Raw genomic sequence first — 144,179 nt, forward strand, 5'->3', positions numbered from 1 at the left:
AAATATGGTGACGGAAATTAAGACTGAAGGAGGAGACTATACACACTTTTCTAACCTCTGCTTGTGTCAAATGTATTACTGTTCCATTGTTCAAAATAAAAGACCAAATACAGTCATCTGGTAAGGTAAAGATAAACAAGGTCATGATGCGGGCAATTAAGACACTGAAGGTTTATTGATACTCTTTTTGATTCCCATAGGTATTGAACCCAATTTAACTTATTCTATTATTTATAATTTATATTTAAATTATAATTTATAATTTAAATTATATTTAAAATTTATTTTAATGTGTATTTGTGCTTTGTATCATGTGTGTCTGTGCACCCCATGCATTCATTGCCTGCAGAGATTAAAAGAGGGCATTGAGCATAGATTTGCAGATAGGTGTGAGCATGTGGCTTCTGGGAATTAAATCCAGGTCCTCTGGAAAAACAGCCAGCGTTCTTAACTGCTGGACCATATCTCCATCATCAATTTTCTTTCATTTTTAATCAACAAGTCTTTAAAGGTACATATAATGTTTAAAGTTAAGTCCTTCTCAGTCCATCCAGCCAATATTTATATTAAAATCACTTGGAGCTGCTTTCTTCCTACAGTCTCCGTAAGTTTTGATGTGCTATCTGCTAATAAAATCTGATTACTTACAAATATGATTTTAAAAATTCTATTACATTGTTATCTTAGAACTGTAATCTACTTTTCTAACACACATGTTCCTTCCTGCTTGCTTTTAAGAGCAGCACTAAGAAACAAAAAGGAAAACCACCTGCTACCAGAAACCCATGATTATTTTTCTCTGCACTAGAAGGTGCCTCTGTTCCCCTCAGTTCCTGGTCAATGTCTGCCCTTTGAAGTGGAGCCTCCAGTAGTAATTTCATACTGAGTGGTGTTTGGACAGAACTTTCTACCTGCTAGGATACAATGAATCTAATGTGTATTCCTGCTTTTTATAATTTTATTTAATTGTTTTAAACTTTTTTAATCCTTTGCCACTGTATTTAAAGAAAAAGAAATAGTACCTAACTGGCAGGAAACAGACTGAAGCTACACTTACAGTCTTTGGAAATAAAGCTGCCTAGAGGTTTGTTTGCATTGCTGGATATTGCAGGCGGTCCATCTGTTACAGAAGCTTCCAGAAAAAGTACCATGGGTGTTAGTGGCCTTGTATGTTGTTGGATACTCATAGAAGTATGGCGGCTTTCTTCTTGGAAGACTTTGTGGGCTCCAATGGCTTGGGATTTGGCCTGTTTTTACATGGAGGGCAAGAACCTGTCATACCTTTAAGAAATGGTACCAGAAGATGTAGATAAGAATGTTCAGTAACCCGAGCCTTCAGAGCCAGTGATCGGCAGTTTTGTTGAAGCAAGCATTTCCTCTGAGGTTTTGGGATGCTATGTTTTGGGTTAGAGGCCCTCCGTTCAGTGGAGCTCTTCAGGCACACGCACCTGGGAAGTCTGGTGAAGCCGTGATAGAGGAAGGCAAACCGTGTGCCTCCAGTGACAGCAGAGTCCCCTCTCCCCACATTTCTCCTGTACCCTGCTGAGTGCTCTCTGTTGGTCACTAAGGCCTTCGTTTCCGCTTTGGCATTGCACCCCAGGTAGGCATCACGTGGATTGGGTCCATTGTCTTATTGGTTTCAGGAGAGTCTACTATTTAACCTGCAGCCAAGACTAAGAAAATCTGAGTCAGTTAACTGTTGCCATGTAACACACTACCACAGTACTCAGATGTTTCAAATTAGTGGTTCTCAAATTTTCTGATGCTGTGACACTATAATACAAGTTCTCATGCTGTGCTGTGGTGACCCCCGAATATAAAAATGATTTCATTGCTACTTCATAACTGTAATTTTACTGTTGTGAATGGTAATGTGAATATCTGATACGCAGGATATCCGATATGCAAACACTAAAGGGGTTGCCATCCAGGTTGAGAACCACTGTTTTAAACACTGAGAGTTTGTTATAACTCATAGCTCCCTAAGTGTGTTCTGCAGTTCTTCTCAGCTGACCTTGCCCGTGGGCCTGTGGCCAAGAGTGTTTAAGTGCTGGCTGTCCATAGGTTGGTCTGGGTTGGCCCAGTGGATGTGACTTATCTCTGTTCCATGTGACCTCTCATACCCCATTAGGACCATGAGGATAGTTTGTTGTAACTTTAATTTTTTAAAGTCTTATTTTTAATGATTGTTCTTAAATGCTTTAACCTTCCTTGTAACCCACCACCTACCAGAGGTAATGGAAAAGAAAGGATAGGGAGAAGTTAACCTGTTTAGAAAGGTTCTTTGGAGCAACTCCAGTCTGTGTTGTATGGAAATAGCAGTTCAGTGGCAGCTCGATCCACCTCTCAGATATCCCAGCAGTCCAGTTTGGTAGAGTTGGGTTAGCAACAGCGGTGACACGACCTAGCAGAGACAACCAGGCCTCAGCCTCAGCTCAAGTTAGCAGAAGGTACCAACAGGGAGCACCAGGAGCAGTTCTTGGCTGTGCCTTTCTCACCAGGAGCAGTTCTTGGCTGTGCCTTTCTCACCAGGAGCAGTTCTTGGCTGTGCCTTTCTCACCAGGAGCAGTTCTTGGCTGTGCCTTTCTCACCAGGAGCAGTTCTTGGCTGTGCCTTTCTCACCAGGAGCAGTTCTTGGCTGTGCCTTTCTCACCAGGAGCAGTTCTTGGCTGTGCCTTTCTCACCAGGAGCAGTTCTTGGCTGTGCCTTTCTCACCAGGAGCAGTTCTTGGCTGTGCCTTTCTCAGGGAAATGAAGATTAGGAAAGACAGAAGACCCACAGTGTTGCACAGCTAGCTGTACCAGCAAGCCAAGCTCTGTCTCTGTCACTCTGTAGAGTCCTAGTTATACCCTCCAAACATCACGTGTCCTCCAGGTGCCTTGCCTCAAAATGGCTCTTGCCTCAGCACATTCATCCAATCAGCCCAAGTCCTTGGAAGCAGCAACAAACAGCAGTATATCACCAGAACTTTTTGATGTGTTTCTCTTTATGGCATTCCAGCAAATGCAGCTCAACTATACAATGTAAGGTGGACCAATGCATGCATGTTCCTAGCAAAAAAATCCTTCATCACATGTCCTTTCACATGTTTGCTTTAGCAGAACAGCCTCACTCCTGCGTCTGCTTTGGTGAAACGCTCCTTTCTAAGTCGGCCTTAGCTTTTCACACCTGTGTCCACTTCAGCTAAACTTTCCTTCACGTGTTTGCCTCAGCAAAACACCATCTGACCAGCTTTCCAAAGAAGCCTTAAGTTTCCACCTCATGTTGTACTCATATTTAAGGTGGAACCTTGAGTTAGTGACTACAAAGTTCTCTTGAAGCTTAAGCTCAGAACAAGCACTTTATCATTTCTGCCATACTCTGTTGGCTAGTGTAAGCTGTAAGGCCAGAAAACTTCAAAAGGTAAAGGAGGAGGCTCTACTTCGTGCTGATAGAAACCGTAAGTTTATATTATAAAGGTTATGATTTCAGAGAGGGGTTGAAAATGGACACTTTTCTCTAAGCAGTCTTCCAGAGTCAAGATAAATGTCAAGATGAAGATTGACTCTTTGTCTCACTGCTGGATACAAAGGAAGTAGATGAGAACCCCCAGAGCTGCTGGCAGCTTCATTCTTACTATGAGCAAAGGCAGCCCAAAGACCAAGCCAACACACAGTGAGAGGATTATTTGGCAAGAATCCCAAAAGGAATGTACCACAGCTCTCATGATATTGTGGCCTCCTGAGTGTTGGCCAACAACCCATATCCCTCCTTGGATCTTAAAGATAACCAGTAAAGTCTGACATTATCCAGGCCTGTGTGATTGGTGTTTCATCTTTGGAATGCAGACACACAAATGGTCCTATAATACATAAAAGAATACTTTACTTCTCTTTAAAGTAATGCTCCCCACCCAAGAAAACCAAGGATCTTCTGTGGAAGTGAAGAGAGAGTGCACAGAATTGCAGAAGGCAGGGACTAATAAGAAAATCAGCATCTTAGGACTGAATAGTAGGAAATCTTATTCCAAAGAAGCTCATATCAGTGACTCTAATCCTATATTTATTGAATATTCAACAGGCTGAAAGGGTCACTTAAATTTTCAGATATAATTTACTGTCTCTTATGGGAGAAATTACACGTTTCAGTAGACAGTTACTTGAGCTCTTTTTAATTTACATCTTCTGAAATGTTCCCTCAGTTTATTTTCTCCATATTTCCACCAGTCAGGATTTCTGTTAAATATATATTTACATCCACAAATGTTATTCATATACTAAGTGTGCTTTCCATGAACTTACATAATCCATTAGATTCGAAAACACTTTTAGTAAGAATTAAACTCTCTCACACACATGTACAAGCCTATTTTCAGTAGTTAAATTTTTCATTTGTTTTGAGACAGCCCTAGATAGCCTGGAACTTGCTACATAGACTAAATTTCAAACACAGTGAGATCTGTTTGCATCTACTGCTTGAGTGCTGAAATTAACAGTGTGTGCCACTACACCCAGCCCTGGTAATCAATGTTTAAATACTGTAGATTCACCAAGAGCAGTGAAGCACATCTTTGGGAAGTGTTCATGGCTTTTGTTAGGCACTCTACTAATTTTAACAATAAGTAAATGCATCAAGCTTCAACAGTCAATATCACTAGAAGCAATAATACCACATGATTCAGCTCTGAAAATGGGAATGCATTCTCAATCTACTATGATAAGAAGTCAAACATGGATGGAAATATGATTATAGAACATGGGAAGTCATAAACAATTTCAGATCAGCCCTAAGCATCAGGAAGAAAAACTAAGTCAGAAAAAGCATAAACAAATTTTCATCAAGTTTGAATTAAGTCTAGTCTAGAGAACGTTTGTAAATATTTCAAATATGAAGGCTGAGTAATGATAAAGGTCTGAAAGTTTCCATCTTAGCTCTGTGATGTATAATGGTTGGCTTAAGCAGAATAACCATGCATATCCTTGTACTGTACATTGCTGTTGTATATACACTGCACAGTGTCAAAAGCACTGGTCATATAGACTGTGAAGTAAGTGAATCTCCCTGCACTTGTATGGGCACAATATACAATCCACCTATGTGTAGTAACTGTGTATTACCATCCCTTGTGTTACTTGTTAAACAACTGCTTACAAATGCTGTCCAATTTCATAAGCTCTGTGTATCTTATGATCCAGTCCTTTGTTCTAAGCTTGTGATGGTTTGGATGAGAAATGTCCCCCATATGCTCAAATATTTGAACACTTGGTCTCATGTTAGTAGTTGGCGAGGTTTAATGGCCTTGCTGGAGAATATACATCACTGAGGGAGGATTTGAAGAGTTCATAGCCTCACTTCATTTCCAGTTTTCTATCTCCTCTTTGTGTTTGTGGTTGGAGACAGGATCTCTCATCTTTCTGCTCCAGCTGCCTGCTGCCATACCTGCCCTACCAATATGGATTCTCTGACTGGAAATCTAAGTGAAAATAAGCTCTTCCTTCATAATAATTGGTTTTGGTCATGATGATTTATCAAAGCAACGGGAAAGTAACTAATACAAATCGTTCCCTACTAAGAAAAATGTGGGCCTTACTTACTGACAGTGTCCCTGCTTTCTTTTCATCAAGCCTCTCCCAGGAGAAAGACTATGGTTGGAAAGGAAAGAGGTGGTATTTACCTCTCATCAGCCAATCAGTTGTTTCTCAGGAGCTATCATTAGCCAAACATGATTTTTCTCTTTCCTGAGAAATGCTTTCTTCTTTATCATAGTTACCAGTGTTTCTACTCTTTATAGAGGCTCTGTGGATACCTGTCATGGTTATGGAGTCTCTGCTTCTACCTTCCTTACGCTGTCAACCTTTAGCGGAAATCTGTGTTGTCTTCAGATATAATGGTAAATGCTCTAACTTATTATTTAGTCACTATTCCACACTGTGCAAAAGGCCTATATTCACTATATTCACTATCTCTTTCAAGGTAGGTGCAACTTTTCTGGATGCCAAATTTCAAAGACAAATATGAAAATATTAAATGGGTTAGATCAGAACTGACCCAGAAGGGCACAGTGTCTTCCACAAAACAAAAACAAAAACAAAAACAAACTCTCAGACATGTCACAGAGGATTTCAACAGAGCCAAGTCTGGACTAGGATATTGTGTTGGTTTGAAAGAAAATGGACCCCTTGGCCTCACGAGGAGTATGACATTATTAGGAAGTGTGGCCTTGTTGGAGTAGATGTGGCCTTGTTGAAGGAAGTAGCCACTGGGAGTGGGCTTTAAGGTCTCAGATACTCAAGCCATACCCAGTGTGTCAGTCACTTCCTGCTGCCTGCAGATCCAGATGTAGAACTCTCAGCTACCTCTCCATCACCATGTTTGCCTGCATGGCACCATGCTTCCCACCATGATGATAACGGACTAAACCTCCAAGTGTAAGGCAGCCACAATTAAATGTTTTCCTTTATAAGAGTTGTCATGGTCATGGTGTCTTTTCACAGTAATAGAAACCCTAAATAAGACAGATATATAGGCATTGGGGCAGACTCTCAGTGTCTTACTCCACCATCGTATTAACTGTGGAGTTCACATTGACTTAGGGATGGAGAGCTGTGTTTCAGAGAGAGGGTAGAGAGGGGGCTCATTGGTGCAGTGACTCTGTCTCTTGTTGGCTGTCTCAAATTATTCAACTACTTCCAGCCATGTGATCTATGTTGGCCAATAAGACAGTGACAAGTGGCACTTGCTTTCATGTCACTAAAGACCACACCTGAGCCATAGAGATAGTGGAAGTATGGACAGATTTATTCTGGCTCATGGCTTCAAAGGGTATTAGTCCACTGGGGAGAGGGAAAGACACGGTGGCATTCATGGTGGGAAACTTGTGACAGAGTCTATTCCATAATGGAATACCAGGAAGTAGAGAGCATGGCAAGAACTAATGGTTAGACTGTACTCTTAAACGACCTACCACTAGTGACAGATTTCTCCAGACCCACCTCCTAAACTTTCCATAATTTCTTAAAATAGCGCCAACTTAGGGACCAATGCTTTAAAATATAAGCTTATGTATGACATTTCAAATCCAAATGTTAACAAGCCATAAGCAGAAACATGGGCTTATTAATTCTGCTCTCTAATGCCTATTGTAAGAGTAAGTCCAGGCCACCTTGATGAGGAGATTTGCAAGACATGAAGCGACAAGAAGACACACAGTTAAGGCCTTTGTAGTTGTCAGATTATCCTCTGAAAGCATGAACAAGCCCTGCCCAGATCAGGTGGCTTGACTCCAGATCCTAGAACAGTTCAATCAACCCATAGATTCACAGAAAACAGCAAGCAGCTATTTGATGTCACGAGGCATCTACGTTTGTTATATAACAATAGATAACTGGTGCAGTTACCATGGGTTGTTTCTGGACTACAGCCAGTGAAGCAGCCATTGCCAAGCGGCCTTTGGATGCATGCTGATGGCAGCACAGATGTTCTGTGAGAACAAGATGTAGCAGCTGGCACCATATGACCTTCCAATTGACAAAGGCCACCCACAGAGTTTATGCCATTACTGGACCTGCTCATTGCTAAAGCTGTGTGTTAGAGTTTTAATGTATTCCTTTCAAAATTCTTGTGTTCAAACATAACGACCGATGTGATAGTATTAAAAGGAGGACTATTAAAAACTTATTAGGTCATGAGGGCTCTTCCCTCATTAGTGGAATTTTGGTCCTCATTAAAGATGTGCTACTTAGCCTTTGGCCCTCTTGTCCATCTGCCATGAAAACACATGTCATCACCCCCTCTGGAGAATGCAGTAACCAGGTACATTTTTCAAAGTTCCAAGTAGTATTCTGCATTTTCCGGTGACTTGATCTTGGACACCACAGCCTCCAGGTTCTCTTAGGAAAGTTAAGGTATTATAGTAAAAGATATTTCACATTGCCTGTTGGGACACTTGCTTTTGGAATGCTGAGTTAGTGGGGGTTGAAGGTAAGGAAGCATGAGGCCACCATGCTGGGAGAAAGCCCAAAATGCATGGGAGATCTTCCAGTCACCACTCAAAGCATCTCACAGGTAACAACCAACATTACCAGATTCACATGGATCCAGCCCCCATAATCAAGCCCAGTAGCCTAAAGCTGAACTCCTGGGTCAGGCCTTCCCCTAGGGTGCCTTGTCCAAATTCTTCAGCTATGGAATCAATAAACAATAGGTGTCTTTTTTGTTTTTTTGTTTTGTTTTGTTTCATTTTGTTTGTTTTTTATTATGGGGCAGCTTGTTATAAAATGAAGTAGCAATGGAAACATCATTTAACTACTCTCTCTGTGACTTCGTATGGCCAAATTGCATTGTCTTTTGGTTGGTTGGTTGATTGGTTTTCTCATATCCTATTCTCCCTATTAAGAATTCAACTAGTTTTGCTACTATGGTTACTTACCTATATTGACCAAGGCAGTATTAGCACATATGGTCAAAGAATAGTTATCAAATGAATAAAGAATTGATATTTACCTTATAGAACTAAACTACAGGTTTCTAGAAACACTGAGGGGGTGTTTCTGTGAAATAGAGATTTTTTTCGTAATATGTGCATAAGCTATCCTGGCAAACATTTCAGTGTTCGTCCAATACACATGTATGGAACACCTATCCCACAGCACAAGCCAGCCTCTGGCGGCCGCACTAAGAGTCCTTTCTCGGAGGTGTACTGACTGATATCTGAAATATGGGGTAGAGTGTGGCCACAGAAGTGATCCCCATACAAGACAGAGATGGTGACAATGTCTCCATAACATGAATATTTTCAGGGTTCTGCTCAAAGCACCAAATAAAACAGGTGCCCCGCAATGCTTGTTGACTTGTGAGCAAGCAAGCATGTTTCTGAGCCAGGCAGAAAGCAGAGAAGGGTCAGTAACAACACCAAGTGGGGCCACCTATTAAATGTCTAAAAGGCACAGGGTCCCAGTCTGCTTGCTGTGTTGTCATAAAGAGTCATCACAGAGCCCAGGAGCCAGGAACCCAGCACAAACACATGCCGGTCTTTTGAAATCAGGTCCATTAAAAACTCATGAAGAAATAACGGCATCTCCCTCAGGTTTCTGCTTGAAGGTGGATTCATGCAATCTCAGCACTTTATCCTGGAAGCTCCCCTGAGAAGGTGCACTGGGGAAGCAATTTGTATTTCTTTTAACTAAGACAGGAAGCCTTGAAGTCTGTGGGTCATCCACTTCCCTGAGACTCCCATCCAATTGCCGAGAAACGTGTTAGATCTGAAGATTTTTTTTTTTGTGTTCTTAACTGTATGTGATCTCCCCCCACACACACACCCCCGGCATTTACATCTGAGGCAAATGAAAAGCCTTGGGTTTTACAGCCGAGTTAGTATGCTGAGAATGTTCATATGTGGAGTGTGTCTGAAATTAATTAAAATATGTAGAAATATGGTCAGGAAAACAGGTTAAATTACATTATTGTTTGTTAAATACATAAGAACAATGAAATGATTTATGTATGCTTTTTAAAGTCTTAAGACATTTTGAACCCATTCCCTCCCTGCCCCCATTCTCTAGAAGAGGATTAGATAGCCCTGCCACTTTGTAGAGTGAGAAAAATGAGTTTTATAAGGTAACACATGGAATAGAGAAACAAGTACATGCAAATTCCTGATTCACTAAGTGATTTTTTTTTTACAATGCTTTATGTAATAATGAACTTTGGAGACTTCTATGGATCTTGCTGAGCTCCCAGACATAACCATCAAAGTCAAAATGGAACTTCTAAGGTGGCTCAGTGAGTGAAGGTATTCATAGAATAGGCCCAGTGACCTAAGTTCAATCTGCAGAATCCGTGCAAGTTAAATGGAAGGACAGAAGGGACTCCATAAAGTGGCCCTTTCACCTGTACACACATGATATGGCACACAGAATGCCCCAATCCATACACATCATATTCCACACAATGATGATGATGACGATGATGATGGTTTTGTTTAATGGAGAAGATAAGGATGAAGCCCATCCGATCACTGACAGAAATAGATGATTCTGTGCAGAGAATTGCCCGGATAAAGCATGAAGATGATATTGAACGAGGCATCTTTGTCGGCATGTAAACATTTCTCACTTGTGTCATTTATTCTTCACTGGTTTAAGGGTTCTTGCATATTTATCTAATCTCTACTTTAGGAGGCAGTATAATGGGCATACCTGTTTAAGTAGAAAGTCCTGCCTCATGGATATCGTAAGCTTCAGTTTTCCCATCTATCAGTTCGGTCTGTACCATCTATATCATAGGATTAATGCGATAGTTGACTCTTATTCTGGGTGTGAAGTAACTTATATGTGGCATAGCACATAATTAGGCAAATAAGCCTTACTTGTCTGTCCTCACATTTAAGCCAGCAGGTAAGAAGATCCTTGGAGGCTGAAATCTGGCACAGTGCCTTGCAGATGAGAGTTTCATAAATATTTATCAAATGCATGGATGCATGAATAACCATAGGATGAAAACATATTAATCACTGTAATGTGAGCAGTAAAACCAAATATATTTCAGCAACTTTTCCAAATAGGATACTATTGATTTACCACCTGGGATTCCCATTCCAGTCTTCCTAAGAGCAGATGATTTTCACCACTTGTCAATTTCTGACACCAGGTCCTGTCCATCCAACATCCCTAGGACTCTTGGTATCTTTGTAGAGAAACAGCAACAGAAATTGCTTCTTCATCACAGACCCAGAAGATGAGAGCTAACTATCATTCCACTAACTTTCAATTGGAGAAACTTGATCACATGGCCATACCTGGAAGCAAGGGAACCTGGGGAATAGACAGTTGACCTATTATTTCACACTGTAGACAAGAGAGACAATTATAACAACAGAAATGCTTTCCATAAAGAAGGAACTGGAAAGTTAGAGGTCAGGTTGAATATGTGTCAATCATCAGAGAAGTTATTTCCATAGCAGGTCTTCATAACACAAGTTTCAATAACTGGTAAATTCAAATGAGTACATAAAATAAGTACTAAATATAATGGGTCATGCATGTTTGAGGCAATGAAGATCAATGAGGACTCAGTCCAATGTTAAACTGTGCCTTTATCTCAGGCTTATCACACCCCTTTCTTACTGCTGTCATTGTCATATGTCAGATGTAGCAAGGGCCCCTTTTTCATTTTATTAATTTTAGTTAAATTATTACAGTATTTTTGGAGCATGTAAGATATCTCAGGTGGATAGCCTGATGAAGATTAACATACAAAACATACTCAAACCAACTAGCACTAGAATAAAAGCAGAGCATCCTCAGTATCTCAGAAGACCACCACCTGTTTCTTTCTAGGCAGATCTTTCATAGGAAGCTAAAAATATGGCGATGGTGATATGGATAATGATATTTTTTTCTAATTTTTAATGCATTATAATAGCCATTTAGGAGACATTTCCAACCTGCAAATATCTCTTTTGTAAATAGATAAACACAATTTTATATATAGAACTACCATGAGAATTACACACACACACACACACACACACACACACACACACACACACACGTACATACGTACGTCCTGGTCTACTGATCCAAAGATAGTGACATAATGTGAGCCAAGATTTTATATAAGGTCACTTGCTACCCAGATCGCCCCTCATTCAGGTTATCTGCTACCCATTGCGCCTAATAAATTACCTCATAATAGAGGTGTTTAAAACAATGCATATGTACTATGTCTTATATGTCTGCCATGGTTCCCAGTAGTACTGCTGGTCATCTGAAAGAATATATAAGAACTGCAAGCTCTAGAGGTAGCTGAGATGGAGGCTAATTCTGCTCCATGTGGAGATTCATCCTCCAGGAAACTAGCTAGCTCGGGCTGGTCAAATGGTAACTGAACAATGAGGAGAGACTCATGCTTGGCCTTTGATGTTTATGGAGAGAACAACTAAAACACCTGTTTTGTCATGTTCCATTAACAGAAACAAGTCAAAAGCTGGATGCAAACTCGTGAAACAATGAAAGATTCTTGGTGTCAGAATCTGCAAAGAATATCACAAAGCAGAAAAGAATGGAGGTGTACTTTACAGTCACTGTATCATATGGTAGGTACCACAAGCTACCTGAAGACCTGGTAACTTAGAAACACCAGGCAAGAAACACAGATCACATAGGACCCATGCGATTACTTCTTATTACTTCTTAATTCTGTTGGCTAAGCTCGGGTGTAATAAGTTTCTCAATCAGTGTGTGAGTGTTTTGTCAAATGCATGGTGCCTATACTGAGTTGGAGAGAAGGCAAAGAAGAAGGCTTTGGGGTCTTTTCTTTGAACAACTTGCAGCCAAATGCACCAGCAATGCCATGGAAGGCAAAGCCAGGAGAGAACCAGCATGAGTCACTAGATGTGGAAAACTGTGTGATGAGAAGAGCCTACTCAAGAAAGCAGTGGCAGAGCCCAGCCTGAGCTTGACCCACAGGGCTCTCTAGAGTATATTTGCTTTGCTCTTGGTCCTCCTGAAGGCTGGAGCCCTGTGGTTTGGGACATCTGTACTATCACTAGCTGGCTGTGTGGATATCAGTTTGGACCCCTATCCCTTGGGGGTGAAATGGGTGACCTTAGGATAGACTTGAAGAACACAGGTACCTCTTTTATTAACACAGGTCAGAGAAACTGAGGGTGGATGTAGAAATCAGACACTGGAGACCTGGGTAAGGCTTTAGACTGCTATTTAGCACTCCCTCACAGTAGAATGATTGTTCTACCCTGTGCAGGCCACTGTGTTTGGTGCTTCCTTCATTTCCCGCACTAAATCTTTGCCAGTAATTGAAAGTTGCCATGCAAAATTACAACCTTCAAGGTTTCAACACAGGAAAGTTAAGTCATTAGATCATATGGTGAAGGTGGCTGTGCTGGAGCCTGAGCAAGGAAGTTTCCCCTCTACTGTTTCATGTGCTGTCCCCTGTTTGCTGCCTGCTTGTCTGATGCTCCTCTTAGCAACTGTAGGTTTCCATGGAGCAGCGAGGGGACAGTATTCTAGGTCCCCTGTTTCAGGAAATCCGAATGAAGCTGGTAAAGAAAAGGGAATGTTTCATCAGCTAAAAGAAAATTTTAATCGATGTGCTTAATTAGGTCAGATACCCATTTTCCTCTGAGTCTTTTCTAGTTCTTTGAAGTCAAAGGCCGCACTGGAGAGGGAGAGGAGAAAATATTGGAAAGAGAGTTGGAAAGAAGCAGCTGGCATACTTAAAAAAATATTCCATTGGTTCTTTTAGAGGGTTGAATTCAAATAAAGTTAGCTATCAACCCTATCGACACAAAAAAATGCTTAAAATAAAATGTAGGGCAATCCCCCGAAGGAGGAAGATCTCCTTCAGCATGGAGAAGACTTTCCCAACTTGTTAACAGCTCCACTCTTACCCTCTCTCCCTGCAATACCGATCAAGTTTCCAGCCAGTCCAAACATTCCCCAGTGGTTTAGTTATTTTAGGTAAAATAGGAGATTCCATATAGATTTGAAATTTTCCAAGGAGGAAGCACCCTGATGTGGTGGCTCTGGGGGTTTGATCTGCAGCTTCAGGTGGCTCTGCTTAGCACAGGTTGCCCTTAATCTGTGTTAGTATGTGCAGTGGCCAGTGACAGGTGTGAACTTGAATCATGGTTAGTATGACTAAAGAACTCAGCTTGTCTTTTTCCTTTGTGTGTGTGTGTGTGTGTGTGTGTGTGTGTGTGTGTGTGTGTGTGTTTGATGTATGTTTGTATATGTGTTTGTATGAATGTGTGCATGTGTGTTTTCAGGTGTGAGAGAGGATAGAGCCAGAGATCATAATCATAGTTAAGTGTCTTCTTCAGTTTTTCTCCAGCTTATTTTTTGAGTCAGAGTCTTTCACTGAAACTTGAGTTCACTACCTGAGCACACTGCTTAGTAAGCCCCTGAGATCTGCTCCTTTCTTCCTTCCCAGTCAGGGATCACAGACATGTGCCCCTTGCAACCAACTTTTTATATAATTTCTGGGATCCAAGCTCAGGACCTCTTGCTTGCACAAAGAGTGCTTTACTGACTGAGCCATTTCCCCAGCCCCAAGCACTCAGTGCTGACTTTACTTCATTTGAATGGTTGTTTACATTCTAGCACTCACATGGCTACGTGAACATAAAAAAGAAAAAGGTTAAAGATTATGTATGCCTCCCTATGTCCACACTCCACTGTGAACTCCACTGTGTGTCCCGTCAAAAGGTGGATTCCATTTTCTGGCACTGTCCTCTTAGCCAGCCTTGTAACTTGCCACATGGCTACTCAGTAGAAACTCAGCAGGATTTTAAGCTTCTGTGAATATGGTTCTTTCAAATAAGTACTTAAAATAAGAAACCTATATCCCATCGCCTTTTCAAATAGGTGAAGAAACCAGGTATGTTTGCTAAACTTGGCTCCATAACCAACCGCCCCATGACACTGGCTTAAAATAACAGTGATTTACTGAGCTCATGATACTGTGGCTAACAAATTTAGGATGGGTGTAGCAGGACAGCTTTGTTACTCTGTGCTAAATTTGTGCTTTTGTGGGCAGATCCTGCCCAATTGAGAGTGGCTAGGATAGGGTGACCTCAGCCACATGGTTTATCCTCCCAGCATGGGGAACCCACCTCTGAAGAGCTAGCCCAGCCCAAGATGACTGAGCACGTTTCAACAAAGGCATCATCACTGTACAAGTGGCTGTGACCAGCTCTGAGGATATAAGCAATGTCACTTGTGCTATGTGCTATTGATCAAAGCATGTTAGAAGGCTGGATAGGGTGACAGTAGCAGAAGGTGGATCCCACCCTTTGGTGGGACACACAGTGGAGTTTATTTCAGAGTGTGGATATAGGGAAGAATACACAATTGTGGAATGTTTTATCCTTAGTGATTCTGAATGACAAAATATTAAATAGTTGGCTTGAGGAAAGTAAACGAACTTTTAGGACAACCTACTCCCCACCATGAGATCCTGGCTGTCGGTTTATTTCTTGTAGTCTCTGTGTAGGTTTTGCTCTCGTGGATCCTACTTTCCTTATCTACAGAAAGAGACAGAGAAGATTTAACTTCCTCTCCTCCTACCAGCTCCCTATTGGTATTGTGGTTGGACTTCTTGGCTATCCTCAGGGAGGGCACCTGAACCAAAGGGGCAGTAATGGTTGAGCAGACTTCTGTAAGCCCTGTCAAGTACCTAAGAGTAGCCTCTTTGGAAAGGGCTGTTGAAAGACCAGAAGAAACTATTCAGGAAAAAAATAATAAAGGTGAGTCTTTACAGTAGTGCTCAGCTTTTTGAAGAAAGGTCACAAAAGACTGAATTTGGAAAGGATAGATTTTTTTTTCTTGTAGGGTTTTCTAATTTATAATCTTACTGCTTCCTTTCCTTTTTGCAACTATACAACTATGTTGCCCATGAGTCAAGTAATCTAAATATCTTCCCAGTTTCAGAAGCTTAACAATATTTTCATATTGATCTACCATCTGCTAAATCAAGCCTTGCAGATCTGTGAGCAGCACTGCCAGTGAAATTCCTCTGCTAGAAAAGGGCTGCTGTTCCTGTTTCCTGTTTCACAGGTCATGAATCTCCAGGATGGCATTCCTGCTGACGGAAACGCCTCTGAGCGGCCAACTCACGACTGTCAGTTCAAATGTGTGTATTTTGCCAAATCGCTGGCTTACAAGTCTTCACTTGTGAAATAAACAAAATGAGTATGAGGGAAAAGATTCAGGGGAACGCAGCTGTAGGTGACACTCATGTAAAAATGATCAAGATGAGAAAAGGAGGGAGGGTTGGAAGGAATGAAGGAGCAGGGCAGGAGTAGATAGTGGAAGGTCAGGAGAGAGCAAAAGCAGCTAGCACAGGAGGGAAGGAGAAGAGGATGGCTACAGACAAGAAAGTAGGGGATGAGAGAGGGAGGGGGACAGAGGAAGGAGGAAGAACATGTGGGGTGAAGGAGGGGAGAAGAGAACAGGAGAGAGTGGGTAATGGAGAGGATCAGCAGGAGTCAGAATCAGTACCACACCCAAGTGCTGCTCTGTCCTCCACACCAGCTTTCCAGATGTGGTGGACTCTTAGGGTAGCTAAGCTGCTTTTAGTGATTGAACTGAACAGAAGCCAGATGAAAGGATTCTGGGTTTGTTCTGACCCTCTTGCCTGTGTGACTGCTGATGAAAAGATTGTCATCTGTAGATATTTGTCTTTTCACACAGAATCATGGGAGGGTGATGTTTGCTCTTAAGAAAAACCTTTTCAGAGTAGGGATTTCTTCTGTGTGTGGTTTTGTTGTTTTGTGTAGGGGTGGTTTTTGTTTCTTGTTTTTGACATAGTCTTGCTATGGAGCTCAGGCTAGTCTGGAACTCATAAAACTCTTATCTCCAAAGAGCCAGGATTATTGGTGTGCCTTTCCACTACCCAGGTTCTCATGAGATTTTATTTATTAAAAAACAATACATATTATATTGTATAGATATATTATATATGTGTATATATGTATATCTTATATATGCAATATATAATATGTAATTATATATTATATATATTACAGATTATCAGATCCAGCCTATGCTAGTTGGAAACATCTGGGTTACACAATCTTCCTTAGATTACAATGACTAAAATCAGACTCTAAGATGAAGGTTCCTGAGTTAATGGTCTAAGAAGAAACATGCTTTCAGAATGAGTGGGGAAGACAGAATGTTGAAGGCTTAAGGTTGAACAAAACATGCATTTGGGACAATCTGCGCTTCAGTCTGATCCCTAGATGTCTCTGGAGCATTAATTAGCCACCAAAATTTATCCCCACCAAAATAAGGGACTTAGGTTTTCATAGTCTTAGCTAGAGGTCAGCTGAAAAGAAAGGTATAGGATTGACGATATGGGCATGAGAGCAGAAAGTATCATTAAATTGGGAGGGGGCAGCAGAAGGGACATTTAAAAGTCTGGGGTGGTGACAATGCCTCTCACAGTTTAGCAGGGAACTCTGAAACTTAGGGTTTAGGCAGGTACCTGGTCCACAGAAAGAACAGTCATTCTAGACTACTGGTTAGACAGTAGCCACATCAAGTAGCACACACAGAGAATAGCAGTACCTTCTCATCACTGCCGACACAGGAGGGTCTATGAACCCCAGGTCTAATTTTAGCTTATGTCACCTCCAGGCAAAATCTGAGTGTTGGTTTATCACTGGGCTGTGGAATGACTTCCTTCAATTTTTAGTCTCCCTTGCCATGGCAACGATCTTCATGAGAATCCAGACAGTTCTTTCTGGAAAGAAGCAGTAAGAATAATGTCTTGCCTGTTGTTACTAGATGAATATTAGACAATTGACCCTTCTTTCAAATTATTGTTAGTATTTCAAACTAATAGTTTTCAAGTTTTGTGTTCCATAGTTCTTGCCCTTACTCTTCTCTGCCCTAGTGGCCCCTTTGTCTCTGTCCCCTTTCTCCCCATCCTGCCTCCCTTCCCTCCATGTGCTCATAGCCAGCCTTTGTTTCTCCTCCCTTCTACTCTTCTTCTTTTATTAAACATTTACATGTGGAACCAAAAAAAAAAAAAGGTTTTGTTCCATGTCCTTTAAGGCCCCGATTCAATGGGATTTGCTATTGAAATATAACTCAGCTTTTTTCTAAAGAAGATAACAAATATCATAAAATAGAAAAAAAGGAAATTAGATTTAAATAAGCAAGAGCTGAGAAATAATAAAAGAAGAATGATTAAATTAACTGAACTGTACTTTGAAGGATTGGCTTTCTGGGCAGTGTGCTACACGACTCAGACTATATAGAGTAGACACATACATGTGCACATATATTCATATGTGCGCATGAGCAAACACACACACACAAGCAATGTATGTATGATATAGTTCATGATTTTAATTGAAGTTATTTTAAGTTTGTACGAGCCCCCATATCAAGACTTAATACAACATGATCTTCCTGGAGATTTTACAGGTTGTCTGTTAAGGATACATCCTATGCTGACTTGAGTAAGGTAGCTACTGACCTACTTGACATCATTCCTTCCCAGAATCACTAAATTTGCATAAAAATTAATATGAAAAGTGTGATGAGCCTCCAGGCAGATGGATATCTTTGACTAATTAGTTATAAATGGTGACAACTTGGTGATACACTTCTTTTTTTTTTTTTTTTTTTTGGTTTTGGACTTCTTTTTTTTTTTATTAACTTGAGTATTTCTTATATACATTTCAAGTGTTATTCCCTTTCCCGTTTTCTGGGCAAACATCCCCCTAGTCCCTCCCCCTCCCCTTCTTTATGGGTGTTCCCCTCCCCATCCTCCCCCCCATTGCCGCCCTCCCCCCAACAATCACGTTCACTGGGGGTTCAGTCTTAGCAGGATCAAGGGCTTCCCCTTCCACTGGTGATCTTACTAGAATATTCATTGCTACCTATGAGGTCAGAGTCCAGGGTCAGTCCATGTATAGTCCTTAGGTAGTGGCTTAGTCCCTGGAAACTCTGGTTGCTTGGCATTGTTGTTCATATGGGGTCTCGAACCCCTTAAAGTTCTTCCAGTGTTTTCTCTGATTCCTTCAATGGGGGACCTATTCTCAGTTCAGTGGTTTGCTGCTGGCATTCGCCTATGTATTTGCTGTATTCTGGCTGTGTCTCTCAGGAGAGATCTACATCCGGCTCCTGTTGGCCTGCACTTCTTTGCTTCATCCATCTTGTCTAATTGGATGGTTGTATATGTATGGGCCACATGTGGGGCAGGCTCTGAATGGGTGTTCCTTCAGTCTCTGTTTTAATCTTTGCCTCTCTATTCCCTGCCACGGGTATTCTTATTCCCCTTTTAAAGAAGGAGTGAAACATTCACATTTTGATCATCCGTCTTGAGTTTCATTTGTTCTAGGCATCTAGGGTAATTCAAGCATTTGGGCTAATAGCCACTTATCAATGAGTGCATACCATGTGTGTGTTTCTGTGATTGGGTTACCTCACTTAGGATGATATTTTCCATTTCCAACCATTTGCCTACGAATTTCATAAAGTCATTGTTTTTGATAGCTGAGTAATATTCCATTGTGTAGATGTACCACATGTTCTGTATCCATTCCTTTGTTGAAGGGCATCTGGGTTCTTTCCAGCTTCTGGCTATTATAAATAAGGCTGCTATGAACATAGTGGAGCACGTGTCTTTTTTTATATGTTGGAGCATCTTTTGGGTATATGCCCAAGAGAGGTATAGCTGGATCCTCAGGCAGTTCAATGTCCAATTTTCTGAGGAACCTCCAGACTGATTTCCAGAATGGTTGTACCAGTCTGCAATCCCACCAACAATGGAGTAGTGTTCCTCTTTCTCCGCATCCTCGCCAGCATCTGCTGTCATCTGAGTTTTTGATCTTAGCCATTCTCACTGGTGTGAGGTGAAATCTCAGGGTTGTTTTGATTTGCATTTCCCTTATGACTAAAGATGTTGAACATTTCTTTAGGTGTTTCTCAGCCATTCGGCATTCTTCAGCTGTGAATTCTTTGTTTAGCTCTGAACCCCATTTTTTAATAGGGTTATTTGTCTCCCTGCAGTCTAACTTCTTGAGTTCTTTGTATATTTTGGATATAAGGCCTCTATCTGTTGTAGGATTGGTAAAGATCTTTTCCCAATCTGTTGGTTGCCGTTTTGTCCTAACCACAGTGTCTTTTGTCTTACAGAAGCTTTGCAGTTTTATGAGATCCCATTTGTCGATTCTTGATCTTAGAGCATAAGCCATTGGTGTTTTGTTCAGGAAATTTTTTCCAGTGCCCATGTGTTCCAGATGCTTCCCTAGTTTTTCTTCTATTAGTTTGAGTGTATCTGGTTTGATGTGGAGGTCCTTGATCCACTTGGACCTAAGCTTTGTACAGGGTGATAAGCATGGATCGATCTGCATTCTTCTACATGTTGACCTCCAGTTGAACCAGCACCATTTGCTGAAAATGCTATCTTTTTTCCATTTGATGGTTGTGGCTCCTTTGTCAAAAATCAAGTGCCCATAGGTGTGTGGGTTCATTTCTGGGTCTTCCTTTCTGTTCCATTGGTCTATCTGTCTGTGTCTGTACCAATACCACACAGCTTTTATCACTATTGCTCTGTAATACTGCTTGAGTTCAGGGATAGTGATTCCCCCTGAAGTCCTTTTATTGTTGAGGATAGTTTTAGCTACCCTGGGTTTTTTGTTATTCCAGATGAATTTGCAAATTGCTCTGTCTAGCTCTTTGAAGAATTGGATTGGTATTTTGATGGGGATTGCATTGAATCTGTAGATTGCTTTTGGTAAAATGGCCATTTTTACTATATTAATCCTGCCAATCCATGAGCATGGGAGATCTTTCCATCTTCTGAGGTCTTCTTCAATTTCTTTCTTCAGAGTCTTGAAGTTCTTATTGTACAGATCTTTTACTTGCTTGGTTAAAGTCACACAGAGGTACTTTATATTATTTGGGTCTATTACGAAGGGTGTCGTTTCCCTAATTTCTTTCTCGGTTTGTTTCTCTTTTGTGTAGAGGAAGGCTACTGATTTATTTGAGTTAATTTTATACCCAGCCACTTTGCTGAAGTTGTTTATCAGCTTTAGTAGTTCTCTGGTAGAACTTTTGGGATCACTTCAATATAGTATCTTATCATCTGCAAATAGTGATACACTTCTGAACACATTTAGTGCTGATGATGCTCTACAAATACAGGGATAAAGTATCATTCTCTAGAGGGCTGGGATGGGAGGAGGCAAGTGGCTTGTAAATCTGGTGTGTTGACTCTAGAAAAGGAACAAAGATAAAGAGTAGGACACTCAGAACATCTAAGGGACCAGCCCTATTTGCAATAGTCCCAAAGTCTTCCTGTGTTGTGTCAGTACCTGTACTTTTCCTCCTCCTGACCCTGAGGACTAGAGACATTCTGTCCATTAGTCACAGCCATATACCAGATCCCCATGGTCTGGACTTTCGCACATCTGCTCCTCTTTGCTTCTGGCACAGTCTGATCTCCATATGGACAAGAATCTCCTGAAGGGGTTGATAACCTAGATACCTGGGTCACATTCCCAATGACTCAGATCCTGCAATCTGACCAGATCCTTGGTGAGGAGGATGTCCCTAAGGCAGGGGCCTCCCTTGGAGTAATCCTACACTAAGAAAATGACACAGGACTCAGGACTCCAATCCTGCCTGTTGTATTTTAAAAGATAAAAGGAGGGGGAATTATGCTCTATGGGGGTCTGGGGAAAGGGGGTGCCTCATTGGGTCCATGATGAGGCATCCCTTCCCTCTGAGGGACCAGCCACATGATGGTATAGTATAGAATAGAGTTTATTCAGGGCGTGGGGAAGGGAGTTGAGAGGGGAGCAGAGAGAGAGAGAGAGAGAGAGAGAGAGAGAGAGAGAGAGAGAGAGAGGAGAAGGAGATGAGTAGAGGCCAGCCCTGAGCACATGGAGAGAAGAGGAGGAATGGGGAGAGAAGGAACAAAGGGCAAGAGAATAAGAACAAGGGAGAACAAGAGCAAGAGTAAGAGAGTGAGGAGGGGGAAAGCAGCCCCTTTTATAGTGTCAGGAATACCTGACTGTTGCCAGGGAACTGAGGGTGGAGCATACCTGGCTGTTACCAGGTAACTGTGGAGGTGGAGCTCAGACAGAATGCTAACACTGCCTCCTATGAGCCAGTCCTAGCCTGTCCAACATCTTCTTTCCTTCTTTACAAGTATCTAGATGTTTGTGTTCTTTTGTAAAATAAAAACATCTGCCACAGCAATGGCACCAGTTGCATAGTAATTTGCACAAGTGCCCAAATTTAAAGAGGACAAGTATTTAGTGTGTCAATTTATTCCACCCTATCTGTACTTTATTAAGTCACACCCATTGTTTTCTCAGGGTATCTGTTGTCTCTAAGTTCATGTAAATTCAATAATGTTAAGCTTTGTAAAGACTGTGCCTTAATGCAGATGTGTGATGCTGACAATGGAAAGCCCAAGGCCCAGTGACAGCCTCTATAGAGAATGATAGAGATTCTTCAGAGACCCCACAGAAGGTCATCTGCCAAGTCTCCATGAGGAAGTTAACTTAGCTTCTCAAAAGGTAACATGAGCATGTGGAATAGGTAAGGAAAGTCTTTAGGTCTCTTTTCGGGAATAAAGAGACGTTAGAAAACCAGGAGCCTTTAGTCTAACAACCTAGAGAAATCTATCAAGAGGTTAGGCTAAAGGTGGTGGTTAGGAACATGTGATAGTCTTGCTGGGGACCCAGGTTGAGATTGCAACAGCCATATGATGGTTCACAACTATCCTTAACTCTACGTCTAATGGATCCCATAGTGTCTTGAGATCTCATAGCCCTGAGCTGTGTAGGCATGCACATGGGGTATTTACAGACATACAGGGGAAGCATCAAACATGTAGGAACAAATGCATCTAAAAAACGATAAAGATGTTAAAAATGCAAAAATGTCACTAGAGTTATGCTTAGAAAAACTCTATTTTCAGTTCCTATTGTTTTGCTCCTTTTTCCTTTCTTTAAGACACTTGTGTAGTTGACTCTGAATCAAAGTGTAACCTAGTAATTGGATTTCTGTGTTACTCTGCTTTTCCTGTGCTTGTATCAGTTCGTTCATCCTCGAGATTAAAGTATCGAACAGTGTGATGTCCAATGGTCCAATGGGTGCTCGGCTAATGTTGGTAATTGCCATTACTACCATACTCCTGTCATAGTGAGTACAGGGACTGGCCATGGGAGGGCTATCACTGGAAGGCCGCTCTCACTTGTCCTTTCCAATATGATGAAGCCAGTGTAATCTAAGCTTATATGCTTTTGCTGTCAGCTACTGATTTTTTCCATTCCTTCAACAACTATCTATTCATGATATATTGTTTAGTTGTATAATGGAGAAATTATTAATATTATATGTAATAGTATAGTATATATTATATAGAGGTAGCATAGCATATATTATAAAATAGAGCTGTAAAACTTTAAACTGTTGTGCCTATTTTTTGAGAAATGCTTAACAAAACTGTTAGCCAACATGACACTCCAACTTATAATTAATAATAATAATGATGATAATAGTAATAAACATAAATACTACCGATTTTAGTGTTTAAGATTTGCTGGCACAGTGTCCTTCTATGCTATTAAACTGGTCTTGAATTTGCCACCCTTTTACCATGGCCTTCTTAGTGATGGGACCACAAGTGTTGCCACATGCTTGGCTTTTAATGAATTTTTAAATGTTACTGCTGTTTTAGTCTTATCAACTGTAGGTATATCAGTTAGTTCTGACTATGAAACAAGCATCCCCTAGCCTCAGAGAGAGAAAGCAATTAATTTGAGACTATAGATTAACTACCTGGTTTTGTTGTTTGAAGACAGACCTTGAGTCTATAATCATCTGGGAAACTGTACAAAGACTTGCTGCCCTTGGATGGCCTCCATGGATTGTCTTAAAGTGTGTATCCCTCCTAGCAGCACCAGACCTGGGCTTATTTACGATGACATGGCGAAGTTCCCAGAAGGATGTAAGCCTCTCAGGCTCACACCAAATACTGCCCTTGCTTCAGTTCCATTGCAAAAATTCCAATCGGCAAAAGCAAGTTATACAGGGAACCCCAAATCCAAGGCTGAGGAAACAGACTCCATACTTGGTAAGGAGGGAGGAAATGTCACTCTGCCAAGAGTGAAGAGAGAGGGGGTAGAGGAGAAATTCAGCTTTCTCTCATGTCAGTGCAGCCGAAGCAGGAAGTATAATTAATTTTGGGTTCCCCAGTCCTAGTCAATGGATTCGTTCTTTAATTCTGTTTTCTTTTCAGTGGTGAGACTAAGCATGTAGTAGGGATGACTTACTATGTAGGCACTCTACTACTGAACTCTGCCCCAATCTGTGAAGGTTATTTTTGACAGAGAATAAAATGTTACCTGCTCTTTCATGATATGATAATTCATATCGTGAAGGTTATTTTTTGACAGAGAATAAAATGTTACCTGCTCTTTCATGATATGATAATTCATATCTTCCCATCTTTTGGCTCTTCTGGAGTTTTAGGAGCATATTCGTTGGGATATGCATGGGCAGATCCCCCACCTTGAATACCTCTGAGTTTCTACCTGAAAATCAGTGAAGTACAATCACCTTGGCAAAGAAACAGAGACATTCTGAGGCATTTTGCTTTAATGCTTTACATGGGTGCCACTGATATTTTGTTCACCTGTCCCCTCTCATCATCAGCCAAGACTTCAGAGAAGACACTTCTGAGAAAACGAAGACACAGTTACTTGTGCTGTCTGATATTATTGTGGGGTCTGGTCTGGATGTTAAGACCTGTAGTTACAAAGGACTTTACAGAGCTCATGGAGCCAAAGCTAAAGTTGCAGTGTCATTCTGTACATGCCCTGGCGCGTTTCCTCCTGTCTGCAAGGCTCTGAGGAAAGTATAATGCTAGTCCTCATTACAGACCAGGAAAATAGAAGCACAGGGAAGTCAGAAACTTGATCAAAGTCCTTCAACTACACCCACAGTGTGGATTTGAACTTGCCTAACCATTATGTGGTTTTAGAAGCAAGTAACTCATTACTCTAATCAAATTTTAGAAGACATCACTAATGCCAGTGAGTTTGTGGTTACAGACTATACGTCAGCATAAATATAAGTACCTATTTTAACTTTTCCCAGGCAACCAACAATGAAAAGTGGTGTGGAGTAGGGGTGCCCATTTGCATCATTGATACAAAATCTCTGGCCTCAGATCTTGGGCCTCACCTCAGGATAAATCTGATCACTTTAACATTGCTGTGTGGTGGTATCTATGTGGCCTATAGGTTCAGTTTCACCATCATAAGCCAACCAAACAACAAATACAAACACCAGAAATGACCGTCAGCGACCTCACAAGTTATTGTGAGGATGAAGTAACACATTGAAAGCTCACATTCTACTCACTCTGGGTCACTAGCCAGGATTTGTTCCCTTCCTTCCTCATTTAAGGCGTTGCCCACTAGTGCTTGCCAATGATCTCACAGAACGAAAGGGCTACGAATGATTGCAATATCAGGAAGGGAGGTGATGTGGTTCGTACTAAGAATATCACCTAGAGAGCTTCTTAAAGACAAGGATCTATGGCTGTACTGGAGATCTGTTTCATCCTGTCATCTTGGAGTGGAGCTGAAAAAATCTGGTCATTCCACGGATCCTCATGTTCTCTGACATTTGCAATGAACCCTTTGCCTGGTCTAGATGACTCTCCTGGTAACACCCCCTTTTTATTCTATAGTTCTGTCTTCCTGGGCTCTCCCAGTCATTGCTCTCAGCTGGTGAGTATCTCCTCAGCTTTAACATGAAAGTACATCCTTTGCCTGCACTGATTTAACTTTTCTACCAGTGGTGTTGGCACCATTCTCATCCACACTGAACCCAAAAGGAAACTGAGAGCTGAAGAAACCTATAGACCTGGATTCCAAGGTGAGTGTTTTCCCCACTCCAGCCACAGAATACTCCTTGAAACTAATCTTTCTGAAGCCTCCCTCATCGGTATAAGAAGGAATGGTAGGGAAGTCTTTTGTCTCTTAAATCCATTCCAAGGTACTGAGATTGAATAAAAAATCAATCTGATGACTTCAGAAAACTCGCAGAGGACCCCATGGTTATTGGCTGATCGCTTAAGTCCTCTTACAACTGGAATATGCCAGGAAGTCCTAAGAGGAGGAAACAGGCTGGTGACTGGTTAGGAGGAAATACTGTCTTAAGTGCCTACAATTGAGAAACACAGCTGTAGGTAATTATTTGTTCCTTGCTATAAATAAAAAGAGCTTTAAGAACAACAAGAGAGAAAATACAGTTTAGAGAAGGGAGGGGAACCTCACAGGCAGTGTCCCATCAGCTGCTCTGGATGATAAAACCATGAGTAGGATCACCTCTTACCCTAGCACAGAGGTCTTTTCAGCAGCTGGTATAACAGGAGGACTGGTTACGGTCAGCTAAGCCTCAAAAGGGGGTGGTTATGTATACTTTCTTGCTCTACGATCTTGGCACAGAACCAACAACACATAGCCAAATACTTTATTGAGTGGAGAAAGAGAAAAAGACGGGGGTTGGGGATTTAGCTCAGTGGTAGAGCGCTTACCTAGGAAGCGCAAGGCCCTGGGTTCGGTCCCCAGCTCCGAAAAAAAAGAACCAAAAAAAAAAAAAAAAAAAAAAAAGAGAAAAAGACGCTGGGTTCTACCATGGGTGTTTATCTCCCCCTTTCCTTTGCCTCAGTCATCCAAGTCAAACTTGGATCCCTCCTTGGACATTGTTTAGGGCAGGTATGGCCCCAGGATATGGACAGTGGTGAGGACTTCATGTAATTTGAGGAAAATGTACTTGGACCTATTGAAACTGCTTCCAGCAACCAAGATTCTAGATTCTAGAACACCAGCTCTCCACTGGCAATGCACTCTTGGATTTGTAAAATGGCAAATAGCCTCAAGAATAGAAAAACAACATACCACCCCTCTCATCGGAATGATTGTGGTCAGATAGTCATTTTCAATGCCTAGATGTTGATGGTTTGGGGTTGAGAAATTATGGAAGTCCTAGATATTTGCTATTCAAGGTATGTCTTTGACCATCAGCACTATATCTCCTAGATACAGTGACCTCTGACCTACCACATCAGAATACGTATACTAGAACATATCCGAGCGACCCGTGTATATATTAAAGTTTGACAATCCCTAATCCACCAGAGATCTGAGCCTGAACTGGAGCTGCAGAGCTACTGTGTAAGAAAAGGGGAAAGGACCAAACAGAAAGGTCAGTCTGGTCGTAGTGCACAAACATTCTGGAAATGCCAGGAAAGATCATGCAAAGCATGTACTGCATGAACAAGGGCTGTTCTTTCATCCCAGGTCAGTTTAAAAACCAAATCACATTTCTTCAAAGCCTCTTGGGATCAGAACTCCAGACTACAGTGGAAAATAACAAAATGAGAATGGCCTTGCCTGGCTGTCACTTGCTAGGCAATCTTCCACAGTCAGGTGCCAGGTGACAGAAAACTTTCACCGTGATACTTTTCCAAACTATCAGCCATCACGACATCTTCTTTGAATAGATTAAGGAATGCAGCCATCAAGAAATGAATCCATAAGACACTCTACTTATCTGTAACCCACGATGATCCTGAAGGATATAGCTCCCATGCCCTAGAATTCATAGCAGACCTTTCAGAAATGGAGGTGACTGTGAAATTCAAATCACACTCACAACGTCTTGAGGTCCCACGTTAGGGTATGTTATCTTTTATGGAACGGAGCACACATGTCTCATGGTTTAAGGATGATTAGCAGAAAGTAAAATTCAAACCGTAATGAGATGCACAGAGCCCAGTCTGGAATCCCTGGTCTGGAGTCATATGGAATCTTTGCTGATCTGCACTCTGCTATCCATATAGAGTCTAAATCTCTTCCCTGCCTTTGATAATGGTCTCTATATTTCACCCTCTTGTAAAGCATCCTTCTATACCCATTCAGTGAGAAAACCTGGGACTCTGATGTGAGGTGGGTTACAATTTGGAGAAATTAAAAGAACTAATTGAACTCTAAATAGGACAGATACGAGCTATTTACTGAATTGAAATGAGGGAATTAAAATAAGTCGTTTATCTTGTATGAAATCTCAACAGGTCGAGATTGTCAGGGAGAGGCTGCCTCTCTTGTTTACATGCAAGGTTCATATTACTCAAGCTTTAATTGAAGATGCCAACACATGCTCTTCCCAGCCATGATGCTGCACCCACAACAAACACCAGGCCTATAATGTGTACTGTGAATGTTCCTAGCTCATGAAAGACTCTCTGTCTAGAAGCTTGAGCTTTCTTCCTTAATGTGCTACTGCAGATTGCCCAGGAGTGAAATCCACCCCAATTCTCATTCCTTTCCTTTCTTCCATTTCTGATTGCTCATCTAGAATCAGGCAGATCCTATTCTGATATCCCTTCCATGGGAGAAGGCCACCAGAAGAAATGCCTAAATATGTGGGACCAAATAGGATGTTAAGGTAGACCGCAAGTCTTTCTTATTGTCCATGACAATCAAGAACAGTGATGTCTGGAAGGACAGACCTACAAGAGCCAACACCCCTGAGGAAGGAATGAACTTGAACTTGGTACATTTATTTTTCTTAACAGCAAACATCTGTAGCACTTATCATGTGCCAGGGGCTGACGTGAACATTTGGCAGATAATGTCTCATCGACTCCTAGAAAGGGTCCTGGGAGGTACACCGTATTGACTTTTGTTCACACTATAGTTTTCAAATGACAAAGCGCGAGGCACAGAAAGTATAAGTAGCTTGTGAAGCAGAAGTAACACAAGAGGTGCAGCCAGGAGTCCAGCTCAAGTCTGCCCCTGAGGACTGTGCACAACCATTTTGCCAGTGATTAACAAACAGTTTCATTATGGGTTGCCAAGGATCTTTACAAAAATAAAAATAAAAACCTCATTTCTGGCTTCCAACCATGGAGATATAATTGGTTTGGGGTCAGAGGTAGGCAATATAATTTTTACCTTTTAGAATTTGCTTTTGACAATTTTGTACATATGTATACAGGTAAATAATGTATAAAATGCACTTTGATAATATTCACTCTCAGGTTTCCTCTCTTTGCCCCACCCACTTCCTCTAATTCTCTTCTTCATGGAACATATCTCCCTTTACTATCATTTTAAAAAAAAAAAAAAACATTGACTAAACTGAACCAATTAGAGTTAGGCATTGTATTTTAAAAGTTCATGGGTTATTGGAATGTACAATATATTTTCTGATCAAGGTACCCGTGTGGCAGTGGAACTTTTGAGGGTCTGAAGGAACACCAACGTAGAGAGGGAGACACCCTTCCCTCTTTCTAAAGTTGGTTGACATTTGAGTCAATGTATTTGCTAATCAGAAGCATGTACGTAAGGACAAAATGGATTATGGTGAATTATGCGTACCTGGTTTCAACAGAGACGTAATTTCTATCTGGTGTGTTGGTAGACCCACAGTGTATATGTAGCACTCACCCATGTCTGATATACCCTCATCTTGCTGGCTTTTTCAGGGATCTTACAAGGGCACAATGCCAGCCCTGCTGGTAAAGGGCAGAGATGAGTAGAGGTTGTCTCTGACCTCAGCAGCATTAGCTCATTGTCTTTGAAAGGGTCCCCTTTTTATTTTCTGCAGAAGCTGGTGTTGATTCAAAGCAGGCTTTGTTCACCACTGCAACACAGATTGGTTGATTAGTTCTGTGCTGTGTGCTCTGTTCACTGGGAAACTGGGGAGAGCCAGGTAGTGGTCTACTTCAGATCCTGAACCATTGTAATAGGCTCTGTTGTTCACTGAAACCATGAGCAGTGTGGAGTGCTAGAGAGGAACAAGATTTAGGTCTGTGATTTCACATTTTGGTCCAGATACATCCTTAATCTTTTATCAAGGTTGAAAACTGGGGCAGATTTCCCAGCACTTTGGTCCTCCTTGGCGGAAAGAACTCAGTAGATGAAGTTGACAAGCACATTTCTCTCACTCAAAGTTTCACTGGTATATAAGGAAGTTGATTAGGGTGTCCAAAACAGGTTGCCCAGAGAAGCCCCCTATATAAATGGATGAAATAGTGAAACAAGACCAAGGAAATGTTAGCTCCATATTGAATAAATACAAAGAGAAGGATGTGGACAGAATTTCCCAATGCTACACTCGGTGAGTTGTTGAACTGGAATTGCAAATGAGGGTGTCTTCACCCGTTGTGGCTGATTAAATGCCCCACCCCAATTCATGAGGAGGGAAGCCTTCTAAGGACTCCTCAATGGGCAGCGAAGTGATGAAAAGAGGTGATTAAGACACACATGCCACGGGAAGGCTCCACACTACTTACAATCAATGGTACAACATAACATTTTATGTGATTATAATGTTTCACGAGAGTAGCAAAGACTCTGCTGTAAAACGCCCCATCAGAGTCCCAGCTGGTAAGCCAGGGATTATGAAGCAGAGTTGCAGGTTGGGAAGCCGGTGCCATCCACATTCTCCATTAATGTTGTGTACAATTAGCTGTCACAAGGGCTGGCTCAGAGCTGACTCTCAGCATGAGGAGTTACAAGCTTTTCCACAGAGCAGTAAAGTCAGTAGGTGATTGTCAAAGACATCTGATTGTATTCTAGCTCTTTAATATTCTCAAAATTATGATCACACGTTTTCTTTCCTAGCTTCCAGTGCTTTGATTTCCTGAAAAATATTTTCCCCTTGAGGTAACATTTCAAATGTTGAGAGAATGTGATAACCATTAGATAAATAAATAAAAGAATAAAATAGGTAAGTGATGACTATAAAACTCAGCCTCTTAGCCATGAAGAGCACAGACAGTGCAACAATATTCATTCTTGTTAAGACGTAATAGACTCCTGAGGAAACCTTCCAAGCATTGTGTGTATATTAGATATACTAGGTCAAAATGCATATGTATACATACATACACACAAATATACATACATACATACATACATACATACATACATACACCGAATGTCAATGTAGTCATTCGACAAATCCTATTTTCTTAATCAAGAAACATTAGAATTCTGCTAATAACTAGCCTGCTTCATTTCCTTGAAATAGAAGAAAGGATCTCTCCTAGTTATGAAGTGGCAGTAATTATCAAGCCAGGCACAGATAATATGGGGAAATGTCCTTTCTCCTTTCCCACTGGGACAATTCTAATTCTAAAAGGAAAAAGGAGTGTACCAAGCCAATGGGAAGGTGATAGAACCAAGAGAATCAAATCCTGCTTCCTTTATCCAGCATAGGAGAGGGGGAGGGGAGGGAGGAGAAGGATCAGGATATAGATCTGAACTGACTGTAGAGTGATAAGGAAACAGGAAACAGAAGATAAGCATCTAAAGAAATAATGTATTAGAAAGGAAGAATATAAAAAATGGAATTTAAGTTGTTTTCAAATAAAAATAGACAAATCAAATCTATCTTTTGAGAAGTTTCAAGAAAAAATGTGATTTACAGTCTGGCTATGTTTTATCCTATTGTCTATGTGGAGACCACATAGTACCAATGAGTAAGGTATGTAGAACAGGTACCACAGAAGGTGTCATCTCATAGAACTCACAGTGCCTTATAATCCCCATGCTCTCCACTCCTCCCTGCTCAACCCTGTCCAGAACAGTCAACTGTGGCAGCCAGAATCTGGCTGGTAGGATTGAACTTTGGTATTCCTAATGAGTGGATAGGAAGACCTGACGATGAGGAGTAATAGGCTGGCACCTTATTGGTGGTAGATTAGCAGAAGAAATCACTCACAAAGTGGAGGGTACTAGGGTATAGTTGAGGTTACTGTTGAGGGAGAGTATTCTTTTGAATAAAGTTTGGGTGGGAACAGCTTGTTATTTGCTGTCAGAGTGGCTGTTTTATGTACCAAAGTTCTACCTAGGACTGGGATAATATAAAGAGTGTATAGGCTGCTTTATATGCCCTTTCAGTGAAGTGGATAAAGAGGGTTCACTCTGCAGGAACAGTTTCAACTTTTACATTTATCTAAGGTCATAAGAGGGAAGGAGAAAACATAGACACCAAGGTTGTTTATTTTTGCAGGTCTCCATCATTTGGCACAGTCATGCAACACCTGGGACATCTTCATAATTTAATTCCATATTTCCATAGACTGATCAGGTGCAACCTTAGCGTTGGTCTTTACCTGGCACTCTAAGCCATCATTAGTAATTTATTGGCAATGGCTCTGAAGTTGAACCTTAAAAAACAAAACAATTTAAATTTCAGGAAATAGAGATATAAGTGATATCCACCTGTATTGAACTAATATAATTATGGTTCTTATGGAAAGGAGGAATGAGCATAACTCATAACCATAACCTCTTTTGCAGATGGATCCCTTCAAATAATTGCAACTATGTTAGACCTTTGAGACAAGCATGCAATAGCTGGTACTTCACAGAAGCCACTGTTGAGTGGAGGGAGTGCAAAGGTGCCAGCTTCCTCTGGTATTACTTTTGGAGGGTCTACTGTCTGGTTACCAACTTAGTGTGTGCTGCGGTGTCATGATCCAGCTTTAATGTCTAGGAGACTCTGGCTGGAACAGTGGTAGCTTGTGCTAAGGGCAGTATTGTAGGTTTAGTGCATCTTGGAGCTTATGCTGTGATGTAGCCTTAAGTGAAAGGTTTTGAAAGCCCAAGTTCCATTTCTTTTCCACTTAGAGTTAGCTACAAGAGGTCCTAATAGCTAGAATAATAAAAATGAGCATCTCAAGCCTGTGAGTTGAAGAAGAAAGCAATCTGAAACAGCTCCTTCCCCCTTCCTTGCACCTGCAGGTTGCTGTAGAAGAAATTAGCTCATAATTTAGTGACTTGCAGCAACAATAAAATAACTCCTTCTTGCAGTTCCTGTGGATGAGCAAGATTCAGTAGTGGTTTAGCTCAGCAGTTTAGGTAAACATCTGGGAAAGAAGCATTTGTCTGAAGGGTTCATTGGAGCTGAAGAATCCTCATCCAACATGGCTGCCAACTTTGTCGCCTCATAGACCCCTCTATCTATACCCTAGTGACAAGTGATTGTTTTTCCAAAAAACAAAAAAGAAGCCATAGATAGAATCAGGCAGAAGCTTTCCTTTTCGTGACAAAGCATGCATAGTCAGTCATGCAACATCAAGTGTATCATAGATTAATCATTGGAACTGAGTCACTAGGTTTAGCCCATATGGAAGAGGAGTAGACACCTTCTTTTAAAATAATGCAGTGTCCTTGGATTTGTTTACAAATTTTACAACCATCAAGCTTGCCCTGTAAGTTGTCTTCCCATAGTACATAAATTAATGTACCCTACCCCATAACTGTAGGTTGAGTTATCTGGTATGTTCTGCTCAAAAAGAAAGTAAGATGCAAAGAAATTTAAAAATGTCTTGAGCCCCAACTTGTCCCCTTCAATCTCTGATATTACACTAAAAATAAATCTAGGTAGACTAATGAAAAGTGATAACTATAGCATATACAGTCTAGAGTATGAGTTACTTATAACATGTGAAATTATTCCAAAACTTAGCAACATAAAACTAAAAAGCAAGCAAGCAAGCAAACAAACAAACAAGAACAACCACATCAACAACCACAACAATAAAAACAACAGTAACAACGACAACAACAGCAAAACCCCCAAACCTGCTTAACTAAAAAAATGCAACAAAGATGTATTTACTATTTCTGGTGATTTTAATATGCTTGGCTCATGAGAAGTGGCACTTTTGGAGGTGTGGTCTTATTGGAGGAGGTGTAGTCTTGTTAGAGGAAGCATGTCACTATGGAGGCAGGGCTTTGAGATCTCATATATATGACCAAGTCTGCTCACTGTGATGCAAGCATTCTTCCTGGCTGTCTGCAGAACACGATGCAGAAAACTCTCAGCTCCATGTCTATCTGCATGTTGCCATGCTTCCTGTTATGATGACAATGGACTAAACCTCTGTACCTGTTAGCCTGCCCCAATTAAATGGTTTCTTTTATAAGAGTTGCCTTGCTCATGGTGTCTTTTCACACCAATAAAACCTTAACTGAAATAGTACCTTACGTAGTTTGTTTGAGGAATTTAACAACAACTTAGCTGATTGGGTCTAACTGAGAGTTGTAGCTCAGAGCCTTACAGGTACTGGAGGATTTACTTGTAGCCTGGCTTACTTAGTTGTCTGCTATATTGTCCTTGGAGGTTGGAAGTCATTCCTTGCCATATACATCTCTCTGCATGGCTGAGAAAAAGGCAGAAGCTGCAATGTTTTTTATAAGTCTTAGATCAAATATTTGTTGAAATATTCTGACATTATCCTACCCCCCATCACTAACGGGCATTCTCCAAAGAATCTGCTGTCTTGGGAAACAGGTAGGTTATCCACAGATTTTCACCTCTCCTTTCTTCCCTCCATATTCATTCAGCCCCTTAGCCCCATCCCTAACTCTAAGGTGGGCCACTTGCTGAATTCCTCTCCCCACCTCCAGTGGATCACACAGAACTTCTTCTCCAACCTTCCTACCAACATATGCTGTTATGCCAGACCTGAAACTCCAACAAGCAATCCTTGAAACTCACCATGCAAACCTATCAGAGAAGCAAGTATGTCAACCCAGAAGATGTGCAGGATTCAGATCTTCACTCTCTCTTCTCCTCCAAACTCAACCCAATTCTTATCCCCAGCTCTGTGGTAGACTACCTTCTTTGAATTCTCCTCACTGCTGTGCCACCAACAGACTAAAAAGATCCTGGTGGAACACACTGCTTTCCCCCTTCTTGTGAATCCCACTACCTCTCCAATCCCTACCCATTTCCAAGGGTCAACTCCCAATACCTGAAACACAACTTACTTGGAACCCACAATGGCCACACCTGGCAGCAACCCTGAAGAAATGTCTATCAGTCAACTCACAGGTATCTGTTTCATCGTCCTAAGAAACAGAGAGAACAATAGAAACAAAAAAACAAAACACCCACCTAGCAAAGACAAGACTAGATATCGTCATCTAGAATTACAACCATAGCAAACCCAGATGCCTAGATGCAGGTGTAAAAACACAATCAGTAACTGCCAGGACAATATGTCTCCATGAAAGCTCAGCAACCTTACCACACAGTAGGTCCTGAGAATTGCGACATAGCTGGAGTACAAGAAAAAGACCTTTAAATATTATTTACGAATATGATAGAAGTCCTGAAAGAGGAAATGAATAAGTCCCTTCAAGAACTCCATGAAAACACAAACAAAGGATGGAAGGAAATGAATAAAACCATTCAAGACCTGAAAAGAATCAAAAAGAAAACTCACACTGAGGGAAATCTGGAAAATGAAAATTTAGGAACTCAGAGAATATCAAGCATTGAAGACAAAAATAAAAGAAATGGATATTTCAGTGAAAAAAATGCTACATTTTAAAAAGAAAGAAAGGAGGGGAGGGAGGAAGGGAGGGAGGGAGGGAGGGAGCAAGGAAGGAAGGAAGGAAGAAGGAAGGAAGGAGAAAAAGTCTAGTATAAAACATCCAGGGAATCCAGGACCCCATGAAAACAACAAATCCAAAAATAATAAGACTAGGGAAAGGAAAAGAAACCTGGGTCAAAGGCACTGAAAATATTTTCAACAAAATAATAGAAGAAAATTTCCCTAACTTAAATAAATAGATGCCTATAAAGGTATGAGAGGCATATAGAACACAAATCTAGTAAACAAAAAAAAAATTCACCACTGGACATAATAATCAAAATACTAAATGTATAGAACAAGTGAAGAATATAAAAGCTTCAAGGGAAAAAACACGTGACATATAAAGTCACACCTAATAGAATGACACCTAACTTCCTCCCCCCCCATCTTTATTAACTTGAGTATTTCTTATTTACATTTCGATTGTTATTTCCCCTTCCCCATTTCTGGGCCAACATCCCCCTAACCCCTTCCCCTCCCTTTCTCTATAGGTGTTCCCCTACCCATCCTCCCCCCATTACCTCCCTTCCCCCAACAACACGTTCACTGGGGGTTTAGTCTTGGCAGGACCAAGGGCTTCCCCTTCCACTGGTGCTCTTACTAGGCTGTTCATTGCTACCTATGAGGTCAGAGTCCAGGGTCAGTCCATGTATAGTCTGTGGGTAGTGGCTTAGTCCCTGGAAGCTCTGGTTGGTTGGCACTGTTGTTCATATGGGGTCTCAAGCCCCTTCAAGCTCTTCCAGTCCCTTTCTTTGATTCCATCAACAGGGGTCCCATTCTCAGTTCAGTGGTTTGCTGCTGGCATTCGCCTCTGTATTTGCTGTATTCTGGCTGTGTCTCTCAGGAGAGATCTACATCCAGTTCCTGTTGGCCTGGACTTCTTTGCTTCATCCATCTTATCTAGTTTGGTGGCTGTATATGTATGGGCCACATGTGGGGCAGGCTCTGAATGGGTGTTCCTTCTGTCTCTGTTCTAAACTTTGCCTCCCTATTCCCTGCCAAGGGTATTCTTGTTCCCCTTTTAAAGAAGGAGTGAAGCATTTGCATTTTGATCATCCTTCTTGAGTTTCCTGTGTTCTGTGCATCTAGGGTAATTCAAGCATTTGGGCTAATAGCCACTTATCAATGAGTGCATACCATGTATGTCTTTCTGTGATTAGGTTACCTCACTCAGGATGATATTTTCCAGTTCCATCCATTTGCCTATGAATTTCATGAAGTTATTGTTTTCGATAGCAGAGTAATATTCCATTGTGTAGATGTACCACATTTTCTGTATCCATTCCTCTGTTGAAGGGCAACTGGGTTCTTTCCAGCTTCTGGCTATTATAAATGAGGCTGCGATTAACATAGTGGAGCATGACACATAACTTCTTAATATAGACACTAAATCCAGAAGGCCTGCACACATGTTTCATAAACTTCAAAAGACCACAGATACCAGCCTAGAATACTATATCCAGAAAAACATTGAACCAGAATGTGTGAAGAAAATATCCGTAATAAAAAGACATTTAACGATAAAACCAAATTTAAGGAATATTTGTCTACAAATCTCCCTCAGAGGGTGCCAGAAGGAAAACAACAACCTAGAGAGGATAAGCACACCCAGGAAAAGATAAGGAACCTATCGTTCCGGATCAGCAAATCAAAAGAGATGAAAAACACAAACACTCAAACACACTTACCCATGAGTTCATATGTTTTGCACACGCACTCACATACATGACTCTAACACATTGAAATATATACGACCTTTTACTCTAAAAGGTTTTATGTATTATTATAGCTTCCAGTTTCGTGTTCTTATAGAATTCCTAAGGGTACAAATGAGCGGATCTCTGTTTCTATATCTCTTTCTTGTATCTTTAGGAGAGCTCTTTTCTTTCTATTTGTTTTGTACTATCCAATATGTTAGCCTTTGTTTTATAATACTATATTAAATTATTATCCCTTAGAAGCATATTCATTTTCCAAGGAGAACCAGAATGGTGGTGGCAGATTGAATGGAGTGGGGAGGTTAGGGAGGAACAGGAAGAAGAAGGGGAAACATCAAGTATATTATGTAAAAAATAATTCTATGTTCAATACAAATATTTTTTAAAATATTTTTTATTTGTTTAAGTATTTTTAATATTCTATTAGTAACATAGAGATCTAATTTTGGATGTGAGGCAACTACACAGGGGCATGAGTGCCAGGAGCTAAAAATCTAAAACGTCCCAGTTATATCAAGTTAAGTAACTTGTCTCATCAGAAGTTTACCTAATACCAGGTGAGGAAACAAGACCTAAGAGCCCAACATTCACCATGTCACCCTAGATGACTACAGGGATACGAGCAGTAAATGAGGATTTATTGTTTCTCTGGCAGAATGTTTTTTTTTTTCCCTGATAATGTGCTGATTCAGCAGTTGGAATGCCATTAGAGTTGCATGGAGTTGGAGTTGGTGGTTTTCCTTGTTGCCCACTAGTCCGTTCTCCCGGTGAACACACTGTAATTTATTGTATTCCTGATGATAATTCAGTTTATAATAAATGGTTGACAGGTTGGGGTATCATGAGTAGATTATGCTTCCTTCGTTTAATGGCTTGATGGTTTTTCTTAGAAGGTAGCAGAAATGAAATAATTAACATTCATCTTGATCCAACTTGGTATTTTCATCATTTGCCCAAAACCAAAATTTACTTCAGAGCTTTTCCCTAATAGAAGATTAGGCATCAGGTTTGTGTTTGTTCTGTTATTTAAAACAAGAGGAAAAAATAAAGAGAACGTTTTGTGATTTGCAAACCATGTTAATAAAATACTCACACTGTTCTTTAGATCTTGGGCTTTTCTATACAAGTCTACCTTCTTTCTCTCTCTCTCTCTTTCTTTTTCTGCATTCCCTCCAATCACTTATAGATAGATGTGGAGTTCTACCAACAGTTAAGCAGGCCTCAGATGGGGATATTTTTCATGAAAGTGAAGATAAAATCAAGTGATTTTCAATTTTCTCCAAATGGCTTCTTTCCTGGGAAATAGTTTCAGACTTTCATAAATATGAACACATTTGTTTGTTGTCTCAAATTTTGTCCTGCTTATTACAGCCTGCTCCATAAGTCTCCCTAAACCATAATGAAGGCCACTGAGGCTGTCACAAGCCACATCTTCCCCATGCTTAAGACTCTGTGGCCTTGCCATTACAGGCAACAGAACATTTTATCTGCCAGCGGTGATAGGCAAGTTTCAATTTGTGCTGGCCAGGTACGCAAAATGATCTACAAATGGCAGGTTGTAGGCTGTTATTTTATAGACTATAGGCTATTGAAATCATTTTCATACAAGGACTGGTAGAGGACAATCTCCTTATACCCTACAAGGCCATTTTGTCAGGAAAAAAAAAAAACCCTGAAAGCTAGCGGCTTCAAGTCATTCTTTCGATAAGCTACTAGTCAATCCAGTTTTGAAAGAACATTTCTACTCTTAGTAGAAATAAGAAGTCAGTTCCCCAGAGCCTACTAATCAGTGACTTCCAAGAGCCTGCTCTTTGGAGTGCTTAGTGTCTCAGGTAAGTAGATTCCACACCTACTGCTACAGAGCAGATCCTAGCTTAAGTTAACTGAACAAACCTTTGCAATGTGGTCATCCTTGTCCACACACAGTGAATGAGGCCAGCCTTATTAGCACATCTTACTCCAGATACTTTATTTTGAATTATTAGGAACATAGAATATCTCAATTTTGTAGAAACTGAGACCATAGATGTTTGGGATTACAGGCATTGGTCATCTGTGTCAGGTCGTACCCTGTAGAGACTGGAAACTGTGTTTGTTATAATTACAGCCAGTTATTTCTTCCTTCTTCTGAGTTGTGCTGGGGGAAAAGAACATCTTTTCCTTAGTTGTGTCCATTTATGTAAATGTGGATCTAATTTCCACCACTACTCCAAACTGAGGAGGTCAGAGAACATGACTGTGCCTCCATCTAGGATGACTTGCTAAAGAAACCGATAATTAGCCCTGAGTTGGGGGTTTGTGTTTCTCCCCCTGCAGGCAAATTGGACTGTGAGATGTACACAGAGCTTGGTGTTTGAGTCTCATTCTCTTTGAGGCAGAAAACTCTCTCAATAGGACTCGTTTGCATTTCTATTCGAGCAGCCTGGAGACAAATATAGGGAAATGAATAGCTTTTTAATTTAATTGGCTTCCCAGTGTGAATCTAAAAATAGAAGGCAGATCCATCTTGGAATTACTGTAGGGCTCTCTGGAGTCCAAATCCCAGCAAAGGCATCCCACCTCCCTCAGAGTTTAAATATCTTCCTCCCCAATGCCAGACCCCCCTACTGGACCTTGGGCACTTTAGCCTGAAATGGGCATTCGAGACGTTTATTCCTCTGTTATTAGTTCTGATTGGCCTCTCGTCTTAAACTATTAACTGCATCACATTTATAAGAAAAATATATTGTATATTTCTGTGTAGTTCTTTCCATATGCAAAATGTATGCACTGAAGGGAAGAAAATAATGTTGCTTTGTTTGTTTTTTAATTTTATGTGTATGAGTATTTTGCCTGCATGTTTATCTGTGATTTCCGTGAAGGCTTGGTGCTATTGGAGGCCAGAAGAGGGCTTAGGATTCACTGGACCTTGAGGTACAAGCTGTAGTAAAACTGTGGTGTGGGTGTATCAAGTTGAAAGTGGATACTGTAGAAGAACAGCCAGAGCTTCTAACCGCTGAGTCAGCATTTGGCTTCTTGCATTGGTTTTTAAAGACAAAAGAGGGTATTGCAGTACAGCTAGATAGCCAAGCTGCCAGAAACTTTTTACATCTGTGTCTACTGCTGAGAAAGCTAAGGTCCTGTTGGGAAGCCTTTGGATGGGGAAGTGAAGAAAAGGAGAGAAGTGTGTGCTGTCTTCACTTTTGGCCGGTGTTGTGATGATTCCTTGTACACATGAAGTACAGATAAGCAGTACAGCCTCTTCTATTGGCCCTGGGGTAAGACTGGAGTTAAAAGCCCCTTGTATATTTGCCTGGTCTTGCTGGATTGGAGATACATAGTCACCCAAGCAAGGCAGATGTTCTCCTGAGAAGACTTCCTCTAGTTTGCTGATAGAAAGAGCCATGACATCAGTGTCTCTGTGATTTCGATTTTTTTTCCCACTGAAATAAAGACAAATTCTGACATTGAATATATTCCTTTCTAGAGTGCTGGTGAGATTCCAATGCTGAGGAGGATTTTAAAAAGCATACTTAAAAAGTTCTTTTGTCTCAGAGAATAGAATGAATGAGTTTGACTGAGCCAGAAAGGTCCAGAGAAAATGGCTAGTCCTTCTTCACCACTGGAAACTTTTTGTTTGATTTTACTTGTGTCTTTGCAGCCTGCTAGACTTTCCCCAACCTCCCTGCTGTGTGTGTGTGTGTGTGTGTGTGTGTGTGTGTGTGTGTGTGTGTGTGTGTGTATGTGTGTGCCCAAATTTATCCCCACTCTTCTATGGAGTCCAGACTGGTCTAGAACACATCAGCCTCCTAAGAGATTTAAGTTTCTTATATATTTTGGGTATCAATTCAAGTATATAATTCGTAGATATTTTCTGCCACTCTTTGGGTTATGTCATCTTTGTTGGTGCTGTTAGTCTTTACAAAATCATTTGCATTGACTTCAGTCACGTTTGTTTGTTTTTCTCTACCTGTACTTTTGGGATCATATCTAAGACTTTACTTCTAGTCCATGGTCAAGGAATTGTCCCTGATGTCTTCTAGTGATTTTATAGTTTTAGGTCTAGAGAGACATATGTGCCTGTCTCCATTAGGCTACTGAAAAAAATGGAGCCAAAGAACTCACACATTTGCTTAAGAATCTCATGCTAGGGGAAGAGACTGATGCCCAGCTGCCAGCCAGAAGAGGAACTTGTCTCTCAAGAAAAAGATTTCACATATCTCTGACAACTTATGGGACTTTCTTGCAGGACAGACCTGAGCAAAGACAAAACACTCAGTAGTAAGCAGGACCACATGTGGACCAAGACTCTTTAGTTATACTTTTCTTCTATTCAGACCCAGCCCAACATCAGTACCTAGAGATGGACGCATGTTAGGACCACTGCATCCTTTATTTGTCCCTCTTCTCAATGTGGCCACTTTGAGTAAGTCTCTTTTCATTGCTTTTCCCTATTGTTTGTTTCTTTAAATGGAAATATTAGGGATGGGCAGCTAACTTGTGCTTGTTGGAACTGCTAGAGGACAGGCTGTGACCCTAAAATGACATTAACACAAGTGCAAGATCTCTTGTGGAATCTAAAAATAATGGGACTTGGACCAGGGAAAGAGTTCAGTGGTGACCATTTGCCTGAGAAAAATGAACTTACAGAAATTGATAATAGAACAGTGATTCCCAGAAACCAGAGGTTCTGAAACAGATTGGACAAGGAGAGGGAAGAGATTGAGCAACAAATTCATAGTGTCAGCTAGAAACCGAGATAAGCTCCTGTTCTCTATAAGGTAGCACTGGTGACTATAGCTAATAATAATAGTTTATAAAAAATTATTATCTATATATTAAAATTCCCCAAAGCAAAGATTTTGGGTCTTCTCTCTGCAACAAAGTGATACATTGTGGAGGTCATGGATACACCAAGTAGTGCACCGGCATCATTCCACAGCATACATGTGTAAAGAAACATCAAGCCACCCCTAAGCATATATGGCTGTCATCTATCAGTTAAAAACAAACTTAGAAAGAGAGGAAGCCCTGCCGTTTAGAAGACAGAACAGTCCCTATGCCTATCTGTCTGTAAACACAGAGCAGAACTCACCTTGGACATCAGCTTTTATCTGTGAAGGTCCTTCATGTGGAGGCAACTGCTCAGTCCACAGGTTTAGTTAAACTACTGCTTCTTGGATAGAGGAATAAATTTCCACTTAACATGCATGATAATTAGAAACCCTTCGTACAAAGGATCCCAATCAACTTTCCGTGTATATCCAGATTCGCTCATATGCTCATGCCCACGCATGTGTGTCAACTGGCTTTTTATCTCTCTCACCTTTGGGATTACTGCTGCCTTCCTTTAGGAGCTGTTAATAATTAATAGTAGCACCAGCATTTGTAAGCCAGGAGTAATATGTTTTGATTTTTAGCATTTCTTTTTATGAATTATGGATAGCATTAAAATGTGATTTTTTTTTAAAGTCCAAGAAGGGAAAAGAAGTTGATGGGAGGTCAGAGAAGATGAGAGGGGCAGGCGACCTTGCTCTGCCATCCTCTGCCAGGTTTAATAAATAGCGTTCAGCTTGAAGGAATTTGAGACTGCTGTACTCCCGTTCTTCACCGCATCTTCCTTCGTGGGTGGGAAGAAACAACTGCAGCTGGAATACAGATTTATAACTAGAGCCTTGCAACCCTCCATCTACGAGGGCATGTATTACCACACAAAACAGGTCTTTCCGAGGTGTCACTCAAAAGACTAAAACCCAAAATTGCTTCTGAATTGATAGACTCAGGTTCTGAACAGACCTAGACTCATAAAAATAAAGTTCTCATGCTGACATTGTGGCCAGCTTAATGTGGCTTTGAGCGAGACAGTGACCTCTAGGGCTACTGATTTCTAAAATACTAAAATAATAGCAGACTTTTCTAGCAAATATGACTGTTCCAAGAGTAAAATTAAATTTTGATGCTTAAGAAACAAAGTCAAAGCCATCTATCCTTTGAAAGAAGCTACCAAAAGAATGAAGCCACAAGCAACAAACAAGGAGAGTGTGCTCACACAATATGTTTTCAATTGGAGTTCTCTCTAGAGTTCAGGAGGAAGACATACAGCTAAATGGAAGAAAAGAATGTGTTGAATTTAAAGGTATTTTATGAACACATTATAAAAATATTCATGAATGGCCAATAACTACAAAATAAACCCAAACTGACAGACTGCAGTATGCTGATGTGAAGTAATTGTGTTAGCTGACAAGAACATGAAAATGGATAATTTATTAATGTTTGGTAGGTTTTTTTAATGTTAAATATATACTTACTATATGACCCATCCTTTCATTTATTGTATGTACCCAAGGAACGTGAAAATTTGCCCTCACAATATGTACGTATGAAAATTCAAAACAACTTTACTCAAAGCCACTGCAATAGATTTCTTATACTGGTAAATAAATGAATAACATTACATCCATTCAATTGAACACAACACAGCCATAAAAAGGAATACACACTAGTGAGCTTTGATTCGTATATTTTGTCCAGTGTTTGTTTTCAGGTATTTCAGGTGAGAGAGAAAATTTAGTTCTTGTTACTCCCCAAGGACTGGAAGCAGAAGTTTCAAATATATACATTTTATTGCACATGAATAACTGTCACAGTGCACTCTCATCCTGGAGTATGAACCATAACCTGGACAGAGCTTTATAAAACTCTCTGTCTAGTTCCCGAGATGAACGATAACTGGGGTGGACCAGCTGGACCAAACAGAGCAGTATATAACGTGTGCATTTTGCTCAATTGTAGTCTGTCACAGTTTACTGCAACTCTCCCACCCATACTATTTCAGAGTGTGCTGTCTCTGCATCCCTCTGCCTGGCTCTGCCTACAGCAGGCAGGGAGTGCTTGAGAAGCAGTTCTTCTCAGAGTACATGCTAAACAAGAAGTGATGGGAGTTAATTATTAAAAAAGTAGGAGAAAACTGTGGAGTTACCTACATGTTCTCACAGTCCCCAACAAAATCACCCAATAGTGCACACAATAACCCAGTGACCCTCTATTCACTGCCTCTCTGAACTGTGACTTATATCCCCTACTCACCATTCCACGTCACAATAAGTGTTTCCTAAGAGTATAGCTCCCTAACCCTTTAAACCACTTATAGTTGAATACTTACCCTGTAGTGTGACTGGGGAAGTACTAACTGTAACAGTAACTGATAGTGTGTTCATTGCAGCCTGGCTGCCTAGTAATAATATATTCCTTTCCAATGAAGAAGAGTCCAGGCTTCATATGCCCATTGTATTACAAAATCCCTGCTTATCTCTATGTATGATATCAGATGCATGAGTTATTGGAGATATGACAGCAAAGTGGCTACTGCTACCACTTCTGGCTGAGAAGTACATTTCCTGAAATATGCTTAAAGAAAATAAATGAGTTGGTGTGAGATCTGGCTGAGTGTTTACATTATAGTTTCATATTTCTATAAAGGGGATGTGGAAATGCGACCGTTTAGCAACCCTAATTTGGAAATCTGAAATCTCAAGTGATCCAAAATACAGAGTGAAAAATTCCATACCTGATCTCATGTGACAAGTCTCCATCAAATCCTAAGCACAAGAAAAATAGTATATAAAATTATCTTCAGACCATACAGCTACTGCATGAATCCTGGCATCTTTTTTTTTTTTTTTTTTTTTGCCAACTTTGGTCCCATCCTCATGACTTCTCATTATGTACATACAAATATCCCCAAATCTAAAACTCGTCTGGTTCCAAGAAATTCACATAAAGGGGTTTTCAGCTTGTACTTTGCAGCCCCTAAAAATATAATGTTAAAGATAGTTGTATTTTGATAGAAGAAAAAAAACATTTTCAGCTGATTGTTGGGGGTGCAAAGGGCACATTGTAAGACAATAAATATAATAGCTTATTTATTTGGGTTTTGAGGTAGATGCATTTCTCATGTACCAAATCCCTTTCCCTTGTGTCACTTAACACCTGCCCAGCTTTCCACAAAGCTCAGAGCCAGTTGAGAACTACATTCTCGCTTAAGGCCTATATTCAGAGCTCATTTAACAGTAATGACCAGTCCTGACAGGAACTTTTCTGTCTCCTGTAATTACTCACAAAGTACTTTCCTTGGAGAAAGAACTCTTCCATCTCTGCTCTTTGTCCAGTTTTTCCACTGCCTTGTAGAGGAGGCAGGCTAAGTCGCTCATATGCTAGATACGTAAGTTCTATCCCAACAGAGCTAGAGTTTGAATTTTGGTTAATCTTTCATATCAATGCAGTAATAATAGTCAATCAAATACTGTCACAAGCCCTGAATGCCTTTTGTGGTCCTCTTGTCTGTGCCAGATTAAATATATGTTTTTGCGTTACTAACCCACAAGGAAGGTGGACCTTAATGAAATAATTGGGCCAATGGAGACAGCTCTCTTTCCAACCTCCTTTCCATACAAACTATTTTCCTTCCCACAATAAGATCTGAGTTAAGCAGCAGAACTGTTAGTCCATGGAAGATCATCCATCTCTGATGGGAGTATTTGAAAAGTGTCAGAGTTGCGGCAAGAGTTGAAAGATAATGAAAATAGAAAGTCCAGAGTTTATTCAGGGATGAGTTCATGGAAGGAGGGGAAACAGATTCAGAAACATACTGAGCCTGAAAGGAGTGAATTGGCCTGAGCCAGGCTGATTCTGTGGTGGGCTGCAAACTAGCAGTTCAGGAGACCAGCCTTGAGTTTCTGTTTCTCAGAACTGGGCAAATCAGTTTCTGGAAAAGGGACTCCTTCGAATGAAGCAAGAATAGTTAGTCAAGTATGCTTGAACTAAAACCTTAACCAATCATAGCATCACCTAGACCCCCAAAGATAGAATCCACTAATCAAGATATAATCACCTACCCTCCTTAAATTTCCTCTTTTGGACTTTTTAAAACTGAATCTGTAAATTCAGTTGGGGTCCCTCCATCCCAATGGAATTGGGCCCCTGCATGCAGAAATTTATTCAATAAACGTTCTTTGCCTTTGAATATTGTTTGGGTCTGGGATACCATTCTTAAGCAAATTCATGAACCCTAACAAGCCATTAAGGTATACTTGTCAATCAATAGTCTAAAGTATCTAATTACATTATTTTCTTAAACATAATAGCTAACATGTAATATAGGAAGACAGCTGAATATTTGCTTCAAATGAATTTCAAATATTTTCCACTTATTAACTGAAGGGAGAAGCCGCCTGTCATTGCTTGCTCTCTCTTTCCACACTTTATTTAAAGGAGACCAAGTTAGGTGAGTTTGCATTGAAGTTGCTTATGGACCTTGGGAAGATCATGTTAGAGGCATTATTCTCAAAACAGGCAAGGGACTATTATTACCTGAAGAAAGTCTGAAACTGATAGCAAGTCTGACAAGGGACACTCAAACTTTTAAATGCCTCCACAGGTAAACCCCAATTGCACTGGCTGTTGGAGTTTGGACTGAAGGCATTAGTCTTGGTAGCAAGTGCCCTCACCTGAAGAGCCATCCAATTGGCCTGCTGTATCATTAAGTGTTTGAGTAGAGTTGATATGGCCATAGGGTAGTGGAGCTGGCTTTGGGAATCAGTAAACTGTCCTCTAGCTTCTCAACAGAAGAGTAAAAGCAGAGCTATAGAGTCAGGCATGGCTCTGCCTAGAGGTGAGTGGTATGTGGGAAACTTGATTTGTATTACACTAGAGTACAGCTTTTGTATTTTAACATTTTGATTGAGAAGCCCTTTCCTTTCCTTCTCTACAATATAAACAAACTCAAATCACAATATTGTATTTTTCTTTTCCAACAATAAATGGCTGTAGACATCATTGTTTGGTAAGACTGACAGATTTTCCTTATCGTTTGTTTGATTAAAGATCCAGAAACTTTCAGGCATCCCGCTGATGGCTTCTTCCCACGTTTGAATGAAACACAAAACAAAAGGCTTAAGTGCCAAGGAGCAGGCAGGTGTGTTTATGTTGATTCTATCTATAGCTGCTGTTTATTCCGCTCTTAGAGGATGGGCTTCTTCACGCTGGGAACTTCAAGATTTCAGAACTTTCAGATGATTTTAGCTCAAAGTGCTCTTTTCCTGCCTCAAGTCTTTCCAACTTTATCATTCATATTCTGAGACAATCATGTTCCTGAGGGTGTGGTAAGCTTGAATTAGGTGTTAGCATGTGGAACAAGCTAGAGCTGTGATCTATCTTGTAGACCTTGTGGTTACTAGCAGAAGAAGGAAGCCTTGGTCAAAAACAACCTCCTTTTTCTGTGTCTTGAAGTTGATGTCTTGGTTCTGATACAGGCTGAGTCCAGCCGTCCTTCCTAGGAGAAACACATGTTTATTGGCAGTCTTACCTCAGTGGGCTCCTACAGAGATAACTGCTTTCTGGGTACATTTTTCTCAGGCTTCCAATTGAAGCATCATAGGAAGAGAAAGCAGGTAACTGGCTTTTCCGGCTCCTACTCGCTTCAACGTTGCCATTCTTCTATTGACCAAAACAAGAAGCACAGCCAAGTCCAGGGTCTTAGGAGGTCATTATCTAAGCAATGAAAGCAGTGGGAAACTGGGGCTATTAATGTGATAAGTGTAATATAAATATCACAGTGAAAAGTGATGGCTTGTATGAGGGCTAGAGAGTCACCATTATTCTCCCTGTCACTGATGAAAAATGTGACAGCAGTCTACAAACCAAGAATGGGCACACACTCAGACTGTATTAGTGAGTGCAGCTAAGTTGAGTGACTAAGTGTTGGGAGGTGGTGACATTTTCCATTCTTTTGGAGACCTTTGAGATCCCTTCTTTAGATCTCATGGGAAGTATAAGGGGATAATCTTAAGGACACTGCCAACTGGGAGATCTTTCTGCAAATAAACACTGCTCTCATGTTTGATGTCTCGATAGTGATGTAAGAGCTGCCCGTATCACATGGCTGGGATTCAGCTTTGGAAAGTTGATCATTTTCCCCCTTGACAGAAGCCAAGAAAAAAAAGTATTTGTCTTCAAGTTATGTGCTACATAATCTTTCTATCCTTCTCCCGAAACCCACGTTGTTCAGATGAGAAAGACAAATTATATCATGAAGTGATGCTCACTTTTGATATGTTGATTTGCATATAATTATTGCAAGTGAGTTCATATTAAAAGAGTGACAGGGACATTCATGAAGACAGGGGCCCTCATGCTCATATGCGTAGAGCCTATTACCACTGCTGTGTCTTCTTCTGTCCTTGACAATGTATGGAAACTGTCTACCTTCATTCCCTTACCCTATCCATGGAACCCCCCTCCCCCCCAGTTATACTCCATGTCCTGATAATGCCAGGATGTCTACTGTACCAGCTTGTCCACAAACCTGTATTTGTATTTTACATGGAAAAGTCTCATCAAACCATGGGTATGAAATAAAAAACAATTCTCATAATTAACACATTTGGACCCTGCCAAAACTCTAAAAACAGTGTTTGGTTTTCTCTGTTAATGAACAGCCTGAATCCTTTGGAATTCTCATCTGTCCTCAAGCCCCTTTCTTTCAAATTGAAACTTTTGTTTGAGAATTTGTATGTGTTTTCAGATTTTCTATAATCACTAGACCAAGATCTCCCATGTACCACATTGATATAGAAAGGACCTTTCCTCACATTTCCTTTGAAATGTGGCCCTGCTATATAGTCTTGGCTGACCTCAAATTTACAGAGATCCACTTGCCTCTCCCACTGACCCCCACCCAGTGCTGGGATTAAAGGTGTTCACCACCACACTTGACCAGCATTGTAAGAATAAAACAATGAAGATAGAACTCGTGAGGCTACATCTAACTCTTTTGAAGCTGGTGGTTTGAAGTATAATGATGGAAAACATTTTTTTTCCTCTTAAGGAACATTTCCAAAATTTTAATGACTACATTGGCACAGGAGAGTTCTCAGTCCATTCTTTCAGTCACTATTTGTTAAGTGATTACTAAAACAACAGATTATTCAGAATGGTACAGCTGAAGAAAGTTGAAGCCACCAAATGTCAGTAAAGTTAAACTTAGTGAAGCAGCCTCATGTTTCTTTTTTTTTTTTTCTCGGAGCTGGGGACCGAACCTAGGGCCTTGTGCTTGCTAGGCAAGCGCTCTATCACTGAGCTAAATCCCCAACCTCCAGCCCCATGTTTCTTGATGCTTACAATGGGGATCCTTGGGTAGATACCAGAAATGTCATCTGAGGGCCCACCTTGGCTTCCTCAAACCCACTATATCCAAACTTTCATTTTATCACAGCCCAGGATGCATTTCATCTTTGAGAAGTACTGACATAATTATATTGTGTTTATTGTGTCTAAATGTAATTGAAACAATGATGCAATTGGTATTATTTATATATATTGGTCTTATTTATATTGGATCTCTGAGTTTAAAGTTGATATCTATTAGATGGGAACACATAACTATAGTGATTAAAAATTGAGGAGATAAAATATCCTTGTGATAAAATTCTTTGAAACAAGGAGACATGATAAGTATTAGGTCTTATTATTTTACTAGAGAAGTGCTTGGATCTTTGTATCTCAGATAGTACAAGTTTTAAACAGTGAGAAAGTGAGAAAGCTATGAACTCTGTTCTATGCTGTTACACATGTCCAACTACTGGCCCTCTGTAAAGGTGTCCAACAGTACTGTGGCATCTGATATGCATTCTTTGTGTTAAAGGATATGCACCTTAAAATCCACTCCTTTCTGTTAGGTTGGCCCACCCATCATTGCCAAAGTCATGCTGACTGGTACTCAATTTCCTGTAAGATTTTTGCCAAACATGTAGTCCTCTTCCTGGCAGTAGTGTCACCTTGCCTGGGATCCTGCTGGAGATAAAGAACCTTCAGCCTGCCAAGAAGCCTGCTCTACCCAAGGGTCTCTGAACTGAGGCTGTTCTGGTTAGGTTTCTGTCAGCATGGCACAAACTAGAGTTTTCTGAGAAAAAGAACCTCATTTGATAAAATGCTTCTATCACAGGACTTGTAGTAAAGTCTGTGGACATTTTCTTGATTAGTACTTGAGGTGAGAAGCCCACTGTGTGTCAGGGGGTGGCATTCCCTGGACACGTGATCCTGATTTGTATAAGAAAGCAAACTGAGCAATCCAAGAGGTACAAACCAGTAAGCAGTACTCCTCCATTCCTTCCTCCTTTTTAAGATCCTGCCCTGACTTCCCTTTATGATGTAATATAATTGGAACATGCAAGCCAAATAACCTTTCCTCCTCCAGTTGCCTATGGTCTTGGTGTTTTATCACGTCACAGCTATAGAAAAACAAAATAGTGCAGCCTTACAATGCAATCATCTCAGGAGCTTTGGAAGATGTTAATGATAAGGATCATTAAGCCAATGCAGTCAGTCTTTGGTCATGGCTGCAAGAGTTTGCACTTTAAGTTCTAGGTGATGCTCTGGGTGGAAGTGCATGGTGAGGCAGGGTGAATCAAAAGTTTTATAAGTACTTGACATTTGGAACAAGTTGCCATTTGAATGTGACAGGAACGATTTAAAAAGCAATGCAAGAGAAAGTTGAGTGCCAAGTGGACTCAGTGTGGCTTAGAGCTGGCAGGCTTTGGGAAATGTTAAATATGAAACTCAATGTTATCTCCCATGCTTCTTGGAATAAAAAGCAGAACACCCCCATCTTCCCTGATATTCTGGTAAACATTGCAGGTGTTGGTTAGCATTCTGAAAAATACTAAATAAAGACTAGTGAGTGCCCAAGTCCAAGTAGGCAAAGCATTATAGCAATGAAGGAATGATTGGTGCTTAGCTATCCCGATAAAATTCCTGAGATCCTGTGAAATTCAAAGTTCAGATAAATAGTGGGAACCCTGTGTCTTGATCATTTTTATTTGTTTTATTGTGCAACCTTAGAATGAGCTCTAAAGTGCCTTATGAGGCTCAGGAGCCAAGGACGTTCTGAGAAGGTTAGTTTTGAGCTGGCAAAACTTTTGGAAGGAGAGGTGCTTAGACTGAGGAAAGTCGCCTATGTGCAGTGGGGTCTGACTCAGAGCTTCTCTCTACTATTCATTTTCATTCTCTCCGCCTTTCTCTCCTGCCAGCCTTTGCTTTCCCTTGGTCTTCTAAAATGAACTTGACTTTGTGTTTGTGCCTTACTCACTGTCCCCTGGTTCCAGGAAAAAACTCTTGCTTTTAAAGAAAGTTCAGATTCCCTGATGTTTGTGAATAGGCTCTTATTTATTTACTGCCTTCTAGTACACCACAGCATTGAGGATATGTTCATACATTTACATTTCTAAAATGCCCTTATTCTTCTTTCTAGCATGATAAACAATTTCCTGGGGCAAGAAATGGAGTGAGCCCAGGGTGTGGTGAGAAAATATGGGGGTGGAGATGAAAAACAGCAGCAAAGTGAGAACAAGAGCCCCCACCAAGCCTCTCTTCCTCTGTCTGCTACAAAGAGCCCTTTGCAGATGGTGGTGAGCAGGCAAAGAGCTCCCTCAAAACCACCAAGTTTGTTTATGCATGTTATTTCTCCTGGAAAAGTGCCTGATGTACATCTTCTGAAGCATTTTGTTCAGGGCTGCCTTAACCTACTCCCAAACTTGGGTGATTATGGAGGTATAGAAAGGCAGGTCCAGAATGGCCTTTTCTTGATTGCATGGTGAACAGGAAAGGGAAAGGGATAATGGGAAATCTCAGGGTCTCTCAGCTTGGGACAATAGTATCAATAATGGCTGGGAACTTGTCTGAGTCTCAGGTCTCATCCTAGAGGAGTAATTGGGCATCTCTGAGAGGGAGAATCCAAGAGGTCAGCCAAGGGATGCCTTGAGGAGGCAGAAGTCTCAGGACCACTAGAACAATTTTACTGCCTGTCCCTCAATTCAGAAAACTTTGTCTTCTTCCTAGTACTTCTGTCTTTGAGACATGCACATGGGAGTGTGTGGACTGACTGTCAACACACGGTGGGAAGAATAGGGAATTGGCAGTCCTCTCTGCTTTGAAATTGTTTACTTACATTGGATGGAAAAGTTGGGAATAGGATGTGCTGAAAACTGAAGTGTCAGCCCCCAATATTCTACATGCCCGGCTGGATGATTTCTTTGTGGTCGTGGACAGTTGAGTTGGTGCAGATGAAGGGCCGAATTATCTTGGGCTAGCTTTAGTTCCCTTAATAATCCACCTATATATGTGACATAATGTTTTCTTAACTATCAGGTAAAAATCCTTAGGGACATATTAACTGACCACTAGCTTCCACCAAACAAAAATCTGTCATTAGACAGTATGAAAAATCTCTATAGAGTTCTTCCTTCTTTGCTGAAAGCCACCTACCAGATGTTCGCCATAAATGCCTTAATTAATGAATTTTTTGTTTTGTGACTATAAAAGTTTATGTAACTATTTCTATCTTGAACATGTGTTATTTGAGTAACAAGAATCCGTATTCTCTAACCATGATTAAAAGGATAAAAGTCATAATGGCCAGGAAAGTTTTATATAACATATAGAACTGAAATGGATATGCAGAATGAATCCTATGGGATGACAGGTTAAGACAGTGGGGGAACCATGAGTAAATAATTAATAGGAGCAACAAGCAGCTTGTTACAGAAGCATTTCTGGAAAAATGCCACTTTTGTATGACTTTATATAAACGTCCTTGAAACCAAGGAAGCACACTTTCACACAAGGTGAATACAGTATGTCACACCTGCCATAGTCCTGAACATCCTGCTTAATTCCCTAGCCATTTGCAACTCTGTCCCTGGCTGCAGAACTCAAAGCTGTCACACGGGTCACTCATACTTGGCTAAGAATAAACTCTGAGATAAGAGCTGTGCTTTCACATTGGTGGTGGAGACCAAAGGAACAGAAGCACATCAATCCAACTTCTTTAAATCCCTATTCTTTCAATCCATATTCTCTAATCCCCACAAAGTTGACAAATGGAATGCTCTCTATCATTTAGGAAGTTCTGTACCTAGACGCCAAATTAGCTTAAATAGTGTTAATTTTTTTGAAATCACATATATGCACAATGGTAGAGTTTACTGAGAATGAACATGTGACATCCATTCCTCTAAGTGTGATTCAAAATGATGCCACTTGACAGGACTCAGTTGCTATAAAAGATGTTCAAGTGTAATTTACTGGGTTATGATCCTTACCCTTGAGTCCTACTACCAAAGGCCAACTATTAACCTAATGGCTCTTGGTGAAACCTAGGGCTGCTCAGAGAGCTCTAAGAACTGTAGGTGTTTGACTTTTAGTCCTGTGTCCCTAGAGATCCTGATACGTTAGAGCTTGGAGTAGCCTATGCAAAATACTATTATAAGGAACCCTGGATTCTAAGGTAGAGCCAGGGCCAAGAGCTACTACTGTCTTATCGAGCCCATTACTAAAATCCTCACATTTTTAATCAAGTGGCTCTCAGCCTTGGAAGTAAATTAAGATCACCTGCTTCCTCTTCAAACCTCTGACTATGTTTTGATTCTGTGTTAACTTTTGGGTACTGGGACAAAATATCTGAAGCAGTAAACTTGAGAAGAGGGAAGTTTGATGAGTTTGATTCAGGAACAGTTTGGGAGGTTTTCGTCTATGGTCGATTATACTCACTAGCTGTGGTAAAACTATGGAGCAGAGAGGGATGGTGGGGATATGCAATTCACAGGAAGCAGGAAAGGATAAAAGAGAGGAGGAGTGGGGGTTCCCCCTGTGACCTAATACTTTCCAGTAGGCTCTACCTCATAAAAGTTCTAACAACTCCCAATGGTACCAAACCTTCAACACATGGGTTTTGGGGCCGGGGGCATTTCAGGCCCAAACTTTGGAATGTTCCATCCCCTGAGATTTGGACTGAATCATCTGGAGTAGCCAAAGCATCCTGCTATTCTGATTACAGCCACTGGGCATTTCCACCTCAACTCTAACTTCTCAGAGCTGAGGGTATAGAAAAGCTAGGCTTTTCATAGACAGAGATTCTGACATTGTCATAAGTGAGATAACTTGCACTTAAGAAAGGGGATGTGAATTCATCACAATAGACCTGTTAAATTAAAAAAAGTTGCTGATTCAAGTAAGCACCATGTGGGCGGCATCCCTGTGCATGTGCTGTGTAGCAACCTAAAAGGAGAGGCTTGGTTCTTCATGCTGCACATAAGGTGGTACTATCCCTTTCCTCTGCCCTTTTCAGGCCATTTGCCTTATAAAACTTATAACTGTACATGTTGTTGGTTTTTTAAATCTCATTCTTTGAAAAATATCCTTTAGAAACTAAATAACCCTATTGCTACCTTTGTACTGTCTTTTTCAAAGGCTGCTTCTTTGAAACACCATTATCAAGGAATGTTGTCCTTTTGTCCCCTAGCTTCTTTAGAAGGAAGAATCTAACGTCAGCACTTTATTCCCAGTTGGGAAATTACCTCCTGTCTTAAAGATAAGCTTATGAATCTCACTAGTTTGTAAACTTATTAAAAATATTTTAAAGGGGTATGAGCAGAAGCATCCCATATAAGTGAATGAAGCTGCTTAGAAAAGAAATGGAATGTTAAGTATAAGTTCAGAGTCTCCAGAGGAACCCAAAACAATAATGGTCATTGCCATTGTTTTTGGTCGCCCAGCATGACTAGATGTTAGACCCTATTGCTCAAGGTCTCACAGATTGCAGAACATTAATCTTGAACTGCCCACAGAACTCTCCCTACTGTCTAGCTTTTGCACTGCTGGAAAGTGCTGGACAAGCTGCTGTGGAAGCAATGGGACCTTTCATGATGCAACAATGTATCAACCAATTAGGCAAGATATGGCCATTGCTACTATAGTGGCAAAGTTGTTTTGGGGGATGACCAACTGCTGTGTTGAGTGGATTTGAAGTATGCTCCATAGCAGAAATGTCATGCCAGGCTAGAGAGGTGTAGGCCCCAGGAAAGAACTCACTGATGTTTTTCTAAATGGCCATGTCGTCAAACTCTCTTCTTAATATTTATGCACACATGTGCACATTTGTGCAACTCCCAACTTTGGTCAGAAAGGGGTCTTATTTTATAGTGCCTGGTACTTGGTGTCCTCAGGTGCCGGGACTCACGGAACTGGCCTCAATTACGCTGGCTTTCTGCAGTCCTACGGAAACTGATTAGAACTGCAGTTGAGTTGATGTAAACAGATGGGGATGAAGTAAGTGCCTTTTTAAGGAAGCCAGACAGTAACCAGGCACAGTGACTCTGGACCTTCTTTTGGTGGCCCAGAAGAGGCGCAAGGGTGGTTAGTAGTGTGAAAGGGAGCTCTCTTTGCTTTTGAAATCTACCATTGCTAGGACAATTTCCAAGGTTCATTTGGGATCTGCGGTAGAGTACATGAACAGCCGACCTCCTAGATTCCTGCTCCACCCTCCATCCTCCACCCACCACCCGAACAAACTGCTCCTTTGTGCTCATTGAACCTTAGCACCATGAATGCAGCCTTTATTTGAGCCCCTCTTCAGAGTTCCATTTCAAGTTTCCTTAAGTGCGATGGTTTTGACGTCAACTTCTAAAACCACAGAGTAAAAGAACTAGAAAGAATTTCTGAAATGGTCTGACCTGCCTTCATTCTTTCGCTTTTCCATTTTTTCCCATCTGTGACAGAAAAGAAAATAGGACTAGAAAGTTCAATGTACTTGTCCAAGATAAAGTAGTTGATTGACTATTGAACCAATCTGCTGCCGCCGAACCTAGAAACACTTATCCATAATCCCTCCCCATTATTTTTCAATTTCATCCTGTTAAAATTCCCATGGGAAAACTAATGGACCTATAATCCTATTAAATAGTAAATCACTTTTCCCCACTTTCATGTCAGGCAAGTTTGAGGACTTGTTTTGAGTCCCTCCTTTAATCTCCTCAAACCCTCATTCCAGGGTGAGGCCTGCTCTAGAATGTATTCTACTTCAGCTTATGGGTTTCCAGCTTGAAAGGACTCTAATAAAGCAAAATTTTAGGTCTGTTGATGCATATAAGTTGGGTATCTGGGATTCATTCATTTTATTTGGTCCAGGTTTACTAGATCTCAGAAGCATCTTAAGGAATATCAGGTTTACCTTTGGTCTCTAGACCAAAATCCAAGATCCCCTGCTGCTTAGTTCTCTTTTGGGGATACCAGGCTTTATTTTTAATGTCTGCTTAGGTACTTGCTTCTCTAGCTGGAAGGATTGTCTTTTCTTACCATTTGACTCTTCTTTTGATTCCAGTATTATTACTTCTTCCATTAAGAAGACTTCTATAACCTGTCAATATCAACTGGTCGCCTCTCTACTGTCCCCTGGGCAGGCCTTGTTAGTGGTACCCTGACACTATTATCAGCTCATGACCAAGTGAAATAGGACATTCCCTTTTTAGAGGTAGTATTGTAGATGGACGATGTTAAAGGAATATAACTATCTACTTGCTGTTTGGTTCTATCCCAGGGCATTGTGGAAGGGGCAGAATTAGGCTTCAAAGCAGATCATGTCATGGAAAGAGAGAGAATAGTGACTGCAGTGGAGATGAAGGAATGCTTTGTTATGATTCTAATAGTTATGCTTCTTGATACAGATCATCACCATACTGTGTTTGTCAGTATTCATGGAAGTAACTGCGTGATAAAGGAGACAAATTTTAGTCTATGTAATTAATGTTTTAGCAAACCTAGTTAAAAAGAAATAAACAAAGACATATCATAGCTTCTCAAAGATAAATGATTAAATAGGTAAATAAATAAATCTCAAAGGAATCAAAATAAAAGACTATTATCTAATAGTCAAGCCAAAATAAATGTAGTCATCATGATTCCAAGAGTCCAGGTATCATGGTTTAGAGAAATTAAAATCCCATTAGCTTCAAAAGTTTCTAATTTCTTTTGAAAACTAACACAGAAATCCATCAAAAACAAAGAGTCTTTCACCATTTACGAGTTTTATACAGAATAGCACAGCTAGCTAACTAAACTATACATTAATTTGTTATCAATTTAAAAAGAATTAGAAGCTTTCTTAGCACATAGAAATCAGTGTCGAATGGATTTAAAATGCTTATTTGTGATTGCAGATTGGATATATTGCTGGGGGATTATACTGTTGTCTATACATATAAAACAAATTTCAAAAGTTAAACATAGATTTAGATGAGATTTATTTACAGGACTTAACCCTTATCACTAGTCACAAGGGGCACCCCAAGGGGTTGCTTCCTTCTTTGGGATGATGGCCCAAGGTCGAGCTTCACGTATGCAAAGGGGCATACCTAACACCAGATGAGTGGCCTCATAATCATAGGAGTTTGGGTCTGGTGAGTGTGTCGTGCTACTGTGATTCTCCAGGTGCTCTGTCTGTTAGGTCTCATGGAAAAGCGTCCTAAAAGCCAGGGATGACGGAGTATTATGGCCCTAGCAAGTAGTGTGCTGGTCAAAACTACAGACCCAGCAGATGCAAAGATAGAGTAAGCCCACGGGGGCTTGCTAGCCATGCTAGAACCATACTTAGTATAAAATGGCAGGGACCAAAGGGCGGATACAACTCAGTAAGAATCTGGAACACAGAAGATGACAAGTTGGTGGATATTATATTTAAAACTATTCAGGATGGACCAAAAAGCTGGACTAGGTCACACTGATAATCTGATAGAGTTAATGTCAAGAACTTAAGAGAATAAACCTATCCTTATGAGCTTTCTTACCTAACTCAGGGGGACTACTTCCTGGGGCACTGACTAAAATGCTATTATTAAGTAATGAGACTGGCTATTTAAAAAACCATAAGAGAAATGTGCTCTTTAAAATCCTGCAGAGCTGACTAGATTTTCATAGACCATCTGAACCAGGGAACTATACTTACTTTGTATCCTAATTCTAAGACCCATATCCAGCCTGACTGAAAGCTGTTTGCAAGCTGCAGATTTATTAGACCTATATTTGCCCAACAGATTAGCTACTGGCCACATAAGGTTATATAAGTTTAAGTCTATGATATTAAAGTAAAGTATAATCCAAAATTTAGTAACTGGTTTCTATTAACCTCAAGGGCTCAATAGCCAGATGAAGTGCCCTCAGGTTTGGACAGCACACATTGGTAGGAGGTTACAGATAAGGCAGGGTGTTTTCTATCATTGTAGAAAGACCTGTTGGAGAATATTGCATTACAGATGACTTCCACAAAACCTAATTTTAAAGTCTATCTAAATGTCAACTGAATAAAAGAACTAAATTCCAAATTTTGAAATTCACTCGTGCCCCAGTTTTCAGATATCTTTCTTGGCTCCCTAGGGGAGATTCTGTCCTCCCTGAGTGGTCTCGACTTTGCCCTCATGGTGTCTGGCCTTGAACTATTTCTGGTTCATGGATAACTTGGCTTGGTTCTGCCTTAAAATCTGTTCTTCTCCCCTTTTGTGACTTTTGGCGAGGGGTTACTGGAAAGCTACTCTGGGTGATGCATCTGGGAATGTGGAAAACTGTGAATGAATCCCTTCCCCTAAATCCCCAATTAACTGATGGGTAGCACAACTGAGAAGCCTGCCCATTGTGGACATCCTCTATGAAGTTATTGTCAACCTCTGGTTGTCTCGTCGTCATCTGTCTCCTCTACAGACTTTTACACAGTTGTGTCTGTGCCTGCATTTGCCCTGGCCCTGTAATTAAAGTTAGGCTGCTTGCATTATTTTTATGTGAGAGAAAGCTTCTCTTTAGTGCTATGCTGGCAATGTGTAACAACTGGCTCTCTGGGGGAGAAAAGGCTTTGATTTGTAGTGTTAGCTGGATATCACAGCACAAATACACCACTACTGATTTCAAGGTTCTAATATGACATCTTAGAACATAGATCTGAGAAGTTCTACGAACACATGGGTGCAATAGCTGAAAATAATCTCAAGACCATGAAAGGCAGCAAAACAAGACAATTAGAGTAGAGAAATCTGACTGGCTTTTTAAAAACATTTTTTCTTTAATATATACATTTATTACATACTGCTTACATATATACATGTACATGTATATATGACATATGCATACATAATATATATTACATATTGCTTATATGTATGCATATATGTATATATAACACATGAATGCATAATATATACATATATTACATATTGCTTGTATGTATACACATGAATATTTTACAATTTACCATTAGTTTAAATAATTAAAATTCTTAATAATAGCTTGTGTTTAATAACTGGATATAAATGTCTCCTGAGAGACACAGCCAGAGCATGTCAAATACAGAGGTAAATGCTAGCAGCAAACCATTGAACTGAGAACAGGATCCCTATTACAGGAACTAGAGAAAGGATTGAAAGAGCTGAAGGGACTTGCAACCCCATAAGAACAACAATACCAACAAACCAGAGCTCTCAGGGGCTAAACCACCACCCAAAGATTATACACATGGACAGACTCGTGGCTCCAACTGCATATATAGCAGAGGATGGCCTTGTTGGGCACCAAAAGAAGGAGAAGCCCTTGGTCCTGCCAAGTTTGAACCCCCAGTGTAAGGGAATGTTGGGGAGTGGGAAGGGAGAGTAGATGGGGAGGAGAACACCCTTATAGAAGAAGGGGAGGGGGAGGGGACACGGGACTATGGATAGGAAACCAGGAAAGGGAATAACATTTGAAATGTAAATAAAAAAATATCCAATAAAAAAAATAACTGGCCCATAGAACTTATAGAGACTGAGCAATTGACTCTCCTTGAACTGGTATAAGGAGAATCTAGTATATTACTTTTCACTAAAGAAATGAAATTAGTCTACATAAGAGAGATCTATATCTGATTGCAACCCTGTTTATGTATTACAAACATTGGTGCGTACTCTTGATATTTGTAGAATGTAGGAATCTGTTATGTATGATTACTGCAGAGGTAAATCAATAAGACATATCTGATATTAGGTATATTCAGAGATTTAGGGACCTAAATTAGCAACAGATCTCTGCTTTCATAAGAGAGTTTGTCTGACTTGCACAAGCTCTGTGAAAAGAAGGCAGAAGGTTACTGGCTGAGAATGCTTGCTGGTGAGGTGGGAATCACTTTGGGCTCCTCCACAGCTCCATGATCTTCTCTTACCACTGCTTAAGACCCTGAGAGATTCAAATAAAGACATTTGCTGTGTCGTGTTAGGAAGCCCAGCTGTAACACCCGGACTCCTCTGCATTATCCAACACTATACTTAAAAACTCCCATCTGTGCTTGCATGTGGCCTAAGAGGGTTTGTTTTGTTTTGTTTCATTCCTGTGATGAGAAACTCCTGAAAGGTGGGTATGAGTGTCTGTTTGATGGGTGATTTACCCAGTGCCTGGTATAGTGTCTGAGTTGGAGGGCAAGTGTTTGATCAATATGAGGTGAATACTAGCTTCAGTTCTAGCAGTGTACAAGCAGTGCAGAGTGGGGAAAGGCAACCTAGTACATTCCAGTTGGCTTATTATTCCAAAATCTCAGGTGAGATTAAAATTGACCAGTACCAAAAGAGACCTCCAAGTGGTTTCCTGCTGTTTGAGGGTTCTTTTACTCCCAATGGAACAGGAGGGCAGAAAGGTAGAACAGTGGACAGTATGACTTGGAAGCTGAGACTTCTGGAGATATTTTATTCCTAGATCTCCTATTTCCTACCTACATCATTGTTATAGGACTATGTCTCTCAGCCTGTTTTAACATTTGTAATGTGGTCTTCAGTAGTGATTATTTCCATGCCACTAAATAGCCCGAAGTAAATAAAATCTGTGAATCACAAACATGAATGTCTTTTTTCCCTTTAGCTTGTATTCATCCCTGACTCATTACAGCAGGAGTTTCCCCTCCCTCCACTTCTCCCAGTCCCTCCTCCTATGACCCCTCTCCCCAGATCAACTCCTCTTCTGTTCCCTTCAAAAATGAAAGAGGAAGGAGGAGGAGAAAGAGGAGGAGGAGGAAGAGAAAGAGGAGTGAGAGGAGGAGAAGAACGACAAGAAGAAGAAGAACAAGAGCAAGATGAACAAGAATAAGAAGTCAAGAAGAAGAAAGGAAGGAGGAAGAGGAAGAAGAAATCAAAACAAAATAAGACATCAGGCCTCCTAGGGATGTCTACCTGTCTACGGAACATGACCTATCAAGATTCAATGAGACTGAGAACAAACCACACTTCCAGGTCTCCAGTGCTGGGTAAATGAAAACCCTCTACCCCACCCCAGTTCCTGGCCTGGGATATAACTTGCTATGTGGCTACTGAGTCAGACCAGCAGAACCAGGGTTAAAGGAATTAAGTCATTCCCGTGTTCAAAGTGTATAGCTAGAAAATGAGAGAAAAACGTTTGTAAGTTCTACCATAGCCTTGGAAGAACTCCACAATTGGTGTCACAGCGAATTATTTATACGTATTATTATAAAATAATGCAAGATGGGTAGGTAGGGTTCAAAAGCTATGCCGACTAAAAGAAATGCTTTAACTAGGAGCTTTGAACACCCAGACATCTCCCAGAACTGTCTTTCCTATGACTTCCTTTGAGTGCTCTTAGCCCTATCCCGAAGGTAAGTAGACAGGGGAAAGCCAATGATGATGCTGAATTTCATCTTTCAATTTATGAATTGAAATCATTGCTTGCTAAAGTGTTTGTGCAAGCTCTGGCTGCCCCAGGTTGTTATGAGTTTTATTGTTTGGGGAGAAAGTCATGTTGTTCTTATCCCAGAGGCTCTCAGTCACAACCGGGCCTCAAATGTTCCTATACATTTATTTATCTGTTGGTTCAAATGGGCTCCTCTGTTGACATCTCCATGTGTCTCTGTGGAGTCTGTAGATTATGGTCTTTTGCAGGCAATGAACTGAGTGTTCCTATTGGTATTTATACGTTGCTCATTTCTTCTCTAGCCCTTCTCACCCAGAAGGTCTCCTTCATTTGCTTTTACGAAATGTGTATTATATATTCTATAGCTGATGATATGGAGGATAAAACATTGAAGGGCATACAACTTTAAAAGAGATAAGCTTCTCCCACTCCTCCTTGCCTGCCAGTGTGTGCTGAGCTCTCGGAATCAAATGAGCACAGCTGAGATTGAGATAGCACAGTTGGCAGTTACTTCACTGAACAGGTTGGACAGAGCAGAGCAGGTACCAACTCCATTTGTGAATAGTCTGCCAATTCCTGGTCTTTCATATTGCTTTTTTCCCCCTGCTCATGAAAGATACTCAAGTACATTCCATTATCATGAAAGCACCCTAGGAATGATGGTACCCCAGCAGCTGTCAACTGCTAGGGCTCATTACCTCAAGAACTAGAAAGACTTCAGGCTTAAAGAAGGAACTGTAAAATCAACGGTTAATCTGCTAATTGCTGCCATTGTCTGAGAGAACCTATCTGCTTCCTACAGGTGATTACTTCTGTTTCAGAGTGCAGTCCTCACCCTGGTGGATTGTTGCCTTTATCAGGGTGGAGATGTGTATCCTACAAAGTTTGGCTCTTCCTGGATTCCAAGGTGACTGCACATGTAAGGCAGTACCTTTCCCCTTGACCAGGGATGAGGCATGATAGGTGGGCAGAGCCAAGCAAGCATCTGAGCCAAAGTAAAGGAGATGTGAAATGAAAGCCGAGATGCCAGGCTTTCTTCCTGCACGTAGTTACCAAGTAGGAACACATGAGCAGTGACTGCTCCTTAGCAAAAGTAATTTCAAAGAGCCTGATTCAAAATAATGTCTGTCTTCTCCTGGTGTGTGCCCCTCCCTGGAAATTCTTACAAAAGAATGACTTTTAAGGCAAATCTTAGTGATGATATGTGATGATGCTTATGGAAAACTCCTCATCCTTCTCAATCCAGCTCTTGCTACTTAGGACTCAGAATCGTATGGGATCTCAAACCCCTCTTAAGTTTGTTAATAGAAAGATCACACAGTGTTAGGCAGCTACTTGGATGTTAGCAGGGCTGGTCATCACTGTGGATGGACCCCTCCTTCATAAATAGGCAGCTTGTCAAACCAACATTGAGACTGCAGGATTCTGATTGCTGTATAAAGAGACGGATTAAAGCCATATCAATGTTTATGAATGAAGATATGACATTGGGAATGACATAAGAAGTCACTCATGGATAGCTATCTTTTTTTTCATTTTTTTTTATTAACTTGAGTATTTCTTATATACATTTCGAGTGTTATTCCCTTTCCCGGTTTCCGGGCAAACATCCCCCTCCCCCCTCCCCTTCCTTATGGGTGTTCCCCTCCCAACCCTCCCCCCATTGCCGCCCTCCCCCCATAGACTAGTTCACTGGGGGTTCAGTCTTAGCAGGACCCAGGGCTTCCCCTTCCACTGGTGCTCTTACTAGGATATTCATTGCTACCTATGGGGTCAGAGTCCAGGGTCAGTCCATGTATAGTCTTTAGGTAGTGGCTTAGTCCCTGGAAGCTCTGGTTGCTTGGCATTGTTGTACTTTTGGGGTCTCGAGCCCCTTCAAGCTCTTCCAGTTCTTTCTCTGATTCCTTCAATAGGGGACCTATTCTCAGTTCAGTGGTTTGCTGCTGGCATTCGCCTCTGTATTTGCTGTATTCTGGCTGTGTCTCTCAGGAGCGATCTACAATGGATAACTATCTTATGTGATGACCATCGAGCCAGAGGCTTCTCTGTAAAGAGCAAAGATGCCTCATTGTCCATACCCTTAAGAGTTAATATAAATGGTTCTGCCAATCAGCTGGACATAACAATACCCCTTATAAAAGATTTGCTAGAGACCATATAAATAGCATAAACCTGCCTGGGATGTCATTGGTACAATGGTCTCTGGGCATTTTCTACTCTTACTCTTAAAGGGTCTGCCCGCATTGCTCTCTCTAATGAGCAACTTACACTGAACTATGTCTCAGCTAAATTCTTTTAGCAGACGTCACAGGATTAGGGAGCTCAGTAGAATCCAGAACAGATACTGGTGACAATAAGCTAGTGATATTAGACATGGCTAATTTAACATTACCATGGTATATGTCAGAACACTTGAAATCTTCTTCCGTCCTCCTGACTCACTAACTGTGGGGTGTTGTGTAAGCTACCTTGCTTGAGCCTCAGTGACCTTCTCTGTAAAGTGGGATTAAAGTTCTTTTATCTATCTATCTATCTATCTATCTATCTATCTATCTATCTATCTATCTATCTGAATGATAGAGAGGGAGTAAGAAAATGTGCACAAGTCATTGTTACAATACCATGCAGTTATAAACTTTACCAGACAGTTGGTCCCGATGAGGACATGACCATGTATATTATTATAGTTCTATCCCTTCTCCTTTCTTTCAATGGAAACAAAATAGAAGTATAATGGAAAATTTGAGGAAACACATGTTTCTTAGCTGTCCATCAGGGCTAACAGGGAGAGGAGTGACAGAGAGGTCTGCTTTCTTTGGAGATGCCGATTGGCGTCTCTAGAGTTGGTTGTTGCTTAAGAGGTTCCTTCAGCAGAGGTTTTGGAAAGGATGCACCCACATACCAAGAGAAGGCCGCCTTGTCTGGGGAACAGATGTGCACTTGTACCTGGAAAAGCTAGTATTTGATTTGCCTTTAAGGATCAAATATTTTAAAAGGCACTAATGTCCACTAATACTATACCCACCCAAGGTATCATGTGCCAGTAACAGTAAAATGCATCTATGTATATTGTAGCATATACATTTTCATTGCTATCTATAGCTCTTAGCTCATGACTCCAATCTGAAGGCAGGAAATTAAAAACTCCAATTATCTCCATTCTCTGTTCTGGAGCTACTTGGAAAAAAATATTGCCATATCTTAATTACCGACTCCATTTTAGAAGAGGTTCTGGAAGAAGGGCTATATACAAAGAGGCCAAGAAAATTTGCAGAGATGGGTCATGCCCTTCACTCAGCCTCACAACTTTGATCCATGATATAGAAGTTTTCATTAACTTTCAAAACAAAATAGTTTAGCTAGTTCTAGGTAACCAAACACAGGGACACTCCATAGGATGGCATGCCTACAAAAGATAATTATGTCCCTATGTTTCCTGACTCTCCCATTTCTTTACTTTTGTAATATCCTTTATAATAACATAATAATAACCCCAAAGAAGGTTATGAAAACCATGATCTGTAGCTTTCAAGGATCATGGGTAAAATGACCTAGGTCTTGTGACAGGAGTCTGAAAGTGGAGGTGACTCAGACTCTAAAGAGAACAGCAAACCCCTGGGGCCTGATGTTACACAGAGAAGCTTCAGATGACCCCCAAGAGCTCATTACCTACTTCCTGCTGGCAGGAAATCTCAATCCTTTATAGGGTCACAAAAATGACCTGTGGTGTGAAAATGTGATAGTAGAAACTGAGTTTGAGTTCATATTTTCTATTCCAGATCTATGCTCAGAGTGGCAAGATCTCAGACAATAGGATGAAATATGATGTAAAAGTAAAACTTTATAATGAAAATATTCTGTGACACAATCTACGTGATAATTGATTCATGACATGGATCTCTAAATAGGAAAATGTGCAAAGTACAGATAAGAAAGGCTACAAATAGACCTTGTTTTATGTGCTTATAATTACAAAGGAACGGGAAAGAACATTACAACAGAGAGCAAATAAAGTAATTTGGATAATTATATCAATTATTCAAATAAACATAAATAATTCAAATAAATATTAATCATCTGAATTCTGTCAGAATAAAACCATTATACTATTGTGAAAGCCAAAAATAAATTATCTCATTTATTTCCATAGATAAAATGAAATGATGGTAAAACCTGGACAATCAAAACTTTACCAAAAAACGTACCAGGAGATCAAGTTAAAATGAAATCAAGGAGCAAATAGCAATGTCAAGTAAATGAGGAACAAAACCTCAAACAGGGCAAAGCAAAATGGATGATGACTAAAGTTTTGTTAAATAAGGGGCATGTGGCTTGTGTACATTTATGCATCAGAAATCTTGCCTGCAAAACCCAAAAAAACCCAAAGCAAACAGATGATAAATACAAGGAAACTGACAGAGCTCAATGGTAATTTAGCTGGTGGTAAACAGCTGTATGAATTCCAAATGTCAAATATGCCAAAAATTGGAAGCAATATGCAGTAACGAAGAATATAACCAGGAAATCCAATTTAGTACAAGCAAGCTAAGATAAGGTCACTGGAGTGAATGTATTTCTTTTGCTTTGCAAACTGCTGAGAGGAAATATACATGTTCCCTATTTTGATGGAATGTTTATGACTACTGATTACATATTTAGCTACAAGGAAAATCTTAATGAAATATATCTCCATATAGGAGTCTTACCTGTTCTATTCTCTATTAGATACAATTAAACAAGAAATGAGAAATACAAGGACCAGAGGAACATTACATGGGACTGAAACTAAACGTTCTCTTCTAAATAGTACTGGATCAATAAAGAAATTAAATTGAAATTATGTAATATATTAAACATTTGGAAAGTAATGGAGCAAAGAACATTTGGTACAGAGGCCAATGAGTCATTTTTAAAACTCTATCATACAAAAATATCATTGTTTCTTTTATAATTTAAAAAATCTTTTGAAGGCTGGGAAGCAGCTCAGTGATTAAATGTTTTCCTGGCATGCTAGAATAAACAAACAAATAATTATAGATAAATAAACAAAAGGTAACAAATAAGTATACATAAATAAACAAAAAGTAAGGGAACCTCATTTTCAAATTAAGAGATTTGGCAAACAAATGGAGTAACCAAAAAAGAAAAATAAAATCTAGAAACAATATAATTGCACCCTATTTTAATGATTTATTTTTATTGTTTTCAGTTATATGTATGAGTGTGTATCTGTGTGTAAGTATGTGTAGGTGGTGTGTGCATGGAATCCATGGAGGCTCCCACCCACTCTGGTTCTTACAATCTCTTTATCCCGTGCTCCTATAGTGATCCTGAGACTTGTGCCATTTAGGCTTGGGTTCCTCAATCTCCTATTTTCTGCACCTGGACTAACTGAAGGTCTCAGAGTAAATTGCTTTCAACTGCAAAACGAAACTTCTTTGATGAGAGTTGAGAGATGCACTAATATATGAGTATAACAATAAGCCATGAGGAATTGATTTAATACTATACCCATCTAGCAAGCAGAATAACACTAGTAGGTTTTCCCTTAGGAGCTATTTAGATAGATAGATAAATTGTACCATGTGGAACAATTCTTAAATTCAATTAGAAAGTTGTTGGTTGCTCATATGACAGGAGTGCCACTGTTACTCCAGTGGATATGGTCATTACTATAGCCCACAGGTTCACAGATAGGTGGGATTTATGATTACTTTTATTCTCTATTAGAGATCATTTTCCAGCACTATGAAAGGCAAGCCAGTAGTGAAGACTCTTCCAAGTCAATACCAGCTTAATTTCTCAGTGTTTTATGAGTGAAATAACGCTGTATTCAACATAGGGCATACTTTTAGCTTCTGAAAGGTAACAAAAACCAAGCCTGTAGTGTTTGAGGGAGGAGTATATGGGATTTCACTGGCCAACAAACCTTAAAGAGGTAATCTATTTTTGGCACTGAGCTTATTATTTGTTATTCTATAGCGTCTAATAGGAGTATGGTCCCATGATGGAACAGGTCAATTTAAACTTTTTATACATGTGTAGATATATATTTTAGGAAGCTTCTACTGTAGAAAGTTTTCACATGGCTGCTTTGACATGTCCTTAGTATTCCTTACCTCTTCCTGTATTCCTGCTTGTATTCTGTCTTCTCATTTCCCATCTCATTTAACTCTTCTTGTTCCATTGTTCATCCTCAGCCATTTATATCACGATGATGTACCTCCCTACCCTCAAAAACACCCTCCATGGCCCCTTATTAATTTCCTGACCTCTGTGGGTATCCTAAATGGAGCACATATATCTGAGCTGTTGAAACTAATATCCACAAATGAAACAAAACATCCAATGTTTGCCTTTCTGGTTCTGGTCATCCTCACTCAAAGTGATTGTTTCCAGTTCCATCCATTTAGCTGAGGATTTGATAATTTATTATGTTTTACTATTTTACTGTATACAAGGATTTCATAATTTATTTTTCTATTTTTTGTATGCATGTACCACATATTTATTATCCATTCATCAGTTGATGGGCATCAAGGATATTTCCCATTTTCCGACTATTATAAATAGAACAGCAATGCACATGAATGATCAGGTAAGATCATGAAAACTGAGGATGACTAGGATTACATAAATGTGTAAAACCAGTTATCTTTCTTAAGGTAAACAGCAAAATAGAAATGGGAATACATTATTCTTACTGACACAAACAATAGAATGAGTATGAAGCTGTGGAAGAATAGTTCAAAAATTCTCTCAAATATCGTTCAAGAACAAAAAAAAGATCTAAGTTAATTGAAGAGAAACATCATACTCCTGGAAGGGAGGACTAATATTTTAAAGATACCAGCCTACCCCAATGTAATATAGAGATGCAGTATAACTTTAGTATGAATTAGATCTAGCCAAATTCCAATTATATTGGAATACTAAGTGATGTTTCAAAGCCAAGAAAGTTTTGAAAAAGAATGACTGAGAAAGAGGATAGCAAATATTCTTTCTTATTTCTCTCTGCCTATTCCTTTAATTCAGGTTCTCTCTGTGTATCTAGGACTGTTATTCCTAGCTAGGCTAGAAGGTAGGAAACCTCAGTGATTTTCTTAAACTGCAAAACTTGGATCACATGTGTGCATGGAATGCCTCACATGTTACATGGGAGCTGGTCCTCATGTTGTATAGCATATGTTCTCAACTACTGAGTCATCACTCTAGCATTTTAAGAGTTTTCCTATTACTGCTGTAAGAAGTTCTTGCATACTCTGGTGTCTGGAGACAATAGCACTGCATTTCCTCAGGCTTCAGGAGGCCAGCAGTGAGAAAGGTGACCTGTGGGGAGCTGGGGCTCCTCTTCCTTGTCTCTTAAGCCTCTGGCATTGGTCTTCTCTGCCTGAGGCTGAATCACACCAGCTTCTACCTACTGAGTCATGCTGGCTTCTTCCTCTGTGTCTTAAATGAAATTTATCTTGTAAGGATGCAGGTGATGGCACAGACACCACACCAGTAATCCTGGGCTATTTCGTCTTGTCCACATCCTTAACTGAATCATATTTTCAAAGGCTCTCTGACCAAGTGAGATCAGTTTGGTAGGGTCCAGCACTAATGTTCACATATCTCTAGTGAGGAGGCCCTTTTTCAGTCTGATATAGTCATTATAATAAACTTTTTGGCCTGAATTGCAGACCAATAGATCATTTGACAGATGAGCCCTGAAGCAGACCCAGAGACAAATGGAAACTAGATTTAAGGAAAATGTGGACTTCAATTCATTAATGAAAGATACTTTATTTGCTAATTATTTGTAGATGAAAATAGAGATTACTGTACCTTGACCAAATGAAAGTAAGTCCAAGGTATATCAGCTTCCAAAAATAGAATAAAGATGAGCAGGAATTCTGAGACAATTATAACCAATAGAAAAAATTAAACGTTTATATTAACATAAAAATAGAAGACTTTCCACAAACACCTCTTAAAATACCAAGGATCTAATGTTCAGTAGCAATTATTATCCTTTCTCTTTTTTAAATCTATTTAATGTAATACTTCTATTGATTTATTGAAAATTTCATACAATGTATTTTGATCATGTTCCTCCTTCCAATTCTCCTAGCTCTTTCTAGATTCACCTCCCACAACCCCTCCCCAACTTCACATTCTCTCTCTCTCTCTCTTTTTTTTAGATAAAAATATAATTTTTATTGGATGTTTTTTATTTAGATTTCAAATGTTTTTCCTTTTTCCGGTTTCCTGGACATAAGCCCCCTATCCCATCCCCTTCCCCTTCTACTATAAGGGTGTTCTCCTCCCCAACCATAACCTCCCTTCCCACCCTGCCCCCAGACATTCCTTTACACTGGGGGTTCCAGCCTTGATAGGACCAAAGGGTTCTCCTTCCATTGGTGCCCAACAAGGCCATCCTGTGCTACACATGCAGCTGGAGTCATGGTTCAGTCCATGTATAGTCTTTGGCCCCTAGGAGCTCTGGTTGGTTGGCATTGTCCTTATGGGGTTGCAAGCCCCTCCAGCTCTTTCAATTCTTTCTCTAATTCCTCTAATAGCGGTCCTGTTCTCAGTTCAATGGTTTGCTGCTAGCATTCGCCTCTGTATTTGTCATGCTCTGGCTGAGCCTCTCAGGAGACAGGTATATCTGGCTCCTGTCAGCATGCACTACTTAGCTTCATCAATCTTATCTAGTTTTGGTGGCTGTATATATATGGGCTGTATACCCATGTGGGGCAGGCTCTGAATGGCCATTGCTTCAGTCTCTGCTCCAATCTTTGCCTCCACTATCTCCTCCTATGAATATTTTTGTTTCACCTTTTAAGAAGGAATGAAACATCTGCACTTTGGTCATCCTTCTGCTTGAGCTTCAGGTGGTCTGTGGATTGCATCTTGGGTACTTCGAGCTTTTGGGCTACTATCCACTTATCAATGAGTGCACACCATGTGTGTTCTTTTGTGACTGGGTTACCTCACTCAGGATGATATTTTCTAGTTCCATCCATTTGCCTATGAATTTCATGAAGTCATTGTTTTTGATAGCTGAATAGTACTCCATTGTGTAGATGTATCACATTTTCTGTATCCATTCCTCTATTGAAGGGTATCTGGGTTCTTTCCAACTTCTGGCTATTATAAATAAGGCTGCTATGAACATAGTGGAGCATCCTATGAACATTTGTTGTACGTTGGAGCATCTTTTGGGTATATGTCCAGGACATTTTCTCTTTTTAAATAACTCACAGGGTTCAGTTTATACTGTCCATGTACTCCTATGTGGGGGGACATCCAATAGAATGTGGTTGACTTACCAGGGACTAATATCCCTGTAGAAAATTGACTCTTGTTTTCTCAGAAGACATTATCACTGTCGTCGATAGCTCTTCAGCTAGGGATGAGGATTTGAAACCACCCAGGAACTTTACCTTTTTCTTTACAGATCTTTCTATTTTGTGTTACAATGATTATTATTGAGTCATAAAAAATAAACTGAATAACATCTGAGGAGGGGAATTTTAGTTGTATTTTAGAGTTCCATAGGAATAGTTGGAGTCCGGTCTATCACATTATTGAATATTTATGAAGCTTACTTTCTCATCTATGGATAGGAAGCAGCATTCTCTTCTGCAGGCTGGAGTAGTCTGTGTCTACAGTTGATTTGTATTTAAGAGCTCCGGTACAGCAGACCATGCAGAATGAAGGGAATCAATGCATGGTTCTGGTGGTTGACCTGCAAAAGGAAAGCAATCTATCCCTAGTGTTTGTCTGCACATTGATCACCAAGGCTTTATGTATTTGGAATCCTGTGTCTCAGAATGGTGCATAAATGGTGGGGTGCCTTTAACAGATGTGCCCTATTGAGAGGTTATTGGCTTATAGGATCACTGAAGGTGCCGTCCATGAAAGAGACTAATGCAATTCCCATGGGACCCGTTTTAGTTCTTGAGAGTGACTGGTTATAAAAAGAGAAAGACTTCCTCTTCTCACTCTCTGTCTTGCTGCATGGTCTCCTCTCTTACATGCAGGCATCTGTGATTGTGATGCTATCTTCTATGAAGTCCTGACTGGACCCAGTGCTCACATCATTGAGTGAACTGAATGCAAAGTACAAAATATACAGACTTAAATGCGGTTCTTCTTGCCCATTACCCAGCTTCGTGTAGTTTGTTTTAGCAGTGATAAATGGAGCAGAATGTACTTAAAAACAAGAAAACTGAGAATGTATGGATTTACACTGGAGAGTAGAGACACAGAATTAGAGATGAGTTTGAAGTCCCTCCTCTACCCTACCTACAGATTACTGAGATCACTACATCAGTTATAGCGACTTCCAGCTGGTCTCTTTGATAAGAGCACATATCCTTTTAAAATGAGTGGTTCTATGTTGATTGCATAGCTCCAATGCCTTGTGAGGTTTTATACATTTCTTCCCTTTTCATTTTTAAATTCCTAGGTTCTGGATTTATTTTGCTGCAAAAAGATATATTTTCTGAATTCTACTCATAAGGGATTATGGAAATTACTTAACGGGTTTAGGTTAAGAGGCCTTTGAATTACAAAAAGCACAATTTCTCAAGCCAGTATCCATCAGTTAGGACACATTCAAGCTCCAGGAGATTATCACAGCCCTTACTTTGACAATTCCCATCACAGACTCAAATAGTAAATTAGCTTTGCTGTTAGAGAGCAGAATTAAAAAGGGAGGGATTTTCTTACTTCAGAAGGAAACCAAGGCCAAGAAAAAAAATCACATTGTCCTGTCGGTGTCACATAGCTTGCCAATGCTGACTGGGGACAACAGTTATAATTCTAACTCCCAACCCAGGTTTGTTCCCAAGTTCTTGCTCTCACTGCTAGGTAGAAAGACTCTGAGAAGGGAGACCTGTCCTGGATGCCGCAAATGGTCTTCGTTTCCATCACTCACCAACTTGAATTGCTATTTTTCTTCTTTGAAGGTGAATAAAAAGCACTGGACTTGTATTATCTCCCACCAACACATAACTTTAGTTTTTCCAGGTAAGGCAAAATGAAGCCATCAATCACTAAAGAATTCTAGAACTTGCTGAAGACACTGGTGGATTAAATGGCTATTTCTACCTAATATGCTGGCCTGCGGGGTCTAGGGTGGGAAAAGAAAGTCTCCAGGAAGGTTTCCTATTTCAACTTTACTCTATGTCTGATGGGTCCTGACTTGTTGCTGGACATATCTGACACCTCCCCATTCTAAAGGAAGGTTAACACTATAAGGATTTTATTTGTGCAACATACTTAATTAAACAATTATCAACTTTATGAATCTACTGTCAGACAACCAGACAATTTCTATCAGCAAAACATCTCTAATTAGAATGTAAATCTATACTCTTCCTCTTTATAAGAGGTTTACTTTCTATAGTCCAATGAGCAAGCTCTCACCCCAGTTAACTATACTTTATGTATTTCGAGGTAGATTCTCAGTATATTATTTTTCTGCAAACACAAAATTTTGAATCAAGATCAAGGATTGGGTCTAAGCAAACTTACATCATGGGAACCCAAGCATGAGTCTAGGTTTGTGGTTTCATGCGTTCAGATTATGGAAATGCGGAACACGGAACGAAAAGCTGACTAGGAAGTGCCGAGGGCTGGCTTAGAAGGCAGAGAAAGCAGAGAAGCCACCAGTGTATACTGACTACAACATACTCTGTGGACCACCAGGGCTTGCTACCACAGGAGAACATTAGGAAGCAGAGTGGAACATACTGCAGAGTTGTCCCTCCTAAGAGAGGACAGTCTAGGGTAATAATCCACCAACTCTCTCTCTTCATTGGCTAGAACATGCTTAATAAGGAATGAACTTTCCAGTGCTTTAAGCCTGCTTGTCAAGTGCAGAGAGAAAGCACCGAGGGAACAAATTGGCTGCTGCTTACAGCAGGTCACCATAACTGGGGCACCTACACCATCTGCCAAATCGACCTTGTGGGAAACAAACTCACATCTTAATTTTAACAACTTTTTACTTCATAAGTAGGTTAGAGCTTCTACTGTGACCTCACAAAAATAGTTTAGGCATATATTCTTAACCAGAGTGCAAAAGTAAATTCACTTATTCATTAGATTTCAATTCTGAAGAAAAAAACACTAGTTATCAGACGAGTTTTACTTGAAAATATTGAGAGTGGTTGGATCCTGAGTCAGAGGTTAAAGACTTATGTGGTTCACTGAATAATGACATTTAAGCGTGCATTATCTTGTTGGCAGGAAATGAGGCTTCTACTGTCATTTGCTTCTCAAATGGACAAGCAATTAGAGTTGACAAAAATATAAATGAAAATATTCACATGCTGGCATTGGGAGTAAGATAGATATAACAACAAAGTTGTACAGATCATAAAAGTCTATGCTATGGAAACAGATATGGTCCATTTCCCTGGTGTTCTTATGGACTGTCCTTGATTTTTGTCCTGAAATATTCACCTTTTCAGGTCAACAGTCCTATTATGATGCCTTGAGTGAGAATATTCACTGGCACTGATATTTTCTTTTCTTTCTTTAACAAAATCCTATTTTTTTAACATTTTTTAAACATTTTTTTCAGAATTCCTTGTGTTTACTTACATCATCTACACTCCTTCTCCAACCCTACCCATGTCCCAATATTTCCTCTAAAAATTAATGACTTATTATTATTATTATTATTATTATTATTATTATTATTATTTTGTGTGTGTGCACATCTGTGTATGAGTATGTGTGTAGCCTTTTGAGATTTCTTACACCAGGAACATTAACTATTATTATAGTGTAGGTGTTATTTAAACAATCATAATGTCACGATTTCATGGTTGTGACTTCCTTGTCATACATAGAAGATACTGTCTTGCAGCAGATGACCTTGTCCTCCAGCCCTTAACAATCTTTCTGTCAGCCCTTCCATAAGTTCCCTGAGCCGTAGGTTTAGGGTTTTATTGTAGGCATATCAGTTGGGTCTAGGAACCATATGGTTAGTAGTTCTTGGTATCCTGACAGGTGTGCCTTTTTGTAATTGTTTCCATCTGATGCAAAAGACTTCTTTTGCATCACTTCTTTGTTGATGGGAGAGCTCATTTATATGGGAATATAAGGGTAAAGATTTAGAATAAAATTAGAAGTTACACAGATTTTGAAAAGTGGCAATAGTAGGTTCTCCTGTAGGGCCCATGACCTCACTGACCATGAATAGTTGACTAGGTTTATTGTGCCAGGCACAAATTCCTTCCTATTGAACAGATGTTTTAAATTCAATTAAATAGCTATTATTTACCCTAATATATAAATGCTTGTACTGTACCCTGAACCTTGCCAGGCTTGCTATTGGGGTTCACAGTTGGATCTTTACAGCTGGATAAGACCATGGGTTGCTTTTCTCCTTTGTCAACATACACAGCACCTTCTGAATCTATCAGAGCTAGCTCCCAGAGAAAGAGACTTACAGGTCAGTGGAAGCATTGTTTGGATGTGCTCAACAGCAGGACAAACATGCCTAGCACTGGAGACTTAACCAACTACCCAGGGATAGTGAAGTCATGCATCTTGGAGCTTGTAGGAGAATACAACTCTCACTGTATTAAACTGAAATTATCCTTAACTGCAGTTTACATATTTGTCCTTATACCAATAGACAAATATAATTCTTACCCCTTGTGATGGTTTGTATATGCTTGGCCAGTGAATGACCTTATTAGGAGGTATGGCTTTGTTGGAGTAGGTGTGTTACTATGGGTGTGGACTTAAGACCTTCACCTAGCTGTCTGAAAGTCAGTCTTGCACTTTACCAACCTTCAGATGAAGATGTTGAACTCTCAGTTCTGACTGCACCATGTCTGTCTGGATGCTGCTATATTCCTGACTTGAGGATAATGGACTGAACCTCTGAACCTGTAAGCCAGCCCCAATTAAACGTTGTCGTTATAAGAATTGCTGTGGTCATGGTGTCTGTTCACAGCAGTAAGACACTAATGCACCTCATCAAGGAAACTTCTCTTTGGCACAGAATGAAAACCATTACAGAAAATCACAAGTTAAAATGTAGAATTGTAGAGCAGACCCAATAGACATCTTCAATATAGTGCCTGCATCCAAGTTTCAGACAACATTGTGGGAAAGAGGACAAGAAGACTTTAAGAGCCCGAGAACTAAGGAGTTTTCTTTTTTTCTTTTTTTTTTTTTTTATTAACTTGAGTATTTCTTATATACATTTCGAGTGTTATTCCCTTTCCCGGTTTCCGGGCAAACATCCCCCTCCCCCCTCCCCTTCCTTATGGGTGTTCCCCTCCCAACCCTCCCCCCATTGCCGCCCTCCCCCCCCCACAGTCTAGTTCACTGGGGGTTCAGTCTTAGCAGGACCCAGGGCTTCCCCTTCCACTGGTGCTCTTACTAGGATATTCATTGCTACCTATGAGGTCAGAGTCCAGGGTCAGTCCATGTATAGTCTTTAGGTAGTGGCTTAGTCCCTGGAAGCTCTGGTTGCTTGGCATTGTTGTACATATGGGGTCTCGAGCCCCTTCAAGCTCTTCCAGTTCTTTCTCTGATTCTTTCAACGGGGGTCCTATTCTCAGTTCAGTGGTTTGCTGCTGGCATTCGCCTCTGTATTTGCTGTATTCTGGCTGTGTCTCTCAGGAGCAATCTACATCCGGCTCCTGTCAGTCTGCACTTCTTTGCTTCATCCATCTTGTCTAATTGGGTGGCTGTATATGTATGGGCCACATGTGGGGCAGGTTCTGAATGGGTGTTCCTTCAGTCTCTGTTTTAATCTTTGCCTCTCTCTTCCCTGCCAAGGGTATTCTTGTTCCTCATTTAAAGAAGGAGTGAAGCATTCACATTTTGATCATCCGTCTTGAGTTTCATTTGTTCTAGGGATCTAGGGTAATTCAAGCATTTGGGCTAATAGCCACTTATCAATGAGTGCATACCATGTATGTTTTTCTGTGATTGGGTTAGCTCACTCAGGATGATATTTTCCAGTTCCAACCATTTGCCTACAAATTTCATAAACTCGTTGTTTTTGGTAGCTGAGTAATATTCCATTGTGTAGATGTACCACATTTTCTGTATCCATTCCTCTGTTGAAGGGCATCTGGGTTCTTTCCATTTTCTGGCTATTATAAATAAGGCTGCGATGAACATAGTGGAGCACGTGTCTCTTTTATATGTTGAGGCATCTTTTGGGTATATGCCCAAGAGAGGTATAGCTGGATCCTCAGGCAGTTCAATATCCAATTTTCTGAGGAACTTCCAGACTGATTTCCAGAATGGTTTCACCAGTCTGCAATCCCACCAACAATGGAGGAGTGTTCCTCTTTCTCCACATCCTCGCCAGCATCTGCTGTCACCTGAGTTTTTGATCTTAGCCATTCTCACTGGTGTGAGGTGAAATCTCAGGGTTGTTTTGATTTGCATTTCCCTTATGACTAAAGATGTTGAACATTTCTTTAGGTGTTTCTCAGCCATTCGGCATTCCTCAGCTGTGAATTTTTTGTTTAGCTCTGAACCCCATTTTTAATAGGGTTATTTGTTTCCCTGCGGTCTAACTTCTTGAGTTCTTTGTATATTTTGGATATAAGGCCTCTATCTGTTGTAGGATTGGTAAAGATCTTTTCCCAATCTGTTGGTTGCCGTTTTGTCCTAACCACAGTGTCCTTTGCCTTACAGAAGCTTTGCAGTTTTATGAGATCCCATTTGTCGATTCTTGATCTTAGAGCATAAGCCATTGGTGTTTTGTTCAGGAAATTTTTTCCAGTGCCCATGTGTTCCAGATGCTTCCCTAGTTTTTCTTCTATTAGTTTGAGTGTGTCTGGTTTGATGTGGAGGTCCTTGATCCACTTGGACTTAAGCTTTGTACAGGGTGATAAGCATGGATCGATCTGCATTCTTCTACATGTTGCCCTCCAGTTGAACCAGCACCATTTGCTGAAAATGCTATCTTTTTTCCATTGGATGGTTTTGGCTCCTTTGTCAAAAATCAAGTGACCATAGGTGTGTGGGTTCATTTCTGGGTCTTCAATTCTATTCCATTGGTCTATCTGTCTGTCTCTGTACCAATACCATGCAGTTTTTATCACTATTGCTCTGTAATACTGCTTGAGTTCAGGGATAGTGATTCCCCCTGAAGTCCTTTTATTGTTGAGGATAGCTTTAGCTATCCTGGGTTTTTTGTTATTCCAGATGAATTTGCAAATTGTTCTGTCTAACTCTTTGAAGAATTGGATTGGTATTTTGATGGGGATTGCATTGAATCTGTAGATTGCTTTTGGTAAAATGGCCATTTTTACTAAATGAGTCCTGCCAATCCATGAGCATGGGAGATCTTTCCATCTTCTGAGGTCTTCTTCAATTTCTTTCCTCAGTGTCTTGAAGTTCTTATTGTACAGATCTTTTACTTGCTTGGTTAAAGTCACACCGAGGTACTTTATATTATTTGGGTCTATTATGAAGGGTGTCGTTTCCCTAATTTCTTTCTCGGCTTGTTTCTCTTTTGTATAGAGGAAGGCAACTGATTTATTTGAGTTAATTTTATACCCAGCCACTTTGCTGAAGTTGTTTATCAGCTTTAGTAGTTCTCTGGTGGAACTTTTGGGATCACTTAAATATACTATCATGTCATCTGCAAATAGTGATATTTTGACCTCTTCTTTTCCGATCTGTATCCCCTTGATCTCCTTTTGTTGTCTGACTTGCTCTTACATTATTAAAGTTGTCACCATGCATGGTGTGCGGCCTTCTGAGGCCTATCTCTTTGCCAACAGGTTTTATGTCCTAATGTCTGTTGAAGGTATGGCGGTGGCAATGTTATTTATGGGTAATTACAAAATCACCTTGCTCTGTTTGATTTAATGGAGAAATTTCAATCACAGTTTAGAGCTCATCCCAGGAAGCCAGTTATGCTGATAGTATTTAATGATTTATTGACTCAGCTCTTCCTGTTTTTTTCTGAGTTGCAGTTGGTGGTGTGGTGAATGTTTCTAATGGGCTAAAGGCAATGGTGATGTGTTGTAGATGATGTAACTCAGCCATTGCCTCCAATCCTTGTATTTTCTGCTAGTATATATGGATCAGAAGTGGCTCAAGTATTACCAGTGGATTCTCTAGTGGGTCTTTAGTGGAGAATCTACAGGAGACAGTGCTGGCTTAACTGAAAGTGACAGGGACCCAAGGAATGACTACATTAGTGATGATATTACTATGTAACTACACAAAGTGAACTTTTTAAAAGTGCCTGAGTAGAGACTCCCTTGGTATGTGAAATTTATTTTTTAGATATGCCAATAGTACATTGTGTGTTAAATCTTTTTTTATAATTAAGATCTAGCTCCAATGGGGTCAATTTGAGTAGATTTGTGTGCATTGGTGCATATATGTCTACACAGCAGACTCTCCTCTCAAGACAAAGAACACTTTCTTCACCCTAGAAACTCCCTTCTCAGTCTTTCTCCTCCCACATTCGGCCAGTGTTTTTATGTGCTCTGTTACAGTACAACAGTTTCTTTATTCTTGAGTGCCATATAAATAGAATCGTAGATGATAGACTTTTTTGTGTTGAACTTTTTTCACCAATATTATGTTTCATTCTTTGAAATTGAACTGTGTGTAGTTGTATACCTAAAGCTTGTTTCTTCATATTGCTGAATAGTACTCTATTGTGTAAAAATATAGCACACTGTATTTCCCAATCCTCCTGTTGATGGCTATTTGGTTTGTTTCCAATTCTTAGGCTATGTGAATAAAGGTGCTCTAAATATACTTGGATAGCTTTTTATGGGCATATATTTTCATTTCTTTTTAATGGACAACCCTAGTGGTAAAATTGCTCGGGTATGAAAAGGGCTATGTGTAAATTTACATTATTTTTATGTCTTGAGAGGCTTAGGTATAAACATTAAAAGATTAAGTAAGAGAGCTTTCATAGACTACTCTTAAAATTAAGAATTTTTGCACTTATGTGTGTTCATGTACATGTTTTCATATGTGTGCATGTGTGTGTGTACAGAGGGGAGGAGGGACAATTTTAATCATCTTTATCATTTTTCTCAATAGACAAAATGTATATTATTTGCTTTAATGGCACATGGAGGCATAGTGATAAAACATTTCAAGAGTATACTCTTCCTGTAATGTTTGTGAGTTCAAGTATTCTCTTGAGTGCAAACCAATGGTATTAATGAGCATTTTGCTGACTTATCCTGATTGCATACGCTGTTGCACTGTAAACCAGTGATGATACTGTTATGGCCACTGACAGATTATGTGTGTGAAAACAACTTAAAGATCCCTAAGTGACCAAAGACGATATGAAGAAAACAATGATTTGGAGAAATAACTAAAAAAAAAATCAGAGCTGTAGTATAGACAATGTTGATAAGTTTTGATGAACTATATTAATTAATTTGTTAGTTATATTTCCATCATAGTATTACAAGTACCTGTTATTACCACATTTTAAGTAGAAAAGGTTTAGTTTGGCTGACAGTTTTGGAGGTTTCAGAGCATTGGCTCTACTGCTTTGGGCCACTGGTGAAGTATTGCATCACACCAGGGATTATAGGGGAGAAAACAAATACCTCCTCATAGCCAAGAAGTAAACAGAAGAGGAAAAGAGAGGGGCCGGGATCATTCTATTTCCTTCAAGGACATGTCCAGATGACCCAAAAACTCCTAGTCATCCCTACATCTTAAAAGTTCTAGTAATGCCAGGCTTAGAACTAAGCCTTTAATATGCAATCTTTGGGCATCATCTAATACATGATCTGTGTCAGGTTTTCCGACAATGATTTATACAGCATTAAGTAAGAGGACACAGAGGAACAAGGAGGGGGATCTACTGAAAAACACATTCCATTCAGGGATCTGCACAGAGAGGAGCCAGACAGAAGTTCTTCCCTAAGACCTTAGGAGTTCATGAGTAACAACAGGTTTATAGGTTCTCTTTAGCTCCTGGAGGTTTGGGTTAGGAACTGTATTGCACAACTTGCACTTCTCACTAGGAACTTGTCAACATCTTCCCTGAGCTGGTCCATTTAACCCACATCTGCACGGTTCTGATCACCGTTGTATTATTGTGTGGCCTCAATGAATTCATATTATCTTGGGTTTGGCAAGAGTTCCCTTGAGCGGTTTTGCTCAGTGAGTGCGATACTAGAGAGTTTTTCCCATTAGCATGCAGAGGTGACTTCTTTTTTTTTTTTCTTTTAATATTTTTTCTTTTCTTTTATTGGATATTTTCTTTATTTACATTTCAAATGTTATCCCCTTTCCTGGTTTCCCCTCTGAAAATCCCCATCTCATCCCCTTCCCCCTGCTTCAATGAGGGTGCTACCCCATTCACTCACTCCCACCTCCATGAACTGGCATTCTCCTACACTGGGTCATCTCCCCTTTCTAGGACCAAGGGCCTTTCCTCCCATTGATGCCTGACAAGGCCATCTCATGGCATATGTAACAGAGATAACTTCTTAAATGTTGGGATTTCAGTCTAGGCTCTCTATTAGCCTATGGTTTGACTACGTGAAGATTGCCTAATTTGATAACGTGGTGATTTTGTTCCTGGGTTTGCAATTTCATATGTTTAAAAGTCCAGAGTGGTCTTTGTTAGTCCAACTGTCATTGGCTGTTTGAATAGATATCTATTAATTCCTCATTTTCTCTCTTGAATTTGTATCAAGTATGAAACACTGCCACATGACATCTCAGCCTCACCAAGAAGATTTGTTAAGATTAATTTGTGCCTTAATTGATTGAAAGCCAGAGAGATGTCACTATCTACTTGTGGGAATGCCAGACTGTGGCATTTACTGAATGTAAATAACTCAAGGACTCAGGCCTTGAGTATTAGTACCAGGGTATTAGTATCAAGAATTCCTCTCTTTCCTTTGTGGGAGTTATCATCTGGAAAATTTGATGTGGGATTCTAAGTTTTGGCAACACTTTTTTTTAAAGGCAGAAATCCAATCCAGTATGTTTGCTTGATCTTTTATCACTGTATGTTGCTGGTCACCTATGGAGAATGGAAGCAGCAGGCAATTTAATTTGTTCACAGTATAATCTTAGGTCCCTTTGAGTAAGAGCTTTTAGTGGCTCTGTGCCCTAATTGTTGATTTACTACCTGTTTCTAGTTCTAGTACCCCGCAGGCCTCTACTTAAAGTCAGGCTCTCTGCATTAGCTGAAGTATTCAAGATGCTTGTGGGAGTGGAAGGGGTCCAGGAATGGTGAAGTGGGGGCCGTGCTCATTGTTCAGGGTCCAGCTTTCCCTGTGGGATGTGAAGGGCACACAGTCTCCCTTGTGCTATATGTTGTTGATTTCTGGAGTTTGAGTAAGAAAATAAAGGCAACAATAATGACCAAGGAAAACATCCCAGGAGAGAGGGTCAGAGAGGAGGGGAGAGAGGTGGGGAAGGCAAGCACAGAAATCAGATTGTGAGGGGCAGAATGAATCTCCCCACCCTCCCAGTCCTTCCCTCCCACTTCTCTGTAACTGCTGTGAATTTAGTGGCTTTCTTAATTCAGTGACAGTCACATGTATCAGAGTTTGTTCTGCTGAAATAATTATTTGTCTCATGTTTGGCTGGATGAAACCTTACCACAGACTCTAGTAACCAACACACACTAAATCACCTTGCTCTTGCTGGGAGTTTGCCCTGGGGAGGAACAAGAATGAATGACAACTCCCATCCCACCCTCTGAGCCGTAGCTATGTCTGGCAGTTGTAAACACCTGACATCTGTCTAGTATAGTGTCACGTGTAAGTCTCTGGGACATGAGTTGGGATTCAGCATTTTTCCTATGATACTTACTCATCCAATTTATTAACTAAACATCACAGAGTGATCCCATTTATAAGAAGTTCAGTAAAAGCAAACTAGCAGAAAAAGTGAACGGATTTATGAATATGATTCCATTATAAGCTTCCCAAGAGAGTTGGAAATCTTTTCCTACCATGCACTGGAATCCTCTAAAGATACACCTGTAATAAATGTCCCAGCACTGGGTGTAAGATGTTTGTGAATATCAGGGCTCCTGATGACCTGTTCTATTTTTTATTGGTTATTTTATTTATTTACATTTCAAATGTTATTCCCCTTTCCAGTTTCCCCTCCACAAGCTCCCTGTCCCCTCCTCCCACCCTCTATGAGGGCACTCCCCCACCCACCTACCCACTCCTGCCTCAGGGGCCTAGTGTTCCCCTAACCTGGGTCATCAAGCCTCCACAGGACCAAGGGGTTACCCTTCCAGTGATGCCAGATAAGGCAATCCTCTGCTACACATTCAGATAGAGCCATGGATACCCACTTTGTACTCTTTGGCTGGTGATTTAGTCCCTGGGAGGTTTGGGGGTCTGGTTGGTTGATATTGTTCTTCCTATGAGCTTGCAAACCCCTTCAGCTCCTACAGTCCTTTCCCTAACTTCCCCACTTGGGTCCCTGCACTCCATCCAATATTGGGCTGTGTACATCCACATTTGTATTGGTCTAGCTCTGGCAGAGTCTCTCAGAAGACAGCTATACCAGGCTCCTGTCAGTAAGCACTTCTTGGCATCACAATAGTGTCTGGGTTTGGTGTCAGCAGATGGGATGGATCCCTAGGTGGGGCAGTCTCTGGATGACCTGTCTTTCAGATTCTGCTCCACTCTTTGTCTCTGAATTTCCTTTTAACAAGAAAAATTATGAATTAATATTTTTGAGGTGGGTGGGTATCCCTATCCCTCAACTGGAGGCCATGCTATCCACTGGATATGGTCTCCACAGGTCCTATCTCCCCTTTGTTGGGTATTTTGGCTAAAGTTCTCCCTGTTGGGTCCTGGGAAGCTCTTGGGTCCCTGGCATCTGGGACTTTCTAGTGGCTACCCCCAATTTCCCCTCCCCCACCTACTTTCAAATTCCTGACCCTCTGTACTTCTCCCCCAACTCCTCCCATATCTGAACTGGTCCCCCTTTTCCCTCCTCCTCCATTCTCCCTTCCACATCCCTCTCTCCCTCTACCTCCCAGAGACTATTCTCTTCTGTCTACTGAGCAGTACTGTAGCTTCCACACTTTGGTGTGATCTTCTTTCTTCTTGAGTTTCATATTGTCTGTGAATTGCATCATGGGTATTCCAAGCTTCTTTTTGGCTAATACCCACTTAACAGTGAGTACATACCATGCCTGTTCTTTTGTGACTGGGTTACCTCACTCAGAATGTTATTTTCTAGTTCCATCCACTTGCCTAAGATTTTCATGATGTCATTGTTTTTGATAGCTGAGTAGTACTCCATTGTGGAAATGTACCACATTTTCTGAATCCACACCTCTGTTGAAGAACATCTGGGTTCTTTCTAGCTTCTGGCTATTATAAATAAGGCTGTTATGAACATAGTAGATTATGTGTCCTTGTTATATGTTGAAGCATCTTTTGCGTATATGCCCAGGAGTGGTATAGCTTGGCCCTCAGGAAGAACTATTTCCAATTTTCTGAGGAACCTCCAAACTGATTTCCAGAGTGGATGTACCAGCTTGAAATCCCACCAATAATGGAGGAGTGTTCACCTTTCTCCACATCTTCACCTGCTGTTACCTGAGTTTTTCATGTTAGCCATTCTGACTGGTGTGTGGTGGAATCTCAGGGTGGTTTTGATTTGCATTTCCCTGATGATTAACAATGTTGAACATTTCTTTAGGTGCTTTGTGGCCATTTGATATTCCTTAGTTGAGAATTCTTTGTTTAGCTCTGTACCCTATTTTTAATAGGGTTATTTGGTTCTCTGTAGTCTAACTTCTTAAGTTCTTTGTATATTTTGGATATTAGTCCTCTATTGGATGTAAGATTGGTAAAGATCTTTTCCCAATCTGTGGGTTGTCCTTTTGTCTTATTGACAGTGTCATTTGCCTTACAGGAGCTTTTCAATTTTATGAGGTCCCATTTGTCGATTCTTGGTCTTAGAGCATAAGCCATTGGCTTTCTGTTCAGGTAATTTTCCCCTGTGCCAATATGTTCAAGGTTCTTTCTCACTTTGTCTTCTATTAGATTCATCGTATCTGGTTTTATGTGGAGGTCCTTGATCCACTTGAACTTGAACTTTATAAAAGGAGATAAGAACATCAAACTAAATGGAGAGAAACTGGAAGCAATTCAGCAAAAATCAGGGAGAAGACACGGGCTGCCCACTCTTCCCCTATTTATTCAATATAGTACTTGAAGTTCTAGCCAGAGTAATTAGGCCACCAAAGGAGATGAAAGGGATACAAATTGAAAAGGAAGAAGTAAAGATATCACTACTTGAAGATGACATGATAGTATACATAAGTAACCCAAAAGAACTCCTACAGCTGATTAACAATTTCAGCAAAATGCCAGGATACAAAATTAACTCAAACAAATCAGTAGCTTTCCTCTACTCAAAGGATAAATGGGCTGGGAAAGAAATTAAGGAAATAAAACCATTTACAACAGTCACAAATAATATGAAGTACCTTGGTGTGATGCTAACCAAGCAAGTGAAAGATCTGTATGACAAGAACTTCAGTCTTCGAAGAAAGAAATTAAAGAAGACCTCAGAAATGGAAAGATCTACCATGCTCATGGATTGGAGGGTTCACATAGTAAAAATGGCCGTCTTACCTAAAGCAATCTACAGATTCAATGCAATCTCCACCAAAATTCCAACCCAATTCTTCACAGAGATAGAAAGAGCAATTCTCAAATTTATCTGGAATAACAAAAACCCAGGATACCAAAAACCATTCTCAACAATAAAATAACTTGTGGAGGAATCACCATCTCTGACTTCAAGCTATACCACAGAGCAATAGTGATAAGAACCACATGGTATTGGTACAGAGACAGGCAGGTAGATCAATAGAATAGAATTGAAAACCTAGAAATAAATGCACACACCTATGGTCACTTGATCTTTTCCCATCCAGTGGGAAAAGACAGCATTTTAAAAAAATGATGCTTTTTCAACTGGTGGCAAGCATGTAGAACAATGCAAATTGATGCCTTCTTATCTCCCTGATGACCTGTTTTTAAGGACATAAAATATTATGATGAATAAAAACATCTTCCAAGTCAGTGGAAAGAAACGGCCAGTGGTGTTTACAAACACACCCATCCACACACCCCTTGACACATGCAAGTTAGCAGCTATAGAATTTCACAGTGATAACATACAGATCACCAAGCAAGAACCTTAGATTTTGAGCACCTCATTCATCTCCTTGTAGAATCTAATTATTTATAAGGCACTGGAAATTAAGGACTGGAGAATACTCACAGTCAAGGCTGAAGACATCTTTCCTCTGGTATGATGTATGAAAAAAAGCTAATCCAGAGCTCACCAGTTTATACAGAGAGACTTTATACATGTATGATGTAGTTTCCTCCTTTATGGAGGAGAGTAAGGGTATACTTGCTGGATTTAGCTATTAAGTCTGGACAGAGAACTTAGGTTGAAGTTTTTATAATTGGAAATGCTGCCATATCTTTTCTAAGCCTTACATAATATTCTCTAGGCATGAATGTGAGTGGAACTCATTCAGAGATGTTGAGATGTCAGCAAGTGGGAAGACACTTAAAAATGTTTCCCAAAGTAAATTGTTTGAAGAAATTAGCAGAAATCCTCTGGTAGAGAACTTTGAAGTTGTCATGACTATGTGGCTTTAATTCAAGGAGATATAAAAGATTAAAGGGCTGATAGCACAACTGGATTAAGCATATTTCTTTGAGAAAGGGCTATTTTCAGAAATCTCAAAACCAAGTGACTAGGATTGATAGCAGAGGAATTAAAATCCCTTAAATAAATCTTTATAATAAAAATTCATTTTGAAATAAATAGATCTCTTCTTTCCCATTCCTCCCTTTAAGTATTGCAATATATACCTTCCCACTCTCATTCAAGTTAATGCCTTTTCCTCTAACTGTGTGTGTGTGTGTGTGTGTGTGTGTGTGTGTGTGTGTGTGTGTGTAATGCTGGTATATACATATGTATTCCTAAATTAAGCTGTATGATGTTACTTGTATTTCAGGGCTGAGCATTCTTTCTAAGAAAGAACTGATCGTACTCTGAAAATGTCACCCATCCTTGTCATGTTACCGTCTCTGAAGGAGCAAAAGGCCAAGCAAAATGGAGAATATCTGTGAATGGGATAGACTTGGAGGGTGAGACTGTCACAGGAGTATGAGGAAGTTGGAAAGATCAGCATTAGAGAAGCTAATGGTGAACTTAGCTTAAAGAACTAAATTAAAGAACTAAAGTTCTGTCAGGTAGGCTAGAGATACTGAGAGGATCGATGAGAGCTCTGGGTTAGAGATAGATCCCAAGCTCCCAACCCAGACTGCAGTTCAGACAGTGTGTTTTATGTCAAGTTGACACAAGCTAAAGCTATCTGAAAGGTGGGGCCTCAACTAAGAAAATGCCTCCAAATGGACCTTGGGAACTTGTTTGGAGGTTAAGCAGGGCACTGCAGCTACTGGTATACTATTGACTGGAGACTGGTCCTCCTATATTCTGTGAATGGCCTCCCTTTGCCCAATGAATATATGGGCAACACAAGTTGTACTGGTGTGTGTCTATGTATTATAATTTTTACTGGAGGGAGGGCACAAGGGTAAAAGGGTGTGCCAGGGAGAAATGGAAAGCTAGTGTAATTGGAGTGTATTGTATGAAATTCACAAATAATTAGAAAAAATATTATGTTGGGAGGGAGAGAGAGAGAGAGAGAGAGAGAGAGAGAGAGAGAGAGAGAGAAGAAAAAAAGAAAAAGAAGGAGAAGGAGAAGAGAGGAGAGGAGAGAAGAGGAGAGGGGAGGGGAGAGGAGAGGAACACTTTCATAAGATTGGGTTGTAGGCAAGGATGTAGAACATTTTCTTAATTAATTATTGATGGGGACTGCCCAGCCCACTGTGAGTGATACCATCCCTGAGCTGGTGTTTTTAGATTCTATAAGAAAGCCAGTTGAGCAAGCCATGTAAGGCAAGACTAAGCCTGTAAACAGTACTCCTCTGTGGCCTCTGAATCAGCTCCTGCCTCTAGGTTCCTGCTCTGTTTGAGTTCCTGTTCTGACCTCTTTTACTGCTCTAAGATTAGTCTAGAGGTCAGCAAAGAGCTGACTCTGTAATATATTTTAAGAACATGAGCCAGGTTTGAGCATCTGTTTCTCTTAGACCATTATGAGAGAGAGAATTGAGAACTGGGTGTATTGGTACACACCTGTAATCCTAGCACTTGGGAGGAGGAGGCAAGAGAACCACAGGTTCAAGGCCATCTTGAGTTACACAAGTAATTTCCAAGTGAAGAAAATGGGGGGGGGGGTGAGGCATGCAGGAGGAAGAAGAGAAGGAGAACCTCAAAACAGAGAGAAGGAACTTCCTTAAAAGCCACTCCTCTTGTCATAAAACACTACACATAATGTAAATTGAGATGGATCTCAGGCTCCCAGGATGTGAGTTGTGGGTGTCTAGGAGATAAAGCCTTCCAATCTGCTGTGCTAGGGCTGGCTAGGTTACAAGGTGAAGCTGTTCCCTGGTACATCTATATCCATGTAGATGTCTGACACTGTGATGACTGAAAAAATATTTATGGCTCAAGTTCTTAATAAGCACATACCTTTTTCATTACTCTTACTCATCTGCAGATAAGGGCTAGCACAGTTTTCTTCGTAGCTTCTTCTCCCCATGTTGCCCATAAACAGAAATAAGTATAAATTATACCACAGGCTAGTCAATAGGAAGCCTTCTGAACCTGACTTTAATTCATCATGGGTGATAGTTCATTTCACAATGCCCCACAAGACAGGAATAACTTATTTTAATTGGCCATCATTTGTGGTCCACAGCATGGTCTACTTTAGAAATGACACTGCCACTTTATTGTAACTGTATTTTTCTGACTCATGGCTTTCTAACAGAAGGGAATAGATCAATTTTTCATAAATCATAAAAAGTACATTGAAAAATAAAATAGATTCTGAGCCTAGCTCTTTCTAGCTGTCTCACACAATGCCAACAAATAAAAGGCTGTCAAGTTTGGTGACTATCCAGCTACACTTGGAATTCTCCCAAGGAAGATGGCTGACGAGGTGACAGCAGAGAGAAAAGGTCACAGCTTGGGCTTGGAAAAAGGAACAACATGAACCATTTTCCAAAGCTTCTTTGACTCTTTGTTAGTGAGGCCGACAGTCCAGACTCCAGTAGCTGCAGTGAATGAGATGGCTTTGTCCTAAAGGATCTTTGTTCTTCATTAGAAACAGTCACAGGCTGGTCCTGAGCTTTTGGAATGTCCATGTGATGTCTTTAGGGCTCATAGAACTTTCAGAGGCCAGGAAAGCAGCAAAGCTATGCCTGAAGTGTGGACAAAGGAGCATGGCAAGATCTGGCCTCCGATGCTAGCCTCTAAGTAAAATTGCCATTGTAGCAAAGATAAGAAGGCAGGAGTTGATTGGTCTAAATGTAAGGAAAGGAATCATGTTAATTTCACCAAGGGTCATTGTGGTATCTGCATGGTGGCTGGAGCCTATTTATCAGTGTATCCTATAGTGCATTTTCTTTCCTTGTAGGAGGTCATGGACTCAGTTCAAATAGCTGTGCATCCCTATTTAGTAACTACTATGTTCTCCCGTGGAAGACAGACACATTTTAAGATACCTTTAAAAAATGTTAGCTTATATTAAATTATATAAAATGATGGATGACACTGAAGGCAGACATTCTTATCTAGAACTTAAACTACTATTTAAACAAAAAGTGTTTCAATAATGCCCAAGAATTAAACATACATAAACACACACATGTCTCCCAAGAGTACATGTGTGTGTGTGCATATGCGTGTGTGTGTGTGTGTGTGTCCCCAAAAGAGGTATTCAATATATAAACAGAAACTTTTTTTAAGCCGGGCATTCATATATGAAACATGATTCCTCATAAAAGAGGTTAACAAAAGATTTCTTGGCATTGTCTACAAAAGTTAGACTATGAGACAGTAAAACTATTTTGACTCTTCAAAGATTTTAACTGCAATAGTGTTGTCTCTTATTTTCTATGAAATTTCTTAAGGTATACTTAAAAATATTGGATCTTCGGTGATCTTTAGCATTATGTTTCTCTCCCTCCCCCCTTCCTTTTTGTCTTCCTACCTTCCTTCCTTCCTCTCTCTCTCTCTCCCTCCCTTCCTCCCTCCCTCCCTCCCCCCCTCCCTCCCTCCTTCCCTCCCTCCCTCCTCGGTTCCTCCTCCTCCTTCTCTTCTCTTCTCTTCTCTTCTCTTCTCTTCTCTTTTCTCTTCTCTTCTCTTCTCTCCCTCCTTCTCTCTCTCTCTCTCTCTCTCTCTCTCTCTCTCTCTCTCTCTCTCTCTTCTGCAGCATTTCCAAGCAACTCCTTAAACACAAATATTATCTACTGTCAGTTTCCCATAGGAAAATAATGGAAGCATCATTTAAGTGCAAAGATGTGGTGATGTTGTTAGTTTGGAGCTGCTCTTTAGGCATTGGTATAAAACATCTTCACCTGTATCTGTCAAGGTCTATGAATATGCAACGAATTACAGTTGTACAGTTTATTTGTCGTCTGGTATAGTTTAAGTAGACAAAAGTTCAGTGATGGTTTGCATAGGCATGGCCCCCATAAACTCGTGTGTTTGAATGCTTGGCCCATAGGGAGTGACACTAACAGGAGGAGGTATGGCTTGGAGTAGGTGTATAGCCTTGCTGGAGGAAGTGTGTCACTGTGTCACTGTGGGGAGCGGGTGTGGGACCCTCCTGGATTCGACAGTGTTTACCCCCTGCTGAGCCTTGCTGATGCAAGTGAAAGCCTTTGTTCTTTTGAAGGCACATCCTGGCCTTTCTGTTTGGCCATAGTGGGTAACACCTGGGCACCACATCTTTGACCTCAGCTTTTAGTTTTGGTTTCTGTTTTCCTGCTGAGAAGGTAAACACATTTCCATTGTGCTTCCCAGGAGTTGTTCTCCACTCCCCTCCCCCCTCCCCCCTCAACCCCCCAACCTCCCCCAACACCCCCACTGGTGGTTGGGGTATATATACTGTAAACCTCAGTGAAAGCTTTGGCATTCTCTTTCTTGACCTGTATGTTTTTTTCTTAAACCTTGCAGACCTAAGCCCAGTGGTGGCGCAGGCATCGTCAGGTGGCCTGTGAGATCTCAAGTTAATCTCTTCCTGCTGCCTGTAGGTCAAGATTGTAGAGCCCTCAGCTCTTTCTCCACCACCACATCTGCCTGCATGCCACCATGTTTCCTGCCATGAATGTAGTAGAGCAAATCTCTGAGCTGTAAGGCAGCCCCAGTTACATGCTTTTCTTTATGTTAGTTGCGGTGGTCATGATGTCTCTTCACAGCACTAAAATCCTAACTCAAACAAGTTCCTGCAGAGTTATCGACACGGAACTATTTTAAACAGACCCATTCAGTCTCTATTTTCTATTCTCTCAATAATTGGTACTCTTTAGCAATAAATTAGCAGGTTCATGGAACTATACATTATATCTGATTTCTACCTTGTTGGGGTAGCTTTTACCTGTTTCTTTATTTTGTTTTTGATATATTTTCTCTTCTTGTTAGTTTGATTTGGGGGTTGAGGGTGAATATACTGTAGAGCTAACCTTGAACATAGAACCCTGCTTCTGCATTCCAAGTGCTGGACTGACAGTTATGTGCCACCATGTCTAGCTTACATTTAAATTCTGAGTAAGTTTAGCTGTTTGCTGGGGTCTCCTGTTCAAGAACAGCAGTTCTAGAATACTCTTTAGTATTCTGAATTTGTTTATTAGTCTTCCTTATTAAAGCACTCAGAGCTACACTCTGTAAATAAAATGAGTTTGGGTCAGCTTTACCATGTGTGTCTAGTGTTACAATTCCATTTTTAAATATCCTGTAAGCATACCATTAACAAAGTGGATTGCTAAAACACAGACAGGATGACAAGGTGCAATTACCCAGCCAAGGATGTTAGGAGCTGTCTCTGAGAAATTACTGTGATGAAGATGTCTGGAAAGCTTATTGCCTCTAATTTGTACAGTATCCCATCCCAACCCCCATCTGTAGGTTTGAACAGATCTTTAAGGGAGGTTGACATTTAGCTTTAGAATGAAAACATTTTGGGGGTTCTTCTTAACAACCACAGCAAGTTTTTGTAGGTGATTTAGCAAATGTCAAAACTTTTCTTCTAACGATAGACTTGATTTATACAGCCAAGCTGGTATTTGCATCATTCTGATGTCTCATAACTTTGGTGGCTTTCCCAGCATGGCAGCCCCATAACTACTCACCTTCGATTTCCCTCTAGCTCAGGAGAATGACCTTTAACTTCTCCCCAATGTCTTCACATTTCCACAATCCTTGATCTCTAACCTGCTCTGAAGTCTCTCTTCCTCCACCAGTCATGAAGCCAATGGATATGCATTGGCTTTCTTTCCTTTCTCATATCTTCTTACCACACGATCAAAGTTCACCTATCTTCATTATTGCATTGTTGTCATTCAATGATAAAATTAAAATAAGCTAATTCAGCTCCTTTCCAGTAAAATAGGACATTTATTGTATGTCTATTGCATGAGAGACCTAGCTTAGGGATGGTGAGGAGAGTGATCTCAGCCAGCTAACCTGGAATATTCAACTCAGTGGTTAAACCAAGAAAGACCATTCCTCAAAACAAGGAATAAGGAAAGAAAGAACTTCCAAAATAGTTGTCCTTTGACTTACACAAGCACTCTATAGCATGGGTCCTTGGCTTTACATTTTTAGTATTAAAAAAAGTCCCCCCTTCTCTGCCTCTCTCTGTTTCTATGTCTCCGTCTCCCTCTGTCTCTCTATCTCTCTCTGTCTCTCTATCTCAGTCTCTGTCTCTGACTCTGTCTCTCTCTCACTCTCTCCCACTCTCCCTCTCCAAACAAATACATAATCCATCTGTATATAATTCTTATTTGCCCATTTGTGTCAGCTTCCATTTCTTGCAATAAGAACACCCAGACTTACATGGATGATCTTTTCTTTTGCTTAATGCCTATCATTTCACTGTTGTCAAGCACCTCACCAGGAAAATCTGTCCTGTATCCAGGCTAGCCAATTAGAACCTAGTATTCCTCTGGCCTCAGTGATCCAGTTAAAATGATCACATAGCTTCATGAGAACCAGCCAGACCTGAGGCTGATGGTGAATAAAGCCTAATTTTCCTTATTGGATTTGAGGAAAACTTAACCTTAATTTTATAGCCAATTGTGGGTTTATCCTGCCCGAAACTACTACATGCAAAACTAATGGCAATGGGTTTGTAAAGAAACAGCTGTCAGACTGCAGAGTCATCAGACCAGAGACACAATCTGCCTTTGACTTTCCTTTCATTTTTTTCCTCACAGCAATTTAGCTTTTTTGTCATTTGTAGTGCATTCCTCCCCTCTGCAAATGAGTGCATTGAGATGAAGCCACCTGACTCGGGTTGGTGGAGGGGGTGATGTGGTGCTTCTCTGTCCATTGGTCCAGCAAGTCCCTTTCTCTCAGGATTCTGTCCTTGGAAAATACTCATACTGCTTTCTACCTTTTGGTTCAATTTAGCAGCTTTGGTTTGCAAGGCCACCTCTTTGGCAGATGTGTTCCAAGTCTCTTCCTCCTGTGGGGCTGTCAGTTATGCATTCTAGACAGTTTCAACTGGCACAAACTGCAAATGCTCAAATCTAAGAACCCTTACATTCGGAATAGGAAACTAAATACATCACTTTCTTCACCACCATCTCTCACAAGTTTAAGCCATTAATTAATGCAGAATGGTTTTACATTATCTTCCTCAGAAAATAGAGCTCAGAGGCATTCTAGGTTCCCTTCTCTCCAAACTGAAAAACAATACATTTATTTTATCTTACTATCTCAAAATCATAGGGATATTCTCTATGCAACTGTCTCCTATCTTATACTTCTTAAGATTTTTTAAAATAGAGTTTTAACTGTTTTGCTTTAAACTGTGACATTTCTATTATAAAAGGTGCTTTCTCTCTCTCTCTCTCTCTCTCTCTCTCTCTCTCTCTCTCTCTCTCTCTCTCTGTGTGTGTGTGTGTGTGTGTGTGTGTGTGTGTGTGTGTGTTGTGGCTATGACTTGGATGCTCAAGCTATGGCTTACATGTGACTCTTTAAAACATATCATGTGGGAGTTTACTTCCCAAAGACGTATATCAGTGATATTAAGGGAGTAGAACCTGGATCCTACTGTGGCCTTTGCAGGTACTGCCACTAAAATTGATTAGGTTTAACGTCATTAGACTTGGTTGCCCATTATCCTGTCTTGATGGCTTTATAGGAAAATGACGAGGCTCACACTGTCTGACATTTACACTCTCCATTCATTGCCATGTGCAAAGGATGATCTTGGTTGTCACCTTGAATAGATATGTTATCACCTAAAACCTACACAGCCTGGGCATGCCTGAGAGAGACTTTTGCGTCATTTAAGGTGGGAGAACTATTCTAAATCTATGTCATGGTTTCTGATGACAGACCACAAAACAACACAGTAGGGGGGAAGGAAGCTTTTGCTTTTTGCTCTTATTGGGAAGTTCAACTACCTTGTTGCAGAGCTACTCCATCCCTAGTATTAGGACCTATGCCTTTAGTATTCCAAGGTAGTCTGAAGACCAGCAACACTCTAGGAATTACCCAGAACCTTAATACATGATTGGGACTGTTGTGGCATCCAGTCTCAGGAACTGAATAATTACTAGGTTTTTTGTTTCCACAATGGAAGAAAGCATTATTGGGACTACTGAGACCATAGCCTATAAACTACTCTAATAAATACCTATGTGCTATGTGCCACACTGTAAGTCTGCCACAAAGAGGTCATCACCAAGAGTGTTCCATAAACTGTGCACCTCTTATAACTATGACCCTAAATAAACATCTTTTCTTTATAAAGGTAGTCTTCCTGGAAATTTTCCTTATACTATCAAAACCAGGCTAATAAATCCATATGTATTTATGTTTAGATGTATATACTTTTATCATCTCACTCCATGTCTTAAATTCCTTTTTACGTATGCAAGATTAGATCTAAATAACTCAGAACACATTTTGTGATCTGGCCCTTGAATTTCTTTTATTACTTTTAGTAAATTACCAAATTTATCAAGCTAATTACACTTACTAAAAACACTGTGTTCCAAACTGGAAGGAGAAATGGTATTTTAGGTTTAGATGAACAAAGGAAATAAAGTATTGGTCTGGTCTTTAAAAAAAAAAAAGCAATTAAGTATAGTCAGCATCAAAAGCAGAATGATTGACCACTTGTTCCTACATAGATGGAAGTGGAATCCTGTGGACCACTAAGCCCTCCTTAGGAGCACCACAACAGAGAAAAACAATGTGTACATAATGGAGGGCACACACCAGAAGCTTGAGACACCTAACTGCCTTCAGGAAGCCAAGCCACCCTGGCAGAAGTAAGCTTAGATGCATACAACTCTGACAATTCTCTCTCTCTCTCTCTCTCTCTCTCTCTCTCTCTCTCTCTCTCTCTCTCTCTCTCTTGCTATACCACACATATTATATTGTATAAATTATAAATAAAAAATCTGGAAAATCAAAGTTGTAATGTTTCATATAAAATAGTTTTTCACTCCTTTTAATTTTTTATAGCTATTCTTATTCTATATTTTATGTATTTACATTTTTTTTCTTCTTTTTTACACTCCAGGTTTTATTCCCCTCCTGGTCCACGGTCCACCCTTTGACTATTCCACGTTCCATACCATCCCCCAACTCCCCACCTCATTTCTTTTCCCCCACCCTCAACCCCCACTAGACCTCTAAATTCCCTGGAGCCTGCACTCTCTATTCTCTTTGTAAATTTGGATTGGCAAGGCACCCTTCCACTGAGCCAGGTATCCCATGGGAATCTTGGGATCAAAATGTAGAACAATCAACCCTGAACCAAGCTTCACTTGTTGTCACTCTTCTGCTCTCCAGGTTAAGAAGACCTGGCTAAAAATCAATCCTGAACTTGGAGGTGATGACTCGCTCACCCCTGGGACCGTGCAGGATTCTAGCATGATTCAGTGTTCTTTTGTCACATTCCCAATGCCTGTTTTAATCTTCTCTTCCTCTATCTGGTGAATGGCTACACCTCTTAAAGTGCAGAATAGTTATCCCCTCCTTTATAAGAATACCTGTATCTTTTCACTGTTTTGTCCCCCCCTCTTTTTCTCACACCTTCACTTCCAGAAGACACCAGGAAGGGCTTTCTTTTTTTTTTTTTTTTTGATTTTTTTTAAATTCTTTTTTTTTTTTATTAACTTGAGTATTTCTTATATACATTTCGAGTGTTATTCCCTTTCCCGGTTTCCGGGCAAACATCCCCCTCCCCCCTCCCCTTCCTTAAGGAAGGGCTTTCAACTGAATGTGTTTGCTCTACTCTTGGCATCTCAAGGATATAGGTATACCTGGCACATAGTAGGTATTCACAAATGGTTTTGTTTAAGTGATCGAATGAGATTAGATAGAATAAGCAAAGGTAACAGGTCCAGAGAAAATATATACACTTTTGAGATCCTATTGGGGGATTTGATTGAAAATATATTGCAGAAACAGATTAGAGACATTGGTTTTGACAAATAATGAAACATTGTTCTAAGTGTGAAGTATGTCGAATCTGGTTGAGAAAAAAATTGAAATACTTAAACAAATGCACTACTAAGTTACTACTAAGAGAATATAGTAGAAATATATTTCTTGGTTTAAAAAATGTGCAGTTTAAACCTTAGTTTAAAGTACTGACATTTGACAACATCACATGGTATTGATCGTGGAAATTAGCTTGGTCTATTAGTGAAGATTTATCTACTACAATGAAACCTCAAATTCAATGTCTCCTCACAGTAGAGATTTGATTCTTAGTCAAGCAATGGGAATAGCTGTTGCTGGAATGTCTGTATGTGGTGAGTCAGATACTCTGACTTAATTTATAAGAATTTAGTGTCAGAGCTTCCAGGTAGCTTTGCCACCTTCATTTTGTGATAGGAAACTAAGACGGCATTGAAGTCAGTACAGGACACATGAGCCCTACTGAGCACAGTCAGCTCTTAGTGTGGCCACACTACGTTCCCAGGAGTTAAAAAAAATAAACATAATTGGAAGACAGGAAGTGGTTTAATGATTCCAGGTCACAGTCCTTTCTGCCCTGTGAAAAAAGAAGGAAGAATCTAGAAAGAAAGGAAAGAAAAAGGAGGAAGGGGCAAAGAAAACAGTAATAGAGAAAAAGAAAATCAGATGTGAGTTTATATGAAACAAATGAAACCTAGTAGAAAATAATGCTCCTGGTCCTATTTTTGCCACCATAAGAAGTCTGCCTTGAGATGTGTGGAAATTTATTTAAAAAAAAAAAGCTTTAGCATGATTTTTTCACCTCTGTAAGTGACTTTTCTGTACTCATTCATGTTGACAGGATGATTTAAAATTGGTGATTCTATTCTGACCACCGCAACCACCACCAGCATCATCATTATCATCATCACCAGCAGCAGCAGCAGCATTATATATAATCACTGTCATCATCACATCTTCATTGCAAGTCTAGCATGATATATTTCACTGCACCAGGTAACTGAGTTTCAAGGAGGCATAAAGGCCTTGAGGATCTTAAAGCCAAGTTTGGAAGTCAGAGTAATTACGTTTAGAAGGTAAGGCACAATGCAAGATTATATGTGCTTAGTGCTAAATGAGCAATTGTGACAGCCTAGAGAGATGGGCCTCTGCAAGATAGATGTAATGGACTTTCTTCATCAGAGCGTCAGAGGATATAACAACCACGAAGGCTTTTAAGGGATATAGGTCTCCTTCTTTGTATAAGTATGGTGGCTGCTTTATAAAAATGACCTCCTCCAAGATTATGGAGGACTCTCTCCTTGAGCTTGGTCTGTCCCTAGGACTTGCCTTTCAGTCAGAAAATATGATAGAAGTAGGGTTGTGATAAATCAGATGCAGACTCTAAAAAGACCCTACAAATGCTGGTCAAGCCTCTTGGAGTTTATACTCTACAGAAGGTCAGCAATTGGATAAGAGGGATGCTGCATGGTAGCTTCTGCCAGACACATGGGGTGTCTCTGGGGAAGAGGGATGCCTTGACAGCAGTTAGTCATTACAGTTCAGACACTGGGCATGTGAACACATTAGATATCTTGGATGTCTAGCCAAGTTACTTATTCCTGTGACTCCATCTTCTGCCACTATCTGTCTTACAAGCACAACAGTGAAAACTTCCTGTCTGAATCCAGCCGACCCATGGAACCATTGTTGCATCAATGTGCTAAGCTTTGGAGTAGTGTTGAGAGCATATGATAACCAAAACAATGAGAAACTGAGGCAGCACAGGCTACGGGGCCTCCCTAATGGCAGATTCTATGACAGACACCTACCTTCACTACTGCGCCCTTGTGTCACCTATGCCCTTGAAGCCAGACCTTCTTAAGTTTTAATGGACCTAAGAATCATGTGTTAGGGATGCTACTCTTTCACAGATTCCTGGGCTCCACTTCTCTAGTTATTCTGCTCAAGTGCTTCTGAGGTAGGACCTGTGAGTTTGAACTGCGGACAAGATCCCGGGTGATGGTGAGGCTGTTGATGTGTTAACTGCATTTTGGGTAGCTTACTGAGGCCCACGCCTGAGCTATCTCAGTGCAGGTTATGCAAAGAGCATCTGCTCATTTCCCACTGTACCTCTTCCAAGTTTACTGTTGCTGCATTCCCCGGGTACGTAATTGAAAAGCACAGAGGGACAGGCCTTGTTCACAGTGTGCCCAGTTGTAGCGGAGTCTGGCTTTTGCTTTTCCAGCTTAGGCTGCAGAAGCTCAGATAGTCTGAAATCTAGACACCCTTATCTAGCGGTTTTCTCCAGGTATGACAGTGCTGGTTTCATAACCTGGTTACCAGAAGCAATTAGGGGCATCATCCAGATTTTCAGATCCATTTCCCATGGAGACACATGTTGGGCATCTCCCATGGTGAATTTAATTAGCAGAAAATGTGGCCGAGCCAGTGACTTGCTGTGTAGATAAGAGGCATGGCTGCCGAGTGATAACAGCTCCCCTTTCTTTAGTAATGGCAAGTTCCCCAAAAGGGGTAATGGATCTCAGCCGGACATCAGGTGGGGCTCTGGGCAGCCTGATTTCTTGTAGCCAAGCAGGTCACACATTTGCTTTTTTTTTTTTTTTCAATTGAAAGAACTTACCTCAGCCAAGACACTAGCAAGAAAGAATAACGGGTTGCAAATGACAATGTCAGGCATTTCCCTAGTGTACCGAGGCCCGTGTTGTCCTCTGCAGATGTTTTAGATGAGATAAAGCAATCATATTTACTTCTGGAATTGCTATTGTAGGTTATCTTATGAGTATTTATATCGTATAATCATTGCAAATGTGCTATGGATTTGTTTTAGGTTATCTCTGTATAAAAACACCATATAGACTTCTTTCATTATGTGTGAGTTTAAATATAACCTTGTTAGGCGTTAATGAAAGTCACAGGCAGACATTTGTGAAGCATCAGTGGGTGGATAGACCCCCCTCCTCCTATACAGAATATCCATGTCATCTATTACAATACCCATTAGATAGGATGTGAGAAATTGATAGAATATGTTCCTTGTATTATAATTCTATATGAGGATTAATGGATACATTAAGTGCCATATGGTATAATTTGACATTGACTAAAGCTATCGATAAACAGAGAGTTTTAAGTATTCCCCAGTGTTTCTTATTTGAGATAATTGATTGATGAGAAGAATGTAGTCAGGACTTTCGCAGTAATGGGGCCCAGTGGGTTGTGGTGGGTGGCCACAGTCTTATGGAATTGTCACATCTAAGCAAAGGATTTATCTACAAAGGAGGAAATGTTGGGTGAGTTTGTGAACACTTCTGTACTTTTTTTTAATCATAATATCTATTCATACAGTCAGAAGCAGCAAAATATGAAGAAACTTAACTTTTTAAATCTAGAATATCCAAATTAAAATAGTTTTATTAAGTATATTCTCAATCCTACTTTTAGAATCAAACCCTGCTGGAAAGGGCGTATTTGTTTTAATTTTTATTGACCACCGGTATTCTTCTTCCTTTTTCTAGCCTGCTCACTGGCATTAATCGTCTATTTCTTCTCCATTATTCGGGAAACTGGTACTTTCACCTTTACTTTTCATTGGTTAGAAAGTGATTACATGGACAAAAACCTGCTGAGCTATGGACTTTGAGATCAAAGCTTCAAATAATGGGCACTGGACGATCTCAGGAGCACATGGAAGCCCTGTGGCCAGGCATGCTGGTCATATACAGTAGGTGGAAGCAACGGAAGGTGTCTGTGGATCTCACCTGAGTGTGACAGGGAATGGTAAGTGCAATATGTTATTTAAAGGGAGACTAACTGGCAGCTCCCTCGAGTAGTTGAAGATTTGGGTAATGCACTGCTTCAATTGACATAACTTCCTGATCTGTACACATGAGGAATATTTGAAAAGGTTTTACCTTTACTAGCTGCTGACTAGACTATAGTCGCTGGCAACTGAGCAGAAAGCCTAGCTGCTTGTTAATGCACCTGAGATATACCACGTGCACTCAAGACGGGGAGCTATTGGAGGTGTAGTCAAGAAACATGGCCTTCTCCGATTTCAAGGCTTATCTGTTTTGCTGAACTAATGTGTTTCTATTCTCATCGACATTTTCCATAGTGTTCTGTTTTTGCCCATGTTTTAAAGGCCTGTAAGAACAGCTTAGCGAGATGATGAAAGGAAGGACATTGTCATTTACATGGTGTGGGTGGGGTGGGGGTGCTCTGCGATGCTTCCTGGGAAACGAGCAGGCTGAGCTTCTACATCAGTGGGTACAACAAGGACGAAACTGAATTTGAATCGAGAACCTTCTCAGGAAGGAGGGTACTCACCTTTAGTAGCCACTCTGCTCCTACCCCCACCCCCCAAAGCCATCTAAAATGACCAGAAAATCTAATTTAAAATAGAATCAAGAACTCTAATTTTCTCACATTTAGCACATTTAACTAACATAGATGTTCTGGTTATTTTAATCAAGGAAAAAACCAAATTTGAGGTTTTAGTTTGTTACTACTGGGAAATTTGATTTATCTGTTTTGAGCAGCCATCTGGAGCAAGTTTCCTCATATTACGTGTCAGGCATAGATTTATGCCATAAGATCAAAATCCCTAAATTGCATCCTTTTGAAATTTTAGGCATTATATAATGACAATTCCCAACACCACAATGAAGTGATTACATGGCTTTCAAAAAATGGAAACATTGCACAAGAAAAAGATGACTATGTATAATGAACAAGTTCATTTACTCCAATATAAATGTGTGGTGGATCATGGGATGCATACACAATGAGCTGAAATGAATCTTCTGTCATTAGAAATACAATTATGGAATATTGAAACTTCCAAGTTCTAAGTAAAGTAAATAGGTACATTTTTTTATCCAGTCCAAACCAGATACAATTCATTTGTTAAAGGTTTTCCTTAATTATGCCATAAATAAATCAAGTAACTTGTCATTGATAAATGCAAACATATTAATAATGTGCATGCTCGTGTATGCCTTTTTCAGCAAGAGTTATATTTGTCCTGGTCAGCTCTATGTTTTATGCAAAATCCTCCAGGACATTTTCAGCCTTAATACTGTCACCGTTCTGTACAATTTTGCTATCTTTCTGAAAGCATCATTCTCCGTGTGCTTCCAAGTCTCCCTACAAATTCCAGTTCAGGGGAAAATATCAGAGGTACACAGCCAGACAAAAGGATGACGTAATGGTAATGGAATACCAACTCTGTCTGCGTATGGCACACGAAGTCCCCCTTCTGTTACAATTGAACCAACAGGAGTTGTTCTTCTAAAACTGCTTCTTACTATTTGACCGTAGGTAAATTGCTTAACCTTTTTGTGTGTTCTTTTATAAAACAGAACATCTCTAACATCCTCCTATGGTGTGCTGAGGATTTAATGAGGAACTTGCAGCATTATTCTTGATATAATGGGATGCCCATGATGGGCCAATAATGTTAGTTCCTTTTTTCTGCTTTAATGTTAGTCCCTTTATTTTTCTAACTGAAATCCAGTTTCTTGGTCAATGCAATTAACTTCCCTGTTGTATCAAGATGTTTCAGCTACAAGCAACCAAGTCCACATCCCCACTGTGGGGAATAGTGAGAGTGTGTACTATCTCACTTATTGACAAATCTAGAAATAGGTATATCCAAAGATGCAGCAGTGGCCCACTGATGTCACTGATGTCCCTGCATTGTTACCTTACTAGATTCTTGTTATGATTACAAGCTGGCTGTTAGAGTTTCAGGCATCACATGTAGCCATGGCAACATCCAGCTGAGTAAAAGAACAATGATTCTCTTTTGAATATCTTTTCAGCAAGACCGTTTTCGCTAACCCTACCTAGTCTTTAGATTTGTGATCAGGTTCCATCGGCCAAAATCGGAAGACATTTCCATATCCTTGTTTGAAGAGAACTTTTGGAAAATAACTGGATCTTCTTGCCTTTTTCTTTATATATTTTTTAATGGGGTGGGGGTGGGGTTAGAGAGATAGCTCAGAAGATTAAAGCACTCGAGAAGCCAGCCTGGTCATGTGAGTTTCATCCCTAGAACCTATATAGAGGTGGAAGGAGAGAGCCAACGCTACAATGTTATCCACGGCATGTATGCTAAACACGTAAGCACACACACACACACACACACACACACACACACACACACACACTGAGAGAGAGGGAGAGGGAGGTATAGGGGAGGGGAGAGAGGGAAGGACGGAGGGAGGGAGAGAGAGAGAGAGAGAGAGAGAGAGAGAGAGAGAGAGAGAGAGAGAGAGAGAGAAGAAAATACCTTTCTGAACTTCTTCCAAATTACCAGGTAGGTGTTTTTGTTTTTGTTTTTGTTTTTTTTTCTCACTCAAATTCACTGCAGGGACATGTTTGAGTTTATACAAGAACTTGAGAATTTTTCTTACCCTCAGCTAAAAGCAGGGTATAGCTACCTAAGTGTTCAGAATGGGGTACTAATGATGGATAAAGAGTTGTACAGACAAGTGAGTGATAAAATCCTTTTGTCATCCTGTGACCCAATAAGATATTTGGGATTTGGGAAGGCTGCCAACTGATTGTAAAGACTGCCCCCCCATACTTGTATGAATTCACTTATTCTACAAAGACTCATCACAAATGTGAGCAGGCATTGACTTAGATGCTGGCGACTGATGAGGACGAGACAGTCTCTGACTTTAGAAATTTCTGATATAGAATGCATAACAGAAGCAATTATGCAGAAACCCAGCTTATTGTTCTATTTCAACCACCTGTTCTGTAATATGAGGTGCAGAGAATGAGAGATGCTGCTATGTGTGTATGCAGGGAGGGATTGCCTGGATGTTTCAATGATGATGGTGTGGAAACTGAAGTCAGAGAGGTCAAGAGCAGGAGACATTTCCTAGACACAGGGGAGTAAGAAATCACTCCATTCTCCATCTATATCATACCTAATGTTGACAACAGATGGGAAAAGAGAGGAATCCAAGACCCTTTTCTCTATCTTACAGGGGAACTATATGAGAAATAGGCATGAACTTTTCCCCCAAAGTCATATTAGATGGAAAATTTGGCATAATCATGACATAGTTGGTAGGGAGTCTCAGCCTGCTTTTTCATTGCTTCAAGAAGGCTTCTAGCTATGAGATATGGGGATCACAGTTACAGGTTACATTTAAAAAGGCTCGGTCTTAACTACTCTTCTTCTGTAGAAGCTGCCATGTTGGAAGCAGCAATAACACATTGCTAATTATTTATCTATTAGCCTCTAGGTCATTACTCGCAGATTAAGTCTGATCAGGGCTGGAGAAAGGACAAAATCTTACAAATTGTTCGTGCAGAGTCTAAGAAACCACCCAAGTAGGTTCCCTCTGTGGATATTTGATTTTAGTGTGAGTCAATCCCAAATGCCATGGAAAACATCATTATATCAGAGTCTCGATTTGCCTCTCCTGAAGTCCCATTACAAACTTCTGTCTTTAAAGTCAAAATGTATCTTATTTTTCACATTTATCCAAATCAACACATGTATTCAATGTACCCCTTTGATTTTCGTCTTCATAATCGTTTGCTTTGAAATCCTGTATGAGTTAAGTAAACTTTCACAGATTCAATTTTCATTGTTGGTCACAAGCTTGACTCTGGTTTGGGTGTTCCTGGTTTTAGAAATGTGGTCTCCAATGTAGTGGCACTCAAAGTAGGCCCCATCATAGGTTCTTAAAGTGTACAGACCCTACCTTAATGAGTAGGTATATGGCAGGGTGAATGGGGTTCTTGCAAAAGACAAGGAAATTTGAAAAAGAGGACAGTCCTGAATAGACATGGAATATGTGACTGTTTTACTGTGACTGTGACTGCTTTACATTGGGAACTGTAAAGTAAATAAATTTACCATCACCCATCTTGGGATTCTCTTACAGAAGAGTTCAACAGACCAAGAGAAGGGCCTACTGGAAACAGATATGCAGTGCTACTCATATATTCAAATGAGCTCTATTTAGAATGTGTTTCCTATGTATACTTATTTCTTCTGCTTTATACCTTTAGGCCACATACATTTTTTTTCTAAACCAAAGATCTGGCATTTCCAAGCCTATTAGTCTACCCAGAAATACAAGCTTCACATTAGAAAGAGTTGGGAATTTTATTTTTAAGCTGATGTCCAAGACTTACTCTCTACCAATTTTAATAATAGTCTACAGAGTTTTCCTAATATATCTCCAGATGACTCTTCTTTGCAGCCTAGGTCGAGAACCATTATGTAAGCTGACCTCTACTCAAACATTAGTGAGTATACCAAACTACTGAGTTCCTGGGAAAAATATCAGATTTTGCCTTGGTATATCTGGGATGAAGTCTGAGATCGAAGTTTAATAAGCTCCCAGGTGATATTGTTCTGCTGGTCCATGGTCCCCATCTTGAGGAACATGAGGAACCAAGAAATAAGATTGTCATTCTGGTCATGGAAATTGTTCCCCTCAGACCACTACAATTGGATAATATTCCCACTCTCTGGTAGGATATACCTTTTCTGGTTGTGTATGTAAAAGTTGACTGCCCCTGTATTTTCCCTCTTCTATTTCTTCATGTTATAAATACACAGCAGGAAGGTCTGAGGGCACAGAGGGAGAGCTTATATCCCAATCTGGGTAAGCTATCTCAATAACTACAATGGACTGAGGCTTTGCTGCATGACTGCTGGGTCTGACCAGAAGCTACTGGAGGCATTGGCACCGTGGACTGTTAAGGCTTCTATTCTAGGATATCATCAACTTCTGGTGAAAGCCAACAAGCAGGGACTGCCTGGGTCTCCAGAAACATATCTCAAATGTAATATTCACGGCCTAGAAGTGGTCTGAAGTGGAATTGTTTGTTTGAATTATCCAAAATGCAGTTTCTGTTCAGTAGACATGGGTTGAATCCTAAGAATTCACATCTACTTAGCTCCCAAGTGATGTCCTATCCTTGAGTAGACCTCTTGAAAGTCAACAAGAGAACATTGGCCTTGAGCTTCCCATTCATTTCTTTGACCATTTCAAAGCAGGCTCAGAGATGACTCACTTCTGGGGAATGTACAGAAGAAGACCAACAGAGAATGGAGGAAAAGTTCTTCCCTTTTCCATGGCATGAACATAAAATGGAGAACAGAGCTGAAAGGGACAACTGTGTGGGCACTGAAGGATATTAGGGTACTGAGTATTAGGATGCAGATGCAAGGGATAGGGTGGAGTTCTTAAATAGCTCTGGTTACTTAAAAGAGGCTGAGTGAGGACACCTTATTTCCACCTGTAAACATGCTTTCCCAACTCAATGCTTGGATTCAATGCTTGGATCTACACACTGAATCTTCCAGGATGGACACTTTTACTAGGAAGATGGGGATTTGAGGAGGAAACAGTCATCTTCATCACCAGAAGCACTCCTGAGGCTGCTATGGTTATGGCCACATTGGCATGAAGACAAGCAATGCCTCCAGGTCTTCTCTATGGCTGGCTTGTGACTGCTTTTAGGCCCTACCTTTCAGACAACTCCTCCCTTCTGTTTCAAAATATTAGCCCTCCGATATCCATCTTGGATTGATATGGGTATTGAAGAGATGTTTTGAGATGAAGGCCACAGTCTCTTTCTTTAGGGTTCCTTCCTCTCTGTAGCTCCCAGCATGACAACTAGATTCAGGGTACATATGTGGAATAGGAGGAAGGGATCCAAAAAGAATTTCTTTGGGACCCTGTCCTCTTCTAGATGATTTTGGAACTACCTCTGTTCCTACCATCGTTGGTCACTGACTCTGCCCCAGCATCCTCTGATTGTGTCTGAATCCTGGATATGCTTTCTTTCTTTCTTTTTTTTCTTTTTAGCATTTTTTCATCTTTATTAACTTGGGTATTTCTTATTTACATTTCGATTGTTATTCCCTTTCCCAGTTTAAGAGCACCAGTGGAAGGGGAAGCCCTTGGTCCTGCCAAGACTGAACCCCCAGTGAATGTGATTGTTGGGAGGAGGGCGGTAATGGAGGGAGGATGGGGAGGGGAACACCCATAGAGAATGGGAGGGGGAGGGTTAGGGGGGGACGTTGGCCTGGATATGCTTTCTATTTGTGATGTTTGCGGTCTTCCTTTTTCAATGGCGGTGACAAAGGGTGATTGCTGTATAAGGTGAGAAGTCTTAAAGATTGTTCTCGAGCTGGAGAAATTGCTCAGTGGTTAAGAGCCCTTACTACTCTTGCAGAAGACTCAAATTTGGTTCCCAGCACATGGTGACCTCACAACCACCCATAACTCCAGTCCCAGGGTATCCTACACCCTCTTCTGGCTTCCAGTGTCAAAAGGAACTCACATACATACATGCAGGCACCCACACATACATCTGAAATAAAAACAAACCAACCAAAACAAAGCAAAAAATCTCAAACCAAACCAAAACAACAACAATGAAACCACCAAAATCAACCAACCAATCAAACAAACAAACAAAACCACACCAAAAACCCTTCTTTTGTGCCATAGGTAGGGTCCTTGAACAAAGCTGAATTAGGAGCTCCTGATTATTTTTGCCAGTACATGGCCTGGCTGCTGTAAACAAACATCTCAGTGGATTATCTTCTGAGAAGTCCCAATAGGAAGTTGTATGTTTGTTTCCCTGGATGGCAGACTTCCTGGGTTTCTTCTCATTAACCTAAGCACAGGAAGCCTCATTTCCCTTGCTATGGTTTAGAAAATGCCCAGAAAGCCACTTCCTTTTCACTCTCAAATCCTCCAGATTCTCCAGCATTTGGTTAGCAAAACAAACAAAACCAGTTTACTCTACTCTCTATTAAAAGAAAAGAAAAATTTTACAAAACAACTACAAACCAAAACAGCTCACGTTTCTGGCTTTGCAGATGAAGTACTAGAGTTCACACCTCCTCATTTCTCTGTCAGAAATGGGTCTCCTTAGCTACCTTGGAATGAGTGTTCAGTTCTGTACTCTTCCCTAGTTTAGGTGCACACATCTCCCTCTCTGGGAATCCGTGCTTTAGTTTCCGTGGGAGAGAAGTTGGTGGGAAGAGATAATGCGAATAAATAGATCATCAGGCGAAGTCTCACGTGAGTACTTGCTACTCTGCAGGCCCAGGCATCTAGGACAGTCAGACACACACCCACTGCAGACAGCCTGCTTACAGACCCCCATACTGCCTGCTTTGCCTTTCTTCCTTTCTGTCTCCCCTCCCCCACCTCTCACCTCCATTCTGTTTCTAGAGCTCCAGCAGGAGGGGCGGGCAACTTGGCGAAGACATTTATTTCACTCTGTATTTTTCCAAATGCAGAGGAATGGCATCCCTAGCAAGCCCTCGGCCCTTTTCTTCTCAAAAGGATCTAAAAGTTCTTTGCTTTCTTTTTTCCTTTTAATTTTTTAAAGCTCATACCAAAGTAAAAAGTAAAAGACATGTGTTTAAACTATTTTTCGTAGACATGGTTTTTCGATGTCGAAGCTGTGAGGGCGGGATGTTAATGGAGTCTTTTTATGTCTAAAGCTACTGTAGAGGTGTCGGGACAATGTGCACACGTTGGAAATGCCTCTGGAACTTAGCATAGAAGTGTGTTTCAAACAACAGGGCAACTAGAAAGGCAAATGTGTCGGCTTCAGCTCACTGACTGCCATCCCCAAGGCCCATGAGATCTGTCTGTATTTAGAATGTTTCCACCAGGCAGGCCGGGGGAAGGGGGGGGGGTGCTACAGATTCAAGAGGCAAACTGTAAAACACGCATGTGGCTGGCCTCAGCACAGTGGGGCTCAATAAGGGGACTTCTTGAAAGCCACCAATAGGCATTTAGATACAAGCTTACTCCAAACAGGCTACTGTATTGGGGCATCTTCCAGGTGATCTATTAGTGTACACAGGATGCTAGATCCTGGCTCTATGGAGAGTTTCAACATGAAGCTTATTTATCTGAGTCCATCTTTTTTACATTTTTCCATCTGGAATGCTTTTTATTGACTTTCGTTACTTAACTTGATTTCCATTGCTCCTGTTGGCATCATTTTAATGAGAAGCCAAACTTCTAGCCAAAAAACTTCGTGTGTGCTTATAACAGATCCATTCATTTCAGTTAGCTTATCCTAAGTTTATAGAGAAGGGTTTACACCATGACATTTCCATATGTACATATGGTATACTTTAGTCCTTTTTTACTCTGTCTACTGCTTTTTCCTTATAACCCACACCTGTTTCTGCTCTTCACATGTCCAAGCCCATATTAAGGACCTTGTCTTGGTAAGACTTTGATTAACATTATGATCTCCAGTTCCATCTACTTTCCCACCAAGGGTATAAATTTGTTTTTTATGACTGACTAAAACTACATTATATACAAAATATATATGTATATCCAATGTGTATATATAACATACGTACATATATAATATATACATATATAACCTATACACACATATACACAATACACACACCCCCACACACACATATATATATACATATATGCATGTTGATGGGTACCTTGGCTGATTTCATATATTATCTATTGTGAATTAGTCTTCAATAGCAAGGATGTGCAGTTATCTTTCCTAAATGCTGATTAGTTCCTTGAGGTATACAACCAGCCGTGGTGGGATAGCTGGGTCAAATGTTAGTTCTATTTTTATCAAGTAGTTTATCTTTGCATATGCATGTGTGTGTATGCATGTTAGTGTATATGTACATGTACGTATGTGTACCTACATCTATGTGTAATACAGGCACATGGAGGTCAGAGGACAACTTCCCAGAGTTGGTGATGTTCTTCTACCATATGTGTTCTAGGGACCTAAGTCAGGTCCTTAGGCTTGGCAGCAAGTGTCTTTACATACTGATCCATAGCACACTCTCCTGTTTGAACTTTTTCAGGAATCTCCATGGTGACATCCATAATGGCTGAACGCATTTATATTCCCAGAGGGTTAGGAGGCACTAGCACCTCTTAACATGTTTTTGTTGCAGAATTAAAGAGCACAGTATGGTTAGAAACCCTAGAGTACTGCCTGCCAGGTTCTAGTTTTTCATGTAGATGGTGATAATGGAAGCTCTTATTTCTGAAAACATTGGTGTATCATTTTTCTGGTTGCACATTCTATTTTGACAAAAGATAAAACTTTCAAACTTTAGCAGAAAGAAAGTACACATTTCTAAAAGTTTCATTCATTTGGCTTATACAAGAGAGTATTTTATACTTAATTTTATAAGTAATTTATAAATAATTTCAGAAGCGGGAAAGTGTCATGGACTCTGGCAAGGGTGTATGAGTATAGGGACTGCTTGAGATGAAAAGAACCTAAGGAAATTATAACCTCCTAGTCCTGCTTAACAAGGAAAGGGAAAGAGTTGAGGGTTTAATGATTTAATCAAGGAAGCCTGGTTGAAATGTTGGAAACACTTTGAGAACAGGCCATCTTTTCTATCCCTCTATTTATGTAGTTCCATAAAGTGCAGCTACCATACAATAACAAGAGCTAATATTCATTGCCCACTAAATACTGTTGTCACTATGGCCTTGGCGAAGAGAGTAAACAGCCCTAAGTTTCTCTTACCAGGCTTTCTTATGCAGTTATGAGTGTACTGTTTTTCATTGGCTTCAGAGCCAACATCCTAAATGGGACAATAGGAATTTCACCAAACCTTAGAACAACAGTAAGACAGTTGACAAGGAGGCTGAAAAAAAAAAAGAACTTGTTCAGCAGACAAAAACCTCTTTGACTTGAAATGGAGCAAACAGGTTTCTGTGTGGAATCAAAATAAATGAAGAGAGGCAACTTCTTGACATCATGTCCCTAGCCCCCATCAGCTGAGAGAAACAATAGTTTCCAGACAGCTAGCTAGTACCTTGCACAAAAGCCAAACACTTCTCTCCAGAATTATGAGCCTAGCCCAGTGTTCTGTGGAAATAGGCACTTTCCAGATCATTCTGTGATCATTCTGATGATGGGGTTTACACTAAATGCTGCCATTACTGCGCCATAATGTGTGGAAGTAATTTTCTTTCAGCGTTGGGGACCAGAGAGAACGTGTTTCCTTCCTGTTATTAGTCTACATTCAGGAGAAATTCATTTGCTGGAAGAAAGTTATTAAAACAACCTAATGCAATATTTGTGTGAGAAATAATAAAGTTGATAGATTAGAGGTGAGCAAGGGCAGCATTTCTCTGTATCTCTTTCTGGAGCCCACTGCAGATTGTTAGTATTTATTGTGTTGTGGCTTCTTAAATGGATGGCTTGTCCATTTGGTATGGGATTAAAGACTCATGCTCTTGGCAAAGGGGACAAAGCACAGCTGAAGATTGGTTGCTGCTACATTATGCTCATGCATCATGACAGCAGTCATGCATGTGTGTGCCTGTGTGTGTGTCAGCTTGTGTGTGTCTGCCCGTGTGCTCTCAAAGTGAGCAAAATTTTGATTTTTGGTAAAACAGATCAGTTTTTGGTTCACCAACAAGAGGTTCTTTTTTGGGGACTGCTGACTCTAACTTGTATCTTCACACAGTATTTAACACTCTGTCAAAGACAGTCCATGATAAGTGCACAAGTAATTTTATCTTTTCGTGATTTTTGTGATTACATGAACTGTGCGTTTTTTTTTTTCAAATTCCTTTGAGAATCTTTTGTTATATTGCTTGATTTTGGGCCTCTGAAGGAATTTTCCATTATGCAAACATGTTTTCCCTTTGGGATATATACTTTCTTTTAAAAATAATACCTTTACAAGTTCCTTTGACAATTTTGTACAGTTGATTTTGATCCCCCTGACACCCGCTCCTCCCTTATGTATCCTTCCCGTGTTTCCCTGTCGGCCCACCCAACTTTGAATTGTTTTACACTTTTCCCCCTCTTTTCAATGAGTTCAGTTTATGTTACCCAACTAATCTTGGGAGTGGAGCCTACCCTGGACCAGGGAGGCACATGAAGTGTCACACCATTAAAGAAAATTGATAATCCCTCTCCTAACAACTCTTGAATGACAATAGCTGGTGGCGGTGTTTCAGGATACCCTCCTCACCTGCTTGCTGGGATGTCATCTGGCTTAGGTTTGTGCCTGTTCTTTGCATGTCAGGTGCTTGGATTCATATGTGTGACCGCCCTCTTATCGATGATTCCGTTAGCTTACTACTCCCCACACTTCAGCCAGGATGCACAGAATCATTTGAGAACTCTTGGGATACATATATGGTGGGCTTCATCTCAGAGTCTAAGTCAGTAGCTCAGGTTAAGTGCAAGAAAGAACATTTCTTAACAGTCTTACAGATAGGACTGCTGGTCTGTGGCTATGCTCACAATAGTGTTACTGTGGAAACCAGATGCCTACATTTAGTTATATAACACCGAGTACTAAGTCTTTCTTTAAATTCTGCTGGAAGGCTTACTGGCAAGCTTTTAGGGGTCTCAAGTATAGGATGAGCTTTACCATTAACTACCTTCATATTTCCTCCCTGTGTCTACTATCTATGCGTCTTTTATTCTAGGTGTCCATGATTGAGGTCTTAGGGTCCACTAGCCTCACTGTCTCATCTTTAGCTTTTGCTCCGTTGAGAATCAGATCCAACACAGCTTATAATAACAATGACCTTTTTGCCTCCCCAGTTTGTCACACACTTCTGTGGTTCTGGGGGCCTTTCCCACACCTACTTTGTTTAGGGTATCTGTCTTAGTTACTCCTATTTCTAAAACACCTTTGGTCTAAAGTTGCTTTCCCCGCCTGTACCATCTGCGTCCCTTCTTACTTATGACACAAATAAAATCACTTAAAGGTCATAGAGGGATAGAGAGCTGGGCTACATTATATTAAAGCCTCTGGCCACTCAGATTTACAGAGGAAACTTAAAACAATCTCATCTTTACATAGAAAATTCTTAAGGTAATTTTAGGTAGCATTAATTTCTTTTGTGTTAGCTCCATTCCTCTGTTTCTGAGACTCACTTTAGCCAACCTTTACTGAATAGAACTAAAGTCACGTCTCACTTGCTAGTATTAGTCTTGCATTTTACCCCTTGCCCACACTATCCTTTGAATAATAAGATGTTCTTAATGGTATAGAGGTGACCTTTACATTGGTTGAATAAACCATGCTAATTATAGGCTTTTAAATTTAATCGGGAAAGAGAAAAGGAAGGTATTACAATATTGGAATAAAACTGTAACATTAACTACCAGTTTCTATTGCTGTTTGCTTTGTGTATTGACAAACTTAACTTGCCAAGGGCTAAAAATTGATTTGTCCTGCCTCATTTCCATTACAGTTAAAGTCATTATGTGGAACAACAGGAGCTTTTACCAACAAGGAAAAATGTATCTATCTTCACAATTAACTAGGAAACTGGCATTTAAGGATTTCAGACCGCTGTGTCCTTACTGTACAGAATATACTTATTAAAAATGTGATACTATGAAATGGCAAGTCTCAAACACTTAGTTAACCTTTTCTGTGCTTTGACAGTAAGGTTACATGGTATAGCCCTTGCACTGAGAAGCATAAATATAATTCTTGACTTTTCCTTCTAGCTCATTAGTCAATACCCATCTAGTGAATGTGGTATTACAGAAAAGAGGTTATAAGAAAAGCACAGTTTCTTATTAAAAAGATCTGCTATTTGAGTGGAGAGAAAAGACACACGGATAAAACAAAAGGCAAAAGTGAGAATCCTGCAAAATGAGAGCACATAAGGATGCTCTGCACATAAGAGCAGGGAAACATGTCTTGGGTGATGTTAAGTGAAGAAGAAAGTGAAAAGGATCAGTGTGTGTTGGAGGAAGAAGGAAGGTATCCAAAAAAGAACGCTCTGTTTTGACCTTGAGTGCTTTCCAAAGAGTGCACTGGAGACCTGCCTAACAGGGGGTTACCTGGGATGTGTGAAATCAAAAGGGTTGGAGGCAGAGGAATCTTTATGATCGTAGTACTGCAAAGATGCCCAGGTTTTCTGAAGGTGAACTATATAGTGAAGAGCTTCAGAGAGGGAGAATTGTGCCTTCATTGGAGCCAGTGAGAAAGAACGGATTGATACAGAGCTGTGTTGAGGCAGCTCGTGATAGATTGCCACTGACTTTTCAGAAAGACCCTGTTAGGCTATGTGTTCTAAGAGCTGAACCTAAGCATCTAGAGCAAGGACTCCAGATGAGCAAGGACTGCAGGGGAAAAGAGAATAAGAATTAGAGTGAGGCAAGCAAAGAAATCAGGGAATAAAAGGTTTCTACAAAGACGGAGCCTGCTCCAGTGAGATTTGGAGTTTAAATCAAACCAGAAGTTTGTCCTGGGCTGAGAAAAATGGGTCAGGCCTTTGTGTCTATTAAACATTTGTCACCTACAACTTGTCTCCAGGTGCAGTGTGAGATGTAACCCTCTAAGTGTTTCACAGCAGATGGCTTCTGTCTGCTGGAAGTGATTCTCTAGAAAAGAGGGCAAGTTAGAAGACGGCAGCCAATACTCACAGCAGTTTGGGGAGGAGAGTACACATGCTCAGTGGGTGGGGCACTGCAGGGTTTGCTCCATGAATCTTATGTTCCAATTAAAAAAAAAAGAATATTGAGTCTTCTCCCTCCCCATTAGATCACAATCTCCCAAGCCAGCTATGACACATAATTAGAAAGTAAAAACAGTGTAATATTCTTAATGTCTTTCCTCTGCCTCCTCGTCCAAAGACCTGCTACTTTCATATACTTCTATGCCAAAGCCCCAATCTAAATATTAAGTCAAAACTTGGATGCAATCAAGATAGCATCCACAGCAAAGGCAAAGAGACCTTGGAGGCTAAGCTCTCTCACATACCTCATAAACCTCAGCCCTGCATATTTGACCTAGGCACAGAAGTTACTGGGTTATAGCCTGGACAGATGATTAGAGAGGTGATTTACATGTTTGAAGACATGTTCTTATTCTTCTCATGTTATGTGGGCAAAAGCAAACAATATCTCAAATTATCTATTAATAAGTTAGAAACTATCCCACCTGAATTTTAATATTCTGAAGAGGCAGAACAGAACTAGCCTAGCAAGTTTATAATCTTGGCTGTACTTCAGAATCCCCTGGGAAACAAAGAAATTAAAACAATACCTAGACAGATTAAGCAGGATCTTAGTCAAGAGAGGAAGTGGAACAGAAATCAGCATATTTTAAACCCGTAGAAACTAGGCAGAATGCTATATGACTGCAATCCCAGTATTCTAGAAGACCATGCAGAATGATCATGACTTGAAGACTAGCCTAGGCTACATAGCCAGACCCTGAAATCACCGGAGACAATAAGGTATAGCTGGAGTATGCTTTGTGTCACTTGGCTGTTATATAGAAATTAAACCAAAACAAAATCTTAAAAGCACCTGAAAAGCAATGGATCAAAGCACTATCATTTATTATTCATTGTGTAGCTTTAGGCTGGCTGGCTGGTACTTACGGTCTATGTTTAGTTTGCTCTTGTACTTAAGGTCAGTGGATAGTTCAGACAGGCTTGCTAATCTTGGCAATGTTCGCACAGCAGGTTGTTCAGTGATATAAGGTGAGACAATGGTCTCTGCTCCATGCGGTGGTGCATCCCTAGGTTAGCTGAACATCTTCACGTGGTAGCTGAGAAGGAGTCTGGGAGACCAAGCAGGAACGTACACAGTCTCTATTTCTACGCTAAACATTGGCAGGTCTTCACTTTTGTCTTAGGCTGCTCACACCAGTCAAACTGTTAGCAAAGTGACAGAATAAAGGGACCCTAAAATGAGGAAGCTAAGACAATCAATTGGGAGACGCCAATAAGTAAGACCTATATATAGTTCAGTTTAATATTTAGACTTAACTTTTGACTTTACGGTCATCAATGTGCTGAATTTAAAACCTGAACATTTCCTTCACAAAATAATTGAAAACTTCCACCACTTATACATACACCTTCATGATTAGCATATTTGAATTTGACTTATAGCCATGGCATAAACAAAGATACATAAAATATACAAATATATATTTCTTCTATTATATACTATGTATATATATATTTCTTGAAGTCAAATATATTTTAGTTCACAGAGACTACATCCACAAACAGGCAGCTAGAGAGATGTACACACTTGAAATTCGTTTTATTTGATGTATTACTTATGGAGTGTTCATGTGACCTGTTAGCCACTGGAGTATGTACTGAGAAAATCATTATAGACACCTAATCCCTCACGTTTGACAACCTGTATCCTAAGAGCCTCACCATATTTCAATCCTGCAGAACCGTTGCTCTGAGTGGGAGGGAATGCCATGGAGGAGAAAGCCCTCCGCATCTCTTATGCCTGCATGCGAGAAGGTTGAAAGGGGCCGTAGCTCCACACGACCTATCTTTCACTTTTCAGTTATTTTTCAGAGTGAAGATTAAAGGTCTTGTTGTATCTTTATGGGTTTTTCCACAACTGAAAATACACACCATCTGACAATCTTCCTTTCCTCCTTGTCTTCTTCGGCCTACACTGTTGCTTGGAGAGAGTCATCAGTCCCTCAAACCTGCCTCTGTTATTATCCCCTTTCCTCCCATTCATGCCAAAGTTTACCATATTCTCAAGAATCAATCAGAATGCCTGGGATCCTACACTTCACCTAGGCGAGCAACAATTATAGCTCACTGTCAGACTTGCACCATTCAGTCTAAGGGAGATGCTTGGCTTTTCTTACTTAGGAATATTTGCCAGGTTTTTGATCTTCAAGTCTGGTGGGTTAGCTACCTCAACTATTCGAACTGCTCGGCTACGCTGGTCCCTACCAGGAGGCTAAGTGGTTCACCTACTCGAGCCATCATGAAAGTCAGCCCAGAAAGAGACACAGGGGCATCTGCAGAGTGAACAAATAACATGCAAGCATTATAGTTAATATTCCAGAGTTTTAGAAATAAGAAACAAAACTTGGACATCTTACATGTATGTAGAATCCAACATTTCTCCATTTAGCTAGTTTAAATGAGTCTCTAATTTGTATTGGAGAATTAAGAGAAGTCCTGGCCCATTAAAACCTTGTAGTCAGACCACCATATTGAGTGACATTTCTATGACAAGTGCAGACATTTGTGATGTTGGAGTAGCTGTTCCATTTTTTCTGCATCTACAGTAAACAATATTAAACTCTAGGATATAAGCTCTACCATTTTAGGTCCTCATAGAGCCTTGCATAGATCATATAACTTCTCTTTGGTTCTGTGTTCACACGCGTAAAGAGGGAAAACAACTGAAAGAATCATTTTAGTCCTGACAAGTGTCCACCAGATTCTTTAAGAAAAGCTTGACAACTCTCTGACGGAATGAGATAGCTTTAAAATCTAGACAAACAAATTCAACACTTAAGAACAAATCATTATTCTATTACATTTTTGTAACTCGGGGCCAGGACTACCTTCCTTCACCCACATGTAGTTGAGAAGCTAATTCTCATGGTAAACATGTATGTCATGCACCAGAAATGTTCTCAGCAAAGTTTTGTGCTCTCTATGGTCCTGAGATTGTTAAAACAGTGAAAACAGAAGAGTTTATATCTCTCTGACTGGTTTTGATCAAAAGATGTCTATCACATCTCATGGTAAATATATTTACCCAAAGGTTTCCTTCAGGTCTACCCTGGGGCACATTATAGAACATTTGGAAATTTATTGCTGGTAGGAGTGGCCTCAACTTGAACTTCTTGAGTGGCACAAATTCTGTTTTGGCTAATTTTCTACCTTGATTCCAAATTCCTGAAGGAGTCCTCAGGGAAATTAGATATAATCCTCACCTTTTAGAGGTCTTAACAAGTAGAGAAGAAGCCAAGGACCTATTTGCTTGTGATTTAACTTACCGATTGCCATCTCTGGTCTTTCCCTGGCCCATGTTTGGAAACCATTCAGCCTTAGGGAATTATAAAGTAAGCCCTGTCACAAGCTCAGCCCCAAGCAGGAGTATGCCCCTCACACCAGTGGGCTAACCTGTTTAAAACATTGGCAATGACGGATTATTTTCAGGGTTGTCTGACTGAGACTCTCATCATTGAAAAATGCTTTCTTTCTGGCACTGCACTTGCCTGTCCTCCTACACGATGAAGCAAATGTCTCCATGACAGATGGGCCATGCTGCAGCCCTTAGGAGTCAGCAACCTGGAGGCTTATTACACCAGAGGGAAAATGCTCTCAAGAGACCTCCATGGAAGTCTGCCTTTCTCTCATGCCAAATAGCCATTATAGGGTCTAACCTGACTGGCAGCTCCCTGTGCATGGAGATGGAGATGCTCCTTACAGTCTGGGGTAGTGCTTGTCAACATTCTATTAGGTCCTTAGAGCTGCTAATTACTGTAAAAGAGCATATGAAAATTTTGTGCTGGGACATGGGTAGGCAAGACGAGTCTGTTCATGCCATGTTATCATGAGGTAAAAAGAAGGCTGCCTCTATTGGAAATACAATTCTGTCTGAACGTATTGAAAGGAGTGTTGGGCCTGGAGCCTGATCTCTCAGAGACACCCCAGTCTGGGGAATGACTGCATTTGATTGTGGTCTAGTGACTTTCCTGCTAAAGAAAAAACAATGCTGCCCAGGACCTAGTTTCTTCCAGCCACACTTCCTTTCTCACTTGTTTTCATTATTTAGAGCTATGGTCACTTCCAAACAGAATGGTTGAAAATCAGTGGTAAACATTTATTTTACTCAGCTCTATAACTGTACTCCAGTGTTTCTTTGCCACACATGTCAGTAGGGGAAGAGGATCAAACTAAGGTTAATGGTTCACTTCTAAATTGGCTTATCCCCGTGGGAGCTGTGCCTCCAATGAAGTGCCCGTCTTCACTTGAGATTCCTTATGACTTAGACTTGCCTCCTCACAGCAGGATGACTCTTTCCAAAGACCAGCATCCCATGAAGAAAATATGGGCAGAAGCTATCCTGATTTCTGTGACCTAGCCTAGACATAGCAGGTCACATCTGTTATTTTACTGTTTTCTGCAACAGTTATAGAGGGCTGTCTGTGTTCAGGGTGGAAACTCTACAATTCGTACAGGATAGCTATGGGCGACAAAGCTCGTCAAGGTTACATAGGAAAAGAAATACTGTGATGTGCAATATGAAATTTGGTATCATTCTGTCACTGTTCAAGGTATATTCTCTAGTAGGGCTCGATGGTGATGTTGCTATGGTGTTCTTCTCTTAGGTATCCATGTAGTTCCCACTGTCACCTCTTTTACATCTCCACCAACATATTTTCTTCTCGGCAAGTACTTACTTTCCTAGATACAATATAAAAATGTAAAACATTTCCCAGCTCCATTAATTTTTTTAAAAAAAGTTCTCAGTACGTAGATTCTGCATGTTTGACATAGCTTCCTATTGGTTTTCTCTTCCATTAAGTTAAAATCATAGATCCCACATAAGCAGGGCCGTTTTTAAAATTTCATTTATTGTTCTTATCCTTAGTGCTGGAAGATTATCTGACAGGAACTAGGACACAGTGACTATGTTTTAAGTAAACCAGTGCACAGCTTCCCAAAGAAACGGCACTGAGCCTGGGCCCACATTTACTCTGTTTATTATATGCTAAACAGTGTCAGGCATACCTATATGATAAAATTATTTAAATATTAATTATTAAATAAGATAGTTTAGAATAACTTGATTGGGGGGGAATAAGCAATGACCTACCAGCATTCCATTTCTTGTCACTTACTTATGTCACCTCTCCTACCTCCTCTTACAGATATACAGAGCTAACCACTGTGAACGTTCAGTACTCTGACCACAACGCTTCTGATTAGACCCAGGAATTGTATAGAGAGAAAGGAGGAAATCATGGGTCATACCCAGGAGACAAGATGTCACTCCGACAACGAACCTATAGGTGTTTGCTTGCTGTTCTTCTTCACTGCCCATCATCTGAAATGTCTGACCTGTTAGTCAATTGGAAGGTTGCCGTTTCCCAATAGGGATCAATGCTCACAGGTGACATAACAGGTGGCTTAGAATATGGAACAAAACTGGAAAAAAAATAACTATTATTGCCTCAACTATTGTCTTCCAACTGATTGGGCAATTTCGCTATCCTGGGGGAATGACCTTTCTCATTTGAGCATTGTTCATGAAACAGACAGTTACTGTTTTTGCTTGTTAGCACATTCTGCAGAAGTGTCTGGAAGAAAGTAGTGACATTTTAAAATGGATTAATCAAGGAGGCTTTAAATTGGATGCGTTCTTGAATTTCATCTAAATGTTACTTGCTGTAGATTACAAGTTGGTATCAGGCTGGCATGCCCTGGACCCCATTATCACACGTAAAATTCCAGAAATTCACAAAGAATCTGTGCTAAGATGATCTTAAAGGACATTCCTCTGCATGAAGTGATTAATAACATTATTTTCAGCTAAAGCAGGAAGAAACCTGTCCTAGCAGTTTTAACCTGGCGGCCACAATGACAATAGTGCCTAGATACATCATCTGAGTCAACTCAGCACACATGGCTGTAATGTCTCTCCCTCACTCACACAAGGACACTGAGTCCAGAGATACGTGGCAAGGGTGGCCTTGCTCTCTGCGTTTAGGGCTGTGTGGGACAAATGTGATCCCAGAATTCTGGCAAGGATTCTGCCTCCTTAAACAGGGGTTATGAGAATGAAAGGACTTCACATGCTTTGATTCGTTCTGAGACTAAGGAAGAAGAATATAGACTGCTAATGTAATTTATGGACAGAAGCACTCTGAATTTAAATGAAGCAACCAATGGGCCCTTTGATTGGCATTTATATCTCCTTTTATAGAGATCACATAGAGTAGTGTTATAATTCTTGACAGTTTTGATTGCAAAATATATAGGACTTTAAGCTCCCTGGAAGAAAGAAGAGATGATTAATATTAATAATTAAATACTAAACATACAACAGATATGAATAATGTGCTTTATATTTATATAGCTATTGTCTTACCTTGTTGAAAAGCACTATATGCTTAATTGTTAGGACTGCCACAATAAGACGCTATGTTATCTAAACCACATAAAAGAAGGCATTCAACCTAATCCCTAAATCCTATTAATTTCTTTGCTCACATTACAGAACAAAAACTGCCACCTTTTGACTTTACTATTCAAACTGTTTTCAAAGCAATGTGACTGATTAAAGACATAGATTAAAATTCAAATAACCTGGTTAAAATGTTTAGACACAAAGCCATTGGGAGTGTCAAGAAAGAATGTGGAGATTTAAAATAAAGACATAATAAAAATAAATGAGAAAACAGGCAAATAAAAGTATGGTTATAGCAAAGGTGCGAGCATGCTTCTTTGTGCTTGTGTGTGTGTGTGTGTGTGTGTGTGTGTGTGTGTGTGTGTGTGTTGTCACAGGATGCTGAGCGAAGCATCTCTAGGCTGTCAGCAAAAATACAGCTCTAATAAGAGTGTGTATTGTTATGGGGGAAACTATTTCAAGAGAAAATGTACATATCTTAGATTATATCTAGCACTTGGAAAATTGCAAAATGTTTTATCACCTCCATTTCCTACCCCTTCCCTTCCCAGAGCCATAATCACGGCCAGGAGGAATAAGGCAGAAAAAGACAACAAGAATGAACAAGCACTTTCTTCAACTCAACTTAAGTTTAGTCTTTACATCAAACTGGAACAAATCGATAAGTACAGTAAAAAGCTTCAAAAGCTATTTGAAATATTTCAAATAAAAACATAATGGTCACATGGTTAAAAATTAGTGAAACATGAATGAATATTTTGAAGCACGAAGAAAATGTGACCCCAAAAGGTATAAGTTTATACATTGGAAAATATTTGTAAGTGTTTGAGGTAGGACTGAATTTGAATTGGTTGTATTTTAAAAAGCAAAAAGAAGGTAAAATATAAGCTGCTATGTAGCTTATATCACTGTGGCCATTCTTCTTAGAAGAACACACCTGTCCCATTTTCTAAGATGTAGCGAAGGAATTGACTTGATTTTGTACTTAGCGTCTTTGTGTTCTCATGTTTCAGCTCTAGGATTCTGAAGACAGAGAAAGAGACAACCTCTCCCCTTCTAGTCCTTTGAAGTTTGTGGTGGCTCTTGTAGTGTAAGCCTCTGATGTTGTGTATGGTATCTTTTGTGGATGTACCTATTAACCCCCGCTTTGTAAATAAGCTATCCCTAATCCTAGCAATCTGGAGGCAGAGACAGGCAGACCTCTGTTAGCCTGAGGTCAGTCTAGTGTACACAGTGGGCTCTAGAACAGCTAGTGAAACAAGACCTTGCCTTCAAAATAGATAGAAGGTAGATAGATAGATAGATAGATAGATAGATAGATAGATAGGCAGGCAGACAGACAGATAACTGGATAGACAGGCAAAATGAAATAAAATAAGTAAGCTACCCCCAAAATTTAACAGCTTAAACCAATAGTAAGTTACTCATTCAGAATTATGTATGTTTCCATTAAGGATGGTAAGCCAAGACCTCTGGAGTTGTTCTTGCCTAACCCTCCTGTGTGCTGCACGAAACCTGGCAGCTGTGCTCCGGTTGGGTGCACTGGTATGACCTCACACAGGTTTGGCAGGCTAAAGGCAAACGTGCTTTGGCTTTTGTGGGCTTCTTTTCTCCAGAAGGCTCGTCTGAATTCTGTTAACTGATTATTTGGAACCTCTAAGTGTGCAGAAAAGGGTAAGAGTCAACATGCAAACTCTTGGCAAGCTTTTCCTTGAATGTCATTTACTGATGTCCTACTCACTGGCTAAAGCAATACATATATCCAAGCTGAGATTCAAGGGATGGGGAAAGGGAAATTCATTACAGGCAGGACTTGCAAAAAAATATCATGACTTCTTTCCCTTTTCATCCTACCACAAGTTCACCTTTACTGTTGGGTGGGGAAGGGAGGGACCACCTTTTCCTTACATACATGGCAGTAGTTAAAGGAACAGAAATGCAGCTGCAACTTTTATAAAAACATCCTTTGTTCTATTAGGAGGTCAACTCTGAGTCTGTGTGATGATGTGCTTTGAGAAAGAGAGATTCATCTCTCCAGCTGATGTGCAGAAGTGAGAAGCCACATGCTCTAAGAGATATAGAGAAACTAAGTGGCTCAAAATTGTGGCTGTGAAAGCTTGTGCATGTGTGGTGATGATGTATAAGATCAACTCTCTTGTTGCCTCCACTTTCTAGTTTTCTATTTCTTTGGGCAAAAGTAAAAAATTGAATAATTATGAATAGGCTTTTGTAAGTCAGTTGTGAAGTAAAATGGTTCACTTAGTTTTTCTTTATTAATTTGTGTAACCATCTGAAGGCATTCTTACCTCATGCAGTGCCTTCTGTTGTTTCTGACACACCCTTCTGTGATTGTGACAGCAGCACAGATGTCCTTATGCCCCTATATCCTCGGCTTTCATGTGGCACTTTTTTTCCTGCAGGGCTCCTAGCATTGCCACTGATTTTGGAACTGCCCTTTGAAGAGCCTGGATACTTAAGCGCTGATGCAGACTCTGTCTCAAAGCAGTGATGAAAGTGAAGGTTCCAATGTCGCTACACCTGTAGGTGCCTCCAGAAGTCACCCAGCCTTATAAGGATTCCCGCAATAACCACCTTTCTGACACAATAGTTTGCTTTGGGTTTTGTTGTTGTTTTGTTTTGGTTGATTTTTGCTTTGGTTGGTTTTTTGTTTGTTTCATTTTGTTTATCTCACTCAATAATTTTAATGACCCTAGCTCTGGATCCTTCATATCAACTCTATCAGTTACCCAAGGCACAAAATATACAGTAACAAATAACCCATAATCTCCTAATTCTGTCAACTGGTGCCTATTGTTCACATGTACCTGTGGCAAGCTGTTGTTAGTCAGGAGACTTCATCATTTCGACTATATTCTTTGACATATCTAGGTGACACAGCTTCATGCCCCATCTTTGATAAAGAAGGTGACCTAGATTTGAGAGAGAGAAATAGAGAGAGCAGGAATCATTCATGGTTTCTTAAGGCCCATGCTTAAGAAAAAGTACATTATTTTTAAAGATGTATTTATGTATCTGAATGCTCTGTCTGTATGTGCACGCAAATGCCAGTAGAGGGCATCAGATCCTATTGCAGATGGTTGTGAGCCACCATGTGGTTGCTGGGAATTGAACCCAGGACCTCTGAAAGATGAGTCAATGCTCTTAACCGCTGAGCTATCTCTCCAGCTCCCCACAATTTGTCAGACAAATTCAGATTCCAAGGATGGGAAATAGGCTTTATCTCTTCATGAGGATAACTGGAAAGTGTCATCACAAAGTGTGTGTGTGTGTGTGTGTGTGTGTGTGTGTGTGTGTGTGTGTGTGTGTGTGTGTGTGTCTATGCTAGTAAGGACAGGACAGGTGATTGGAGCTCTCTGCACAACTGCTCTAAGAACCACACACTAAAGAACTCTGAATCCTGGAGCAAGAACAAGTGTGCAGCCCAGACCATTCCAGATGCACTTTTGAGAGATTAATTTGGAGCTTTTTCTAAAAAGGTAGAAGATGAATTGACTTGAGTGGGAATATCAGGGGTTGGTGTAACCATGGATGTGGCCCTTGTTTTAATGCATGTAATATATCACGAGGGCACAAGACAGGGATAGAAAATAGGCTGCACACTGTGTGATCGATTTGTAGTAAATGCCTGCAGTGAGGTGCTGGAGAGAGTTATGTGGCCACATTTCTGGGTGAGCTGAGCCCAGAACCTAGATAGATTGACCATGTCCACTATGGGCACTGGAGGGAGAAGTGATGGCACCGTGACTGTATAGACTGCCATCTCTGTTCCAGCAAGAGCAGTAGCCATGAGGTCAGAGTCCTCTAGAAGCAATTAACAGGTACAATTAGAAAGCATTGCTGAAGGGAGGCTGTAAATCTCAGAAAATCTGAACTTTGGATTTGGTTTGTCAGTGAATTGTTAATGTCATTTCTTAGATCATCTATTTAGAGCACGGGCTTGAGTATTTTATAGATCTTTGTAATTTTTGTTAGCAAGATACATAATTTTCTATTACTTTTTAATATATAAAAAGACACACCAAAGCATAGAAGCTTTTTCTCTGCTTTTTTCTAATTCATTAAGTTGAGAATTTGACCTTGTCTTCGTAAGTACTTTATATCTCCTCTTCAGCATATCTGGATTTACAGTTCTGCTTTGGAGCCACTAGTAAGCAAAATAAGTTAACCTCAACGTGAAGCACTGTAATGCCCACAATCCTCTGTCTTAAATCCTACATGTCTACCCAGTGCCTAACAGCCAGGCAGTACATGCGATTGGGCTATACTGGACAAGGGGATTGATAGCATCGTGATGGATGATATGAGATTGAACCATGACACTTAGAATGCTGAGATACTTAAAACTTCTGAGTTGACTGTTTCTGGAATTTTCCATTTATTATCTGCACACTATGGTTAATAGCAGATCAATGCATCCTTGTGGACAAGGAGTGATCGCCATATTCTGGATATTTCTGTGAGGCCATTGGATGAGATCAGCATTAAAATGGACCATTGGAGGAAAGAAGATGATATTTCTCAATGTGAATGCCTTTCATCCATTCAGATCTGAACAGCACAAAAAGATCAACTACCCAAATAAGAGGGAATCACACCAGGCCAATAGTCTTTAGGCTGGGATAGTTGTCTTCCTTCAACTTCAGATTGAAACCTTAGCTCCTCCTGGGTTTCCAGTGTTTATGCTATAATTGCACTCCTAATTTTCCTGGTTCTTAGAACCAGGAACACTCATAATTTAGAAACACTCATAACTCACAAGAACAGATTAAAATCTAGTCAGGTAAAGGCAGCAGGACTGAGTGTGTCTTAGGTAGAGGCCAGAAACTAACAGTGCATGTTGGTTTCATGTTACTTCTCATCTCCTATCCATTCCTGGAAGCTGTAAACAAGGACATGACCAACACTGAGAAAAGGCACTTAGACACCTCATGGTTGGACCAACTAGTCTGCCTAGTTCATTCTTATGCACATATGTCACACTGATTTTTTCATAAGTCTTTAAAAAGCCTCAAGCCTCAGCTTAGTGGCAGCCTACTTTAGACCTATTTATGCTACACAAAAGCTCTTTCTTTCTTCTCTGTCTTTCTAGTTCCCCCTTATAAATCTAGAATAAACTTCCCCGGAAAACTCACCTTCTATAGTCTGTGATGCAATTCCTCAAATTCTCAGGACAAGTACCCAAAAGCCAGAGGCTTAAAGTAACCTTGGTAACCTGTAGATTTTTTGGACCCTAGCATCCTGACTCTAGTTAAGCCTACCTAAAGGGAAAGGAAAGGTTTCCATTGAACTCAAAGCAAATTTCAAATTTCCCATATTTGGTTTTTTTTTATACTTATATTGGAGCTGTTGACTCTCTGGATCTCCACCTTACCACATGTCCTGAGTTCTTAGTCTCATGAACTAATTCTTCTTAACAGAATTTTTTTTCTCCATTCATATATACTTCCTTGGGTTTTGTGGTCTTGAAGAATACTCATGAACTAGCTTCAATAAGTATCCTGCTTCTAATAAGCCATGAGAATAGGATGCAATGGGATACTCTGGGACATTTCAGATCTTTTCCAGAGCCTCTCACATCATGTCTTTGTGAGAAAACTTATTCCAAGCTTCTTTATAGCAGTGGTCCCCCAGGAGATAACATTCCTGGGGACAAGCATTACTTAGATCTCTGCTTCTGTCTCACTGTCTCAAGCAAATCTCACAGCCAAGGCCAGTGTCAGTGTGAAAGGAGACCACACAAGAGCATGGATGCCTGGATGGGAATGTAATGTGAACCCTAAAAGCAGGCACTTTGTGGGGAGGTGCATAATTTCTACCTGGGCGTGCTGTCTGAGATGTGTTACCTTCAGTCAAAGTAGGAAATGCTGATGGCAACATGTTTCTCTAGGTAAGAAAATATGTTTAAGCTAAATAGATACATTTAGAAATTAGATTATATAAGCAGGTAGTAATACATAAAATATTCAATAGTCTCTGCAACATGGACACCAATCAATCAGAACAGAGTTTTGCCTTCAACCTCATGGCAGGATCTTAGAGATGTGTAATGCTAGAGGCTTTTCAGGGGTCCCAGAAAGGGAAGCAAGGCAGCTAAAATATTGAAGGGCCCCAGAGGGAAGACAATGGGTAGTGGCTGTTTTTCCAGCTGGTGGGAAATACTGCAGTCTGTTTGTCCAGACTGATGTATAAAAAACTTCTCTAAGCTGCCCCTTCTCTTTGTAGACCACTCCTATCAAGAAGAGGATCACTAAGAGATTGTGTAAGTTACTGTGACTTGAAAATGAGTTTTAGCATCAACCAGAAATGTAGTAGCTGAAACCGTGAATAATAACATTACACACTAATGTGAAATTGTGTGTGTGTGGAGGGGGGCATGAAAAGCCCTCAAAAGGAAATGAGAGAAATGGCTGGGTGGAGGTCAAAGAACTCCCTGTGAGAGGAAGGGAGTGGAAAGGCTCTGCTTGCCTTCGAGGACAGGGCGGAGGAAGAGAGACAAAAGGCTTGCTGTGCCTTTTGTGTTTGGCAAGGAGGAGTCCATTGCAGACCTGCTAAGCTCAGAGTTTGAGTAAAGGTCAAAGCAGTTGTGTTTGAGATAACTCTGCTGGGGTGTTGTTACCAAGGGGAGCACTAAAAAGGTCTTCCAGTTTCAATTGCTTGTAGGTACTTGTTTTTACTTGACTTTGAAAATGACTAGTTTTGGAGCACTGTGTTATTTGTTTTAACTAGTACCTCAAACATGTAGGCTGCATTGTAATTACTGAGTTTGTTTTCAAGGACCGGGGGCCAACTCTGTCAGGCCTTGACTCTGTGTTGGGCTGTGCACACTTCTGATGGACACTGGGAGAGGGTGGAAGGCTCAGTCTCTCTGCCTGGGTTTGTGTCTCCTTTATTCCCTCTAGTCTGACTCAGGCTATTTCTGTTTAACCGTGCACGTAGACATGTTACTCCCTTACAGGCTGTTTGTCCAGACTGGCCTTCAAAAATCTCCCTGAAGTTGTTTTCCCCCTTGTAGAGTCAGGGAGACAAAGAGAGGATGACTCCACCATGTGTGACATTTACTGTCATGACCTTATGATTATGATTGTACCAGCTACTGAGTTTCACAATGTCCCCTTCAAGATCACTAGAGCAACATCTACAAGTCTCTGGTCATGAGTTCGTTCTTAAACTAAATGCTCTTCTTTTCCCTTGCCTAAGGCTAACAGGAGCCTGAAACTCCTCGTCTCCATTTTGCCGGATTATCAAGTAAATATTGCCTTTGATTCACTGGGGCTCCTTTGAAATCGTCAGTTAAACAGACTTGTGCTTGTTGAGAATGGAAGAGTTTTAAATGATAAGTTTAGAATTATGTTTGAAGATTTGCCTGACATTAGTGGGAGGGAGGGGGTAAATGGTTGGGAACAGCCACAGGCTGCATTATGTTTTTTTCCTCCCCTTTTTTTGAGATGAGAAAGGGTTGGTCATATTTTATGCTCAACAGAAGGGTCTTCAGTTTGCTAAGATGTCACCTTTAACACATAAAGTCCCTTTAGTACTAGTGCTAGCCCATCTCTAGTGGCTGTTCTCAACCCCAGCTATATATGAGACTTTCTGGGAGCACTTACACAATACTAATGGCTGAACCTTACCTTGACACACTGAAGTAATTTGTTCTGGGATGCTTTTATAAGTGAGCTGTGTTCCTCTAAAAAGGTTCATGGAAATTTAAATTCCAAGTTCCTCCAGCTATGACCTACACTGGAAATAATATGTTAGTGATTATAAATTAAAATGAGGTCATCAAGACAGGTCCTAATTTGCGATGACTAGTACTCTTCTGACAAAGAGAAATTTGATCTCAGAGTCAGCTAAACCTAGACGGATGTATGAAGGGATTGTCAGATGCTGGTTAAAGATTAGGTCAGTGCTATGCTACCATAAACTGAAGAATATATGGGGCTACTAGCTTCTAGAGATAAAGTGAGCAAGAAGATGTTTCAGAGAAGACATGATCAGCACATTAGTTTGGATTGAACTTGTACAACAAAATAAAATCTGCCTTTCTTTTCTTCACATGTGTGGATAGTTGATGTGTGTGCATATGCGTTCCACATAAGTACATGCATGTTTGTAGACCAGAAGTTGACACTGGGTGTCTTTCTCAGTTAACTTCTACGCTATAAATTGAGGCAGGGTCTCTCATCTGAACCCAGAGCTCACTAATTCGGCTCCACTGAGCTATGGAGCAAGGTTGCTCCTGGATCCTGCGTCTCCATTTTCCGCAATGGGATTATAAGTGCTCTACCCAGCATTTTCATGGGTGCTGGGGACCTGCACTGTTGTCTTCATGGTTGCTAAAGTGCTTTACCTAGTGAGTCAGTGTGGGAGCCATATTGGATTTGGGCCTGGTTGCTTTGTCACTGTGTGGCACAAGAAGTTTACATTCACAGAATGTTGTCAGCCTGAACAAGACCCTTCTGGGTCTCCAGCAAGGTTTGACCCCTGCTGAGCCCTGCCCTTGCATGTGGAAGCCTTTTGTCCCCAACTGGGAACAGTCTGGCCAGGTACTTCTCACCTGAGTCAGAATTAGGCTGTCCTTCCTGGTTATTTCCCTAATTTATTCAGGCCACATAGTCGGTCCTTTGTTACCGAAGTCTCAGCCAGGGTTCCCCACTGTGCTTGACAGATACCTGCTAAGTGGTGTTCTTTAGATATATAGTTTGGTCAATAAAGAAACCAGAAGCTCTCTTCCTCTTCTGGCTTGACAGGAATAACCTGTGTGTGTGTGCTTCTTTCATCCCGCAGGCTTTCGCCCGATTCTCGGTACCATGTCGGTGCTGGCGCCGACAAGTCAGTTCTTTGTCCCAGTATCTACTTTTCAGAGTCACTGAGTTTGTGGCACTTTGTAATAGCAGCCCCAGACAATGAATATAGATGGCCTTGGACATTGATAGTATTGAACATTTACTGAGGTGATTCTGATATGTGACATGCATTGATTTTCATTATGACACCTCCTATGGAAGGCACCAGGTATACAGCAGGTTCAACTTAAATAAGAAGCAATGTCTAAATGATGTTCTGTGGGCACAGTTCTCACAAAGATATTCTTTATAACAGTAATACACTGAGGGATTTTAATACTCACTTAGGTATTTCTCTCTAAGTCAGGGCTGAACAATAAAGAAGAAAATTTGCCAACTAACTCTTCTGCACTTTCTTGCCTGGATGCTCATTTTTGGAATCATTTCTCAAAATGAATGATGAGATACTGGAATTCCCATCATGTGTGCTTTCTAGGTCTCCTCATGTTGTATCCTCTGGGCAGGGTCTTTCACCTATCCCTGTTGGATATTACCTGATCATTTATAATGTAACGTTTTTCTAATTTGTCAAGGTTACTTAGAATTCTGATCCTATAACCCAACTTTCTAATTCTTATGCTCAAGGAGAGTCCCCAGGACAATTGAATTAAGAATTATATGAACTCCAGGAGGAATCAATTTGGAGAAGATCAGATAATGGAAGGTTTATTATATTATATACCATATTAAAGTGCATAAAAGATATATGGTCAATGCATGAATTATATAGACAGTTCTTTAAAAAGACTGGGAGATCAGCATTTGCCTGGACACAGTCTGAAACGTAGAATCTTGTCTCTATGACTTAACATGTGCTTCCACCATCAGTATCCCCTGCAAGGGGTAGTTGGTCAGAATTGCCCCCCTCCCCAATTCATGGGCTAGAATATCTCAGAACCATATTTATACACAAGGAATTTTGAGATGCAACTACAAATGAGACTGTAGTCATGATTGCCTTTCATCTTACAAGAGAAATTCAGATACAGACACACAGAGGTCAAAGAGCACATGAAAATAGGGGGAGAAGATACCAGTGGCCATGTAAAGGCACTGGAAAGGCCTCAAACTAAATGAGCCTTGCTCACTAGATCTCTATGACTGAGAGAAATAATCCCATGCCTTAATATAACCAGTTACATCCAGTTTGCTATTGAGCCAATAGTAGTCTAATCCTACTAAGTTAGAATTGCTATTTTAACATCATCTATAGGTAGTTCCTGAATATAAAGAATTGCTAGTTTAGGACATTTGTGCAAAAATTGGGGTTGGGGGGAGAAAAGAGTTATGTTTAGAACATGCTAACCTTCAAATTGCTAGGCCACATAACCAGAGGTGCTGATTCAGCAGATTTGTATTTTAAATGAGTTTTTGTGCTTCTGCTGGGCTGTCAACACCACCTTGGTGTTCCTGTGGGAGCAGTATTAGAAAAACCAATCAAGAGCCCCAGCCTACACTTCCTATTTAAAGCAAGGGCACAGGGACTGCAAAACAATTCTCCGGCTCAAGCTTGAGAGCTGGTGGTTAGCAGGTCAACCTAATCCAGACACTGCAGCCATAGGTACCCTGAAATATTCTCTGGTGATTATTTCAATGTATTCTCAAGAACGTGTTCTCACTGGGCTTGGAAGCACAGGCCTGTACAATTGTGAGGTGGAGGCGGAAGGATCAGGTGTTTAAAGTATCTTTATGCATGCAGTGAGTTCCAGATTGGTGTGGGCTACTTGAGACCTTGTCTGAAAAAAAGCAAACTAAACCAAAAATAACATCCTTTGAACTAAGAAACATTGGTGGGGGGGGGGGGGGTAGAGATATAGCTCAGCATCATCATACTTGACTAGCACACACAGGACCTAGATTTAGTTCTAGGCAGTAGAGAAGAGGGAGGGGTAAGAGGATGGGAAGGAATAGAAAGAAGGAAGAAGAGGATGAAGAGAAGGAGGAGGGGGAGCAGGAGGAGGAGCAAAAGTAGGAGAAGGAGGAGCAGGAGGAGGAGGAGCAGAAGGAGGAGCAGGAGGAGAAGGAGCAGGAAGAGGAGCAGGAGGAGGAGGAGGAGCAGGAAGAGGAGCAGGAAGAGGAGCAGGAGCAGGAGGAGGAGGAGGAGCAGGAGGAGGAGGAGCAGGAGGAGAAGGAGCAGGAAGAGGAGCAGGAGGAGGAGGAGGAGCAGGAGGAGGAGGAAGAGGAGGAGCAGGAGGAGGAGGAGGAGCAGGAGGAAGAGGAGGAGGAAGAGGAAATTCTACTCAAAAATGTGATTGTAGCATGGTTCCTAAAATGGTGACTTTCAAACATGAGTGACAAAAAGTCACCTCATTATTAGCCTGACTATAGATTTTAGTTTACTTAGTCTAAGGTGGCATCCCAGAACTTGGATTTCTTAACAAATTCCCAGGAGTAGCTTGGGCTATTAATTCCAAGACCACATTTAGGCAATCACTGAGTTAAGAGATTGAAAATGAGTGTGATGCAGATCTGACTTCTAGATTTTCTAGTTTGGTATATACTATTGCTGAGCCAAATGTCACCCACCTATATTCTTTTCTCTTGCCTGTTTCTCATATAGAAATTACAGAAAGCTGAACACTCACTTTCTTCAGCTGCTCTGTAGTTAGGAGCTATCATGTGACTGTATAACACAGTTCCATTCAGGGAAACTAAAGCCAAAGTCTGAGGGTGAGATCAGCTCTGTGAGGACTGTTTCTTTGTATAAGCAGTCTAAGAACTACATTTCTCTGTCTCTGCCCTGATATCCAAACCTAATGGAGCCTTCTTGGGACAATAGACATGGCACAAAATAAAGATGACAGAGACCAACCAGAGACAGTGAACCAGTGCTTAGAACCTTTATTCCCAGAAGCTACAGTTTTCAGGACACAAACCTTTCTAGCCTGAACCACAGTCATCTGGATTTCCTTTTACTTAGAGCTAAAGCAATTCAGAGCTGGGTGGGGAGAGAGGAAAAGAAGAACAGAGGGACACCACACACACACACACACACACACACACACACACACACACACACACACACACACACACGAACAGAGAGAAACAAAAACACAGAGACAGACAGACAAAGGACTTCTTTCTTTTAGGTTAGAATTACAAAAAAATAAAACAAAACAATCCCCCAATCACATAATAATCTCAGCAGCAGCTATAAACGTCCATCTTCTGTGACCATTGTGATAAACGGGCATTGTAACCTGCACAAACAAACAAAGCAAACTAATTAAGTAAATTTAGAATTTGGAAACATCTTGCTTCTCCTTCCAATGACAATAAAAAGAAGCAAGGCAGAGATGTACAGACATTCTCAGCCAACATTTGTTAACTGCTAGTGCAGACTGTACACGCTACATTCTTCCCTAATGAGCTATAGTTTAGGCAAATAAAGCTGTTCATTTATTGAAGTGCCTCTGCTTAATTGCGTCAGTAATCATTAATAAACAAAGCTCACTTCCTGTTTCCTAAGAGTTTGACCTTGATTTTTGTCTTTCTGGCCTACACCAGGCTTCTATATTTGGTCAACAGATTCCTTTTGAGTTCCTTTTATTCACCTAGAAATCACTCTCACCTGCTGTTTCCTTGTATATGTCTACATAAGCCGACATGCATATCCATGAGCAGCAAGACAAACAAAGATGGTCACAAACAGACTCAGGGAAAAAGGGGGGCAAGTGAATCTTTAAACACTCCTCACAGATGCACTCACTTCTGAGAGACTGCTTTGCTCAAACCTCAATTCAGCCTGAATTTTTATGGTTACAAAATAATTAGTTTCTGAGTCAGCTTTTAATCTTACGTTAATGAGACCCCCTACAGTCTTGGCACATACCTTCAAATTACAGATTGATCTATAATTAATAAGGCTTCCTTACGCCAGTACCTGAGACAAAAGCAATTTGGGGGCAGTGGGTTTAGGGAAGAGTTTAGTGACAGGATCTGCGGCTGCATGCTTTCCACATCCCAACTTGGGCTAGATCTTGGTGACAGTAGCAGGCTTCTCTGAGGAGTACGACAGATGACATAAGCTTGCTGCGGGAAAAAGGAGAAGAAGGAAAAAAAAAAAGGAATGAACTGTCAACTGAGGATTTTGTTCTTACCAAAAACTTCCCCTGCCCACAGCAAGTTTGTCTAGTGCCTGCATAGATTTCTACCTTGAGAGTGTTTGCCAACTACCTTTAACTTCTTGGGGGGCATCAGGCCAAAGAGCCATTATTTTTGCAGCTCTGTGATTTCTCTACTTGATTGTTTTACAGACTCAAAATTCCCAGTGATTGGAGGAGAGGAACCCTTGCTGGTTAATTAAAATCTAATTTTCTATTCTATCATAATTGTAGCAGCAGAAGGAGGGGAAAAAAGCAAGACTTATTATTCTAAAAATGAAAATAATCCCTGGACTGCTTAGGCTTATTATGAACGCTGTATTACAATTTGTCTGAAATTTAATCAGTAGAATAAACATGGCCATGAGCTCTGTGAAATCATTTGTTTTAAAGGCTCTAAGTGAAGGACTGCACCATTTTGCTCAGCGTTTTCTAGACAGCCTGTTTAGACTTCTTGATGAAAACAAGGGAAAGAAGACAGATCTGGGGCCATTTGTGTGTAGTGGGACTTGTGTGTGACTCTATAAGCATGATTTCTCAGCTAGCATAGAGATGATCTGGAATCATCTCTCCAAATCAAGGAAAAACGAGAATTTCAGTTTACACTGCATTTTCAGTATCCATGCATTAGTGGGGAAGTAGGGTGACTGAATTGAGACATACGGTAGACGTTGGAAAGGGCATCGGCTGCTTGGGTTCTAAATATATGACCTGGTGTGTGAAGGGCACCAATGGCAAGGTGGTGACCCAGCACTTTGGGTTCAGAGATGGCTATCCCACTGTAATTACTTGGTTCACTGGATCTAATAGGAAGCAAGAGCTGATCTTTGCTTTTAACTTTTCACTGAGTCATCATATAATGAAGAACGTTTATAGCTCTGACTGTGTCTGTGGGAAGACAGGATATGGTTAATGGTGGACACATGGTGGATTTCAAACTTTCACTTTGTGTGTCAATGTCCTGCAGATAAAGTACAACATGGTACTAAATATGAAGTCTTACACACATACTAACCAAAAGTATTTTCTGTGTGCTTTATGTGTATTTCTATATGTTTGTCTTATGTTCTGAAACCCTGAGCTTAATCTCTAGCTCCATAAAACAAAAATTCTTACATATAAATATTATATAATATATAATATCTATATAATATATGTATAATATATGTATAAATAACATTACTATATGTACATGCATATTTACATCTCCATATGAGTATTTATTATGAGTATGTAGATGTGTATGAGACTACTTTCATGTGTAGAAATAGTTTTTGCTATATGATTTTATCAATGTTTTTGAAGGATATAGAATACATACCAAAATATCCAAATGCAGAGAGATCACATTTTTCTCATTGGATGATTCTGTGTAATTTTAATTTTTAAATATTATTTGAATGTAAAACATAACTTTAAATGTGCTCAGCAGGTCATTCACAGAGAAGAAAGCTTTTCTGTCCATTGTACCAGTTTCCAGAATTGTTCTTTTCTTGTTCTGATGACTGGGGGGTTTCTGGCTTCTCTGATCTCAAGTCTCTGACTTTATCTCATGTGTGGGGTGCAACCAATAGTTTGTATCATCTTTGGACTGGTCCTTCTTCCATGCCTTTGCCATCTAAAATGTTCCCAAGAATTTCCAGGGTCCCTAATATGCTCCTTATAATAATTGATGCTTATGGGAATCAAATGTATGCATGGCCCAACTCCTGCCATCTTTCATGGCAGATGAACAATAAAGTTGTAGCTCCAGTTAGGGATTAGTCCTGGATCTGTGCTCTTGTGCACAGGAGAACAGGGAAATTAGGCAAATCCTAGATTTCTGGGTTCCAGTCTTACAGATCCTAATGTAGTGAGATAATTGGAGGCAAAAGGAAAGACATTTCTGATGAGCCCTTAGGCAGTTACAGTGCTTTTCCCATAGGTTACTTTTTGGACCCAGGGTCTGATTGCTATTAATGTGCAAATCTCAAGACAGCACAATTAGTAACACCAAAAAAACTTCAGACTTTGAGTCATTCCTACCACACACCAAGTCAGAATCTGGCAATAGAGAAATTTCTGTATAGTCAAGTGAACATGGAGAGTGGGGGAGCACTCATTAGACACTAATGTGTCAGGTGGCTTTGTCTGAGAGACACTAAAGGGCACAGTGACTGAACAGAGCTCTGCACATTTCCACAATGCTCGAGTAAAGCTCAGTGTTCTAAGTGGGAGAATGAGCACTGCGAAGAAAGATGCATTTCGCAGGGATTCAGAAATGAGCTGCTAAGACTGAGGCATAAAATCGGATTGCCTGGGCATTGATTTATAGTGAAAATCACAGCATGTGAGAGGCGAGAGGCAGACAGCAAAGTGGGTCTCCCTGGGAAAGCATCCGGGAAATCCAATCAGCTTAACAGGTGACTAGCTGAGGAGAAATATGTTCACCAAGAATTAGGGAAAGGGTCTGTGTCCCCAGAGACCCAGCAAGGAGAGCTTATGACTATAGGAAAGGCCAAGGGTTCTCCTTCCCTGAGTTCTATGGGGATAGAAACAGCAAGTTATGGCTGTCTGCCTTTGTTACTTCTACAGATGAATGACCCATTTCCAATCAAGATGTTCTATGGAGAGGAGGAGCTTTCCACCAGCTCACCTATTATGCCTTATTTTAAGAGTGATTTTTCTCTATTTCTACTCTGATTGTGTTAATTTCAAAGCTTACCTCTTAATAGACAATTCAATCCACTGCATCCTCAAGCACTGCCTAATAATAATTTACACAATTCTGACACCCATTCCCTCACTCACATTGATAAGATTATTTTCAGTTTCCAAAGAAAACTCAAGACCACAAAGTTTTTCCAGATTGAATTCTATTCCCTAAGATGATATATTCAATAATATATACCTACTTCTGGTCACTATGAATTACTTACAGACAGAGTTTCTATATAGGTAACCAAATTAATAAGAATCTATTATGGTGGAGTTATTGTATGAAGAGAAGAATTGTCCACCAGTGGCAAGAGAGGCAGGAACTTCAGGTGGTAGCAGCAAGCCAAGGAATGTCAAGGGATAGAAGCTGAGAAGAAGGAAGGACTCTGCTCAGTTGCAAAGGCAGCTTAGTACTGATGGCATCTTGAGTTTGGACTTGTTGCTTCCAGAGCTATGGGATTAGAAAATTTCTGGAAGTCAAAGATACTCATGACAACAGTCCCAGAAATAGAGTATTTGCTTACCATGTCCAATGTTCCTGAATATTCTTTTAGAGGCAGGAACTGGTGAGTCTCTCCTCAGTGAGCACCTATTTGGAAGACCTTGAGGTCATTTATACTATACTCTTCTATCTAGCATTCCGTGGGTCCACATTCTGGTTGCGGTAGGGCATAGAAGCTTGGGAGGTGCAACTCAGGGAACTGCTTGACTCTGTCTTGGGAAGCACTGAGACATCGTTCTGGGGTGGTAAAACGCAGCCTGAGATGGAGGAGAATCCAAAGCTCAGGTTCCCAGACGCCCGGGCACCCAGTTACCTCCTGGGTGCCACATAGAGAAGTCAGGAATGAAGGATGGAAGGACAGACTGAAGATGTAGCTATTGCTGAGTCTTGAGGAGTTGGTAACTTGGATGTGACCCGCAGGATGAGGATGGCATCCAGCCCTGGGCCGCGGACAGAAAAGGAAGCTCTGGCTTAACTTAAAGGTAATTGTCCTTAGCGTGGGTATGGTTGTGGCTGGACGCACAGAGAGGCCTTTTGTGGGGAACTTGGGCTCGGTAGTCGAAGGTCCTCTCCATGCTTCCCACAGCAATTCTCAATGAGACAGTCCATGGTTCTAAACTGTTTATTGACTGTTCATCATGGAAAATGGATGCATACCAACTTCTCAGGGTGGACCCAAGATTAAATAAATACCTTTTGTAAGGAAGAATGTCTGGGAAAGGAGAGTTATTAGCTAAACACTCAAGGCTTCCAGGTACCTCACTAGCATGGAAAAATTTGTCATAGACCTATGTGACTGAAGTGGGAAGCATGGCACTTGTTCCAGGCCAGGGATCTGGCAGGGAGCGGGGAGGTGCCTACCATCTCAGGTGTGTATCTACCAAGCCCATGGTTTACCGTCCCACAGTGATCAATGGGAACTGATGGAAAAAATGCCCCAATTTAGGTCTTGAGGTGGGGCTGCCCTCTGATGCACTCTATACAGTTTCTTGGAGGTATTAAATTGACATACACCCTGGCTGTTCACATCCTAGTTGGGCAACCTGCTCATAGCTCCCGGCAGTAGTCGCTTTGTCTGCTTTACAGTTTGACCTCTCTGTTTTCCGGTGATGCTTCCTAGGACCATTGCAATGAAACACAGTTGCCAAAACTTAAAGTATCTATGTAGGCTTTTTTTAAATCTACATTATTTATGTTTTTTTAAACACTTCAAGTGATACTAGAAAAAGGGAAGTGGGAGCCTGTTCAGTAGTTCCTCAGGGTGATTCCACTCTTCATTGAAAGGATACCAACAGTTCAGTTCAATACCAAACATCAAGCACTAATCAGTAGTGGCAGCACAATCCAGCAGAAACAGCAAGGAATGAGTCAGTGGAAGCGACCGGAATCAGTTGGAATACCACAAGAAGTTCTTTGGCACATTTCTCTCAACAAAGTGAAGTCCAGCGAAGATCAGCAACACATTGCATGAAGTAGCAAAAGCCTTCTCTCACTGGTTGTGAGGTGTAGGTTGATGTCATTATGCAGGTGAAGGCAGGTACAGGATAGAAGGAGTCCTGTCATTGGATGAGAAGGAAGGATGGCCGGGAGAAAAGTTTTAGAGAGGAAAGAGCAGCCAAGAGAACATGGAGGTGGATGTTAAGATTTCTCTCTGCACATTTACAAGTTGTTATGACTATTCTTAAGGGATGGATGTGTACAGGATTTATGTGTCTAGATGAGCAAGGTATATCTTATCTAGGTGGGCAGTTATATCTTATCAGTTCGATCAGAGGTTATTGTGCTGTGTGTTCTTTCATGTGGTGATTTATTTAATTGAGTTCAAGAGAATGTGTGGTGGCTGGACACCCTGGGCCGCCATGGAATTAGGATGCATATGTCTGGCATGGTGGTAACCTGTCTTGGGAAGTAGATGGTTAGAGAGATGGTTGCCAGGCTCAAAGAGTAGCCATTGGCATTGTGATATGGGATAAAGCTTAGCAAGTGAGATACTTTGTTGACTGAAATGAAAATATCCCACAGATGCCATGTGCCCCTACATTGCCAACACTACAGCAGGATAAAAGAAACTTTTTTAAATTTTAATACAACAGTAAGGTTCCATTTATATTCTTTTTAAATATCATGTGCCCTCTCAAGTATCTGTTTTCTGAAAAACATCACATGCCCTCTCACAAGACAACATCCAGAAAAACATCCATGATACAACTGTGTTGTTAAGAAACCAGAAACTTCCACTTCAGATCTGGGAACCCAACCTCTCAATACACAATCAGCAAAACTCTCTCAGCAGTGAAGTGACTTATTCTTTATGCTTTTAGATTCCTAGAAGGTGGGTAAATCTAGCCATGTGGGGAGTTATGGAAAGGGGTTGGATTTGTAATGCTTACTATTCCTAAGGCTCATGTTCATTGGTTTATGCACTCTCTTTTCAAATCTCCTGCCTAAATATGTATTAGGGTTATTCTTGAACAGCTTGGCCTTGAACATTCAGCAGAAATCTCTGAAGTCAAGTAACACAAAGAGACTGAAAGACAGAAAATTCCAGTTACATGAAGCTCTTCAAGAATGTGAGGAACAAGAGAGTGGCTTTCTGTTTCCATGGACTCTTGTGCTTCATAAGCAACTCAATGATTTTGTAATTGAGTTGAATAATTGGAAATGAAGGAATTGTCTTGTGGAGCCCCATATTGATAAAATTTAATGGATGAGTTTTTACTATGAAATGCATATAACAAAATAGAGTATTTCAATCATTTTAAGTATCCAATTAAATGGCAGTAAATATGCATCAAAATATTTTATAACTATCATCGCTCTTTTAGAATTATTTGTACTACTAATTCAGAAATTCTGTAGCTATAAAGCACCAATTATCTATTCGATTCCATTCCCCTGTCCTCTAGCCAAATTTCTGTATCTATGAATTGTATCTATGAATGCTTTGGGCATTGGGTTATTGTTAAATGTCCCCCCAAAATATTTATATTAAAGGCTTGGGCCCAAGGCAAGGCAATATTGAGAAGAGTTTTAATATATAATAAGAGGTCTTTGAGTTATTAGGTTCATAATTAGAAGACAACCATGGGAGCCCAGCCTCATTCTCATCTGCCATACTCCACCACTGTGGCTCCTGCTGAGGCATGCCACTTTGCTTTCTCACACTGTCCCACCATGGTATACACCTACACCATGTGTATACCATGAATACACCCCTAGAATAAGGGCAATCAATTGTGACCATAAATTGTCAAATCTGAGAGCCAAGAAAGGTGTTTTCTTTATAAGTTGGTAACCTCAGATTTATTAATATAATGATGCAAAACTAACAAACTTCGGGTCTGAAATAATTGGGATCATTCGATTTTTGTCCTTTTGTATCAGGCTTATTTAATTTGTAGCATTCTGTAATTATCTCTCAGTGCCCTATCACATATCAGGTTTTCTTTCAAAATGCAATAACTTCTATCTATCTATCTATCTATCTATCTATCTATCTATCTATCTATCTATCTATCTATCCATCCATCCATCCATCTATCTATCTATCTATCTATCTATCTATCTAAATCTATGTGGATTTAGATATAAATATAGATATATAAATATGCCATTATTCTTATCAACTCACTCACCAGTGGATACTTTGGTTGTTTCTATCACTTGGCTAGCATGAATAAATCTGCTGAAGTATTGTTACTTTGTATTTGAGTTCCACTTTCAATTCTTTCATGTGTACATGAAGGCATGGAACTGTGGTACCACATAGTAATTTTATGTTTAGTCTTTACATGAATCACCAAACTATTTTCCACTCTGGGTACAATTTTCCATTGAAGGTAAGGTTAAGAATTAATAAATATTTTGGATGGAAAGATGACTCCACGGTCTCTTGCACGGGACTTTAGTTTCACTCCCAGCACCCACAATAGACATCTCACAAACTTCTGTAACTCCAGTTCCAGTGTGTCTGGTCCCTCTGGCATCCAAAGGCATCATTGGAATACGATACAGGAATGGAGTAGTGTTAGAAGTCTGAGTGGTTAGGAGAACACTCCAAGAAAACAAGAAAGAGTCTAGTGACCTCAGTTATTTCAAGACTTAGAATTGTTCTTAGGATGTATTTTTGTGTTCCTCCCAGGTGTAGTGGATAGAAGTGAGTTTAGTTCAAATTACTCAATATTGCTAATTGTTGCTATTCAAGTAAGTGTTTAAGCAATCCTTTTATAAACCTTCTTGGAAAAACATTTTTACCAGGTCCAATTTGTCCTTTGCAGCTTCAACTTCAACTCACGAAAACTTTACTAAGTGATTTTTCCCCCTCTTAACTCTCAGAGTATAAATTGTCTGGTCCTCTGAATAAATTTGGCTACTGCATTGGACTTTAGTCTGCCATATTTATCAGCTCCCAGGTCCTACCTCTTCTAGAGTGGTGACAAAGCATCTTCACTCCTGTACACACACACACACACACACACACACACACGCTACATATAGACACACATAACACACATATGCATATGTAATCTAAAAAAATAAAAAGAATTAAATTAAGTTAGACATAATAAAACACATTCATCCCTCTTCTGCTTGTGATACTCCCTTTTCCCCAGATGGCCACCACATCCCTGTGTGAATATATTGTTAAGGTTTTGTGACAAATCCACCTCTGTGCCTTTTATCCATGAATACCTGCTTGTCATTCTTACTTATTTACTTATTTATTTTGAAAACACTGAAGGTTTTCCAGGTCTATGCAAGGATAGAAGAACTTTCCTGTCATGGGTTGATTGAAGCAGGAAGATCATGAGTTCCAGGTCTGGGCATCACCCACCCTGTGCCTTGGGCCTTTGATCAGCTAGGTTTCAAGGGACATGTTTTTTTAATTAAAAATATTTATTGAAATATATGGATATATTTATATTTACTTATCCTGTTTTTGGTCTTTATTTTTATTGGTTATTTTATTAATTTACATTTCAAATATTATCCTCTTTCCTGATTTCCTCTCCACAAACCCTCTATCCCAATCCCTCTTTCCACTGCTTCTATGAGGGTGCTCCCCAACCCATCCACTCATTGTTAACAAATAGCCTGGACTAGATTGATAGTTCCAAAGAATCCTTGTCTACATGGTGAAGACCTGTGTCAAGAAATGAAACTTAAAACATAAACAGAGTACTCACTGATAGTTTTATCCTATAAGAAAAGTAAAAAATAGTATAGTTTCTGTTTGTTTGATTAATTGATAATTTGTTTTTGCAGCTTATTGGATCACCATGAAGGTTGCAACTTTGACTCAATGTTGAACCTTTAAGGACTCTTTAACAAAGTCTCTTGAATCCTATCTGATCAAAGGTCCAAGGCACATGTCTGCCATGCTCCAGAATGCCGAGCTTCTTTGGTGTGGATGTTTCCTCTGACACTCAAGATCCAGAAACATCATTCCAAAGAAGCACAATTTCTTTCTTGAGTCCCTGTGTGTACCCCTTTCTCAAATTTGCTGATTTAAAGGTGTTTACATCCTGGTGCCCAAGGACTGGATAAAGAGGGCTATTGAAAATATATAACTGAGGGCAAAATTTGAACTTCCAGGGTAATGGGTTCAAATGTGTTCTTTCCAGACATTTTCTAGGAAGCACAGCGTGAGGGCAGGGAAAGAGAGGGCTATGACATAGCTTAAGATGTGGATCTGTAGTAGAGATAGAGAAATATTCATCAGGTTCCCTAGAGGAACAGAACCAAAAGGATGGATATATATATCATCCATCCTTTGATGATGTAATCCATATGATCCATCCATATGATATGTAATCAAAAACATTACATTAAAAGATTAATAACAGTTGTCTTGGGTTTCTTGATGCTTCAACAGTGTTAGTGATCCTACATTGGCTGGCTCACAACAACCCAGTAGTTATTCAGTGCACTAGGCTTGTTATCTCAGCAGTCCTAATCTGGCAAGAAAAACCTGGAGGTTCCTGGAGACCCAGTTACTGCAGGCCCCAATGGAATCCAAGGAAGGCTTGAATAAGCAACAACAACAAAAACAGAGTCAATCAACTCAGCAGCAAAAGCAAAGGCAGACCTGGCAAAAGTGGAGGCCAAGGAGAAAAGGAGAATAATCTTCCTTTGGCTGTGCCCTTTTTTTTTTCAATCTTTTTAAATCTAGGCTGCTATGTGAAGGTGTCACCACATTCTAGGGAAATCTTCCCACATCATTTAAAGCAATCAAGACAATCCTTCAGTTGAGGCTCTCTCCTTAGGTGATTCTAACTTGTGGAAAGTTGACATCAAACCATCTATCAGAGAGTGATGATCTTCTATCATGAGAGTGATGTTTTACCATGGTGCTACAAAAGGAGTTTGAACCATTGAAACTGAAGTTGGACCTTTTAGTCATTATGATGTAATGTTTTCTCAGGAATGAGGTCACAGTGCTCCTTATCAATTGTAGACTACTCATTTCTTTAATGTGTGTGTGGAGGAGTCTCTTCTCCCTCCCTTGTGCTAAGATTACAGATGCAGGCCACTGTGCTTTGTACATAGTGTGAGGTTTCTTATTTCTCGACAGCCCTGTCATGACTAATCTGGATGTTCTATGATCCTCATCAGTTTGCTAAATACAACATTTTTCATCTTAGCACCTGAACCAAAACGGATTGTGCTCACAAAGAGTTGTATTACTTACTCTTTTTATTGTTATAAAACCCTAGATACCATCAATAGGACAGAATTTTCCTTCTTTCTTACTGCCTCTCCAAAAGGAAAAATGCCCATCCATATGTTTCCTAAGGTGTCTGGTACAGCTCCAAACGTCACATTGTCATTTTACAGAATCTTGAACAAGAAGCAAAGAGCACCGAAAACAAATAAACAAGCAACAACAACAACAACCACAACACCTATCTTTTTCTAGAATATGCTCTTTCTTTCTGGTAAGCAATTGTCTATCAGAAAGAAAGAGCACATTCTAGGAACATGTTTGCCTCATCAAGACTCCTCTTTTATCCTATGGGCTATACATAATTGCACTGCTCTAGACAAATCACAGGCAAAAATGGCATGACTTCTTTGGTGGGCTCAAATGACTTGTCCTTTGGAGGGGCTGCAATATTACACCCTAAAAAAGTTCAGGCTGTTCTCAGCAATAAGGTGGGGAGAAGTTACTTTAGGCTGGAAGCCATAGCAACAAGACTGAGAGAGCAGTTACTTTCCTTAGAATTGTAAAGGAGGATTAGTAATTAGGAAGTAAGGAAGAAAGGGGATTTGTCACAGCAGAGAGGAGGCAGCCACCGCTAAGCTTGTAATAAGCAGATTGCAAGAAGAAAATGTTCAAATGAAGTTCATGGGCCTTCATTATAAATGGTGAGTGATTAACGACATTGCATTTCATTAAATTTCTGAGTTGTACTTGTTATACAACACATCACTAATAAATAACGGCGGATGGATTAATATTGCTGTTCTCCATCAATATTTTCATGATGTCTTTTCATCAGAATTAACTGTTGCCAGGAGAAAAAATCAACCGAAACCCTTCAATGTTGATGAAGCAGAATGACTTAATCAGTTCATTGTAGAAATAAGAAGGAAAGCGGAGTCATACATAAAACCCTGACCAGAGGTTCAGCTTCTGGCATCCTGAGGAGAAAAGGCAGACTACTTGGGCATCTCCTTGTTTAATCTCAGGTATTAGCAGAGATCTCTGTATAAAAATTGTCAGTCTCTGCTGCAGCCATAAATCTACCACTGCTCAGGTGTCTGCTGACCTACACTATTTCTTCCACTGACCTATATAGCTTTCCTACAATTCTTAGTTTACATTCCAGTACTCACAGAGATAAGATTTACATCTGAAATATCTCTTCCAGGTTCATATAGTAGAGGCTTGGCCCAACATTTGTTGGGAGGGTCATGGATCAAGAGTATTATTGACCTTGATACAGTGGCAGAAAATACAGGGGCAAAAAAGCTAAATCAATAGTGTGTCCTTTAAGGGTAGAATATCCCTAGTCTTTTTCTCTCCCTTCTCTTTCTTCTCAGTCATTCTGTCCCAGCCACCCCTCCTTGCTGTGGTGAGGGTGCAGTTTCAGTTTGCCACACCTCCTCTTGCTGTCATCTACTTCACCACAGGCCAAGCTCGCAATGAACTGGAACCTCAGAAACTGTAGCTCTGGAAAATCTTCCCTTCTTTTTTTTTTTTTTTTTGGTTCTTTTTTTTTGTCCGGAGCTGGGGACCGAACCCAGGGCCTTGCGCTTCCTAGGCAAGCGCTCTACCACTGAGCTAAGTCCCCAACCCAAATCTTCCCTTCTTTAA

The 144,179-nt window shown here is 40.3% G+C and overlaps 1 long non-coding RNA gene across 2 annotated transcripts; it reads left to right on the top strand.

The window, feature by feature from the left end:
* The first annotated feature begins 12,005 nt into the window (after positions 1–12,005).
* On the top strand, positions 12,006–119,993 carry LOC120101704 (uncharacterized). Of its 2 annotated transcripts, XR_015683843.1 has the most exons (5): positions 12,006–12,073; positions 94,454–94,594; positions 96,595–96,829; positions 99,272–99,533; positions 118,435–119,993. It is a non-coding gene; the product is annotated as an uncharacterized LOC120101704 (long non-coding RNA). The 2 variants fall into 2 exon arrangements; XR_015683844.1 differs by lacking the exons at positions 12,006–12,073; positions 94,454–94,594 and adding an exon at positions 25,065–25,415.
* Positions 119,994–144,179: the final 24,186 nt, after the last annotated feature.

The sequence above is a fragment of the Rattus norvegicus genome, chromosome 3, assembly GCF_021556685.1.
Source record: "Rattus norvegicus strain SHRSP/BbbUtx chromosome 3, alternate assembly SHRSP_T2T, whole genome shotgun sequence".
Lineage (NCBI taxonomy): Eukaryota > Metazoa > Chordata > Mammalia > Rodentia > Muridae > Rattus > Rattus norvegicus.